Source organism: Heterocephalus glaber, unplaced genomic scaffold (assembly GCF_053883595.1).
Source record: "Heterocephalus glaber isolate CG9 unplaced genomic scaffold, H.glaber_assembly_v1.0 deba00000621, whole genome shotgun sequence".
Lineage (NCBI taxonomy): Eukaryota > Metazoa > Chordata > Mammalia > Rodentia > Bathyergidae > Heterocephalus > Heterocephalus glaber.
The window spans coordinates 2,505,969-2,632,208 of NW_028258153.1; the positions used below are offsets into that span (position 1 = coordinate 2,505,969).

The following is a 126,240-nucleotide window of genomic DNA, read 5'->3' on the forward strand; positions in this document are numbered from 1 at the left end:
TGTATCTGATTGGCTAGGACAGAGATGCACAGCCACTCTCAGCTGAGAGGAAGACTGGGAAAGTAAGTATCCAAACTGTTCAGTGAGATGACAGCCAGGGAGGGGGCAGCTGAGAAGCCCATTAGTGGATTCAGACTTAAAGCTCTGCAAAGCATTTCCTGTTGTAACTTTAAAAAGCAAGTCATTTCCCAATATTATTCAAACAGACTTCCTATTATTAAAATATACAAACATAAAAAACAGCTTCTGCAATTTCCACAACACCTGCCAAATTGCTACAGACATTTGGCAGCTTAGTCCAGAATGATTTGCTTAGATTTCTTAAAAGAGGAATTCCTACTTTCTCTTCTGAAAGGTCTAAAACTACTCTTTCAAATACCTTTCCATTTTTTGTTCACAAGTTTCCTTATAACTTGCTTTCCCCCTGGCCCATTAACACTAATTTTCTCACTAATGATTTCAGATACTAACTCCTACATTTATACCTCAGTGTCTCACTGGGAAGTGAGACATGAGATATTAATATTTTTATCATTTTAAGCACATGTAAATATGGTTAAATGATATTAATAACAATAAAAATGTTAAAATACATTTGAAGGTTGTGATAGACATGGTAAGTTAAATAATATTGGCTTACCCTGAAAAGCATCAGTCTTCTATCTCACCCTTAGGTCTCACTTCCAGAGTCAATAATTGGAATGCATTTAGCTTTTCTTTTTGTATTTACATCTATATTTGCAAATTACATGACTAAAGTGCTTCTCATTGACTTTTTTATTTTCAGTATCATTTGTTGGCTCTCTGGTCCCCCAGAATGAGGACCTGGCTCCCTCCAGAGTGAGGCCTGTTTTCCTCCTCTGTCTATCATTTCCACGTAGTAGATGTCTTTCTTTTTATAAAGGGTTCTCTCTTTTTTTTTTTTACATTGCTTTCTGTTCTTGTTTTATCATTGCCAATTGCTTTCTTATCTCTGCGAAATATAAATGACCATTTCCTGAAGTTTCCTCCTGATGTCTCCATCTCTCCCACACTCCTTTTTGGGCATGCTCCCTCTTGTTGAAGGCTTTCTTGACATGTGTTGTAGTCAGAAGGATTTGGCAAGGGAATTACATTAATTACAGGACACATAACTTATAAGGTTATTTTATGGTAATTACCCAAAGAGTCAGATGCAAAGGAGTGCAAGAAATTAACCGCACACTAGAAGCCCAAAGGATTCAACTGAGGGCCTAGATCCCAGCTGTTTCCCACACAAGTCCAGTTGAAGGCCTAGAGTCCAAAGCAACGTCCTCTTCAAGTCCAGCCAGTTGCCTAGAGCCCATGGCAATGTCTTGTGCTTGTCCACATTGAGGATCCGCACCTGGAAGGCCCAAAGGCCAGTGGTGGAAGCCGGAAAACCTATGCCAGTGAGATGAAGGATTTGTGCCACCAAGCTGAGGGATCCACACTGGATCCAGGAAGTGATGCTCATGGTGAAGATCAGAGCTCCCCTGATGAAAAGAGCAGCTATTCCCAGTGCCAGCAAGGCCCCGAGCTCCTCCTCTGATGAGAACAGCCTAGTTTGCATCAGGAAAATCATCCGGAGCAAGCTTCTCCTAGAAAATCAACAGGCCAAGATCTTCCCCTCCAGTTCTCTTTTTATGGCTATTGGTAACAATCCTCAGATGGCTCTTTCATGCCCAGACCATCCTGATTCAGTTCAGGTGGGCGTTACGAGTTGTCAATCTACCACAACCTATCTGCTGAATCTTGGACACTGTCATTGTCACCCAGAGCCTGACTGGCGGTTCTGTGTAAACACAGTTTGCTTTCTGGTGGCTTTCACTGTGCTGTGGCAGATGGAGGCCCCCAAAGATTGGACTCTCGCAGGTCTTTTCTCTTGGGCCAGTCTGTTTCTCTAGTCAGGAACTCTCCAGTTTCCTCTGTGAGGGTATAAATTTACTTGTCCAGAATCATGGGAACCCAGTATGGGAAGGGAGCTATGGAATTTAGCATTCAATATAAAGATTTCCACTCAATCTGCTTTAGAGATTAATTTAATCTCCACTCCCCCGCCTCCTTGATTGAGCTTGATGTCTTGGGGATCATAGGTTCTCCAGAATTTCCAAGTCCACTTTTGAGCACTATTTAGATGACTAATAAGCTGCAGGAGCTAAGGCAGGAAATCTGGGAGTCTAGATGCTACCTAAAGTCACTTTACACTCCTCCCTGTGGGTTTGCTTCCTCAACTCTCAACCTTCAGAGATAGGTAGCGCCTTCCATGACTCAGCCTCTGCACAGGAATCTGCTTACCTCTGACTGGACTTTCCCTCTCTACCCACTCTGGCATTAAGTTTCTGCCATTTCTGCACTGCCAAGCCAGATTCCACTTGGCCGTCTGTTTTCTGTTTTGCCAAGTTGTGTTGACATCACTTTCTCCTCTTACTCCTCCCTAGTTCTCTTAGACTTTCTGCCATTTTAATTTCATTATTATCATTTCAGTAGAGTTTCATAAAAGAATATTAATTTATCTGAAAATAATAAATATTTAATTTTTGGCTGTCCATTTTTAACTAGGCATATATGCACATCACTATTGGTGTATATGTGTGTGTATTTTAAGACAAGATAAAAATTTATTAACACATAAGTGAAAGACTAATAGTTTACAACCTTCCTTACAGCTTGCTGTTTACATCAGTCCATTTTCTATTATTATAACAAAACACTTGAGGCTTCTTCATAAAGAAGTTTATTTAGCTCACAAATAAAGAAACTGAAAGTCCAAACAGGCATGGTGTCAGCTCTGATAAGAATCCAATGACTTTATCACCTCCTGGCAGATGATATCACAATGGCAGGAGCACCTCAATTAGGAGAAATCACAGTTCCATACAGGAAGCCAAAGAGGCTGGGGAGTGGCCAGGCTTGTTCTTTTAAAATAACCTTCTCACACAGGGAAAGGGGAAAAAATAAGAACTAGGATGCATCACGTACAGGTACAAGCACCCAATGATAAATGTAAACGTATTGTATACCTAAAATGTACCAATAAAAGAATTTAAGCAAAAAAAATAACCCTCTCACAAGCACTAACTCAGGGGTTCCATGGGAACCTCTGATCCCTTCAGAGGGCATACACCCGGTGACCTAAATAATTCCCAAAGGCCTCACCTCTTAAATGTCCCCTTTCTTCCTAACACTGCCAACCTGACAAACAAGATCCCAACACAGAACCCTCAGCACTGCACCATGGGACTAAGTTCTGGTCAGTGTAACTAACAAGGAATTGATGTGAACCACTTCTGAGCTTTAACATAGAACTCTGGGCCTCTCTGGTCTTTACCACCAGGAAGGGTGTTGGAGAGCGAAGGCCGTACAGTGGAGAGAGGAAAGGGAGCATGGAGTGAGACTGCATTCTGGCATCATCCAAGCATCTGGATCCATGCCCAAATCCCCAGAATTATCAGCTATGTACTTCAATAAATTACTTCTAAGGAGTCTCCTGACTATTTTGTATTTATAATACATAATACATCACACATATATGTTATATATGCATATATTATTTATAATTATATATTCTTTATAATATTTACATATAATATTTTATATATTATTCCTAATGCTGCTGCATAGTCATATAAGCTATAAATAATATATATTTATATCCAAATACATATACACACAACATAATTATAAAATTAAGTTTCAAGATCAAGGCAGGATAAATAAAAAGTTTTTAAGGGAATAAATAGGTAATTCTTTAGAGATTTTTTTTCATAAAGAGTAATCACTGCATTAACCTATCCTATGTATCATTTTCCTGTTTCAAATTCCATCTAGAATACATTTATCTCTAAGTTTTCATGAAGCTTATGAAAACAGCTCTTGGAACAATTATGCAAATGACCATGCTATAGTGTCAATTAATTTTCTGGTTACAATTCTAGATTCTAGCCTAGAATGCTCTCAGGGGCTGATCCAGTTTTGTAAGCACAATAGGCCCATTTTTAACAAAATATGTAAAATATAGGTCTTATGGCCCAAAAGGTCAGCAATACAGGTTTTGTGTTAAGGTATTTGAAATTTTAATTTGTTCATGACAAAGACCATGATTTAGAAGCAGGCTTTTCTTACTGATCTCAAGTAAACTAAAGTCAGTCTGAAGGTTTGAGCTTGTTGGTACTTTCCAATATTCTGTGTTCAAGGCACAGAGTCTATTTGTCCCACCCTTTGTGTGGGACTCCTAAAGCCATTCCTACCCTCCTTTCATCCATGGGGCTGGTGTGAACAAACTACAGGCCGACTCTGGCATGTTGCTTGTTTATGGATAGCCTATGAGCTAAAAATAGCTTCATTTTTGTTTATTTGTAGAAAGAACCTAGGGCCTTTGCACTGAGATACATTCCCAGCCCCTGTTTTTATTTTGAAGCAGGGTCTTCCTAACTTGCTAAATTACTCAGGTTGGGCTTCAACTTGCAATCTTCCTGATTAGCCTCCAGAGTGCTGGGATTACAGGCATGCATCATTACATCCAGTGGTTTTCACATTTTTAAATGTGTGACGAAAGATTTTTAAAAGGAGTATCTCAAAGCCTGGCATGATGGCACACACCTGCAATCCTAGAACTCTGGAGTTGATACAGGAGGACTGCTGCAAGTTTGAGGCCAGCTTGTGCAACACAGTAAGTTCAAGGCCAGCCTGAACTATATAGTGAGACCCTGTCTCAAACTAAATAAATAGGCTCTCATAGCTTTCCTCATGATAGCCTGCCCTGCTTCCTCCAGGGTATGCTTTTATCTTATTTTTCCCTCTTTTGCTTGGCCCAAGCTTGCTCTGCAGAGCTAGTTTCTCCCTCACTCTTCACTTTTACTTTTTCTTTCTTTTTTGGGGGGTGGGGGGTGGGGGTGGATCGAACTCCGGACCTCGTGCTTTCAAGGCAGGCAGTGGCATCACTGAGCTAAATCCCCTGCCACTTTTACTTTTTCAAATAAACTTTGCTACTGCAAAAATAAATAAATTAAATAAATACAAATAAAATAAGAAAGAATATCTCATGAAATTGAAATTTTGGTGTCCCTAAATAAAGGTCGCCGTCTTGGAGTGGGGCCAACTAGGCTTGGAACTCAGAGCAGCTGTGGGCTGGCTCCATCTAGTGGCTCCCAGTGTCAGAGTAAGGCAAAACCAAGTTCAACTGAGTTCAAATTGGCAGTAGGTCAAGGAGCCAAGTTCAAGCTGGCAGGAGACACATGGAGTGCTGCAGGCTGAATAAACTGGGTTCTGGCCTTACAGCCAGAAACCACCCTGAACTTCAGTGGAATTAAAGGTGCAGGACTGCTGGGATTATCCACTACCCCATCATAAATCTATGGCTGGCTTGCTGGGCTTAATCAACACAGATCAGTGCTCTGTCTGCCCACTCTGTCTATCAGTGACAGCAGAGATATGCCCTGAATTGAACACTATTTTTTCTACTTTTTTTGCTTTTTATTTTTTTCTTGATTATTTATTCATGTTTTTACATGAGTATGAACATTGTTTCTAGTTTTGCTGTTGTTCTGTTTTTGTTTTTATAGCTTCCTTCTCTCTTTCCCTCCTGTCTTTTTTTTCTTTTTTTGTATTAAATTCTTTTATTGGTACATTGTAGGTATACAACACAATTACATTTCTCATTGGGAATTGTACCTTTACATAATGCATCTTGGTTCTTATTTTTTCCCCATTCCTAGCCCTTCCTTCACGCCCTCCACCCTTCCCTATTTACAATGACTTTATAATTTCTTTTGTTTGTTTGTTTGTTTTTTTGGTACTGGGGATCGAACTTGGGACCTTGTGCTTGCGAGGTAGGCACTGGAACCACTGTGCTAAGTTCACATAATCTTCCTTTATCCTCCTGCCTTGCTTCTAATGTCTTCCTTTTCTTCTATTTCTCTATTTTCCCCCCAACCCCTTTTAAATTTTAACCCCTAAAGGTAAAATTGCCATATTGAGGGCATGCTGTATACAATTTTCTGGTTTGTTTTAGATTTTGTTATATACCCATAAATATAGTTCATATGGTTAAAGGTGGCAATTTAATAGTTACCACAGTTTGTCATTTTCTAGGCTGTGTTTGATACTGTTCTTATTGCTGATTGTACTACTTTAGCCAAGGTGACATCATTGTTAAAATCAGTTGTTCTTCCTGGTGTACCAACATCTGAGATTGCCTAAGAGTCATAAACAACACTACAGGCCAATGCAAAAGAACCAGTGTCTAGGCCAAATAGGCAGCAACTTCTCATCCCCAATAAATTGAAGAGGTATGATCTTGCAACAGACTCAGAATCCAAAATCCAACACCTGAAAGACATCTCTGAGAAACAGTCAATTCCTAAGGGTTCTGAATACTGGCAATAAAGCTACCTGCCATAAGCATTTACAAGCATCAACTCAGGAGTTAGACCAAAAAAAAAAAAAGAATAGAAAATGAGAAGACATTTAAGCAAGATGAAACCCCAGACTTCCAGCTCACCAGAGGCAAACCCAGTGGACAATGAGAGGGAACAGTTCGAAAGCCACCCATCTGGGCTCTCTGAAGTGGTGACAGTGGAAGTAACAAAAAAATGAATGAAGCTCTAGAAAAAAATAAAATGAGATATAATCTCTCACATAACTACAGATATGGGGATGATAATGAAAGTAAAGGTGACTCTAGAGCAGATACAGATTTAAAAAATAAGGAGTTTAGGAAAATGATAGAAACCATGAATGCCCAACATAGGAAAGAAATGGAATCCATGAAAAAGATTCAAGCAGATAAAAAATTCCATTGAAAGTATATGTAGCAGAATGAGCCAATGTGAGAACAGAATATCAGATATGGAAGACAGGGTTGTGGTTAGCATTCATGAAGAGAAACATTACTTAAAAATAGCAAGGAACCACACACAAAAAATCAATCCAACAGCTGTTAGATGATGCAAAGAAGAATAATACAAGATTGATCAGAAGCAGTGAAAAAGCAGGAGATAGCACAAATGACATAAAAAAAAAAAAAAAAAACCTGTTCACAGAAGTAGTGGCAAAAAACTTCCCAAGCAGGGAAAAGGAATTTGATATACTGATAAGTGATGAATAGAGAACTCCAATTAGACATGATTTAAAAAATCTACACTAAGGCATATAATAGTCAAGAACAGAATATTAAAAGCTGTTAGAGAAAAGAAACAAATCACCTACAAAAGAAAGCCCATCAGAATCACAGCGGACTTCTCAACATAAACCCTCAATTCAAGGAGAGCTTGGAGTGAAGTATTTAAAGCCCTAAAAGAAAACAACCTCCAACCCAGGTCTATTTACCCCACGAAACTATCTTTCAAAATTGATGGAGAAATAAGATAGTTCCGTGATGAAGAAAATCTGAAGAAATTCAAGACCACCAAACAAGCACTCCAAAATGTTCTGAAGGACATTCTAGAAAAAGATAACGGGACTACAATTGCATGAACCCCAAAAGAATGAATCCACCAGACAAGACAAGTAATTAAACAGAGAAGGAAAAAGGAGAGGGAACCAACAACATGAAAATAATATGACAAGGATAAGTCAATACAAATCAGTTATAACCATCAATGTAAATGCTCTCAATTCACCCATCAAAAGAAATGACTGGCAGAATGGATCAAGAAGCAAGGTCCAACAATATGTTGCACACAAAAAACACATTTAATTCAAAAAGAAATTCATAGGCTGAAAATCAAAGGATGGAAAACAATACTCCATGCAATAGAAACCTGGAAAAAAGCAAGAGTGGTTATTCTATTTGCAGACAAAGTAGGTTGTTTTTTTTTTCAAAGTAGGTTTTAAGACAAGACTGATTAAGAGAGACGTAGAAAGTCTCTACACCCTTGTAAAGGGAACAATCCAAGAGATAACAATCATAAACATATATGCATCAAATATCAGCACACCCAACTACATTAAAAAATAATAATGGACATGAAAAGTCAAATAAGCACTAATACAGTTGTAATAGGGGACCTCAATACTCCACTTTCACAAAGAGAGAGATTAACTAGACAAAAAATCAACAAAGAAATATCAGAACTGAGCCAAACTTTTGAATCAATGTACTTAGTAGATGTCTACAGAGTGTTCTACCCCACAAAATCAGAATACATATAGTTCCCTGCTGCACATGAGATGTTCTCCAAAACAGACCATATACTAGCTCATAGAACATGTTTAAGTAAATGCAAAGGAATTTAAATTATCCTATATTTATTAGACGACAGTGCAATGAAATTGGAAATCAATGGCAAAGGAAACCAAAAAAACTTCATAAACACATAGAAATTAAATAACTTCTTCCTGAACAACCAATGAGTCACAGATTAAATTAAAGAAGTTAGACAGTTTCTACAATTAAACAATAATGCCAATACAGCATACTGGAACTTATAGGATGCAATGAAAACAGTCCCACGAGGGAAAAACTGGCTTTCCACATGCTGAAGATTGAAACTAGAGCATATCTTTCACCATGCACTAAACTAAAATCCAAATGGATCAAAGATCTAAATATTAAAACAGAAACAATTAATTCACTGGAAGAGAGAATAGGTAGAACTCTCAAAGACATTGGTGTAGGCAGACTTCATGAACAAAAGCCTGACTGCACAGGAACTATCACAAAGAATCAACAACTGGGATCTCACCTAATTGAAAAGCTTTTGCACAGCAAGAGAAGCCACCAACAGAGTGAAAAGACAACCCGCAATGTGGGAAAAAAATTTTGCCAGCTGTTCCCCAGATGAAGGACTAATATCTAGAATATATAACAAACTAAAAAAAATCAGACACCCCAAATTTAAAGACCCAATCCAAAAGTGGGCATCTGAAATGGACAGGCATTTCTCAGATGAAGAAGTAGAAACAAAAAATAGATATATGAAAGAATGTTCAACATCACTGGTCATTCGAGAGATGTAAATTAAAACAATGCTGAGATAATATCTCACTTCAGAAAGAATGGCTATTATCAAGAAATCAACCAATAACAAATGTTGGCAGGGCTCTAGGGGAAAAGGAACCCTTCTCCACTGTTGGTGGGAGTGCAGACTAATGCAACCACTGGGGAAATCAGTATGGAGATTCCTCAAAGGACTAAAACTGGAGGTTTCATTTGACTATTCCCCTTCTTGGCATCTTCCCAAAAGAATTAAAAGCATCATACCATAGCAATATATGCACACTCATGTTTATAGCAGCACTGTTTGTAATAGCTAAATCTTAGAAACAGCCCAAATGCCCATCAACAGATGAATAAAGAAGATATGTTTTTTTCTATACAATGGAGTACTACTCTGCCATAAAGAAGGATAAGCTTGAGACATTTCTAGCTAAATGGATGCACCTTGAGACCATATTTTTAAGTGAAATAAATTGGACACACATGTTTAAATACCACATTGTTTCTCTGGTGTGAAAAACTAAAAGTGTAAATAAGGACCAAAATGTATAATATATATTGGGAAATGGGAAGAAAATGTTCAAATGGGAAGGCAAACAAGGGAGGGGTCAAGGAAGGAAGGGACTAGGAAAAAAAAAGAGAATAGAAGGAAATAAATGGAAATAAAGCTTTTATAAATAAGGCAGGGAAGAGGGGTCAAAGGGAGGGGAGAAGAGGGAGATGGGGAAAAAAAAGCAAGATATATCATCTACAGTACAAATTGCCTATGATGAATGTTATCATTAGGTACATCTAAAATGTATCAATAAAAAAAGAGTGCGCTAACCCTGCAATACATAACAGAAAGTCACATGTTTTCCTAGTCATATTTGTAGTGGGAAGTGACCATATGCTCCAGTTTGGATCAAAGGGACATCAAGAAAGGCCTGCAAAGGGGATTCTGGGAAAACAGAGCTTCCTAATAAAGCTAGGGGTAGGTGTGGACTCCTTTCTCCTTCTTCCTGTTTGAAATTCAGATGTGATATCTGGGGCAGCAGTGACATTTTTTGCAGTGACATAGTTGTGCAAACCATAAAGAGGTTGCCAGCATTCCTGCTACATTACTGGGTACATTGGTCAAAGACTCTGTGCTTTCTTGTCTCTGGAGCTGGAATTGATTTAAAGCCGTTTATGGTTTTTCTCAACTTGCTAAACACAATGTTTTTTATCACAGTAGCTTTGCAGTATAGTTGCAGGTTGGGGACTGTGATACCCCCTGCCACGTCTCTGTTACCTAGAATTGCTTTTGATATTCTGGGGCTCTTCTTGTTCCAAATGAATTTTTGGATTGTTTTCTCAAGGTCCATGAAGTATGCTGCTGGGATCTCAATTGGAATTGCATTAAATCTATATAGCAGTTTTGGAAGTATGGCCATTTTCACTATATTAATCCTTCCTACCCAGGAGCAGGGGATGTCTGTCCATTTTCTGATATCCTCTTCAATCTCTCTTTTCAGAATGCCATAGTTTTCAGAGAAGAGGTCTTTGATTTCTTTCGTTCATAGATTCCTAGGTATTTCAGTTTTTTGGATGCTATTGTGAAAGGAATTATTTGCCCTATTTCTCTCTCAGTGAGTCTGTCATTGGTGTAGAGGAAAGCTATTGATTTTTGTGTGTTGACCTTGTAACCAGCTACTTGACTGAATTTGGTTATTAAGTCTAGAAGACTTTTGGTGGAGTTCTTGGGGTCTTCTATATAGAGTATCATGTCATCTGCAAATAATGACAATTTGACTTCTTCATTTCCTATCTTTATTCCTTTTATTTCTTTCTCTTGTCTAATTGCTGTGGCTAATGTTTCCAGAACTATATTGAACAAGAGTGGTGATAGTGGACATCCTTGTCTTGTACCTGATTTGAGTGTGAAGGATTTCAGTTTTTGACCATTTAGTATGATATTGGCTGTTGGTTTTTCATAGATGGCTTCTATCAGTTTGAGGTAGAGACCATCTATTCCAATTTTTTGTAGGGTTTTTACCATAAATGCATGTTGGATTTTGTCAAATGCTTTTTCTGCATCTATGGAGATAATCATATGGTTTTTGTCCTTGGCTCTATTGATATAGTGTATTACATTAATTGATTTTCGTATATTGAACCATTCCTGCATCCCTGGGATGAATCCCACTTGATCAGGGTGTATGATCTTCTTGATGATCTTCTGCATTCTGTTTGCCAATATCTTACTAAGGATTTTTGCATCTATGTTCATTAGTGAGATTGGCCTATAGTTCTCCTTTTCAGTTGGGTCTTTCTCTGCTTTGGGGATCAAGGTGATGCTTGCTTCCAGGAATGAATTTGGGAGTATTGCTTCCCTTTCAATTTCACTGAAGAGTTTAAACAGTAGTGACAGCAGTTCCTCTCTAAATGTCTTGTAGAATTCACCAGTGAAGCCATCAGGGCCCGGGCTTTTCTTAGTTGATAAGTTTTTAATTACGTTTTCAATTTCATTGGTTGATATTGGATTGTTCAGAATTTTCAGGTCTTCTTCAATCAACTTTGGTAATTCATATGTATCTAGGAATCTGTCTATTTCTTTTGTGTTGTCCATCTTATTGGCATATAGTTTCTGGAAGTAGGTATTGATGACTCTCTGGATTTCTGCTGGGTCTGTTGTAATTTCACCGTTTTCATTCCTAATTGCATGGATTTGGGCCTTTTCTTTCCTTTTTCTGATAAGGTTGGCTAAGGGTTTGTCAATTTTGTTGATTCTTTCAAAGAACCAACTCTTGGCTTCATTGATTTTTTTCTCTTTTTTTTGTACCAGGGATTGAACTCGGGTCTTTGAGCTTGCGTAGCAGGCGGCGAAACCACTGAGCTAAATCCCCCGCCCTTCATTGATTTTTTGTATCATTCTCTTAGTCTCCATTGCATTGATTTCTCCTCTGATCTTTATAATTTCCTCCCTTGTATGAGCTCTGGGGTTGTCCTGCTCTTCTTTTTCTAGAAGCTTGAGGTGCAGCATCAGGTTGTTTAATTGGGCTCATTCTGTTTTCCTAATATGCGTATTAACTGCTATGAATTTCCCTCTTAAGACTGCTTTCATTGTGTCCCATAGATTCCAATATATTGTATTGTCATTGTCATTTAATTGAAGGAACTGTCTGATTTCTTCTTTAATTTCTTCTGTGACCCGTTGGTTATTCAGAAGTGTGTTGTTCAATTTCCACATGTTTATGAAATTTTTTGAATTTCTTTTGCTATGGATCTCCAATTTCATCACACTATGGTCTGATAATATACAGGGCATAACTTCAATTCCTTTGCACTTACTTAAACATGTTCTATGTGTGAGTATGTGGTCTATTTTGGAGAATGACCCATGTCAACACAATGTTACTGAGGAGAAAATAATTTGGACAGATGCTTCTCCTAGGACATCATCTATTTCTTTAGGAATTTCACTGTGGTCACATAACCTCAGCTTACAGTTGAGGAGAGTTCAACTTCAGCCCAAATTAAATCTGCCAAGGTATGTAAAATGGAAAGGGTGTGAGAAGAAGTTTAAGGAGTTGTGTTCCAAGATTCAATGTGCTCATTTCCTGTGGCGAAGCATCAGTGATTGCTGGCTCCTTCCACTTAGTAGATTTCTGTAGCGAAGAGATACTTTTACTATTGAGTGAAAACCCAGTTAGAATTTAATATATTCAATTCTCATTTTCATTAAGTTTCAGAGGTAGTAATCACCTATGGTCCTTTGAGGAATAAAACATAAACAAATAGGACTTAAAAGTGTATTTTGTAACAAATAAAAGGCAGAGCAAAACAAAATATATCTTAGAGTAACTGCTATATAAAGATTAGGGCATTTGCTAAAATTTCAGGCTTCTAAGTATATCTTAAATTTCAAAAGCCACAAGGTCTGCAATACCTGTCATCAGAAATATGTTAGAAATCTATCACAGGAGAAACTTTCTCCTTGCAGAAAGAGAAACTGAAGCCCCCCAAAATCGCTATAATCAGAGAAGAAACCTCTGAGTTCCAGGGCTTAGACTTTCAGGGAATAGTCACAGCACACTTCCTCCATCAACTTCAGTAAATGTAGCTGCTTTTTCTGTTTACAGTGAGCTGTATATTTGCAATCATTACGTTTAGGTCACTCAGACAGCACAGTTAGAAAAAGTTGCAGCCCAACCTCACCCAAAAGTACGAAGCCTTTTCAAAGCTGTAAACCCATTAATCACAATGAACTCCTATAACAGGGAAATTTTGGCATAGTATAGGATATGTAGCTTGGAATCATTCATCTTCCAAACAATTAGTTTAACAGCTGCTCTTCGAAGCAATAAAAATAAAGTAGTTGACTGCCTGCTCGCCACCTCCTTACCCACCTCCCAAAGTTGAGGAGAGCTGCTAGCTGGACCCTGGATCCCAGTGGCGTGTGAATTCCGTCTGCACACCTATGCTGACCAACTACCCCACTTTCCCTGGGATTGAGGGGCTTCCCGGGACACAAGAGTTCACTGATAAAACCAGGAAAGTCCCAGGAAAACTGCAGTGAGTTGTTCTCCCCATCCCTGTCCTGACTCCTTCACCTGTGCTTTCCCTTTGTGCTCTCCTGAGCCTTCTCACCCTTGCAAGCCCAAGTTGATTCCACCCCATGACTCCCTCCCAGGTCCCACAGGCAAAACAAAGCTTTCCATGTGCCCAAAGCACTGAGCTGGTCCCGTCTTTGGACACTTGCTTCTCTCTCTGTTAGACACTTTTCTAAGTAGGAGCCCCACAAGGCAGCACATGTGCCCGTGTCTGCTTCTTCCTTGGAGCCAGAGCTTGATCCAGCTGTCCAGCTGTGGGGTTGAGGGTGTGACTCAGTGGTAGAGCTCTTGCCCAACATGTGTGAGGCCCTGGACTTAGTCCTCAGCACTAGAGAACCAAAACAAAGCAATCATCTGACTGAGGCCCTGGGAGCATGTTCATAAGGACTGGGCCCTGAACATCTTCTAGGAATGCATGCATTTTTGCATTTCCTGGTAGAAAGCACCTTGCAGCCCCAGCCTCAGGTCCTCCACAAGAGGTTTTGAATCTCAGAGATGCAGGAAACTCCAATTGACTAATAACCACAAACAAAGCTGAAAGTAACTCTTTAGTAAATTCTTGCCAAATAATTCTGGCACAGAAATATCCTTGATCAACAAGCCAGTCACTCTGAGCCTATTTCCCCTATTAACTTGAATAAATGTAGCTGCTTTTTCTTTTTGCCATGAGGTGTATATTTGCAATATTTTGGTTTTGTCTTATTTTGGTTTGGTGTTTTTAGAAAGGGTCTTGCTGTGTAGTTCAGGTAGGCTTTGAACGATGTAGCCCAGGATGGCCTCGAATGCATGGCAATCCTTCTGCCTCAGCCTCCTGAGTCCTAGGATTACAGGTGTGTGCCACCACAGCCAGCCATATTTGCAATGCTTTGCTCATTGTACACAAAGAATCTGGAATCTGTCTCTTGGGAATTATCACTCACTGTATCACTAAGGTTTTGCGGGGGAGGGGTTCTCACTATGCAGTTTAGGTTGGTCTTGAACTCACCATATAACTCTGGCTGGCCTCAAATTCACAGTGATCCTCCTGCCTCAGTCTCCCAAGTGCTGAGAATACAAGTGTCTGTCACCTCACCCAGCCTGTTTCCTACCTTGAACTTGAAAGGGGGGGGGGGAAGGAGTTTGGGCTTGTGTTTTTCTTCTGTAAAAAGGGGACTTTAATCTTCGAGTCCTTTTGCTTGTAAAATGGGCCTTTCACATGGACCATCAGTCTTCACCACATAAATGCACTCAGCTATAGACCACAATAAGCACCACTCTGAACACTCACATTCCCTTCTGAATGGTACTTTTTTCTGCTAAATAAATCTTTTCTGTGCTTCCAAAAGAGAGAGAAATATCTCTGGTGGAACACATAGGGAATGAGCAGAAAACACATTACATATCTCAAGTAGGAGATCAGATCGGAGTCACTGTGTCCCCATGTTTCACAGAAGAAAACGAGAGTTCAGAGCAATGAGAAATCACAGGCTGATGGAAGAGAAATACCTGCTTTGAAATAATGGCCCTGGGGCAGCTTCTAAGCCTATCAAGATGTGGAAAGGAAGTAACCCTGCAATAAAGACAGCCCAAAGAATGCGGTAAGCACTTCAGAGAGATTCCAGAGTTCCATGTCAACAGTTCATGAGAAGTGTTTGTCTGGCAGCAAATGACACTGGGGAGTGCTGCTTTGCATAAACTGTCATCCAAACAGCTATAGTAAAACCATCCTGATGCTATGTTTCACAGAACTCTCAGTAACAAATGGAAATATACAATTTTAAAGGTCACCTTGCTTATTCAGATTTGAACAAAGACAATTTTACTCTTCTGTTTCCACTTGGCTATTGGATCTTCGGACTGCTTCTTATAATGTCATCAATAGCTGTGTTCTGGGAAAAAGTGGGCTCTAAGGTCTCAGATTTTCAGCTGTTTAGCTGTGTAAATCAGAGTGAATGTATAACACTGGAGGGGTGCTATCATTTCAATGAGGTTCGTTGCCCAGGTTCATATGTTAAGAGCAGGGTCCCCAGGGAGGCTACTGGGAAGCTGTGGAACCTTTAAGAAGCAGGAATGGGTGGGAGGTCTTGGGTCAACTGGGGTGCAGCCTCAAAAAGGATTAAGGCATTTCTGTGGGGCTCTGGTTAGTTCTTGAGAAAGTTGTTGTCAAAATGATATAGGGGAATAAATGTAACTCCCAAACCTGCTAGCTATCCGAAGTGCGAGTTCATGTTCTCTAAAATCGAAGAATGGATTCTAGGAACAATGGAGGTTAAAGACAAAATTTATTGAGAGAAAGGTAGCTTCTGTCTAAGACAGACAGAAGGGGGATCGGGAAATGGGTTGCCCGCTGACCCTGCTTCTCAAACATGTTTGATGGGACAAAGCCACGAGGTGAAGTGGGTTCAAGGTGGGACAAAGCTATAGTCAACTAGTGAGATTGCAAGTACAGTCACTTAGTTAATACTGATCCAATGAGAAATCACAAGGTGGACAAAACTATGAACAACCAATAAGATTATGACAAGTATAGTCATGTAGGGAATATTGATTAAATGGGGATCCAGTGGGGAAACAAGTCACGCAACAAGCACACAAGGAATGAGCGAGGATTTTCGGTGGTAAGGGGTGGGTCAAGGGTCTTTCTTGGAAGATCTTGGTCCCCCACCCAGGTGATTGATACCTATTTAGAATATCAATCACTGCTATTCATGCTATGCAGGTATGGTAGTTTCTCTTCTTTTACAATGCTGGCTTTCAGTGAATGAGTCTTGATTGGCCTCCATGTTGGCTCCTCTACTCTCCTCCACATTGGCTCCTTGTACACTGACCCTGTCTAACTACCTATAAGATATCTAATTAACTTATCTATCTACAATAAAAGCCTAAGCCTCGACCCACACAGCCTCTCTGGCTTCCTATTTCAAGATATGATCCACCCTAGGAAGATTAGAATGGACATTTCCCTGGGAGGGAGGGGTGGGATGTGCACCAAGGAAACATTTCCCTATCCCAAATCCTCAATCAATAAAAACAAATCACACACACACAAAAAAGATATGATCTTTTCCTCCTGCCATCTGGTATCTGTCAAGAAGTCCTCACTAGAACCTTGCTGATGGTGAACATGCCCTTGAATCTCCAGAACTGTGAGCAAAATAAACTTTTTGTTTTTATAAAGTTAGCCTGCATCCGGTATTTTGTTATAGTAATGAAAGGCAGACTGATACATCAGGTAAACAGTAAAGCTCCTTCTCATAGTGGCTTGGTAGAGCTAAGAGCATTTCAACTTCTAAAACAGGAATGACTCCTTCAGACTGCCAGGAAAGGGCCCACAAGAGCCTACACCTCCTTCGGTGGGAAGGACTATTTCTGAAATAACATTTCACTCAGGCAGCACCAAATATGTTCCTGTTGCCAGTGTCTGAAATGAAGATACTCAGGGACAAGGACACACCACAGACTGGAACATCTAGGGTTCTTTAGAGTAAAATGTGTAATGTTTTGTGTAAGAGGTATAACAGTGACACACCTTCCTCCCAGTGACACACCTTCCTCCCACTCATTTGTCCCTCCTTCTCAATGCAGCCTCACCTCTTCTCTTTCAGCTCTTCCTTGCATTCTTTGTCCTTGACCTCACCTGACAGAAAATGAAGGCTCCTCAGTTGCTTCTTGCCATTCCACTTTTCCCTTTGCTCCTTCTTTTCCCTCAACTTCTTTTCATCCTGGATTATGAACAAAGCAAAAGGCAATGTGAAGAGATAAAATTAATAATGGAAAGGGCAGAAAAGGAGAGGAGTGTGAGTGGATGTCTGGTCAGTCTTCCCCGGCTGGGAAGTTTGCTTGCTCCTGACACAGTGAAATGTTTAGCCTCATGTGTGCTGGTGTCCTGGGTGCACAGGTATGCAGGTATCTTGGGGTTAAACGGCATAATGTGTTGCTTCCTATAACATCACGATGTCATATGCCCTGTGTCCACTTATAATAATAGCACTAGGTTCAGCAACCATATATGCTTAAAATGGGAGTCAAATTCACCTTTATTTTTTATTTTATTTTTATTTATTTTTTTTAAATTCACCTTTAAAAGTACAGTTAGTTCCTACATATGTCACATTTACTTTTCATCCCAGGAATTAAAAATTTCCTCTCTTATTTTAATAAGAGTTATGAATATATATCTATATCCATTCTTGTCTCCATTTTTATTATGACATGTAATGTATAATAATATACATAAGGAATAAATACATGTTAAGCTTTATGTATATAATGTATAAGTATATACAGCGTGTAATTTTTAAATCCTTATGCAAATCTTGATTAAATTTTAGCATGACTACAAATTCAATATTCATGAAATCATTATTTCAAAATCAGGGCAATTTGAAATTACAAATCTACTAGGGCTGGGGATTTAGCTCAGTGGTTTCGCTGCCTATTGTGCAAGTGCAAGGACCCGAGTTTAATCCCCGGTACCCTCCCCCCCAAAAAAGAAATTACAAATCTATGATCCTGCTCATATCATCAACCAACCTAAGAGAAACTATAGAATTCCTTTATTTTAGCATCACAGAAATATGTCAGTGCTAGGTGAAACTGAAGGCAGAACTTCCTCTCAGTCCACAATTTGTAGTACTGTTGTTGAAAAGCTGGAAAAGGCGGAGCAGGAGAATTTCTCTTTAAATTTGGAACATGTGGCAACTTTCTTATGGATAAAAATGATAACAGGTATCTAGAAACACACATGTACATACATGTGAGATATAAAATAAATGTTAAAACGCCATATGAAAAATGAACTTTGCTGGATGTGGTGGCACATGCGTATAATCCCAGCACTTAGGAGGCTGAGGCAGGAGAATTGCCACAAGTTCAAGGCCAGCCTGGGCTACATAGTGAACTTGAGGCTAACCTGGACTACTCAAAACACAAACAAAAAGAAAAAAAGAAAATAAATGAACTTTCCCTAGCTACTGTTCTATATAGTAATAGCTACAAAAAGGTCAAGACTTTTAACCAAATAGGTGTTCTTTTTAAATGCTTAATTGGCCTATTTGTGAAACTTTTTTGCTCTGTCCTTTTAATGCTGGAGATAATATTTTGCGATGAGATAAAGACTCCCCTACATGTTGTTCTCAATGCTGAGGATGTGGGGTACTTTAGGTGAGGGAATGGATTTAGAAAGATGAAGTCTTGTCATTTGTGACAAGTGGATGGAGGTGGAGATCATTATGTGAAGTGAAATAAGCCAGGTACAGAAAGATAACAGTACATGACCTCCCTCCTATGGAGTATATGAAAAAGTTGAGAGTAGAATGCTGGTTATCAAAGTTGGGGAGAAAGAGGGATGGGGAGCAGTTGATCGGTGGGTGCTCGGGGGGTACACTTAGGACAAGAAGTTGTGGGATGCTAGTGTGCAGAAAAGAGCCTGGAGACAATGACAATGGACTGAATATTTCAAAACCCTGGAAGACTTCAAGTATCTTCACCATAAAGAAATGATGTTTGAGGAGATAGAAATGTTTAACGTGATTTAAATATTACACAGTGTACACATGTATCAAAATGTCACATGGTACCACATTAATATGTACAATCTTTGGTTTTATGTATTAGTGTAAAAATTAAATTTTTACAAAATAGCTTTTGTGGAAAACATAGAAATTTTTGCATATATTTGCCTCCAGAGGTCAAGATCTCCACTACTTTTTTTTGTACCAGGAATCAAACTCAGAACCTTGTGCTTGCGAGGCAGGCATGGTGCCACAGAGCTAAATCACTGGCCCAAGATCTCCATTAAAGTATTCTATTAACAAACTGATGATATTAATAAACTGATCACACTTTTGCAATATTTAAATATTGGGCATTACATACCTATGAGTTTAGGTAACTTCCCAACAGCCAGCAGTCTTGGCTCTAGAAAAATGATTAACAACCACATGTTCCTCTGTCCACTACTAGACTATTATATAACAACATTTTCTCTAACAACTTTGAGTAGATAATTAGAAATTAAAATCAAGCATCTAGGGAATAACATTCTTCATTTCAAAGGCATTTGCTACCCTCTCGCTTATGAAAAAAACCTCTGCATTTTACATATTGATACGTATGTAAATGAAAGCATTTTCTTCTGATTACAACTATCTCTCTCTCTCTCTCTCTCTCTCTCTCTATATATATATATATATATTTTTTTTTTTTTTTTTTTCCCCCAGCACCAGTGATTGAACTCAGGACCTTGCACTTGCCAGGCAGGCATGGCACCACTGAGCTACATTCCTAGCCCACAACTATATTCTTTTACAAGCACTGTCTTTAGGTTTCATGAGCGTAGAGACACTTGAAAAAAAAATAGAGACACTTGCTGATCTCCAAATCTGAACGTTTTCTGAAAAGTACAGTGGGGTGTGGTGGTACATGCCTGCAATCTGAGCACTCTGGGAGGTTAGGGAGGAGGATTCCAGGTTGGAGCCAAGCCTAGGCAATTTGGTAACTTAAGAGACACTGTCTCAAAAATATAACAATAAAATAAAATAAAGAACAGGGTATATAACTCATTGTGAAGGCCCTGGGTTTAATTCCCAGTACTACACAAAATTCAAAAAAAGGAAAGAAATGTATAAATGATATTCTTAAAATGGGAAATTGCTAATTCTTATTTTTTATTCTAAAACTAGCTATTTGACAAATGATGTCAAAATTATAAAAATTTTAAAAAGGAAAGAAAAGAAATGGATTTAGAGTCACCAGTAGACATACCCATAAAAAAACCTTAGCATCCCATCCTCTCATTAAATAGGTGCAGGGTATGTGGTTACATATCCTACACAGCAAGTTCATGTGTGATTCCCAGCAGCCACCTGAGTCCTACGCTTGGAACATGGGCTCTGGCCATAGAACCTGCTTTCCTGTCTGTGCTCCACCACCCACTACATTTAGGGTTTCCTCCAGCAAAGTTCTTAACCCTTCTGAGCCCCAGTTGCCTACAGTATAAAAACAGTAGTGACCAGGCAAAGTACTTGACCCTGTTTCTGGTGCACTATAGATAGTAGGCATGTTGACTATTATTTCTTATGACAATATTTATTTAGTATATGCTGTAGTGTTAATAAAATACTGGGGGAAAAAATCAAAAGATATCTTGCACAACAATACAATGGCATGTTTTCAACCCAATAAAATACTGGAAAAGGAGTATTGAAACACATATTTTAGTATATGTGCTGCCGAAGCGAGCACTGAAACACATATTTTAATAATAAACATCAGAAACACTACCAGGTCTCAAAAGTCAAAGTTATCAGTTTTGCCATACAACGTGAGGCACATAACATTCTCAAGACACTGTTTAAAAAAATAAACTTAGGGTTTTTTCCCATTATTTTGGCAAATATATGACTGACTTGATGTAATTCAATAATTTGGTTGAGATATAGTTCACATACCATAAAATTTCCCCATTTGAAGGGTGGAATTCAGGGGATTTTTGTATATTGGCAGCACTGTATAACCATGAGTACAATCTAATTTTAGATTATTTTCATCACCCAAAAAAGAAACTTTGTACTCATTAGCAGTGATTGACTTGATCTGGAATCTATGCATTTTCGTACAACGTTTTGAATTTCTAAATCAGAGAAGCCTTGTTCTTATGCCAACTGCCTGGGATGGTGGCATTTCCTGACTTCTGTTTCCTCCCATTCCCCTTGCTTCTTCTTGTTTTATTCATCTGCACCTGCAGTTTTCAGTTAGCTCCACCCATGCTTTCTGCTTTTAAAAAAAATCCCACCAAAAGAATTTTAAGTACTGACTCCACAGTAGCAGAATTTTCAGTGTTCATAATTTCATTTCAGTTCCCTTGCTGGTATTCACCTGTAGCAATTCAGCCTTGCCCAGGTGTGGGAAATGAAAAGCATTCTATCCAGGTTAAAAACCACATGAACACATTAATCAATTGGGCATAAAAACACATTTATTGGTCAAAACTTACAAATTGACAATTTTTAAAAAACACAGAGCAACATGTTCCATATAGAAAAGATAAAACTTCACCATCTCTTGTAAAAAGATTTCCACAAGTAGTAAACTCTGTTCTTCCATAGGATTGAATGACATTAAGGAGAAAGCCTTTGTCTTTATCATTTTCTCATCACTGAGATACAGACCCAACACCCACAACTTAAAGGAGGAGAGGTTGATTTTGGCTCATGGGTATAGTCCATGGTGAGCTGGCTCCCAGGCAGAAACAGCATGGCAAAGAAAAGCTGTGCTGTGCTCGCTTCAGCACCACATATACTAAAAAAGAAAAGCTGTGCACATCATGGCCATCAGGAAGCAGAGAGCAAATGTCAGGCTCTTACTGATTCTTGAGATGCCCTCAAGTCATGTTTTCTATTGTCCTGATGCAAAGTACTTGATTTTTTTTTTTTTGTAATGCTAACATTTTTAGCCACCATGCTCTCCTTTGCACCAACTTTGCAGGAGGTTCCTTTCTGGCAAAACTGAAAACTTTTTAAATGCGCTTTTTGCTCCTGTTTTTCACTAAATTTCACCCAAAGTGACAAGCAGCACTCATGCTATGGTCTGCACTGAAATTTCCTTCATCAGAATAATTAGCCACTATTAATCTCAATCCTCTGCAAAGTCTATGGATGTGAACAAAATGTAGACAAATTTTCTCTCAGAGGATAACACACATGGTTTTGAGTCCAAATGCCAATGGAGTTCTTATCCTCAACCCAAACCTCCTGAACCTGCACTTTACAGTCTGCATTACCATCAGCATTCTGGTTTTCTGAGCTCCAATCAGAATCTCCTAACAATTTTTTTTTTTTTTTTTTTTTTTTTTTTTGGTATTGGGGATCGAACTCTGGTCCTTGTGCTTGTGCAGCAGGCCATGAAACCACTGAGCTAAATCCCTGGCCCATAATGGTTTTTTTTGGTACTGGGGATTGAACTTGGGACCTTGCGCTTGCGAGGCAGGTGGCAGAACCACTGAGCTAAATCCCCCAGAATCTCCTATCAATTTCAGCTAACAGTACTCTATGGTTTCTCTAGCTGGCATCACAAAACCTTTCCAAATTCCTCCAGCAATCTAGTTCCAAAGGCTTCTGAATTGCATGATCAAGTATAGTCATGGAACAAACCTAATCATGGTACCAAAATCTGTCTTATATTCCCATTGGCAAGACATTGTACCCACCACCCACAACTTAAGTAGGAGAGATTTATTTATTAATTTAGAGGTTTATTTATTATTTTAGATGTTTTTAGCAAGAGTGAAAAATGTCAAGCAGAGGCTACACAGACAGAGCCAATGGGACACTGAGATTCACTCCTAACTCGGTTTACATTGGGAGGATCTGAGCCCAGGCCACCCAGCCACGTAGCCTAAGCCCAGAAGTTAAAGGACTATCTGAAATGAAATCTTGGAATACAGAAAAGGGTGAGCGAATTAGGGATTCTTGGTATCCCCACATCACTGGACATGCATATAGCAGGATTTGGAATCCAACCAGAAAGTGATAAACCCCAAATTGGTCTGGAAACAGAACAGGAGAGAACTACACAGAACTACACAGCCCTTGAGAATACAAGGAATGTCAGGTTCACCTGTATTCTTAAAGAAGCCTAAGATAATTCCCAATCAGTATATAAGAATTATTTTTTAAAAACGCAGCTGTGACAAGCCAGCTGCATAAGGCTGGAGCATAACAGACTGTGATCCTGGGGCTGTCAATATGGTGACAAGATCTACTTCCCCGTCTGAGTAACAGAGCAGCCATGGCCCTTACTCATGATTAGGATGAAACCAAGGAAGATCCTTTTCTGGGTCCTTCGGTCATTGGGGCAGAACTCCAATGCCTAAGGCTCTAGTGGACTTTGAAATCTTGGACTTTGCCCAGGATATACCACCAAGAGAAATCTTGCAAAAAATCTATAACATGGTATAGTGTCTCAAAAAAGAAAAATATTCTTAATACCAATAAGACAGAGCTTGCTTCAGAGTTGTGCAATTCTTTGCTTAAAGTGTATATTTTTAACTGTAGTCTACCTTTTGATACTTTTGTTTTACAGAAGATTCTTAGGTTTATCAACCAGTGACCATGGAATAACGGTACCTCCTGTTTAATCTGGGACACAGGAATATGGACCCAGTCCGGGTGATCTGCGTGAACCTCACAGGGATTCCACTGCTTCATCTGCAGATGGAACAATTAAACTATGATGGCTCTTTTTGCTCTAAAACTTGCTTTTTGGCACAACCCACCCCAAATTCAGGTTAGTGCCACTAGCATTCACTGAGAGACCGCTGAAGTCCTGCTCTGTTGTGGTCAAAATGCAAATGAGACTCAGTAGCAGATTCAGCTACTGAGAAATTCATCATCTCATGGGTTAGCTATGGATGGAGGTAACCTCTCTTCTTTTCACATAAGGATTGAATGTACTAAACTCTAGGTGTTTGGGGAGGGTTAGCTGCAATTGTTGAAACATAAAGTTTCAATCAGAGAAATCTTTTTGTTTTAAATATAGAAAATTGCTTCTGTGTTTATCATCATTAAGAAACTAGAGCAAGTGCTTGTGTGTTTTATAAGTTGGCCTTTCTCCCTTGGAAATATATACAAATTCTACTTGAAGTAACTCTTCCAGCCCAACAAATAGCTATTATGTCACTTAGGTTAAGAAATGCAAATATGACAACTAGCTATCTTGGTGTACTTGGGAAAAAAAAAGAGTAAACAAATCCCAACAATAGTGTCTCTTGTTAAAGGAAAGAAATACACAGCAAATGTACCCAAAACCGTTTTCATATTCATCCCACTCTTTGATAGTCTGCATTGGTGAGGTAGTTTTGATGAGAGGTAAAGTTCCGGAAGTACGGATACTACAACCAGATTCCATGCTTCCCACAACAGGAATACCTTCTACTGAAAATAAGGATTTTACTTTTAACCTTGTACATGTGGTAAATATTCCCCCAGAACACCTGATGTGCACACATTTTGATTGTTTTCTTGGCAGGAGCCCATCTAGCACTGTAAGGCGCAATGGTGCACAGCTATAATTCCTGACACTCAGGAAGCTGATGGAGGAGGATTACAAGTTCAAGCCCAGCCTAGGCAACTTAGTGAGATCCTCTCTCAAAATAATAAGTAAATAAATGGTCTGGGGATGTAACTCAGGGCCCTGGATTCAATCCTTTGGGAGCCTCTAAACTGCAACATTCAGTGTAAGCACAACAGTTGGAGCTGGCTGTTGACACTGTCCTATCAGAAACTTTTAGCTGCAGGATAAGGAAATGATTCAGCTTGCACCCTGCAGACAAGGAAAACAGAGGGGAAAGAAATGTCCAAATAGAAAAGCATCTAGGCACATTTTTCCAAGGCAACAGGCCCAATGTCTTTCATGGTGTTCTGGGTTATTTTTGTTGTAGTATTTGTTTTGCTTTAAAATCATGTGCAGGGCCGGGGATTTAGCTCAGTGATTTTGCCTCCTGCTGCGCAAGCGCAAGGACCTGAGTTCGATCCCCAGTACCAAAAAAAAAAAAAAAAAAAAAACACAAAAAATTTGTTTGGGGCCGGGGATTTAGCTCAGTGGTTCTGGCATCTGCCTCACAAGCGCAAGGTCCTGAGTTTGATCCCTGGTACCAAAAAATAAATAAATAAAATCATGTGCAATTGCACAATACACAAGAACCTTTAAAGTAGAAGAGATTTTTGTCAGACCACACTAGTGAATGTAATATAGAACCCGCATTTGTGTGACAGCAAAAGTTCATATGAGGAGATTCATTTACAACCTATAGGATGATATGGAACTTCCGGTTATGCTTTGAATATATGAAAGACTTCGGGGATGGCTGGATTAAGTACTCTGGAGATCTTCAGAAGTGAAGAGGTAACTCCATTCACTGCCATGTATACTGAAAAATAACATGTTACATATGCCAAAATTAAGTTGCTATGTTCAGATTTTTTTAATGGCAAAATCTAAACAAATTCATGAGAGAATTTTTCCAATTTTTTATTGCCTCTGCTTTACTAAGTGTGAGTTTTAAATCCAGCTGCTGATGGGTGGTCCAGGTCCTGATAGAGAAATTAAAATTCATACATCTCTGAAATCACAAAAGATCATGTGCCATCAGCTTTTAATATACTTCTTCAATGGGCTTCAACTCATGGATTTGTAATAACTCAAAAGACCTGCTTGGACAAAAAAAAACTGAATTGATTTTAAGGTCATGGGTCAATGGATCTTGGATCACTTAGTTGAAGTTGAAGGACTTCAGACACTTTCTAGTGTCTGAAGGCTTACTTTCTAGTGTGTGAGATGCTTTCCTTCTTAAGACTTCAGCCAGTAGAATTTCATTTTGCTGTTGCTGAACCCAATCCAGGCTCTAGCCCAAGGCTTAGTGTTTCAACACTTAGAAGCTGAAGGACCTTTTACCAACAAATCAGAAGTAAATCGGTTATACTGATCCTAGACACCTAGCATGGAACAAGTACAGATGCAAACAGCTGGTAATGAGCATCGTTTGGAACCAAGATATTCTTCTTACTTAGGAACTAGTTACTTAATGCTTAGTGACTAATGATCAAAAACCTCCTTCTGGCTTGCTATTGATGAAACAACTTACAGTACAACCAATTAGTGATGCAGGGCAATCAGACAGAGAAAATTTCTCCTTCTGAAAATGCGCAGCTTTTTCACTTCTTGTCACTGGGACAAGAAGCACCTACACCTTAAAAGAGGTGAGGTTTATTTTGACTTACAGTTTAACTTCATGGTAAGCTGACTTTATGGCAGAAACAGGAAGACAGAGGGGCATGGCATATATGACATGTTATTTTTCAGTACATCTGGCAGAGAATAGAATAATCTCTAGATCTTAGGGTCTCCATGCCACAACAGCCAGGAAGCAAAGAAAGGGATGACAGGGACCAGGGACAAGAATATACCCTTCAAGGTCACTCTCCTAGTGACTACCTCTAACCAGGCCTCCTACCAGCATGGCTACTGGACTCGTGTATAGCGCCCCTGTTATCTAATCACCTTCCAAGCACATGAGACTCTTGGGGCCATTTTAGGGCTAAACATAACAGTGGGTCTTAATACATGCTTCATTCTATGGAATAGCTTTAAAAATCTTCATACCATGGCAAAGTGTTGAACTACTAATACACTCATTAAAGAAGTGCTTATTCTGTGCCAACTTGGTGCCGTAACCAGGCATTCAGGAGACACCAGGAAGCAGGAAAGACAAACTCCCTGCTCTGGTTCGGAGAAGACTCAACCTCAGATTGCTGTGAAGTGGACACCTCTCACCAGGAAGGGTGCTTTCTTTCAGAGCTTGGTGTACAGTGAAAAGACCATTTGGGAAGAAAAGTAAAAGTAAATCTGCTATCGTAAGAAGTTTTGGGAATTTTCAGTATCCTAAACATGTGCGAAATCATGTTTCATCAACAGACCTGCAAGTCTGTAGCAAATGCACACGCTGCTGAGCAGGGGCAGAAATGAGGTGGGCTCTTACCCACACAGGTTTCCATGTGACAAATCCATCCTGTTTCCAAACTGGCATAAAAATGCTGTGCTGCTGCATAAAATTGTTGACATAACACATAAAGGATCAAATTATCTAAGTATTAAACATGACATTATTCATTAAGAAAAAAAACCTCTTCTAGCTCTCAGTAAAGCAAATTATTTTATACACTGTCTCCTACATGTTCCAGCTGTGCTGCACAACAGCTGTCCCACTTAGTGAAAACAACATGTCACATTATGGTGATGTTTAGCAAAATGGGCTTTTTGAAGCTGTCCATTTTCTATTTGGAGGGGGAACACATGAATAATTCTGTACCCCTCCATAACCTATAAAATGAGGAAAATTATTAAAAGCCTTATAGTCATCTCCAATCTTTTGCAGTAGTCATCTACTGCGTTTTTATTTACTAGAGGTAAAAATCAACATCTGCAACCGTAAATAATACTTTTCAGTCACAAATTTGATTCAGAATCCAAAGGAAAAAAATAATTGGCTTTTAGAGGATTTATTCTCTCAAAGGGATTCTTTCTTCTTCTCTTTAATGCCCTGGGAGACTAAAGTCATCTAAAAATGAGAGTGCCATGCTCCACAATGCCATACTTCCCTTTGTGCTCCTCAAATAATATCCTCAGCTCCTGCATGTAGATCTGGTGCAGCTCCTCAGTCTGCTCCTGGGTTGGGTGCAGGGTCTGGTGATCAGGGATTGGGCGGCCAACTGCAAAAAATAGAGAACGCATCACCCATGGGGAATCACACCACTCCGGCGGGTCCTCCCGCCCCCCTGGCCAGCTGCGCCAAGGTCTGCCAATCAGAATCCCCAAGCCTCTCTCTCTGAGCCTTTCTTCCTGTCACTGGCTGCCTGCGGTCTCACACCATCCCACTGGGTAACAAATAAAGATCTCTCCCTCGCAGCAGACACTGGATTGTCAGTGTCCTGGTGGTTATGACTTGGAGTCAAATGAGCTACTATGCTGAATGCAGCTGTGAGGTGAAGGGACACAGCAGTGCGTCCACGTCACCAGCATCTCCCTGTGGTACAGCAGACAGCCAGGCCACAGTACGCTCATTATTTCCAACTGTGAGAGCTTCCGGTCACGGGTCCTCCATTTTCACTCTCAAAAATCTTTCTTAACAACTAATAATGCACATATCTTCATACCTAAGTATCTGAACCAGAGAAATGCATATTACAAGGAGTCCACTGTTTGTAATAGTTGGCAACTAAAAGCAACTGAAAGTCTCAACAGAAAAACCATCAAATAAACCATGAAACATCCATTCACTGGACTCTTAGGCAGCGATATTTTTGAGAGAGATAATATAAATATGTATAGATACATAAACACAAAGATGTCTAAAATGTATTAAGTGAAAAAGTAAGTTGTAAAATGAAGTATGATCCTATTTATGAAAACGTTTTATATTTCTGGATGCATTAATGTTGCTAGTGCACAGAAAAATGTGTGAAAAGAGAAAACAGTTTCTCTAGAGAAAGAATTAGGGATGGAGAAACTTTCATTTTTTCTGTATTGTATGAATTTCCTACAAATGACAATGAATTTGTGTTTTATGTGTATAATTACAAACAGACTAATTAATTTAAAATAAATCTGCCTACTTCCGTGCATATTTTAAACATATTTATGCAATAATATGTCTCATTCAGCTATTTAGAAAATTCAAAAAGTACACACAGCTTTGGTGCTCAAACTCACTGCACCCCCTGCTGGTCTGACGCTGCTACTGATGCCAGTGTAGGATGTTTGGCCAACGACTGGGCAGAAAACCCCTCCTGACCTTTGATAAACTTGGGCACGAGGTCAAAGCATGGGACTGAAATTAATGAATGGAACCAACAGTGGAGGAGATTTTCTATCTCACCCTCGTTTGCCCCATGGTACTTACAAGGCTTGGATCTGTGTCAGTAGTCAAAGGTGACTAGCTAAGAGAAAACTCAGCAAGAGTTATGTAATAGAGCGGGAGAAAAGTGGCAAAAGACATCTGTGTGGGAAGTAAGGGTGGGCAGAAAAGGGAGCATCACACACATCTGTATGACAACATTAATAACCTCAACTGCTATATATCTCACTAAATAGAGCCTCCAGAAGGCCTGCACAGTTTGATTGCTTGTATGATCTCTAATCTTGACGTTTAACTTCACTGGATGAAGAAGCATCTAGCACATAAGTAAAGCACACTGCCGGGTAGCCATGGAGGCTACATATGCCTTCCGCCCATTCATCTCTGGCATTCTTCCCTGCTTTGCTTCCCAGCAGCCAGGAGCTAAGCACTTTTCTCTGCCATTCCTTCTTGCCATGTTGTCTCTGTTTAGTCAGCATATCAGGGATTGAAACCATGAGCAAACTTTTCCTCCTTGAATTCGTGGGTATCAATCATTGTGTCTCAGTGACAGGAAGGCTGACTAATATTGCTTGGATATCAAATGTATACACAACAGATATCACTCCATTTTAATTCAGCATACAAAACTGGAAACTACCATCTCATTGTCAGTTGTGGTTGGAAATATGGACTAGGGGAGGCTTAGGTGGTGATGGGGTGGAACTGGGAGCTGGTGTTGGGAAAAAAGCACCAGGCTAGCCTGGAACAACCCTTAACCCATCAGCAAGTGCACTGAGCAGGTAAATTTCTCTCTACCCTTAATTTTTACATATATGGACTAAAAAAGTAAAAGCGAATGATCTCAAAGCTTCCTTCCATCACTGAGATTTGAGGACAAAAATTGAGAAATCTACTAGCAAATTTGTAATTTTATAGAAATAGTTCCTGTTTTCTTAGTGAAACTACCCAATGGCAGAAGTCAATAAAACAATTCAGTGCAGGGTTGGGGACTAACAAAGAAACACAGTGGTCTAAAATGAAGAAAGTTGTTCCTAGGTTTTTGGGGTTTTTGAGTGTTTTCAGTGCAGCCTTGTGCACGCTAAGTGCTCTACCACTGAGCTATATCCCCAGTACCTTACTTACAATAGCACTTAGATACCCGAATTTGTGAGTTGTCTTTCCTAGGAACTATTTTTTAATTAATTTCAGTCTTGTTACTTTCTTAATAGTTTTTACTTTTTATTTCAGATAGTTGTCCCAGCAAGCTCAAACATGCCCATAGATAGTGAATTAATCATGAGACTTTTCCCTTTAAAATAAAATGCACGTAGTCCATGGTCTTATTTGATTGTAGGAATGGGCTCTAGGCAAACAGCACTGCAGTGAGGTTACAGGGGCATCCATGCCTTCTCAGTCACATGGTCTCAGAGGGGACACTGCCTTCTGCCGACACGAGGGCCAGGGGAAAGCACAGCACATCAGGGCGTTAGGGGCGAGGGCCCCTATCTTTCTTCAAATCCCAGCCCCATTGCAATTTAGACCTATGCATTCAGGCCCAACACTAGATCCTGGGGCCTCAGCACCTCCAGACCCTGGTGTATTACATATTTTTATTGCTTTTTAGCTCTTTCAAACTCTACAGTTGTAAGGTTCAAAAGAAAAGATCCAGGTAGAATTGTTCTGAACTGAGTCATCACAAACTGGGATATTCTGAAAAGGGTCCCTAGAGACATTAAAACACCAGAATTTTCTCCATCCACAAAAATGAGACATTTTACTACTAAGCATTCACCATCGTTGCGTGCAAATTCTGCAAAATCTTTTTATAACAAAAAAGGAGAAAAATATCTACATCAAAAGCTGCTTTTAGAAAGAGAACCTCTTTCCCCTGGAAAACCCAAACTACGTGTGGGAGAGTCAGGAATCATAGCTTTTGTTCATGTTTCATTGCTTTGTATAGCTGCTCCATTTTCCAGTTTCATCCGATTAGCCAAGATTATTTACATGTTTGTGGCCTAACATTTTCCTTCCATTTTCTTTTTTTTCCCCTTTTCCCTTCTTTCCCTCCCCCCTCCTTCCCTTTTCATTCCTCTTTGAACATGTTCTTCCTACTTCCTGATATCTATCTTCCATCATGCTCCTTATTTACCCTTTGGGTTTCTCACCCAAGAGAACCAATGTGATGTTTAAACTTGTGTGTCTGATTTATCTCACTTACCATTATGTTCTCAAGGTACATTTATTTCCCTAAAAATGACTCAAATTTATCCTTCTTTATGACAGAGTAGTACTTCATTGTATATAAATACCACACCCTTTTTTTTTTTTTTTTGTACCTGGGATCAAACTCGGGTCCTTGCGCTTGCAGAGCAGGTGGCAGAACCAGTGAGCTAAATCCCTGGCCCCAACACTTCCTTTATCCATTCATCTTTTGATGGGCATCTGGGCTATTTCCAAGATTTCGCTATTATAAATTGTGCTGCTATAATAAACATGGGTGTGCATATATTACCTTAGTATGATATTTTTAACTCCTTCTACCTAGAAGGGGAATAGCTGGGTCAAACAGAACCTCTAATTTTAGTTTTTTGAGGAAATCTTATTGATTTCTATAGTGGCTGTACCAGTTTACACTCCCATCAGAAATGGGGAAGGATTGCTTTTCCTCCACAGCCCTGCCAGCATTTGTTATTGGTTGATTTCTTGATCATAGTCATTCTTTCTGGAGTGAGGTGGAATCTCAGCATTGTTTTAATTTGCATTTCTTGAATGACTAGTGATGTTGAGCATTTTTTCATATGTTTATTTGCCTTTCTACTTCATCTGAGACGTGTCTATTCATTTCTGGTGGCCATTTTCAGACTGAGTCTTTAAATTTGGGGGGGGTCTTATTTTTTTGAGTTGTTTATATATTCTAGATATTAGCCCTTTGTCTGAGGAATAGCTGGTAAAAATATTTTCTCGTTCTGTGGGTTGTCTCTTCATTCTGCAGAAGCTTTTTAACTTGATGTGATCCCAGTTGTTGACTCTTTGTAATATTTCCCGTGCAACTGGGGTTCGTGAAGCCTTCATCTACATCTATGTCTTCTAGAGTCACCTATTCTATCTTCCATCAGAAAATATTTTTAATATTTAGATCTTTGATCCATTTCAATTTTAGTTGAGTGCATGATGAGAGATTTGGGTTGAGGTTTGATTTTCAATATGTGGAAAGCCAGTTTTCCAGCACCACTTGTTTTTTTTGTTTTGTTTTGTTTTATTTTTTTTTTATTTTTTATTTTTTGTATTAAATTCTTTTATTGGTACATTGTAGGTATACAACACAATTACATTTCTCATTGGGAATTGTACCTTTACATAATGCATCTTGGTTCTTATTTTTCCCCATTCCTAGCCCTCCCTTCACCCCCTCCACCCTTCCCTATTTACAAAGACTTTATTTCCATTTCTCAGCATTTTTTCCTTTCCCTTCTTTCCTTTCCCCTGTGCCTCCCACTACCCCTACCCCTTTGGACCTTTTATTCCTATTTTACATTATCGATTATTCATTCTAATAATTGGTACATTTTAGGTATACAATATAATGACATTCATCACTGGAAATTTGCACCTTTACATAGTCTCTCTTGGTTCTTGTTTTTCACCCTTGTCCAGCCCTCCCTTCAACCCCTCCAGCCCTCCCTATTTACAAAAATTTTGTTCCTATTTTTCCATTTTCTCATATTAATCCCATTCCTTTCTATCCTTTCCCTTAGCCCTCCCACTTCCTTCCTCTTTGCCCCTTTTCTTCCTATTTCACATGACCTATTATACATTTAGTCCTTATTTACACTTTCAGTTTCTCACACCAGAGAAACTATTTGGTATTTACACATGTGTGTCCTATTTATTTCACTTAAGAATATCGCCTCAATGTGCATCCACTTAGCTATAAATGTCTCTAATTTCTCATTTTTTATGGCTGAGTAGTACTCCATTTTATTAAAAAAAACACATTTTCTTTATCTAGTCTCCAGTTGATGGGCATTTGGGCTGTTTCCAAGTTTTAGCTATTACAAACTGCGCTGCTAGGAACATGGGTGCACATATATCACTGTGGTATGATTCTTTTAATTCTTTGGGAAAGATCCCCAGTAGTGGAATAGCGGGGTCAAATAGGACTTCCAGTCCTAGTTCTTTGAGGTATCTCCATACTGATTTCCACAGTGCTTGCACCAGTCTACACTCCCACCAGCAGTGGAGCAGGGTTCCTCTTTCCCCACAGCCCCGCCAGCATTGCTTATTGGTTGATTTCATGATAGTAGCCATTCTTTCTGGAGTGAAGTGGGATCTCAGCGTTGTTTTCATTTGCATCTCTCGAATGACCAGTGATGTTGAACATTTTTTCATGTATTTATTTGCTATTTCTACTTCTTTGTCTGAGAAATGTCTGTTCATTTCAGATGCCCATTTTTGGATTGGGTCTTTAAATTTGGGAGGTCTGATCTTTTTAAGTTCTTTATAGATTCGAGATAGTAGACCTTTGTCTGAGGAAGAGCAGGTGAAGGTTTTTTCCCACATTGTGGGTTGTCTCTTCACACTGCTGGTGGTTTCTCTTGCTGGGCAGAAGTCTTTTAATAAGAAGAGATCCCATTTGTTGATTGTTTGTGCTAGTTCATGGGCAACTGAGGTTTTGTTCATAAAATCTTTTCCTACACTGATGTCTTCAAGGGTTCTACCTAACCTCTGTTCCAACTGGTTCAGAGTTTCTATTTTAATATTTAGATCTTTAATCCATTTTGATTTTAGTTTAGTGCATGGTGAGAGATATAGGTCTAGTTTTAATCTTTGGCAAGTTGAAGCCCAATTTTTCCAGCACCATTTATTAAAGAGGCTATCTTTCCTCCAGTGAGGGTGTTTGGCTCCTTTGTCAAAGATGAGATGGCTGAGTGTGTCTGGCGCTGTTTCTGCATCTTCTAATCTGTTCCACTGGTCCTCAAGTCTGTTTCTTTGCCAGTACCATGCTGTTTTTATCACAGTAGCTTTGTAGTAGAGTTGCAGGTTGGGGATTGTGATACCCCCTGCCATGTCTCTGTTACCTAGAATTGCTTTTGATATTCTGGGGCTCTTCTTGTTCCAAATGAATTTTTGGATTGTTTTCTCAAGGTCTATGAAGTATGCTGCTGGGATCTCAATTGGAATTGCATTAAATCTATATAGCAGTTTTGGAAGTATGGCCATTTTCACTATATTAATCCTTCCTACCCAGGAGCAGGGGATGTCTGTCCATTTTCTGATATCATCTTCAATCTCTCTTTTCAGAATGCCATAGTTTTCAGAGAAGAGGTCTTTGATTTCTTTTGTTCACTGATTCCTAGGTATTTCAGTTTTTTGGATGCTATTGTGAAAGGAATTATTTGCGTTATTTTTCTCTCAGTGAGTCTGTCATTGGTGTAGAGGAATGCTATTGATTCTTGTGTGTTGACCTTGTAACCAGCTACTTGACTGAATTTGGTTATTAAGTCTAGAAGACTTTTGGTGGAGTTCTTGGGGTCTTCTATATAGAGTATCATGTCATCTGCAAATAATGACAATTTGACTTCTTTATTTCCTATCTTTATTCCTTTTATTTCTTTCTCTTGTCTAATGGACGTGGCTAATGTTTCCAGAACTATATTGAACAAGAGTGGTGATAGTGGACATCCTTGACTTGTTCCTGATTTGAGTGTGAAGGATTTCAGGTTTTGACCATTTAGTATGACATTGGCTGTTGGTTTTTCATAGATGGCTTCTATCAGTTTGAGGTAGAGACCATCTATTCCAATTTTTTGTAGGGTTTTTATCACAAATGCATGTTGGATTTTGTCAAATGCTTTTTCTGCATCTATGGAGATAATCTTATGGTTTTTGTCCTTGGCTCTATTGATATAGTGTATTACATTAATTGATTTTCGTATATTGAACCATTCCTGCATCCCTGGGATGAATCCCACTTGATCAGGGTGTATGATCTTCTTGATGATCTTCTGCATTCTGTTTGCCAGTATCTTATTAAGGATTTTTGCATCTTTGTTCATTAGTGAGATTGGCCTATAGTTCTCTTTTTCAGTTGGGTCTTTCTCTGCTTTGGAGATCAAGGTGATGCTTGCTTCCAGGAATGAATTTGGGAGTATTGCTTCCCCTTCAATTTCATTGAAGAGTTTAAACAGTAGTGGCAGCAGTTCCTCTCTAAATGTCTTGTAGAATTCATCAGTGAAGCCATCAGGGCCTGGGGTTTTCTTACTTGATAAGTTTTTAATTACATTTTCAATTTCATTGGTTGATATTGGGTTGTTCAGAATTTTTAGGTCTTCTTCGTTCAACTTTGGTAATTCATATGTATCTAGGAATCTGTCCATTTCTTCTGTGTTGTCCATCTTATAGGCGTATAGGTTCTGGAAGTAGGTATTGATGATCCTCTGGATTTCTGCTGGGTCTGTTGTCATTTCACCCTTTTCATTCCTAATTGCATGGATTTGGGCCTTTTTTTTACTTTTTCTGACAAGGTTGGCTAAAGGTTTGTCAATTTTGTTGATTCTTTCAAAGAACCAACTCTTGGCTTCATTGATTTTTTGTATCGTTCTCTTAGTCTCCATTGCATTGATTTCTCCTCTGATCTTTATAATTTCCTCCCTTGTATGAGCTTTGGGGTTGTCCTGCTCTTCTTTTTCTAGAAGCTTGAGGTTCAGCATCAGGTTGTTTAATTGGGATCGTTCTGTTTTCCTCATATGCGTATTCACTGCAATAAATTTCCCTTGTAAGACAGCTTTCATTGTGTCCCATAGATTCCGATATGTTGTATTGTCATTGTCATTTAATTGAAGGAACTGTCTGATTTCTTCTTTGATTTCCTCTGTGACCCATTAGTTATTCAGAAGGGTGTTGTTCAATTTCCACATGTTTCTGAAATTTTTTGAGTTTCTTTTGCTATGGATCTCCAATTTCATTGCACTATGGTCTGATAATATACAGGGGATAACTTCAGTTCCTTTGCACTTACTTAAACATGTTCTATGTGTGAGTATGTGGTCTATTTTGGAGAATGACCCATGTGCAGCTGAGAAGAATGTGTATTCTGATTTTGTGGGGTGGAAGACTCTGTAAACATCTGTTAAGTTCATTTGTTCAAGAGTTCGATTGAGTTCTAGTATTTCATTACTTATTTTTAGTCTAGTTGATCTATCTATTTGTGACACTGGGGTGTTGAGGTCCTCCACTACAATTGTATTAGTGCATATATGACTTTTCATGTCCATTAGTATTTGTTTTATATAGTTGGGTGCACTAATGTTTGGTGCATAGATATTTATGATTGTCATCTCTTCCTCTTGGATTCTTCCCTTTACGAGGATGTAATGTCCTTCTTTGTCTCTCTTAATCAGTGTTGGTTTGAAATCTACTTGATCTGCCAAGAGGATAGGCACTCCTGCTTTTTTTCGGGTTCCTGTCGCATGGAGTATTGTTTTCCACCCTTTAACTTTCAGTCTATGAGTTTCCTTTTGAAATAAGTGTGTTTCTTGTATGCAGCATATTGTTGGATTTTGCTTCTTGACCCATTCTGCCAGTCTATTTCTTTTGATTGGTGAATTGAGACCATTAACATTGATGGTTATAACTGAAACGTATTGACTTGTCATTGCCATGACTTTTTCTTTTTGTTGGGTTCTCCCCCTTTACATTTAATTTCTTGTCATGCCAGATGGGTTCATTCTGCTTTGCTTCCTGGGGTTGTGATCCTCAATGTCTGTTCCTAGGCTATTGTGTAAAATTCTTTGGAATGCTGGTTTGGTATTCACGAAGTTCCTAAGGTGCTCTTTGTCATGAAAGTATCTTATTTCTCCATCCATTTTGAAAGATAGTTTTGCAGGGTACATCAGTCTGGGTTGGAGGCTGTTTTCTTTTAGGGCTTGGAATATGTCACCCCAAGCTCTTCTTGCCTTGATGGTTTGTGTTGAGAAGTCTGCTGTGATTCTGATGGGCTTTCCTTTGTATGTGATTTGTTTCTTTTCTCTGACTGCTTGGAGAACTTTGTTCTTCTGTTGTGTTTCTAGAATCTTAACAATTATATGCCTATGTGTAGATTTTTTTTGATCAAGGCTATTTGGAGTCCTATATGCCTCACTTATCTGTATGTCAAGCTCTTTTCCCCTGCTTGGGAAGTTTTCTGCCATTATTCCTGTGAAGAGATTTTTTTATGTCATCTCCACTCTCTCCTGTTTCTTCATTGAGCCCAATCAGTCTTATGTTATTCTTTTTTGCATCATCTAGCAGTTGCTGGATTGATTTCTCATGGTCCCTTATAATTTTGAAGCAATTTTTCTTGTCCTGGTCACTAATTGCAATCTTATCTTCTATATCTGAAATTCTGTCCTCACATTGGCTCATTCTGCTCTGTAGACTTTCAATGGAGCTTTTCATCTCCTGGAAATCTATTTGCATCTGTTTTATGGATTCCATTTGTTTCCTATGTTGGGATTCCATCATGTTCCTCAGCTCCTCTCTAGATTTATTAATCATGTCTTGCACTAGGGGCACAATTTCTCCTGTTATCTGAGAAATTATTTCTGATTTCATTTTTTCCAGATCCCCTCTTGTTGCCAGTTCAGTGGGTCCAGGTGGTTGAGTATCAGAGGGTTCCATCTCCTTTCCCTTTGGGGTTGCTGTAGGTGATCTGGAAGTCTGGTTTTGAGACTTATTTACGTGTTTTCTCATTTTGACTGGGGCGGGGAGCTGTTAGCACCTGCACGGATTACCTCCTCTGAGCTGGGTGAGGTGGGACAGGGGCCACGAGCGGCGGTAGGGATGGTGACCCAAAAGCCCTTTCCTGTGGGCTGGGAGCAGCCCGAGGGATGGTGGCCGGGAAACCCCTTCCTCTGGACCAGGAGCAGTGGGATGGTGGCTCAGAAGCCCCTTTCTCTGGGCCAGGAGCAGCGGGACAGAAAGTGGCCCAAAAGCCCTTTCCTCTGGGCTGGGAGCAGTGGGAGGGATGGTGACCAGGAAGCCCCTTCCTCTGGACCAGGAGCAGTGGGACGATGGCTCAGAAGCCCCTACCTCTGGGCTGGGAACAGTGGGACTCAGTACCTTGGTCTGGTGGTCTGGTGTCCTCTGCGTCTTTATATTGTGGAATCAGGTGGCTGCCTGTCTGCAGCGGGGTGATTCGGTGTCTTCTGCGAGACTCAGGACCTCGGTAGGGCATGCACAGACCTGCCTGTCTGCAGTGGGCTGATTCGGCATGTTCTGTGCGACTCAGGACCTTGGTAGGGCATGGGCAGACCTGCCTGTCTTCAGCGGGGTGATTAGGCATCTTCCACGTGACTCAGGACCTCAGTAGGGCGTGCACAGGCCTGTCTCAGGAATTTTATTTTTTAACGAAGTCAGTCATATTTTATTTGGGGAGACAAAGACAACAAGCTGAATGTGTTTAGTTTTTTTCACTGCCATTACTTCAAGACACAATGGGGGATATTTTTCATTTCTAATATATAAGTATGCAAAATGCCTCTCAAAAGGAGTAATTTATCACTTTTTTAGATCTATGATTGTTTTTTCTACCTCTAGACATATAGAACATCCATTAATTTATTCTTTCATTGGATTGATATTTACTGAAATGTTCCTAATGTTAGATACTGGGATGGAATAGAAAAAAAAAAGACGCAGTCTATGTGTTCCTGGTACTAACATTCCAGTGGGGAAGATGAGGAACATCCAGAGGGCATGTGAAGTGCACGGTAGGGAGGAGGACACAGGGCTTTACTCAAACGACAAGTAACCCACATGGACTTTCTGTGGGCTCCCGCCACCCTAGCGCACCTAGAAACAGTGGCCTGCCAGTACTTCCCAAAGCTCATCAGATATTCCTGAAAGAGAGGGCACCGACACCAAGATGAAATCACATGAAGATAGGAAATTAAGCCAGGAAACAGCTCTTTGAAGCCCGAGTAATTTGTACAAAAATTTCCAGTCTCCAACACAAGTATTCCATGGGGGTGAGCCCCATATATATAGTTGTGACATGGATCTAAATCATGAGTTTTGATGAGCTGTAGCATGTTCATATTGAAATAAAAAAATAAAATGACCCCTTATTAGTGTCAATGAAAACAAAAGGACTCATGATTAGTTCTTATATAAAGAGGAAATAGAGAACAGGACATGTTTTAGTTCCCTGGATAGGGCCTATTTCTGAATATCTAAGCTATCCTCTGAGCCCAGATCCCTTCATGAACATTTCATATTGTAGCTCATTTCATAGTGCAGGCTTTCTTCCTGCTATGGCTTCATGTGTCCTCCAAAGAGCTTGAATGAGAAACTCAATCCCTAATACACAGTGTTGGGAGGTGGTGTCTACTGACAGGTGATTAAGCCATGAGGGCAAAGTAAATACAGGAACACCATTATTGTGGGAGGGGCTCTTCTAAAAGGACAAGTTCAGCTCCCTTTTGTTCTCTCACCTTCTCTTGCTTTTCTGCATCTGCCCTGGGATGATGTAGCAATAGAGCCCTTGGCAGATGTCGGCATTTTGATACTGGATCATCCAGCTTCCAGAACTGTGAGAAATACATTTATTTTCTTTATAATATACTCAGTCTCCATTATGGGAGCACAAAATGGACTTAGACACTCCTTTTGAAAAGGAAAAGGCTTTAGTTGTATACGATGAAAACAAACTTCCTCTCTACTCTCAGCTTAGAACAACACTATATAAAACAATTCTATTCACATGAATTGGAAAATAGTCCTTAAAGTATTTCCATAAAGTCCAGCTTCTGATCCAGTTGGATCTCCTGTCTCCTTGCTCGGGAGGCCGCCAATCAAAGTAGAGCCAAGTCAAATAAGGGAGGTAAAGGAACCAACAGTTGTATATAATCAGTATTATCATGATGCCAACATACACCTGAGCTGCAAGAAAAGGAAAAGCTTCATGGAATCAGGGTCAGTAAATGTCTGTTCCCTCCATTATACAATCATTGGCCCATGGTACAGGGATTTAACACATACCAGGTCTATTCATCTGAGCCTTGGGGTTCAGGTAAGATAATGTAGCAAGACAGCCATGATATTATTTAACATTTATGTGATGTTCATTGTATGCCAAGCATTGTACTTGTACTTTCTGCCTGGATATTTTCATTTATTCCTCATAGCCACAGCACCAATAAAGTAGCCATAGTACTCTTAACATGCTTTTTACCAAACAGAAAATAGAAAGTTAGAGAGGTGAAGTTGTCCAAGTCACACAGCATATAAGACATTGATCTGTCTGAATTCAAGGTTCCCCACTCAGCCATAGCCTTGCAACACCTCCCTGATATAAAATATGGAGGGATCATCACTGACAGGAGGGACAGAGAGAGCCCTATCAACTTGGTTAAAATGAGCTTCTGTCCTCAAATGATATGTCAGGTATCTGAGTAATAGCACCTGATCTTCTGAGATACAGCAGTCCCCCTTATATGTTGGGGATTTGTTCAGTGGATGCCTGAAACCATAGATACTCCTGACCCTTATATATACTATACTTTTTTCCATACACATATACATACAAGGTTTAATTAATAAATTAGGTACAGTAAGAGATTAATAAAAACAACTGGAATAGAATAATTAGAATAATACACTCTAATAGTTGTTAAAAATATAAATTCTTTCTAGAATTTTCCATTTAGTATTTTTAGATCACAGTTGACTACAAGCAGCTAAAACCATGAAAAGCAAAAATTGTGGATAAGTGAGGACTACTGTATATAAATATATACATACTAGTACACATGTGCATATACAGAGACACAGATTACTGTATATAAATATATATATACTGATATACATGTGTGCATACACACAGAGACACATGGATTACTGTACATAAATATATACATACTGATATATTTGTGCATACACACACACATCTGTACACATTTGGCCAATGTGACCATTAATCGTGATTGTCAACTTGACTGGATCAAGAAATGCCTCGCAGATTACTCAAGCACACTTCTGGGTGTGTCTGTGGGGTGTTTCCAGAGGTGACTGGCATATAGTCCAAGAAACTGAGGGAAGGAGGCCCACCCTGATTGTGCGTGGCACCATCCAATAGGCTTATAGTCTTGATGGGATGAAAAGAGAAGAAGGATAAAGTCAGCCTGCCTTTAAAAAGCTCCATTCTGCTTGAAGAAGTGCATCTTATCTGACTGCCATTGCTTGTGGATATTAGACTCCAGTTTCTTCAGTTTTTCAGTGTGGACTCATACCAGCTACTCTCTAGGCAGCTCCCAGACCTTTCCTTCTTGTACTGGTGCTATATCCTTGATCCCTCATGTTTTATGGCTTCCAGCTTCTTAAAACAGCTGCTGAATCCTCCATGTCTCCAACCCTCTTAGGCCATTGCTGCAGGGGCCTCTGAGTGCTTGGATAACTGAGCACTGTGAATCACATCCCAGGCAACCAAATCCCTAGGCAGTTCTAGGGCACACCTCAGGACTCTTCTCAAATGAAAGCTTTACAGCTTTGCACCCTTGAGCTTTTTGGGGGAGGAGTCTTGGTGACATGACCTCGAGCCATTTTTATTATCCTGATACAAAGTACTTGTTTTTTTTTAAGTGATAACCTTTTCAGCAACCAAGCTCTCCTCTGCTTCATATTTGTAGGCACTTTCTTTCTGGAAAAGCTGAAAACTTTTAAAATGGGCTTTCTGCTCTTGGTTTTCAGTATAAACCTGGCTAAAAACCCCAACAGTATTTGTACCACAGCCTCAATACTGGTGCTTGAAATTTCTTCCAACAGATTAATTATTCTGCCACACTAAGTTCAGTCTCCCATAAAGTCTCAAGACATGACCAAAATATAAATTTTTTCCCAGACTGTAACACACACGGTCTCAAGTCCAACTGCTGATGGAGTCTTTGTTTCTAACTGAAACCTCCTAAACCTGGCCTTTGCTGTCTGCATTTCTATCAGCATTCTGGTCTGAGCTCCAACCAGAATCTCCCATCAAACTTGCTTTACAGAATTCTCCAGCTTCTCTAGCTGGCATCTTCAAATCTTTCTAAACTCGTCTGGTGAACCAGTTCCAAAGGCATCTAAATGACATGGTCAAGTACAGTCACAGCAACAACCCCACTGTCAGTACCAAAACTGTCTTAGTCACTTTCTTGTCACTGAGACACAATATCCAACATCTACAACTTAAAGGAGAGGTTTACTTTGGCTCACTTTTTAATCCACTGTCAGCCAGCTCCAGGGAAGAATAGGCATGGCAGAGGGACATAGAAAAGGAAAACTACTCATATTACAGTAGTTAAGAAGCAGAGACAGTAAAGGGGGGAGGGGAGAAGGAAGATATATCCTTCTTAGTCATGGCCTCAGTGACCCATTTCCCCCAATCACCCCATCTCCTAAAAGCAAGTCAGCTACAACACTCTAATAATCCAATCACCTTCCAAAAGCCCCACCTAAGAGCACATGAGGCTCTTGGGGAACATATAGATATAAACCATAACACTCCAATTTTTAGCCAGCCAGTCAGAAGCACAGGTCACAACCTGGACTTTAGATTGACATCTAGAGTAAAGGCAGTCTAGTGGGCTGACTCATTAACTTCTAGGGTCTAATGTTAACTCCAGGTAAAAAGTATCAGAATCAAATTATAGCATATCCACTTGCGTGACTGAAGAGTTGAAGGAAGGATTGGTGTGGGATGGGGAAGGGGGAGAAAGCTTACACTGTCCATAAAAATAAACTCATAATAAACCCAAAATCCATTTTGAGTTTACATCCTAAATGTAAAATGTTAAAAGGATGAAAACCTAGGTGATCTTGAGTTTGTTAATGAATTTTAGACACAACACCAAAGAAACAACCCATGAGTCAGCTGCCACAGCTACTGTGACTATGACTTCTCTAAGTGTGTGAGCTTGGAGGCTGAATATATGGATTTATTGCTGTCACAAACTGCATAGCTCCAGAAGTCTAACCATAGTACAGGAAAAACAGGCCAGACAGTAAATGTTTGTCAAAGTGGTGGAGAAGAGAAGATGGTGGAGTGAAGGTTGGCAGTACATCATAGTCTTTCAAGGATCTAGAATCTTAAAGAAGTCACAAGGAGTAAGAGCTCCAGGAGTAAGGAAAGTGCCACAAGAAAACCAGAGAAACTGGAAAAATTGAAGAAAATACTGAGAAAAAAACCAAAGCAGCCTAGAACTCTAAGCCAACTCCCAGGTTGGAGGGGAAGACAAGCCCCCAAAAGAAGTCTGAACACCAAAAAGACCCTCAAATATTACTCTGAGTGGGGTGAGGAGGGGTATAGACACCAAAATATAACCAAACACAAGAACATACCAAAAGGAAACAGATTCTAACTAAAGAGATCTCTCCACAGAAGGAACAGTTTTTTTCCCCCTAGCTGATCTTTCATCCACAGCAAAGAAAGAAAGAAAGAGCAAGGCAACAAAATGCCCTCTAAAGCCCTCAGCCCCTCAAAAGCTGATCTGAAGGACACTGAAGTGGAGGAAGTTATAAGCAAAGAATCCAAAAACCAAATGGTCAAAATGTTTAAAAAACTCAAAGAAGAGATACACAAGCAATTTCATATTTATATACTTAAAGGGGATTTCATTAAACATATAAAAGATTTTACTAATAAAATGTCCAACAAGCTTAAAGAAGAAACAAGCAATAAACTCATGGAGTTAAACTAGGCAGTACAAAATATGGATGATTAATATGGTAAGGAATTAGAAATTATGAAAAGAAAGCAGGCAGACATGCAAGATATGAAAAATTCAATAGAAAGCATGACTAGCAGATTTGACCATTGTGAGAAAGTGTCTGAAATTGAAGATAAAGTGGATGTAGTAGATCCAAACTCAATGATACCCTAAAAATGACATGGCACTGTGCAGGCCAAATCCAATAGCTGCTAGATGACTCAAAAAATTAAAAAGATTTAAAAAACCAACTAACATCAGAATTATAGAAATATAGGAAAAATTAAAAGACCATTCAAAAGATATAAAAAATGTATTCACTGAAATCATAGCACAAAACTTTCTAAATCAAGAGAAAGAACTCAATATTCAAGTATAAGAATCATACAGAACTGAAATAGCCACATCCAGAAAAGAACCTCTCCATAACACATAATCAAAAATCCAGAAATTCAACAAAGGTGAGAATACTAAAAGGTTAAAAAAAGAAGCATCAAGCTACTTGTAAAGACAAACCTAACAGAAGCGCTTGTTGGCTATATTCATAGCAATCCTGCTGACATTATTTGGCCCATGTACTCTTAACTATTTCTTTGGCTTTGTCTCCTCCAGACTTAAAGCTATAGGCCTACCCAAGATGGCAATGCCTGGTGCCTATCAAGGGCCTTTAGATAGATCCTTTATAGAGTAATTGACTGCTGATCACAACTATGACCCTCTTCAGCAGGAAGTAGCCATAATGGTCTTCTCACCCTCTGCCCCCTCGCAGCAGTTAGAGGTACTTCTTGGGGGGGGGTTATATTACAGATAGATAAGTTAATTAGATATCTTGTGGGCAGTTAGACAGGGCCAGCCTTCAAGAAATCAACATGGAGGACAGTTGAGAAGCCAACTTGGAGGATAACAAGGCACTTTCATTGAAAGCCAGCTTTGTAAAAGAAGAGAACTACCACAACCATGTGTTTCCCCTAAGGCTGAATAGCAGTGATGGATATTGTAAATAGGTATCAATCACCTGGGTGAGGGACAAAGATCTTCCAAGAAGGATCCCTGACCCACCCCTTATCACCAAAAATCCTTGCTCATTCCTTACATGCTTGCTATGTGAATTGCTTCCCCATTGGATTCCCATTTAATCAATATTACCTAAGCAACTGTACTTGTAATCTTACTAGTTGACTATAGTTTTGTCCCACCTTGAACCTGCCACACCTTGTGGCTTTGTCCCATAAAACACCTTTGAGAAGTTGGGTGAGTGAGTAACCCACTTTCCGGTCCCCCTTCTGTCTCTCTTAGACAGAAGCTTTCCTACCCTCAATAAATTTTTCCTACTTAAAAAAAAAAAAGAGACAAACCTTTCAGGATTACAGATCTCTCAGTACAAACATTAAAGACCAAGAGAGCATGGAATGAAGTTGTTCAAGCCTTAAAAGAAAACAATTAACCTAGATTTCTGTAGCCTGAAAACTTAGCCTTCAAAGTAAATGGAGAAGACTTCCCATGACAAATAAATTTTTTTTTCGGAGTGATTACTTTTTAAAATTAATTTTATTGGTACATTTTAGGTATACAATATAATAACATTCATCATTGGAAATTTGTATCTTTACATAATCTCTCTTGGTTCTTATTTTTCCCCATTCCCCTCATGGAATTTTCCGCCATTCCCCTCATTTTCCCCCCATTTCCATGCCCTCCCTTCAACCCCTCCACCTATCACTATTTACAAAGATTTTGTTTCCATTTTTTTATTTTCTAATATTAATTCCATCTTGACAAAGAAATCTTAAAGAAATATATGACCAGAAAATCAGCATTGCAAAAAATACTCAAGGGAACCCCACACAGGAAAAAGGATGGCCACCAGCACCAAAGAGCAAAAAGGAAAGTATATATAGTACCTAATTGGGAGAGTAGTCAAACAAAAGGGAAAAAACCTCAAATCATCACTGTAAACATAATGCAGTGACAAGATTCAGGAAGCATCTTACAACAATAACTTTATTTCAATGGACTTAACTCACCAATTAAAAGACACACACTAGCAAATTAGATTATAAAGCAAAATGCAACCACATATTGCCTATAGGAAACACAACTTATCCAAAAGGAAGCTCACAGACCAATAGTGAAAGGATGAAAAATGATACTCTATGCAACCAGGACCTGAAAGCAAGCAGGAACAGCTGTCTTATTTTCAGACACAAATGGCTTCAAGCCAAAACTGGTCAGCATAAACAAAGATGGTCACTACGTACTGGTAAAGGGAACAATTCAATAGGAAGAGATAACAATTACAAATATTTATGCACCAAGTTTTGGTGAACCCAACCTCATAAAACAAAAGCTACTAGATATAAAGGGACAAGCTGGGCATGATGGTGAAGGCCTGTAATCCTAGCATTCTGGAGGCTGAGGCAAGAGGATTGCTGTGAGGCCAGCCTGAACTACATAGCGAGACCATCTCAAAAAAAAAAAAAGAACAGATAGATACCAATACAATAATAGTGGGGGACAACAACAACCTACTGTCACAATTAGATAGATGAAACAGACAAAAATTAACAAAGAAGTATCAGAGATAACCACACTGTTATTAGGTAGTTCCTTTGGAAATGGCTCACCAGTTAAACTTATTCCAAGTCTTCTTACCTCAAACAAAGAATTGAATGAGACAAGCCAGAAATGGTGGCAAAATTTTATTTGAAAAGTGAAGGGGATAAGAGAAAAACCTGCTCTGCAGAGTGAACTTGGGCTGAACAAAAGAGAGGAAAGGATAAAAGCAAAAATAAAAGTGTACCTTGTGTCTATGAGGAGTCACAATAGCGGGCTCTTTGTGGCATCTGTGTCTTTGTATGTTGTCCACATCTTGTGGGAGCTCAGAAGTTCTACATATGGGGTCCTGGGAGTTATTTGGCGCTGTCCTAGGATCTTATAATGGACAGGTCCTGCTTATTTCCCCAGTCAACTTTGCCATGCCCTACCTCTTATATCAACACCACTGAACAAATGGACTTAACAGACACCTGCAGAGTGTTTCACTCAACAAGCGAATATACATTTTTCTCAGCAGCACAAAGAACTTTTCCCAAAACAGACCATCTCTTAGATCATAAAGCATGCCTAAATAAATACAAAAGAATACTTCCACTGGCCTGGGCTCTGGGCAGGCTCTTAAAAGAGACAGCAACAACTCAAAGAGCAGTGTCCTTCCTGAGCAGTGGGGCAATACTCACATTAGAAAAACAGCAAGTCCAAATATATTACCTAATGACTTACCTCAAGGTCCTAGAAAAACAAAAGCAATCCAAATCCAAAGCTAGTACAAGGAAAGAGATTATAAAGTTCATAGCAGAAATTGATAAAGAGTAAAAAAGCAATGCAAAAAAAAAATCAGTGACTCAAAGAGCTTGTTTTTGAAGGAACAAACAAGACAAATCCCTAGCCAATCTTACCATAGAAAGGAAAGACACAAATCCAGGCAATTAGGAATGAAAAAGGTGAAATCACAATGGATTCTGTCATAATCTAGATTATTAACTACTCTAATAAAATGGAGAATTCAGAAGAAATGGAGAGACTCCTAGATACATATAAATTACCAAAGCTGAACCAAGAAGACACAAAAACTCTGAATAATCTGATATCAGACACTGAGATTGAAAAAGTAATTTTTTTTAAAAAACCCTAACAACTAAAAAAAGCTCATGTCTTGATGGATTCACTGCCAAATTTGACAAGAACTTTAAGGAAGGTCTAATGCCAATAAACTCTTTAATGAAATTGAAAGGGAAAGAGTACTTCTAAATCATTCCTTGGAGCTATCATTACCCTGATTCCAATACTGGAAAAAGACCTAACCAAAAAAGAGAACTACAGGTCAATCTCTAACACAGATACAAAAATCCTCAACAAGATACTGGCAAACAAGATGCAATAAATCGCCACAAAGTCATACATCACTGGGCGTGGTGGAGCGTGCCTGTAATCCCAGCACTCAGGAGGCTGATTAATTTTTGCAATGTGAGTGGGCATCATTCACCCTACTAAGGGCCTCGATAGAAGACAAATGAGCATTTGCTTTCTGCCTGTCTGAACAAAGACGTTAATCTTTTTCCTCAGTGTTCCTGGTTCTCAGGCCATCAGAAAGCACCTATACCAGTAGCTCTCCAGCACTCAGCCCTTCAAACCAACCCATCCACTTTCCTGGGTCTCCATGTGGAAAGACTGTGGGGTTTCTCAGCCTCCAAGACTGCACAGGCCAATACATTATAGCATCCATCCATTTGTTCATCCCCTATGATTATATTTCTCTGGAGAACCTCTATACAGGTATCTCAGCTCCCCAGCTCCACCCCTTCTGTCCCATCCAGAACTAACTAGTCTCATATTTTGTGGTCATCATCTCTCATTTTTTTCTTATACTTTTACCATTTTATTTATATTTGATTAACAGTATGATATTCAGGTCAGCTTTCCTTTACTATAACAAATACCTGAAATAATTGATAAAAACTTAATTTTGGCTCACAATTTTGGAGCTTCAGTCCACTGTGTGCTGGCCTACTGCTTTGGGCCTGTGGCAAATCACCACATGAGCACAAGGCAGAGCAAAATCGTTCCCCTTATGGTTTGGAACTAAAAGAAATCAGGGTCTGTCGTGAGTACCACCCACTAAGCCTCACCTCTTAAAATTTTCCACCATCTCACAGTAGTGTCAAGGAGGGGACTAAGCTTTTAACAAATGGGTCTTTGGGAGACATTTTAGCTCTGAAATAGATGAAGTAGCCTGTTTTTAATGTTAATAGAAATGGCATCATAGTGTACACATTTTTGTGACTTAATTTTTTCTCAGTATCATGATTTATCAAATTAATAAATGCATTCAATTTCCACCACTGTATGGTATTTTTTGGTGAATTTATCATAATGTTCACCAATTACAGTATTAATGGAATTGTTTCTGGCTTTTTGTTAAAATGAACAATGTAACCATAGCCCTTTTTATTTGGGACTTCTGGTGCACTAAGAGTTTTCTGGGGAATAGTTTTAGGATTATAATTGTTGCTTGACACTATTGTAAGATGATGCAAACTTTTAAGAGGTGAGGCTTTGTGGGAGATATTTGTGACATCCTCCCTTTTTAGGTAAAAACATATTTTCCAAAGTGGCTGTATCAATTTATACGGCCACATTTTTACCCAGATCTGATTTCATGAGACTTTCTAATTTTTACCAATCTGGTGGGTATAAAAATGTATTTCATTATAATTTGAATTTGTACTGATAGGGAAAAGTTTTAGACAACTTAGTAGACTGAACATTAAGGTAGTTGTAGAAGCAAAATAAGTAATGTATTCCTTTAAGATTTGCTTTTCCCATAACGCTTCTTGTTTAAGGTGATGGTTATCTGATTTTTTAACCAGTAACTTCATTATAGTTAACATTTTAACCTAACAAAGTCACAATGCCTGGGTAAATTTACAATGTATATGTGCTTATCTCGTGTCTGTGACTTGTAACTAGGAACTGGAATTGTATTTACACAACAAAGACCACTAGGGATGAGATAATGTCTAACAAAGGTATAAAAAAAAGAGACTAACAAAGAACGCAGCAGCACGACACTGACCAGACCATTTTCTGGTGCTCCCACTTGCTTACAAGTAGAACTTTTATTATTTTACCCAAATTCTGTGTCTCTGTGTATTTTTTTCTGCGATTTCCAGAACAGTACTTCCTTGGTTTCTAATTAATTTTTTCTGTGTTTATTATCCTGCTCTTGTTTTCATTTCTAGCAAATGCTGCCAACTCATTCCTGCTTTCAGGTTGGCCTTAAAATTAGGCAAAAGAAGCACATCTATGTGCATTTTGTGATATATTATCTCAGCATTTTCCATGGCAGTCAGCTAACGCCATTTGTTTACAGCCTGCTCTTCTCTTTTCTATTATGATTTTCTAAGTTTAGCTGGTCACAGAACACATGTAACATGAGTAAGGATAAAAAGCAAGATGGATGAGTTGGGGAATGCAGGAGATGAAAGCAGAATGCTCCTCAGTGGTCTGAGGCCAGCCAGAAGCTGGCTAGGACAGATAAAATAATGGCAGCTGCCCTCTTTCTGAGATGGATGACATGATAAGAACCATACTAGTTATTTATGAGATTTATTTCTAACCCTTGCCATAATTCTCTAAGGTTTTCCCTATTTTATAGTGGAGGAAACTGAAGTTCAGAGGGCAGAGAACACTTTGGAGTGCTCAGAGGAAGTCTTTTATTCATTGAGTACTAAGCACCAAGTGTGCATAGAAAACTGTATATAGTATCAGGATGTTTGCTATTTACAGAATGCTGCTAATATTTTATGTTGGTAACTGGGAGTATACTTCCTCTGACGATGAAGGAAAACTAATACAGTGAAAATGATTACCACTCAGGGTGACCTAAATCCCACCCAGTTTCTGTCTCCTATAGTGTAAGGCCTTGGAGGTCCTCACTCACGGTATAATATACATGATAGGGACAGGGCTCACCTGTAGAACTGCCTTAACTCTGCCTTACAAGTTGAGTGATTCCCACAGTTTGTGCCTTAGTTTCATTATTCGTAAATGGGGACAGTATTAATGCCAACTTTGGTGTATTTTTTCCCCATGGCTGCTGAAATGACTTATTACAAACTTTAAACTTAAAACACAAGTTTATTCTCCCACAGTTCTGGAGGCCACAAACCCAAACTCTGGGTTTGGGTTTCACTGGGCCAATATCCAAGTGTCCCAGGGCTGCGTGATAAGCTAGGGGCCTATCCCTCCCTGCCTCTTTCAGTTTCTGGTGGCAGCTGGCACCCTTGATTTATGCCTGCCACACTCCAAACTCTTGCAGGTAGGGTCCATCTGACAATCCAGGACAATCTCCCCATCTCAAAATCCTTACACTGCAGAGACCCCGGTTCCACATAACAGTAATGTTTACAGGTTCCAGGGTTTAAGGCTTGATTATCTTTGCAGGCCATTATTGCACCTAGTACACTCACAGTTGTTATGTATTATAAGCAGCTAAGTTAGATAAAATTAAGGTACAGTCAGAGAGGGACTAGGCTCTCATGTCAGTGCAGAAGACACGAACACATCAAAACTGGCTGGAGGTGCATTTGGAGCCAAGAGCTCAAGATTATACTGTAACTGATACCACTCTTTTGAGATTTCCATAGAAATAGACCATTATTTTATGAGGGGCGGGCCACCCTCTCCCACCCACTAAAACTAAGACTAAGACTACTAAACAAAGACTAAAGACTAAGACTACAGATTATTAACCAAGGTTAATGTCATCTATATGCCCTTGCTATGTGCCCCCTTCACAATTGATCAATTTTATCTAAGAAGCTATACTTGCAATCTTATTGATTACAGTTTGACCCATGTTGTATCTACCTCACGACTTTGCGTATAAAATATTCAGGTATGATCGTGGGGGCAACCAACTCAGGATCCCTCTTGTCTCTTAGGAGCTATTCCTAGTTCCCATTCTCCAGCTCCCAACTGTGTGTGTACCTCAGTCCCTTGAGCACCTGTGGTCCCCTTGAGTGCAGTCTATCTCTCAATAAATTTTTCCCACACGTAACCTCCATTGTTCCTTGGAATTCATTCTTTGATTTCAGGGAACATGAACTCAGCACATCAGTTTGGGAGTTATATCTCTCCTATATCGTAAGGAGGAAATCTGCTAGTGTTGGCAGTGGGCAGAGCACAGCATTTGACAGCATAAAATGGTGAGAAGACAGTCTTCTCAAGGTTAAATAAAGCTACATGGATACAGGTGAAAGAAAGATTAATTAATGAAGTAAAAAGAGGTCTGGCTGGCCATGATGGCACAGGTAATTCCAGCACTCTGGGAAGCTGAGGCAGGAGAATTACAGCATTGAGCCCAGTTTGGGAAGTTAGTGAGATAGGAGATTAGGGCATGGCAAAGCTGGCTGGGGAAGTAGGCATGATCTGTTAATTACAAGAAGCCAGACACATGCACAGAACAGTTCCCAAAGCTTGGATGTGCAGGTTTTCAATAGGATGGGCTGGACCTGATGTCAGCCTGAGGTGTGGGATCCAAGCACTGCCATTCAGTGATAAAGGACCTCCAAATGATATAGGGGAAATAACTCCCAACTTGCTAGATGTCCAAATACACTGAGTTTGTGTTCCCCAAATCAAAGAATGAATTCTGAAGAACAGAGGTTAACAATAGGAAATGTTTATTGAGATAGATAGCTCCAGGGAGGCAAGAGGGGACCCTAGTGGTTTGCCATGGACTCCACTTTACAGAGGAAGTTTCATAGAGCAAAATCATGAGGTGGGTACAATGTGGGACAAAACTGTGATCAACCAATAAGATTACAAGTATAGCCGCAGAGGTAATATTGATTCAATGGGGAAGCAGGTCAAATGGCAAGTGTACATAGAAAGAACAAGGCCCTTTTTTGGAAGAGATTAATTAGGAGGTCCTGCTCACCCCCTGGGTGACTGATGCCCATTAGGCTTTACTGGACCAGGTAATATTGATTATAGTATATTGTTTATTCCTCCGGAAGGTATTGTCTTGAGGCCTGGCCTTCAGTGAATATGCCTCTAGCCACAATTATGCAATGTCTTATCTTCTGTACGGACTCCTTCAAGGGCCTAGCCCTGTCTAATTATCTATATATTTCTATCTAACCTAGCTGTCTGTAGTATCAGGACCTGTATGTAGGAGATTTGGACAGCATAAAAGGATACACTGATGCCATTAAGAGCTTGCTATCATAACTTTTCCGATAGCCCATGTTGCGTTTCCCAGCTGTAGCGTACTTTTATCTTTGCGTTTACCCTCTTTCTCTTTACTTGGCCCAAGCTCGCTCTGCAGAGCCAGTTTCACCCTCACGCTTCACTTTCAAACATTGTTACTGCTTTTTGCTCATTTCGTTCAATTCTTGGTTCAAGAGGAAAAGAACCTGGAATCTAACTCCAGAGGGAGAAGCGTGCATCCCAGAAACCGGTAACGTTTAGCTGGCAAGCCACTGTTAGAAGCAGGTACCCCATAACATTAGTGCTCAGACTCTATCACAAAGTAAAAAAAAGGGGGGGGGGAGTGGCAAGGTGGGAATGACGCTCAGCGAGAAGGTCCTGGGTTCATTCGCTAGTGCCCCAAAACAAAAATAAAACCAACCAACACACAAAACTCCACGCAGATCTCTCAGCGTTTGTATCTGTACTTCTTTTCTTTCTTTTTTTTTTTTTGGTACCGGGGATTGAACTCACGCTCAGGACCTCACGCACAGTGCCACTGAGCTAAATCCCCGGCCCTGTACTTTCTCTTTTCTAGGAACCCTGGGACCCCAGCAATTCGCTTCTGGTCAGCTGCAGAAACACTACCAACCCTGGCCACTGCCAGTTCAACATACTCACCCCTTTTCATGCCCCACCCACCAGCTTCCCCAAGCCTCCGCGCTCTGGCAGTATCCGGGTCTTCAGGGTCTATCCACTGTACTGCCTGTCAAATTCTAGATAACTTTATGTAATTTTGTCTCTTTACTAAGCTTTTAAATCACTAGTACAATCCATCATTTTACTTCTCTGTGCAGTCGCAATCTGTTTATGTTGATGTGAAAAAAGGGATTAGAAGTCGCTGTAATCAGACAGGCTATATTTAAGACAGTCCGTAAAACGGCGGCGGGGTCCTACGCCCTTCCCTCGCTAAACCCAGGTTTGCCGGCCGCGCACGCGCAGTGGACTTGATTCGCCATGCCGACTGTCAGCGTGAAGCGCGATCTGCTCTTTAAAGCCCTGGGCCGGACCTACAGTGAGTGTCCGCCCCGAATCTTGGGCTCCGCGCCTCTCCTCTGGGTCTGGGACGCCTTCCAAAATGGCATCTTGGCAACATTCACGCCGCCTGCACTGCAGGTTTTGGCTTTGGGACTGACGAGCGAGGTGGCTCGGCCGCTCAGAACCCGCTCCGCAGCGGCCACAATTGCATCACCTGCATGTGCCCGGCGCTTCGTGTCATTCATTCATTCATTCATTCATTAGCATCGAGCGCCTGCTGCGCGCCCAGCTCCAGCGTTGGTGCCAGGGTCGGGAACAGGAAGAAAGCTCTGGGTTGCATCCCGAGTGCAGACAGATGAGCGCTGTGGAAACTCAGTTTGTGAGGGGGTGAAGGAAGGCGTTTGAACGGGGGGGAGGGGAAGGCGTTCCGTCGGTCAACCGTTTATTTAATGTTTGTCGAGTGCCAGTTATGGGTCAGGCATCGTTCTAAGATCTTGGAAAGGCAGCTGTGCATATGACACAAAAAGGACCACATTTTCATTTGAAGGATGCGAACAGTAAACAACAAATGATTTGGGGGGAATAAAACTATCAAGAAAAAAAGCAAGATGTTAAGAGCAGCATTTGATAGGATTGGTAACACTGAGTTGAGACCTGAATGTTGAGTCTGTTCGATAGACTTTGTCGTCACTCTAATATGGTCTCTTTCTCAGTTCTAAAATCATAAACATTTTGGGGGAAAAAAGGGGAAATAGCAAGTAAATTATCATTTGCCCCACAGATGGAGCAGTTGAAATGACATCTGCTCCACCCCATAATAATCAGCTTGAATAAAGGCTGTAGCAAATAACTTAGATATCAAGATAACAAAGCCTTAAAATAAACCTTTCCCAATTTAATAACACAGCATCTCAGAATAAGATACTATTGTGAAAATAATGTTAGTTTTTAAAAAACTTTCCTAAGGGTATACTTTCAGACACCACCTGTTCTCTTTGAAAGTGAAGGTAATACCCTTCCCTTTTAACTTGGCTCTAATTCCTCATCTGCTTTTTATGCTTGTTGTATTTCTTATCCTAGTAAACCATAGTTTCATTAGTGTGATATGATATACCTGAATTACACAAGATGGTATGTGGTAAATGCTTGTTCAAAACCACCTAGAATCAGTTCCCAGGTCTTACTTTTCCAGTTAGGAAAGTAAGACCTGATTCAAATTTTTTAAAATGGTGAGCTTTGTAGCTCATGTGTTGAGCTATCACCTGATGTTTTAACAGCTTCTTCCTTTTTTTTTCTTTTTTTTTAACATGAGTGATTAAGTAAGCTTGACTTTGTTGTTTGTTTTTTGACACAAGGGCTTGCTGTATAGTTTAAGCTGGCCTTGAACTTACTGTGAATCCTAGACTGGCCTTTAACTTGTGATCCTCCTGCTCCTGCCTCAGCCTCTCAAGTGCTAGGATAACAGGTGTGCAACACCATTCCTGGCTTGATTTTCTGTGGAGAATGTATGTTTAGCTACTAGTCTTTTGAGAATTTCAGTCAGAAAGACTGATGTTATTGAGATGTACTTCAGGCCGGTTAGAAATAATACTCCTCAGTATTTTATTTTTATGGGAACGGGGTTTGAGCCCAAGTAATTTACAACACCCCTAACCCCTTTTATTTTGTTTATTTTTTTTTTTTTTTGGAAGGCAACAAGGCACAGACTTTATTCACCTGGGTGCAGGTCTACTGAGCGTGAGCAACCTGTCAGTGGTGAACAAAGAACAGGCAGGGATTTTTATAGGTGAAGGGGAAGGGGTCTGGAACGTACAGGGGTCAGAGCAAATATGTGTGGTCGGGGTCCATGCAGCAGTCAGGGCAGTTGTGTGGGTGTTGACGTTGTGCTGTGCTTTGTGGTCTTTTCTCCTTTCTATAACACCGTTCTTCTGTGTGCAAGGACACTGAAGACCCTGTATCTAGTTGGAGATGGCAGGGCATATGCCTAGTCTTCAGCCGCTTGAAGGAGTGGATTGTCTTTGCTGAGCTGCAGTTTTTTATAGCTGCTAAAACTAACTGTCCTTGGGCACCTCGCTGGCTCCATGTCTTGGCTACTGTGAATTGTGCTGTAGTAAATGTGGGTATATGGGTATCCCTGTAGCATGCTGGCTTCAATGCCTGCTAGACATCCGAAATGCCAAGTTTGTGTTCTATAAACTTGAAGAATGAATTCTAGGAAAAATGGAGGTTAAGAGTAGGAAGAATTTTTTTTTTTAATTTTTAAAAAAAATTTTATTAGTACAGGTTTGCAGTACATAATGATTACATTCATCGTGGGGAATTGGTACCTGTACATAACGAACACATCTTAATTCCTTTTACTTCCTCTTCCTCTCATCTCCATCTATCTCTTGGTACCTTTTCCGTTTGCAAAAAATCTAGCTCTCTGTCACCTATTATCTATCTTTTAACTTGCTCTTTAAATTTTTTATACTTTAGGTTTCTCATATAAGAGAAGCCATTTGATATTTAAGCTTGTGTCTGATTTATAGTTTTTCACTTAATAGTATGGTTTCAAGGTGCCTCCATTTTTCTACAAATGACTCAAATTTATGCTTTTTTAGAGCAGAGTACTACTTCATTGTATATAAATACCATATTTAAGAAGGATTTATTGAGAGAAAGATAGCTTCTGTGTAAGAGACAGAAGGGATGACATAGGGGGAATAGATGTTACTCCCATCATGCTAGATGTCAGATATGCCACATTTGACTAAGGAACAACAGAAGTTAAGAGTAGGAAAATTTATTGGAGAATAAGAATTAGGAATAAAAATAGCTCCTGAGAGGCAGGAGGGGTCCCAAATGTGTTGCCACCCCTTTTATTTTTTATTTTCGGATAAGATTTTGCTAAATTGCCTAGGTTGAGCATGAACTTTCCATTCTTCTGAGTAGCTGGGATTAGAGGCTGGTGCCACTGCACCCAGCTTCATCATGAGTTTATACTGTGTTCTTTCTAGAAACTTTTTAAGTGCCACTTGAGTTAAGGTCAGCTGGAACAGTATGTTTAGTAAAGCATTTGGATCCATCTTGTCTCTTTCCATTTTTCCTTTGTTTTCTTATTTCTAGAAAAGTGTCTCACTCATGCATTCCTATCCACATTCTCTTACTTTAGTCCCTCCAAGGGTCACCATCTGTTTACCTGAAATTCTATTATTTTTTCCAGTCACCACCACCCCCTTCACAGCTTTTCTTATCAGGGGTATTCCTCTCTAGCTGTTGCTTATTATGGTTACTTGGTTCTTCTGCTTCCTTTGGAGCAGTTTTGTTTTTCTACATTATTCCTGCCTTTCCGCTCGTGTAGTTTCCTTTGCCACTCATTTTCTTGTTAATGGATTATCACTCCCCTTCAATTCTGGCCCTGTCTTGGCTTGGTGTAATTGTTGTCAATACTGCCAGAGCCATGTGAGCATATCATACAAACCCCTGAGGTAAGATCTGTTGTTTTGTTGGAGAAAATTGTTAATCATTTTATTCTTGGTTATCCTTTGCATCTAAACACATAAAGTACAGCTGAAAACCTAATAATTCAGATTCAGTATAGTGTAATTATTCTATGCAGTTTGGCTAATACTCATTTAATTGCCTATTACTGCATAACAAATTACCCCAAATTCAGTGACTTAGAACTACTTGCTATCTTGTTAGTTTCTCTTTGTTGTTGTTGTTTTAAGGTAGAATCTCACTGTGTAGCCCAGGCTGGCCTGGGAACTCACAATCCCCCAGCCTTAGCATTTTTTTTTTTTGTATATCCTTTTATTTGTACATTTTAGATGTATAATATAATGACATTCATCATTGGAGATAGGCACCTTTACATACTGTCTTGGTTCTCATTTTTTCCCCCTTCCCCTGCCCTCCCTTCAGCCCCTCCATCCCTCCGTATTTACAAAGACTTTGTTTCCAGGTTTTCATTTTCTCATATTATTAATTCCATTCCCTTCTTTCCTTTCCCCTACCCCTCCCACTTCCCCCTCCCCTTTGCCCCTTTTCTCCCTACTTCACATTATCTATTCTACCTTTTAGTCCTTACTTACACTTTCAGTTTGCCTTAGCCTTTTAAGTGATAGGATTACAAGCACCCACCCAGCCTCCTATGTAGTTTCTGATGGTCAGAAATTGGGGGGTGATAGTCTGGCTGAAGCTCTCTCATCAGATTGTAGTCAAACTGTCAGCCAGATCTGTAGTCAGCTCAAGGCATCACAGGCTAGAAAATCTGCTTCCAGGTTGATTTAAGAGGTTGTTGCAGGCCTAGTTCCTTTCTGATTTTTGACCGAAGGCTTCAAGTCCTTTCATCTTGGCTTTTCCATAGGATTACTTACACAGTGCTATTTTATTTATCCCTGAATGAGAAGTCTGAGCGAGCAGGTAAATGAGAAAGCTTCAGTTAAGCAGAAGCTTCAGTTTTTAATACTTTGTCAGAGATGATACATCATTCTTTTTCACATTGCTCACACAGACCAATGTTGACTCTGTATGGAAGCAGACTGTATGAGGAGGAAGATATTGGAGGCTGATTGCTACAGTCCTCCTTCTGGTCCTCAGTGATTCCTGTTCTCATACATGTAAAATACAGTCGCCCTCTGAAGTGTCATTGTAGTGGCAGCTCAGAATCCAGAATCTCATCATCTAAATCAGGTTCCGAGGTGGGTGAGGCTCTTCAGACATGGTTCCCTGAGTAGCTCCTTGAATATGTCTAACTCTTTGCCTAAGAGGCTCAAGAACCAAGGCAGCTGCCTCAGACACATCAAACAGACAATGGTGGGATGGATTTAGATGTAGGATAACTACTGTAGACATTCCGCTAAAAGGAGGCGAAAGTGGAAGATACAAAGGAATCATTTGTCTGTGACAATTCCAAAACTGAATGACAAATGTTGGATATTCTTTTTTTTTTCCTGGATTTTGGAGACAGGCTCTCACTATGTAGTTCAGGCTGGCCTTGAACTCACTGTGTAACTCAGGCTGCCTCAGTCTCCTGAGTGCTGAGATTACAGGGGTGTGCCATCATGCCTGGCTATGTTGGAATTTTTTTATTCCAGTACCTGGGACTTGAACTCAGGACCTTGCACTTGCCAGGCAGGCGCAGCACCACTGAGCTACATCCCTGGCTCCTGTTGGATGTTCTTAATTAGGTCTCAAAGCCTGGGATAATTCTCCATGCCTCTGTGCCCTGCCCTGGAGGCTCTTGATTCCACACTCTGAGTGGGATCTCCAGAAAACACGTGCTTCACAGCTGATTAGTTTTCTCGGTCTACTTCTTGCTAATAGAATTTGGGGGTTCAAAGACTTAATTCTGTCAGTTTCTGCCCCTTTCCATGCAAGCTGGCAGTGTTTCTGCCTGTGTATTTTGTGGGTCTTCATTGAGTTTTACTGGCTTCTATTTCATTAGTTAAAAAGACAGCCACAAATCTCTGAAATAAGTTGTTTCTGTACTTTGGGCATCTGCTCATACAGTTCTCTTAATTAAGCTTTCTTGTGTGATTAATTGGATTTGTTAGACACACCCCTAATTCCTTTATTGTGCCTTTTGTATGAATTGTGATTATGATCTTTCTGACTCTTAAGATTTTTCAGTCATACCCTTGATTGATTCTATCTTATGCCTTGGATTTGGTCTTTGCTCAGAAGTTATTTCCTAATTTTAATATTGTTTAACATCTTGAGAGGCTGAACATTTTTAAAATCGTCAGCATCTTAGTTCTTTTGGTTTAGTAGCCCTTCCTTTAGTTTATCTCTTCTCTTACATAATCCTAAGAAAAGACCAAGGCTGCACATTGCACACTGTCTGGAAATCTTAGTTACACCACTGCTTTGATTAAGTATATTTTCTACAGTCCATCGCAGGTGATAATGTTGCTAAGTTTTCTTCCTCTACATGACAAAGACTGCCTTTTTCCTACACTCCAGTAGCTATCTTAATTTCTTCCATGTGCTCACCTGCATCCTGATTAAAGACTATGAGGCTTCTGTGAACATTTTTAAGGCCCTTAGGGTCTCCTTTACATTCCTCACAGATTGCTGTCAGGTTCTTGAGTTACTGCCTTGGTTTTGGCTCTTGTTCGGACAGCTCTGCACTTCCGGGGACTAAGGCATGTATCAGTAGTCTCTTGCTACCTAACAAATTAACCCAGTGCTTGGGAGTGTAGAACAGTATGCCGTTATTGTTTGACAGCTTTTAAGAGGCAGGAGTCAGAGTAGCTTAGCTAGGTGGTTCTGGCTCTGGATCTTTTACCAGGGTGCAGTCACCTCACGATTTGGCTGAACTGGGGACCTACTTCCAGTCTCACTGACTGGGTTGCATCAGACCAGAGTTCACACAAGCGCATGAGCACTGGGAGGCAGGATCGTCGAGGACCATCTCGGAGGCTGAGGGCCTCTGTTACTACCTGCCTTAGTTAATGATAGTCCCACTTTCTTCCCTTCAAAACCGGAAACAGCAGTTATCCTAGGCTCCTGCTCACTTGCTGTTTTACCTGCTATCAGTCAGCCATCAAGCACAAATTTAGCCTCTAATATTTATCATATTCCTTCTTCTTTATGCTCACTGTGGCTGGTTTAAATGAAGTCCTCACTATTTCACCTGTGCTGTTGTAAGAGACTGCTTCTTCATTCTCAACCCAGCCACCAGTCTAAAATGCAGATCTCGGACCAGAGTGCTTGCCTAGCATGTGTGAGGGCCTGGATTTGATAGCCAGCACCACAAATAAATAAAAAGAAAAATATACATCTTATACATGTTTTCCCAACTGAAAAAATCCTTCAGTGTAACTTCCATTGCTTGCAGGAAGATAGTAGGAAAATCCCTTGGCATGTCGTTAGTTGTCCTCTTCCTGCTGATCGACCCTGTTTCTTCCTGACAGGAACCTTACGCTTCACCTATATTGGACTGATTAGTTTCCAGCTTTATTCCCTCCCTAAAGTCTCTCACTAGTGAAAGCATCCTTAGTTGACCCTAAGAGGAGCTTTGTACCACCCCATACCTTGCTCTTAAAACAGCTTTTTCATAAGAATACACTAGTAATGATAGTTTGTCTTCAATTTTTGATGATGTGAAAACCCTGAAAATGCTCTATGAGGTAGCAGCAAAGTGGGATAAGGAAGAAAACTATTAATTACAGATTCACTCCTTCAGGGTGCTATGCCAGGCCCCTTATCCACCTGATTTCACTGAAATATTTCCAACAAATCTGTTCTAAAAATGTAAAAGGTCCCTGTGCAGATAAGGCGATAGTAAGGTTTGCATAAGGTGCCAAGCTCTCAGAACCCTCATCACATGGTTCCAACGCCAAGTGTTGGGCTGCACCAAACAATTTTAAGTATTATGACTTATGTAGTTCTTTTGCATAGGAACTGTGATTTGGAGCCTTCTTTCTCTTTGATCTCTACCTAACAAGTTTGTTATTTTTTCCATCTCAAGCCTATGCAAACTTCTCAGCACTGGAAACCTGATCCTATTGTCGATACTGGAATCCTCATCCCATTAATAGTTTTGTTTTTTGTGTGTGTGTATCCCAGGAATCGAACTGGGGACCTTGCACTTGGAAGGCAGGCAGCGGAACCACTGAGCTAAATCCCTGGCCTTTACTTTTGTTTTTCTTTTTAAATTTTTTTGGCAAGTCTTTCATTTGTTTTTAAATGGTGATGCCTGATGCCTAAAATTTAGTATGGTTCATGTAAGGTGATAAATAAGAAAATAGGATTGACATACATTATTCATTTTTGCTGAACAGATTAAAATTAACTTTTTTGTTTTTGTTTTTCCCTAGCTGACGAAGAATTTGATGAACTGTGTTTTGAATTTGGTCTGGAACTTGATGAAATTGTATGTATTAGATATTTGCTTATTGTTCAGATATCCTGTGTATAAGTCTACTCTTCAGGGGTTTACTCTATTTTAATTAGACAAAGATGACTCATTTTTGGGCCATGGTAAGTTCTGTGTTCTGGGGAAAATTACTTTGCCTCTGTGGTCTTATATTTAATGACTCTGGGCCTCCTTTTCATCTGTAAAATATGGGAGTTGGAGAATATGATCTTTGTAGATCCCTCTGGCTCTGAAATTTATGTGGTCTTGGATTTCTTTAAGATTTTTGTCAGTAGCACAAACTTTTTTTTAATGAATCAAGATACTGAATATGACAGATCTGAGCTACCGTGTGTGGTTTTTTATTTTGTTTTGTAAACAAATTAGGCTGTGTTTTGTTTGGATCCCTTCATTTCTCCCATTGCCATGTTATCTCCTCTTCTTTTTATAAATTCCTTCTGAAATCTGCCATCCCTGTGAGTTGAGTCAGCTTTCTTCACTAAAAATAATTTTACTACTGCTTTGCTGGAACAGTATTTAAACTCTAATTCTTTCTCATCCCTCCCTCCTATTACACAATATCAATTATACATTGTTTTAATTACAATATCAAAATTTAGAGGACATTACCACAGATTTTACAGAATTTAAAAGGATATAGAAAGCATATTACAAAAATCTTTTTTGAAATAAATTTGACAACTTCTAGGAAGTACCTTGGAAGACAAATTAATGAAACCGACTCTGGAAGAAATATAAAATTTGAATAGCACCTATTAAAGTATATTACTAGCTTGAAAACCTACTTATATAACAACAACAGGCTCATAAACATATTAGCTGATAAATTATATCAAACATTTAAAGCAGAAAAAAGGAGCACATCTCCCTTCATTTTAGGAACTCAACATTGTGCTAATCCTAAAACTGGATAAAGATAATAGAAGAGAAAAGTATGAACATAAATAAAAATTTGCCTAACAAAAGAAACTATTAGAAGTCAGATCTGGCAGTATGTGGTAAGTGGTTTTATTATAGTGATGGCAGTGTTGGTTCAGCGTTGGAAGATCCACCCCCAAAAGTCATCATTTTAACAGAGAAAAGGAAAAAGCCATATGATCCTATCAGTAGCTGCAGAAAAAGTATTGGACTAAATTCTACACCCGTTCATAGTAAAAGCTATCAGGAGACTAGAAGTAGAACAGAACCTTCTCAACAGATCAAAGACATGTACTCCATATTTCCAGCAAAAACACCTTATATGAGTGGAGAAGATACAATGCTTTCTCCCTAAGGTGGGGAACAAGGGCAGATATGCCTACTCTTCATCTGTCCATTAAACTTTGAAGCATAGACCCAAACCAAAATAGTCTAGCAATAAAAAGAAATAGCATAGGATTGGCAAGGTAGAAGTAAAATCTTTATATGTAGATATACTAAGAAATACTAAGAAATGATTTCTTAGAAAATGCTTTCTTGAGAAAATTTCTTGAGAATAATTTCTTGAGAAAATAGTAAGAAATCTTTTTTTTTTTTTGGTACTGGGGATCGAACTCGGGTCCTTACGCTTGCGCAGCAGGCGGCGAAACCACTGAGCTAAATCCCCGGCCCAAGTAAGAAATCTTTAGGAGCCCCTAGAACTTGTATTTGAATTTAGCAGGATTAGAAAACACAAGGTATATATTATAAGAATTCAGATCTATGTATACTTGCTATAAATGAAGAATTGGATATTGAAATTTAAAAGTTATGTAGGAGTACAACGGACCTGGAAAAGTACAAAGAAAAAAAAATAACAGTGTTGGAAGACATTTATCACCTAATTTTAAGACTTCTAAAGCTACAGTAATCAAAGCAATGTTGGCGTAAGGAAAGACATATAGATCATTTGAATAAAACAGAGAATCTAGAAATAGAACCACACATATATGGTCCACTGAGTTTTGAAATATTATTTAACATTAACATTTTATAGAACATAAACTCAGCTCACGAGCAAAGGAAAAGATAATGTTTTCAGCAAATGGTACTAGAACACCTGGTATCCGTATGTAAAAAATTAACCTCAACCCTTTATTTCCATCCATAAAAATAACTTGAAAGGATCTATGAACCTAAATATGAAAGACTAAAACTATAAAACTTTTAAGAAGAAATTATAAGGGAAAATGTTCATGAAATTAGGGTAGGCGAGAATTTCCTAGGATACAAAACATATGATGTATAAAAGAAAAAAATTAATAAATGATATTCCATCAAAATTTAGAACTTTAAGAGACATCATTAAGAAAATGAAAAGTAGTCCTTAACCATATTTATAATACATATAACCTATGACCTGAATATATAAAGAACTCTTACAGCTCATAAATAGACAACCCAGTTAAAAAGTACACACAAGAAGATGATAAATAGCCAGTACAGCACAAGGAAAGGTGTGCAGCAGTAGAATCAGAAAAATACTAATCAGTACAATAACAAGATCATATTATACACTCATTAGGAAGATTAAGTTAAAGGTTTTAAAAGAACAAATGTCAGCTTAGGTGTGAACCAGTTAGAACTTTCTAATACTGCTAATGTGAATGTAAAATGATAAAGCCATTTTGGAAAACAATATAGAAATTTCTTGTATTACTGTTAAGAACCAACAGTCCTGTTCTTTAGGTTTTTTTACTTAAGAGAAATGAAAACATGTTTACAATAGATTTGTACGTAGAGGTTGACTGTCCCTTATCTGAAATTCTTGGGACCAGAAGTGTTTCAGATTTTGGTTTGAAATCCACTTGATTTGCAAAGAGGACAGCTACTCCTGCTTTTTTTTCAGGTTCCCGTCACATGGAGTATTGTTTTCCACCCTTTAACTTTCAGTCTATGAGTTTCTTTTTAAATTAAGTGTTTCTGGTATGCAGCATATTGTTGGATCTTGCTTCTTGACTCATTCTGCCAGTCTGTTTCCTTTGATTGGTGAATTGAGACCATTAACACTGATAGTTATAACTGATACATATTGGTTTATCCTTGTCATGATTTTTTCTTTTTGTTGGATTCTCCCCCTTTACGTTTAATTTCTTATCGTGCCCGATGGATTCATTCTGCTGGGCTTTCTGGGGTTGTGATCCTCGTTGTGTTTTCCTGGATATTGTCTAAAATTTTTTGGAGTGCTGCTTTGGTATTCAAGAAGTTCCTAAGGTGCTCTTTGTCACGAAAGTATCTTATTTCTCCATCAATTTTGAAAGATAGTTTTGCAGGGTACATCAATCCAGGTTGGAGGCAGATTTCCTTTAGGGCTTGAAATACATCACTCCAAGCTGTTCTTGCCTTGAGGGTTTGCGTTGAGAAGTCTGCAGTGGTTCTGGTGGGCTTTCCTTTGTTTATGATTTGTTTCTTTAACTGCTTGTAGAATTTTGTTCTTTTGGGTTTCTGGAACCTTAACTGTTATATGCCTATGTATAGATTTTTTTTTTCTGGAAGTTTTCTTGAATCAATTCAAAACATTTACCTTTCATGGTAGATTTTGGGGATGAGACAGAAGTCTCATGGTGTTAGATCCAGTGACTAAGGTGGATCAAGACACTGTCATGAAAAAAACAAAAAGACACACTGTAATGTTTTTGTGAGCTTGTCTGTTTGAGGGCACTCAGCAGTAATATTCATCAAAGATTTTTTTTACCATGCTTCACAAAGATGCTCATGAAAGAACACTTCCAGCACTGTTTCTGGCCTCCTGTTATTAATGGCATGAAAGAGTTCTGGTTACTCAAGGATTTTGCTCCCTTCAGATTCATGCTGGTTTTCTTTTTTCGTCTCTCATTTAAACTTGCAATCTGGAAAAGTTTCTAGAGGTTTCAGTCCATATTTGGCTGACTCCAAGGTAGGGTGTCAGAGGGGCAACAGTTCATGGCAGTGGAAGATAGCAAAACCAACCAGAGCATCTTTGAATGTTTTTGTTTGCTTTTATATTATCACATTCTCATGGCTTGCTAGGTGTGGGTGCTCATAGGATTTGGATTTTGGAACCAATATCCTAGAAGTTCTATTTCTTTTATTCGGTGATTCATCTTCATCTCTTTGACATTTTTGTTGTTCCACCATGTTCTCGGTGGTGTCTTCACTTTTATTTAGATGGAAATGGACAAACTTTCTGTAAAGTGCCCAATCATAAGTAATTTAGGCTTCACAGGTTCTGCTGTCTTTGTTATAACTTAGCTGTTGCAATGTGTGGCAGCAGGTAATGCATTAATGAACAGATCTGTCTGTATTTCAGTAAAACTTTATTTGGAAAAACAGCTATCAGCCATGATGTGGCCAGTGGCCATTGTTTACTGACCTTTCCTTAGATAGATTTATGCTGTTCGGAAATGCCTGAGGGTGCTAGATGTATGAGCTGAGTAAGAGTCCTTTTCTGTCTGCTATAATATTTAATATTTTCATGTTTTCTTTTGCCTAAAAGTATGTAATGTAGTTTTATTAAAGAACAAGTTGTTATTAATTTTTCTTTTTGTCTTTGCCTTGTTTTAGACTTCTGAGAAGGAAATAATAAGTAAGGAACAAGGTAATGTAAAGGCAGAGGGGGCTTCAAATGTTATTCTTTACAAAATTGACGTCCCTGCCAATAGATATGACCTCCTGTGTCTAGAAGGATTGGTTCGAGGACTTCAGGTCTTCAAAGAAAGGTAAGGAAATGTGTGTATTAAATACTTTGCCAAGTTGGATCTCTTCCCTTTTCTTGCCCTGTCAGTACCCTTGGCAGCTGTACAGTTCATCAGCCGTAGTAGGATAACTGGAGAGTGACACTCAGTAGAGTGTAGCCATCTGAAATTTGCCCAAATATTCACCCTTTCATTTGAGGAATGTATTTTAAAAATAGGGGTTGATGGATTTTCATTGCTTAAAAACTTTGTTAGCAGGTTTGTGTCATTTCCCTCGGTAACCTCACTGGGGTGCAGTTTACTGGACTGGTTAAAGGTCAGGAGGAAGGCAGAGGAGGCAGTACTTTGTGTAGAGTGTCCTAAGTGAAAAACTTGAGTATCTTATGACGGTTGTACAACCTTGGGCATGTTAATTGGCTTCTGTAGTTTCAGTCTCTTAATCTATGAGGAAAAAGTTTTTAAGGCCCCTTCCAACTCTTTATTAATACAAAATATAATGAATTTATAAAGTAGGAAAGTTGAAAAAAATAGCTATCAAAAATAGTTATTTTTGGCCCGGGATTTAGCTCAGTGGTTCTGCTGCCTGCCCTGCAAGAGCAAGGGCCCGAGTTTGATCCCCAGTACCAAAAAAAAAAAAAGTCATTTTTAGCCAGGCGTGGTGGCACATGCCTGTAATCCCAGCACTCGGGAGGCTGAGGCAGGAATTGTCATGAGTTCGAGGGCAGCCTGGGCTGCATAGTCGAAGGCCAGCCTGAACTACAAAGGGAGACCCTGCCTCAAAAAACCAAAAAAAAAAAAAAAAAAAAAAGTTATTTTTAAAGAGGCAGGGTGTACCATGTATAGGTGTAAATTCCCTGTGATGAGTGTTATATTTATGTATGCCTAAAATGTGCCGACAGATGTTTTGCTATTAAAGAATAGTTATTTTTTTGTTTTTGACTGTTTTGGTCATTTGCAAAAGAATAAGAGCCTCCTTGTTTTGAGTTAGATTCTGAACTTATGAAAGCTTCAGATGAATGATGTGATTGGCCATTTGGTTAAGGTGGTTACAGTTTGGGGGTTGACCCAGTTGATTCTGTCCATAAATTGGATTCTTATATTTTAGGGTCAGTGATACCCTTTTAGAGTGTATTTTCTAGACCTGCCCAATCAGAATTTGTTTCTTTAATAGGCACCCTGTGTGATGTTTGTTTGAGATAGTCTCTCCGTGTAGTTTAGCCAGGCCTTGAATTCACTATGTAGCCCAGGCTGGCCTCAAACTCACGGTGATCCTCCTCTTGCCTCAGCCTCCCAAGTGCTGGGATTACAGGTGCCACCACCTGGCTGCCGAACTGTGAAAGTGACTTAAAATTTTTGCAACTTAAAAATATGGTCCGTGGCCCTGCAGCACCTGCATCAGGAGAGAGCTTACTAGAAATGCAGATTCTTGCAGGTGTGGTGGCCAGTACCTGTAATCCCAGCACAGAGAGAGCATGAGGCAGAAGGATCACAAGTGTAAAAGACCTGCCTGGACAAGTTAGTGAGACCTGTCTCAAAATAAAAAGGGTTGGGGATACAGCTCAGTGGTAGAGCAGCCCTGGGTTTGATCTCCAATACTGAGGTGAAAATGGGGAAGAGAAATGCAGACTCTCAGTCTCCATTTCAGACTCATTGGATCAGGATCTGAAGCTTAACAGACTCCTCAGCTGATTGAATATGCGCTGAAGCTTGAGAAACACTGTCCTAAAATGGTAGTTTCTAACCTCTGGTCATAAGAATCACATGGAAAAGACTGTTACCAAGTCTTTGTCTTGACTTTTCTGATTCAGTAGGTCCAGGACCAGGAAATATGTATCTTTAATAAGCCCAATTTTTTCTTCAAAGCTCAGAATTTTATGATTGCAATAAAACTTAAAGATTATCTAATTCACCCCCTTGAACAATGCTTTGTCAATGATTTTGTAGCCTTTGCTGGGACTCCAGTGACAGGAAACTGTTTGCCATGAAGCATTTTGTATCATTTTTTGGACAACTTTAAATGTTAGAAAGTTTGTTATTTTTAAAAAATATTCAATCACAATTTGAGATTCTGTAATTCAACCCATTACACTAATTCTGTTGATTGTTCTATACTATGTACAAGCACAGAATATCATTAATGTACCAAATGTTTTGGTTAGTTATGAGTAACTTTGTTCCAATATTACTTTAGGATAAAAGCTCCGGTGTATAAACGGGTAATGCCTAATGGAGAAATCCAAAAGTTGATTGTCACAGAAGAGGTAATAAAGATAAATTCTTATTTTTCCCTTTAAGAAATTTCTTTTATGTGATGAAAACAAAGCTTTTGTAAATAAGGAGAAGAAGAGGGGTTGAACGGAAGGGAGGGGAATGGGAAAAAAAGAAGCAAGATATATCATATACGGGCACAAATGCCCTGTAATGAACGTTATCATTATGTATACCTAAAATGTACCAATAAAAAAATAAAACGCAAAAAAATTCTTTTATGTATGCATCTCTATGGTAGGGACGAAAAAGGAATAAAACTGACCCCTTTGCCAATTTTAATTTTTTTCAGCAATTGATCCTTTGCTGAAATAGATGTGTTTTTAGCCTCTAGCCCTTAAAAAATTGTTCATTTACTACCAAGACGAAAAGAAAACAGAATACTTGTTCTCCATAAATAATTTGGGAAAATATCCAAATACTTACTAAAAATATATTTGAGGGCTGGGGAAGTAACTCAGTGACGGAGGGCTTGTTTAACAAGCACAAGGCCCTGAGTTCGATGACCAGCACTGCAAAAATAAAGTAAATAAAGGAAGCACATTGGAGATATAATTGTTTAAATTGTGGAATATCAATGAAATTTTTTAAGATAAAGTTTGGGGAAATTATTTTGGTAAAAATATGAACTATGAGCAAATTATTTAAAGATTAGTGTTTTCTCAGTACATTTTGACAAATCTTACTGAAATGTATTTGTTGATTAAATAATTAAATATAGATACTTGTTTGAATAAAAATTCGTGACACTTCCAAGAGTGTAGCTGCCTTTCTAGTATAAGATATTATTACAAAGAAAAAGGCTTAATCTTTACCATTTCTAATGTAATTATGAATTTCAGACCGCTAAAGTACGCCCTTTTGCGGTAGCGGCAGTTCTCCGGAACATAAAGTTTACTAAGGATCGATACGACAGCTTCATTGAACTTCAGGAGAAGTTACATCAGAATATTTGCAGGTTTGTGTTTGTGTCTTTCTGCCGCCTTCCCTCGCCTGCCCTCCCTCCTTACTCTTCGTTTCCCTTCTCCTTTCCCCTTCTACCTTCCCTCAATCCATCTCTTTTTTTTCCTCTTCTGCAGAATGTTTTCAAAGCATTTGTAAATTAATAGTACATTATGTGAGTTTAAATTTGCTTTAGCAGACTTATTTCTTACTTTTTTTTTTCCTCTGCTACTGGAGATTGACCCTAGGGCCTTCACACTGAGCTACAATCCCCAGCCCTGTTTTGTTTTTTATTTTGAGACAGAATCTTGATAAATTACCCAGGCTGAGCTTGAACTTTCTAGCCTCAGCCTCCCGGAATGTTGGGATTACAAGTGACACAGGCTTACAGGTGTGTGCTACCATGCCAGCCTCTTTGTTACTGTTTATAAATGGTAACTGTGTGGAGAGGCCATATATTTTGAATGCTATATCAAGAGGAATTAGCTAGTCCTGGAGATTTTTTCTTTACCTTGTTCAAATTATTATTAATGATTATACTACTAAATGTAAACCATGCTAATTTGAAATGTGAACTAGCATTTTAAAAAATTGAAAAAGGTTTTGGCTTGATCTTATTTTTCAAATGAGTGTAATTACAAATTGACAGTTAAAACTTGATTTTGCGTGCATACATGCATACATAAAGTTGAATTTAAATGACTGAATTTTACTTATTCTGTCTTACATTACATCATTTCTCATACAGCTCTCTTTAGTGCAGTGAACTTTAAACTTGTAGTTCCCAAACCTCTACCAGTCAAGGAAAAATGGGAGTCCTTGAATTAAAGTATTTCAAAAATTCTTTTTTTTCTTTTTCTCTCCCAGTACCAGGGATCGAACTCAGGACCTTGCACTTGCAAGGCAGGTACGGTGCCACTGAGCTAAATCCCCAGCCCTTTGTTTTGTTTGTTTTTTGAGACAGAGTCTCACTATGTAGTTTAGGCTGTCCTTGAACTCACTGTGTGGCTCAGGCAGGTTTTGAACTCATGGTGATCATCCTGCCTCAGCCTCTCAAGTGCTAGGGTTACATGCGTGTGCCACCATGCCCAGCTAGTATTTCAGAAATTCTTACATTTACTGATGATGAGAAACCCCAGATTGTAGGCAACATTTCAAGTTTCTCTGTGTTGGTCCTGTATCTCATGTTGACCCAAAGGTATTGACAGTTATATATATTGTGAATAATAATAGAAAAGCAAATTTTTATTTCTGAATAGTTGTAGTTTAGTAAGCTATAGAGATTGGAGAAGTGCTTGAGGGGTATGCGATGGAGTAGGGTCAGGACAGAACGAGAAACTTAAATATTTTCTTCTGTGGTGAAAAATGTTTAAAAATAAAAATCAAGCTTGTTGCAGTGGTGCATGCCTGTAATCCTAGCTACTTGGGAGGCTGAGGCAGGAGGGTCACAGGTTGGAGGCCAGCTTGGCCAGCTTAGCCAGGCCTTGTCTCAAAATTTAAAACAGGGCTGGGGACGGAGCTTAGTGGTAGAACAGGCTTGGGTTTAATCCCAGTACGGAAAGAAAGAGGGAGGGAGGGGCAGAAAGGGAGAACAGATGAACGGAGAGAGGGAAGGCAGAGGAAAGAAACAAAGGAAATCACACCTTGGGTGAATCCCACCTGAGACGTATTTGCTCAGATGATTCTAGATCATACTTATTTGCAGTCTATATACTAGCTTGCTTATGTCATTACCTGTTTTTAAAAACATAAGATACTAAGTTTCTGATGAAGTTAAGCTAGTAGGTAGTCAAGCTAGATTGTCTATTTTGGACGAAAGTCAGAGGCATTTCCTCAGTTCAGCTTTAAGCTCTGCTATATGTGGTATATCTGAAAACAGTGAGCTTTATCTAAGGGGAAGAATAGCACACACCCTATTTCTCTGCCATGCTAGTCATTTCCTAGCCATAAATCCTTAATGATCACTCCAGTGAACTTTGGAAGTTTGTGTTTTTCTAGCAATATATCCATTTTGTCTAAGATATTATATATTGCCATAAAGTTGTTCATGATGTTTCTGTATTCTTTCAACATCTATATCCATAGTGATGCCACCTCTTTTTTTCCTTATTCTTTCTTCTCCATATCCATTTTATTGATTTTTCAAAGAAAGGACTTCTGATTTCATTGATATTTTTTTCTCTATTTTTCATTGATCAAGAGGTACTTTTTCTAGGGCTAGTTTCTACCTTTTTTTTTTTGGTACCAAGGTTTGAACTCGGGTCCTTGTGCTTGCGAGGCAGGCAGCAGAACCACTGAGCTAAATCCCCGGCAGTTTCTACTTTCTTACTCTTGGAATTTGCGATTGCTCATTTATCTAAACTTGTTCAAATATGTATATTTTGTCTTGTTGTAATTATGGGTTTGTTATTGTCCATGAGCGTGTAACTCCCTGGCTAAAGTGTCCCTTCCTTTTTGCTTGCCAGCTATTCTGTTCAGTTCAACTGTAGCTGTTAAAGTTCTAGTTTGCCAGTCTTGGAGATTGACCAGAATTTAATATTAAGCATCTTGTGTTTCACGCATATGTTTGGTTATGCATGAATACTCAAATACATGTGCACATACACATTAAACTCATTTTAAGGAGTCTTAAGAACGTAAGCTTTGACCAAATCTCTTTTTGGATTGACTCTTAGAAGGTTTAGAGTCAAATTTGTGACCCTTCCTGGTAAAACTTAGGCCTTTAGGTTTTAATTCAGTATTAACATTTTCTGACTCTGATTTGTATCTCTGTTTTATTTCTTTCTCTTTTATTTTGTAGCTTGCTATAAATTCCTAAAATTATCTTAAATCCTTTTTAGATAAATCATAGAATGGAAACAAATAACTTTTGAACTGTTGCACATGAAACTTTAAATGTAATTCACAGCTGTTAAAATTAAATTTTTCATTACCCCAGTAATAGCTATGTCAGAGAAAATTTAGGAAAAGAGAAAAGCCCCCCAAAATAGGAGTTTGATAGTTTATTCTAATTCAGTCAAACATTTATGCTTCCTGGAGGACAAGAGGAAACAGGTATAAAGAGCATACTGACTTTGAAGATGTTCTGTAACATGTTACTTGGGAAAGCAGAGTGGCAAAGAATTAGCTTAAGCTATTGAAATGTTTTAAGTAGCTTTATAACTTCTCACTGTTTTAATGGTTTTGAGAATTTGTTAATTATATTTGCTAAAGATACCATACAATAACAATGGGCTGTTTTAGGAGTGTTTAAAATAAAAAATTTTAAACAATCCATGTAATTGTTAGGGTTTCTGTGGTGGAATATTCAAATCTTTTTCTCTCTTTTTCCCCTCCTTTTTCCTTTTTCCCCTCTTTTCAACATTAAGGAAAAGAGCATTGGTTGCTATTGGTACCCATGATTTGGATTCTTTATCAGGCCCATTTACTTATACTGCAAAGCGTCCTTCAGATATCAAATTCAAACCTTTGAACAAGACCAAGGAATATACTGCCTGTGAACTAATGAACATATACAAGGTAAATACTCATTTACATTATTCAGTAGCTTTGCATAAATCATCAAATCTTTCGAAGTCAAGCCTTGGAATTGTGGAAATGTAATGAATACTTTTTAAAACTTACAGCTTCTGGGCTTCAGTCAGATTCACGTGATTCAGAGTAAGGCCTAGATCTCAGTTTTGTTTACTTTTACTTTTTTAATTTCTTGGATGATTTTAGTGTACAGCTAGAATTGAGAGTCACTGAAGCAGATTATAGCACCATTATAATCTTCAATTTTGTGTAACATAAGGAAAGTAAGATTTAGCTAATTTGTGTGTGTGTATGCACGCGTGTGTGAATGCTATTACAGAATGTTTACCTCCTGTTAGCATAGAGTCCAACAGTAAAAATTAATTCAGCCATCACTTCACAAATAGAAATGGTGAGTATAACTTGCAAAAAGGAGCTGTTACCCTTGGCTTGCTTTGCAAGAAGTTTCTGTATACCTAAATAGTCTTGAGATGGTTTGCATCTTGTTTGATATGACATAGGAATACCAGTGCACACCTATCTTCAGTCTTGAAAAATGACTCAGTTGTGTTCTCCTGTCTCTCTAGTAGGAGATGAAGTTGTAAAAAAGATGTTAAGAATTTAACTTATACTAGAAAATGTTACGAGTTTAGAGCTTTCTATAATTTGGGGTGTGTTCATGTTTTTATCAGTTTCTCCCCCCTTTTTAATGTCAGATTAGAGTGTAAACTGATTATAGTAAAAGAAATAAAAAGGTGACTTTTTTGACTTAATTTTTTTGCAGACTGACAACCACCTTAAACATTATTTACATATCATTGAAAATAAGCCTCTGTACCCAGTTATCTATGATAGCAATGGCGTTGTCCTTTCAATGCCTCCAATCATCAACGGTGAGTTACTCCATGAGCATCATGGATTTTTGCTGTTTCTTTATCGTTAGAGTTTTTGTAGAATTTTCAATAGACTTGGGTGAATTAAACAGATCTTAATGTGAGATTCTCAGGACTTTTGATTTTAATAGTTCATTTCATTTTCTCAACATTTTATTCATAAATAACTTTTATTCATAAATTTATAAATATTATTTATAAATCTGTAAATATTTATGTGAATATTTTCTGCTACCAGACTTGGGGTTCTGTAATATTCTTCCAAAAAATATTAATGTTTTAGTTTTAGTCTGATTCACTTGGTTAAATTCAAACTCTGTCTTGTCTGTAGTTTTATAGTTAAACTAAAACTTTACATTTTTTTTCCGAAGTTTATTTTGTGAGGCAATTTGAGAGTGTTTACAACCTTAATGATAACTTAAGCCATAGATGTTTGCCTTTTTGGAGGCGAGAAAGAGGTTTAACTGATTAACAGTGGGAAGGAAAATCTCCTCAAAATCTGGAACTGTAAGCTAAGAACAGGAGGCTTGAGTTAACCAGATCTAGACACAAACCTTAACCTTGCTGGTTAATAGCTTCTGTTTGTGTTCAAGTCATTTAATCTTTCCAAATCTGAGTTGTCTCGACTGTAAGACTGTAATTATGTCGTAAGATTGTGGTGAAAATAAAATAAAACAGTGCTTGCTGTAAAAGCTTGATATTACTTTATCTATATTCCTTAATTTAAAATGGGAGTTTAAAATGAAAATTATGGCTAAGCATGGTGGCTCACACCTATAATCCCAGCACTCTGGGAGGCTGAGGTAGGAGGATCGCAAGTTCAAGCCCAGCCTGGTCAACTTAGTGATTTAATGAGACCCTGTCTCAAAAAGGGGGGGAGGGGCTTGGAGATGTAGCTCAGTGCAGAGTCCCTGGGTTCAATGCCTGATAGTGCAAAATAAATGTACAATGATATAAAATAAAATAAAAGTTGTGTGTCTCCCAATCTCTAGGTGTTAATGTTTTGTTCTAAATTTAAAATGTGGTTTCTGCTTTGTTGAACTTTGCAGTACTTATTTCTGAAACTTTTTTTTATTATTGCTATTGTTTCCCATTCATTTCAGGGAATCACTCCAAAATAACAGTAAATACAAGAAATATATTTATTGAATGCACAGGAACTGACTTTACTAAGGTAAATATTTTTGTACTATGAAATAGGATAAATTTTGCTTTTGGACTAAGACTACATGGTTAAAATTTAGAATATGCTTATTTTGTAAGTGGGAACATCTTTTAGTAATGTAAAATATTAAAAAGTTGCAGATAGGTGCAACCACTGTGGAAATCAGTGTGGAGATACCTCAAAGAACTAGGGCTACAGGTCTCATTTGACCCAGCTGTAGATCTTCCCAAAAGAATTAAAAAGAATCATACCATAGCACTATATGTGCACCCATGTTTATAGTGGCACAGTTTGTAATAGCTAAAGCTTGGAAACATCCCAAGTGTCCATCAACTGGAAACTGGGTAAAGAAGATGTGTTTTTTTTTTTTTTAAATGGAGTACTACTCAGGCATAAAGAATGAGAAACTAGAGACATTTATAGCTAAATGGATGCATATGGAGGCCATACTCTTAAGTGAGATAAATAGGACATACATGTGTAAATACCGAATAGTTTCTCTAGTGTGAGAAACTGAAAGTGTAAATAAGGATTAAAATGATTAAAACGAATAATTGATAATTTGAAATAGGAAAAGGTCCAAAGAGGTAGGGGTGGTGGGAGGGAAAGGGGAAAGGGAAGAATGGAAAGGAAAAATTATGAGAAAAGAAAAAAAGTGGAAACGCAATCTATGTAAATAGGGAAGGGTGGAGGGGGTGAAGGGTGCACAGGTAATGGGGAAAAAAATAAGAACCAAGATACATCATGTACAGGTACAAGCACCCAATGATAAATGTAAATGTATTGTATACCTAAAATGTACCAATAAAAGAATTTAAGGGGAAAAAAAAGTTGCAGATATTCTACACTTTGTTTATGGTGCTTTTGTTAATTCAACAAAAGTTTAATGAGCACCTAATGTCTTTCTAGTGCCAATAATGAGTTATGAGATTTTTGACTTCAAAGAACTCCTGGTCTAGTGAGAGAGTTAGCCATACATGTAACTATAAAACACAGACCTGAATAAGTGCTCTAAGGAGATCTGTATAAAACATATACAATATCTTGGTTGGCTTAATTCAAATGGTAAATAATGTACCTATGTATACTTAGTAATTTTTTTTTAAAAAAGGAACTGGGTATAAAGTTTCATTTAGCAAATTCATAAAGTGTTTATGCCGCAAAGATATCTAGTATATGGATTTGTAGCTGCTTACCCACTTTCAGTCCCTATGTATATTGGATTGGATTGCTGTGAAAGCTTTCTTCTATGACATGTGACTTTTATACATGTTCAAAGCATAGAATGAGATGGCAATTAAGCAAATTAAGAAAGATAAGCTTGAATGGCAGAAGGCTGAACTATAGAAAGAGGCAAATAATGGCATTCACATAGATCTTAGGGAATTAGAGACCATTCAAGGTATTTCATGTATAACTTTTACTTATCAAATTTGCCTTCAGAAATATTGTCAGGGTAATACAGATTTTACTATTTAAATTTCTTTAAACTTTAAATGCATGTATTGACAAACCTTGGATATCTTTACTAAAGCTTATGTCAGACATATAAATATACATAAAAGCAAAACATATCCCAGTAAAGTTTTATTTTTTCCTAAGAATACCTTTTTCAATTAAAATTTTTTTTAAACAAACTTAGATGCGTCTTACTACATACCATTCTACATGTTTTGTGTTTACTAATGCACTTGATCCTCATAGTAGCAAATGAGATGGGAACTTTTTTATATATCCACTTAACAGATAAGAAAACTGAGATGCCAAGAAGATAAGTAGTTTGTCTAAAGTCACATTGTTACTAAGTGGCTGAGCCAGGTTTCAAGCAGTCTGGCTTCAGAGATTTATGAAATTGATAATATTTACTCCAATAATGAGCCATTTATCTCTCTTGAAAGCTGATGAACGAAAGTTGGGGGAAGGAGAACTAAATGATTTGTCTCAGTCATGGATTGTAATTCTCAGAGAACTGCATAAATGCAGAACACCTGAAGAGGAGAACGAGACTACACATAAGTTTTTATTTCACTTCCTTTCTTAGAATGTATGTGCAAGGGTCCATTTCTGGTGTTTGGAGACTAAATTGTATTAAATATTCATTACCATCTGAGTGAAGAGATAATGTATTTATAGATTAGCATACTACTTATATTTTCATTTTGCAGGCAAAAATAGTCCTGGATATTATTGTCACCATGTTCAGTGAATATTGTCAAAATCAATTTACGTAAGTTCCTTCAGCATTTTTGTTGATGGCCTGCTGTTCTGAAGCCAAGACACTTAAGTATTTGGGCTAAATATGATGATGAAAAACGTTCCTGTTACTAGAACATAGAGTATGTTGGGGGAGATAAAATGCATATCTAAATAATATATGAAGTAAAAAGTGGTAAGTATTTTAAATTAAAAGTTTTGGTGCTGTTCTGGGGTTTGTAAGGGCAAGTTCCTGCCAGCTGAAGCAATCTGGGAAAACCTCACGGTGGCAGTGAAATTCAGGCTGTGTTTAGGGGTCATTGAATTTGAGAATGTAAAAGATGGAAGAACAGAAAAAGGAACAGCTAAGCAAAGGTGGAGAAGTGTATTTAAGAGTGAAGCATATATCCTATATGTATTAGTAAGATTATTTTTTCCAAAGCATTTTTAAAATTATATTTAATAAGCCTTTGTAGCCCCTACTTTATACGAGGATCATAGTCTGTTCCAGAGTGTTATTTATAATTCAAAGTAAATATATAACTATAAAAAGCATGGCTGAAATTACATGGGCTATAGCAGCTTTTTTAAAAAATTGATTTGGATTTCAGTGGTTGTTATTGGTTGGCTTTTGTCGTGTAACACACTACCGTGTAGGTCCTGGGTACATATCAGTATTGCCAAGGATTCCGTATAGGATGCATACTGTGCACTACCAGGAAGTAAACTTTGCAAGTGGGCTTTACCTAAAGGGACATGGGAGTCTTAGAAGATGGAGGTGTTGTATTCCTATATGTAGCAGTGGTGGCGAACCTTTTAGTGATGAGTGCCCAAACTGCAACCCAAGACCCACGTATTTATTGAAAAGCGCCAACACTGATGTTACCGGATACTCGGCTGCTGGAGCGATGCTGGGACCACTTGGCTCAGCTGCAGACAGGGCTCTGCCTGCCCACTGTGGCACGGGTGCCATAGGTTCACCACCACTGGTATATAGAAAAATTAATCCAAGCAGTAGGGGAGGATGTGATAGATGTAATGTGTTACAGTTGGAGTTGTAGATAAATGAAACATTTATTAACCGTACACATTTCTAGGATTTATGATCCATTTAAAAAATTTTACTTCTTTTTTTTTTTTTCAAAGGGTTGAAGCAGCTGAGGTAGTTTTTCCTAATGGAAAATCAAATACCTTTCCAGTAAGTATTTAAAAACTGATGGGTGGCGGTGATAGTACTGCTAATAATGACTAGATGGGTTCTTCCTGTCAGTTTATCCATCCACTGACCCTTGTACCAGGTACACTTTGTGCACTGTATGGATTTAATCCTCACTATATATAACTTTGTGAAGGTATCTGCTCTTATTGGGTCTTTTCTAGAGGGAGTTTCTGAGGCATTGAAATGTTAAATAGGTTGCCTGTTACTATTAAGTGGTCGAGCTAGAATTTAAGTTCAGACTTCTGACTTCATCTGCTAACATACTTTGTTGAATAATAAGATTATATAGCCATAGTTCATATGATTTATCCTTTTATTAACTAGTTAACTGAGGAATTTTATAGTCTTATCCCTTTTAAGATTACTTAGCTCTGCAAATCTAATTAGTCTGTTCACACTTGACCTAACAGTTGCTGAAGGCCATCACTGTAATTAATAAATTATTCAAGTGAATTAATAAGACTAATTTAGTAGGATATATACTTTTAGTAGAGTCACGGTCAAGATAAATGATCTTGGTGAAAAACATAAACTATTATTAATTGATTAGGGTTATTTCCTACGTGACTTATCATAGTCATTTAGTTACGGTTCTGGTTAAGACTATTCTTTGATGAGTTTTTTTCCTTTGGACTTGTCACTGTTCCCCAGTCATTTATGAAGTGAATCAGAGCCTAGATTAGTGAAATAAGCTTTTAAAGTAAATAAAACCTGACAAAATCAAAGCCTCCACTTTCCTGAAAACATTAGTATTTAGCATCATATTTTATTCCAGAGTATTTATGAGTCAGAATAAATGTATAACCATAGAAGGTATAACTGAAACAATTTGGACAATATCAGGGGTTTTTTTAGTAGCTATCAATCAGTTAGGTGTTGCTGTGTACCCCAAGACCCAGTGGCTTTAAAATAACAACCATGTATTTGTCTCATGATTCTCTCTTGTCTAAGGCAGCTTAGCTAATCTCTGCAGAGCTTGCTCATATCTGCAAATCACTTGGGTGGTTGACTGGCAGGGAGATGGCTGGAATGACCTCACTCAGGTCTGCTTCTTGGAAGTGGAGTCATGTGTTAACTGTCCCTCAACATCTAGCTTGCTAGCCTGGCGTCTTAGGAGATGTTTTTTTTTTTCCTAGTGGTGCTGGGATTAGAACCCTGGGCCTTATGTGTGTTAGTCAAGCACTGTACCACCGAGCTACGTCTTCAGCCCAAGCTTGCTTGCAGCAAGAGAGAGAACCCAGTGCTTAAGTGCTTTTCCAGCATGATGTCCAGTTGGCCAGTGCCAGCCATGTGGCTGGGTTTGAGGGCTGAGGAAGTAGACTTCGTACACTTTTCTCCTGCAGATAACTCTTTAAAACCATCTATTTGTATGGTAGAAAACATAAATTTGAAATGGTGGGCTCACTGAAGAGGAATAATGCATGAGTGTTTTGGCATTTGCTAATTTATTTGTTTCTTAACTTAGATTAGAACAACTCTTAGGTTATCTTCTTGGAGGAGAGAGATCCTCAGGGTGAAAGCCTATTCTTCCTAACATGAAATAGCATATTTTCTCAAAGACTTTGAAAGTTTTCTCTAGTCTTTTATTACTTTGTGAAAAAGAACAAGGTTTTGGAATAAGAGAACTGTACATAAGTAGTAGAGTCAGACTAAAGGTTAATGGTGTGAGCTTTGGAATTAAGCTCTCTAAATTTGTGTAATAATTGATTAGTTTATTCATAGTTACTTCATGTGTACATGCATTTATTAAACATACCCTGAATACTTATCTGCTAAGCATGTTTTCTAAGCACTGGGGGTATAATACTATTTGCTTTCAGCAGCTTACCATTTTGTGATCTAGGACTAGTTATTCATCTCAAACCCCTTACCTGTAAAATGAGAGTACTAGGCATTTGCTGGGGGGACTAAGTAGGATTATCTTAAAAATGTGTCTTATACTGTTGGCTCACAGTAACATTTTGGTAAAGTTTTTTTAAAATTTGTTTATTTGTTTTACTATTATAATTATTAGCATCTAGGCTAGTGTCTCCCAGACTCCACTGTGCATTCATTTCACTGGGATCTTGATAACCTGCAGATTGGGCTTTAGTATGTCTGGCGTCACTGTTGCTGGCTATACAGGCCCGAATCTGCCTTTCTTACACCCACTTGATGCCAGTGCTTCTGCTCTGAGGACTGCATTTTGGGTGTCAAAACAGGTTTTTAAATATATAGTTTTTTCTAGTGGCAGTTATACTTTTGAGAGTAATTCAGTGATGAGTATTCATGTGTATCCAAAGGTGAAAAGCCTGTGTTTTATGTGTGTGTGTTCCTTATCTGATATAGTAAAGTTATGTACCATTTGAAGGAGAGGAAGGACTGATTTGTGAGATGTTCCCACCTCTGTAGTCTCCTGGAGACTTGATCAGGACAGGACTTGATCATTGCATTTTCCCACCTGGGAAATGTTATGAGAACTTTTTTAAATAGCTTTAGTCTTCGTATGGTGGATAATACATTGTGACACTTAAATTATTCTTTCTTGGTCATACATACACCTGTTTGCTTGAGATGAGACTGAAAATCTTAGCCAGGATTTACAAACATCTTAAAAATGATGTAATTTACTATAGGGAATGGTGAAGAGCCATCTAAAAGAGAAAAATATTTGGCATTTTACATTATTTTCAACATCTGAAAATTATCTAGCAAGTAGAATTGTTCATATGAGTCTAACAGCAGATTTCTTTTATAATATGAGTTTTTTTTTTCTCTAATAATGTTTTAAAACATCAGGTTCATTTTTAATGTGTAGAAGGGTAATACAACTGCAACTGAACTGTAGAGTGAAAAGCTCCATATCATGGGGAATGATTTAAGCTTTTAATCTCTTTGTCTGTGTAAGGAACTGGCTTACCGGAAGGAGATGGTGAGAGCTGATCTAATTAACAAGAAGGTTGGAATCAGGTATGCTTTGAAAATTTAATTTATTTACTTACCGTTTGGGAAAATTTGAACAAAGTACACTCAAGTCTATTTAATTTTTCCTGAATGAATGTTTGGAGAGGGTTTTGATATCCTTCAGAAGAAGTTCAGAAACAGTAGAACATCAGTTCAGATATCTGATGTCTAATGGGACTCAAAAAGTGAGGTTGCTGTAGTAGCATATTTTAAAACAACATGTAAACACGTTTTTTACGTAATCCAGCAATGTGTGTGGTTTATACATTCCTCTTTCAGAGAGACTCCAGAGAATCTTGCCAAGCTTCTGACCAGAATGTATTTAAAGTCAGAAGTCATAGGCGATGGGAATCAGATTGAGGTGGAGATCCCTCCCACCAGAGCTGACATCATGCATGCATGTGATATTGTGGAAGATGCAGCGATTGCTTATGGATATAACAACATTCAGATGACTCTCCCAAAAACATACACCATCGCTAATCAAGTAAGATTGCACCCTTAAATCAACACTGCTTATTGTTAAAAACTGATTATTGAATGCCAGGAAGGCTTCGAGAAAAGCAGAACATAGGAACTAAGCAGTATTTGGATATGCTTTGCTATGAGAATCATTTGCTGTGGAGAGGATACAAAACAGATGCCCAAATCCTTAGAGTAAGTTGAAAACCTGTGGTGACTGGTTCTTTGAGGCAAGGCAGGTTTTGAGTGTGGAGCCTTTGTTGCATCTAGAGCGGAAAGATTCATTTGCTCAACTTGGGCCGGGAGGCAGAAGCTGTGTACGGGAGAGGTGGCGGGTGGGTCGAGGGTGGGGGTGTTAGGAAGAAGTTAGCAAGGGAGATAGATGTTTCTTCTTGACAAAGTTTGTATAAATATCTCTTTAAAAATACAGATTTTATTGAAGTGAAATAAAGTGAACGTTTTTTCCAGTTTCCTCTTAACAAGCTCACTGAGCTTCTCAGACATGACTTGGCAGCTGCTGGATTCACCGAAGCGCTCACCTTTGCTCTGGTATGTCTGAAAACATACTCTTCTGCTCAGCTGATTGTTTGGTCTCAGAATTATTTGTTTTGTGATTTCTTATACAAGTTAATAAAATCTAGACTGCTAAAATTTCCAAATTCTACAAGTATAACTGTTACTCGAGATTGTTCAATTTCTAGGAAAGAAATGTTGAAGCATTTCTTTTTATAGTTACAGAAGAACATAAAGGCCTAGAAAAACATCTTCAGTAATAGATGACAAAGTATTGTGTAGTTTCATGTAAGTGTTAAGGGTTCACAATGAATTTCCTAACCAGATTTATTAAGTTAGAATATTTGGTCTTTATTTGGTTGAGGCTATGCCCGCTAGATGCCACCCGTGTTAAGGTCTTGTGGGCTGTTCCACATTAAACTTATTTCTTTGTCTTTGAACATGTTCACAAACATTTGCTTTGAGTTGAAAAGCTGACATAAAAGGCCCAAATCAGGAAATGAATTTTATTACAAAATCAGAAGGAAATCTCCCTCCCCCTCCAGATTGACCATTTGAAAGAATCAAATGTGTATGTAATTTGTAGGGGTTTTTCCTCTTGTCAGGCATTCTGTGGTGCCTACATTGTAGTTCTTGAGTATTCAAATAGGTTTCAATCTAATGACCTGTGGTAGGAGCAGGAAACTCCCCCCGACCCCTAGTCAACCCCAGCTCTGAAATCCTTAATCTTTTAGAGTATTTAATGGATTGTCTAGATCTTGAAGTGTAGGCTTTGATTTTTCTAGTTCATCAGTTACTCATTCTGCCTCTGCAGTCATAGCTAGTCAGGAAGGTTTCTGGGCTGTGCTTGGACATGGCTTCAGGATCGTTCCTAAGAGCTGACTATAACATGCAATGAATTCTTTTTACCATTTCAGTTATGCTACACTGTTCTTTGTTTTTTCAGTGATATGTAGGCCAACGAGTCCTTCAAGCCACTTTGTAGACCTCTCCTCTTGCATAAAAACAGGCATTTTCTCTTTTGGTTTCATGGGGCTTAGCAGTTTGTTATTAGGAACTTTATCAAGGTTTTGCAGGGAAATTAAATGATAGAGTTAGAAAGAACATTGGGCATTGTTCAGGCTACTTGAATTCACCAGGTCCTATCACTCTGCCACAGGTCAGTGTAGGTTTTTCCAAGGACGTATGGGTGATCAAAACAAAGCCATGGCACTACCAAGGAGGGAGAGAATTTCTGACTGGAGTCATTTGGATTACTTTTACGGAGGAGGTGGAAGAAGTCATTTAAGTGAAGCCTCTAAAAATGGCTGCTTGTGGGGCTAGGAAGGCATTTTAGCTAAAGGCAGGCAAAAATGTAAGGTTCATGGAACAGGTAGGGAATCAGGAGATTAGACTGGAAAGGTAAATGGGAAGCTAGCTTCGAAAGGACCTGGGTATAAATTATACCACCATTTCCACATGGAAAATTTACTTTAGCCCCATATCATGGCTAGAACTCATAATAAGAGAACTATTAATGTTAAATTAAATCTTCCATGGGCTTGAAATTAATGTGGTTTTTTTTGGTGCTGGGGATCAAACTCAGGACCTTGCGTTTGTGAGACAGTTGAGGTGCCACTGAGCTAAATCCCCAGCCCAATAAGTTTTTAAGCTTATTGTTATCATTATTTTATTTTATTTTTTTGGTACTAGGGATCAAACTCAGGACCTTGCACTTGCCAGGTAGGCGCGGTGCCACTGAACTACATCGCCGGCCCTTAAGCTTATTATTAACTTAACTGACTTATATAAAGAGTATACATTGCTATGAATCATTGTAAGTTGACTGCTAGCCTCAAATATGTTTAAAGTTAAGTGTAGTCATTGCTTTTCCATATTGATGTATTTCCTTTGTACTTCTTAGTGCTCGAAAGAAGATATTGCTGATAAACTTGGTTTGGATATCTCTGCAACAAATGCAGTCCATATAAGTAACCCTAAAACAGCTGAATTTCAGGTAAGAATTTTAAGTAGGTAAGACTTATGGTAAAAACCAAGAGTTGATATGTGAGTTAGGAAAACCTCTTCAGTTTTTGTACATTTCAGGTGATATAATCTTCAAGCTTTTTATTAATCTCTCCTTGGACAAGTCTATAGTTGGCTTTCTATATGCTTTGCTTACAAAAATTCTGAAAACATTTTTCTTTTTTTTTTTTTTCTAGTACTGGGGATTGAACCCAGGGCCTTGTACATGCTAGACAAGTGTTCTATCACTGAGATATACCTCTCAAATTCTTAAAACTTTAAAATAATCTTTTCTTACTGGATATGGTGGCACACACCTGTAACCCCAGCACTTGGGAGGCTGAGGCATCAGGATTGCTGCGAGTTTGAGGCCAGCCTGGGCTACATAATGAGTTCAAGGCCAGTCTGAACTACATAGTGAACTACAAAAAAAAAAAAATTCTTGTTAAACTTTGAGACTAGACTTCACATGCTTTATTCTATTATTCAGATCTCTTTCCTGAACTTTCCCATTGCATAATTGATTTTTACATTCTCTTCTCAGATTTCATCTCTTTTCCATTTTTTTTTTCTGGTACCAGGTATTGAACTTGGGACCTTGCACTTACCAGGCAGGCATGGTGCATTGAGCTACACTCCTGGCCTTTTCCATTCATTTATAACAAATCAATCAAAACTTGATCCTAGAACCTCCGTAAGTCCCTGACTTTGAAATTAGCCATTACACCACATCTTGACTGTGCTGCCCACGTCATTCATTGTAGTTGCCTAAGCTTATTAGCAGTTTTGTGTAGAAGTTAAGAATGTTTAAGTGAGGGCAATACTATGTCAGCAGTTAATGTTGAATGATTTGTGTTACAGATTAGGATATTAACAATAAAAAGAAGTCATTTCAAGAGTATATATCTTTGCTTTCTTAGTGACTTAGTCTCTTATACTAATAAATTCATTCTATTGTCTTTGCATGTGTAATTCTGTATATTTTTAAGCTAGGCTTTAGAGAAAGTTGTGTCTTAGAACTAGAAGGATCTTTACAGAAAGTTATCTGAACTCTAATTTTAGATAGTTTCTTTGGACCTTGATTTTCACTTTATGTAAAAATAGGTGAATAGATTAATTTTTTAAAATGTAAAATTTCTAAAATTGTTTAAATTTACAAATTCTAAATTTTATCTACAGAATGACTTATGATATATTAGAGCTAGATTAATATTTGCGTAGAGTGATTTTGCAGTAAATCTTAATGGATTTTTATTTGCTTCTTCCAAATATACCCCATTCCAGTTACATTTGTCAAGAATAACAGATTCCTTTGATGTGGTTACTGTTAAAAGTTCTTTAGGGTTTACATCCTGTTGTATCTATTGTACATAAATGGAAGGAAAACAAGCCAGAGACGCAATAAATATCTCTGTAAGTAGCAAGGCTTGACGTATTTAAGAATCAGTATTTCTATATAAAATATCTTAGAGATAAGAGAGTGTTCGTCTTTTATACTTAACAGATTCTGTATTTTACTTCTGCTTTACCAGTAGACATGTCCTTCCTTTACTAATGTTGCTGACAGGTTTATGTACAGTTAAAGCAAATGTAAAGTTAATCATGGACTTGTAGCTTAGTTCTTGTATAATTCCTAACTTTGGGCTCTTTGCTGATAGTAGATATGTTAAAGAATGGACATGATAAAAAATTATTTAATAAAATATATACTATTTTATGAATTATTATGAATGACATTGCAGATTATTACTTCTTGCCAAGTAATTAACAGTAATGTTAATTATAACCCTCAAATGTCCAGTCACTGTTTTCCTACTTGTACTTTTGTTTTTTGGTACTAGAGGTCGAACTCAGGACCTTTTGCTTGTGAGGCAGGTGCAGAGCCACTGAGCTAAATCCCCAGCCCCTTTACTTTTTTTTTTTGACAGTTTGAGTTAGGATTCAAACAAGGTTGATACATCAAAGTTGGCTGATACGCTTCTTATGTCTCTTAATCCGTAGGTTGCCCATCAGTCTGTATCTCTCTCTTCCCCTTCTCTCTGTCACTGGCTCTCACTCTTTCTTTCTCTCCGTTTCTTTTAGTTTATTGAAGAAACTGAGTCATTTGTCCGTAGGATTCCCACATTTAGAATTTCATTGAATGTATTCTAGTGGTCCCCTACATTTCCAGTACACTGGTAGGTAGATCTAGAAACTTCCTAAGATTCAGGTTGAATTTTTGTATTGATGTATGCATAAGTACCTATAACAGAGTTTAATTTATAAATTAGACACAGTAACAGATTATAATTAATAATAAAATGGAACATTTATAACAATATACTACAGTATAAAGTTTACTATAAACTTTATTATAAAGTTTACATGAATGTACCCTTTCTTAAAATAGTTTACTGTAAATATTAGCAACCTCATCATACTTTATTTTCCTTTTTCCTTACATGGAGAGCTTTCACCTTTGCACTTAGAGGAAGCACTTTCTGACTTGTCTCTGACATCTGAATTGCTATGGTCATCACTCTTGTACTTTGGTGCCAGTGAAACTGAGAATAAGGGAGACCACTGGAGTTTCTGTGAATGGTTTGGGCATTTGCCTTCCAGTTGGGAAAGTGAACAATGTTTAGGAAAGCATCAATAGCTTGCTGGTTGAGTGATAAGAAAGGTACCCTTTTCTCCTTCAACACAAACCCAGCAAGTCCTTTTGGGGTACACTGTTGACTTGTGCAGGGTCTTGGGGAGCTGCTGTTTCAGCTGGAGTGGTCAGGACATACGTAAAGGAAGTGAGACAGCCACGTTGGAATCTGGAGGAAGGCTGCCCGGGGCAGAAAGAGCAAGGGCAGAGGCCCTGAGCTGGAAACCCACCTACTGACTGAGACAGCATCCAGGATGGTAAACCAGGAGGAGTAGCAGGCTGGGAGGTTGAAGGAGGAGCCAAAGCCAGATCATATAGGGCCCCCAAGTAGCGCATGTGTTTCATTCAAACTTTGATGGGAACTTGGTGAGAGAGCAGGAAAGTTGTGTGATCTGGTTTGGGAGTGAAGGACTCTGGAGAGTAATCTGTGTAAGACGGCAGGAACAGAAGCAGAGAATTCAGCCCACGTCATGGTCTGGGTGAAAAGCTAGTAGTACTTGGGAGTCTGACTGCAGAATATGGCCATAATGTCTTCCACTGCTCATAAAACCCCTTTATTAATGCAATTTGTGAGAAGCTAGTATTCGCAACTTAAAGTAAGAAACATTTCATAGACCAAAGCAGCAAAGTTCTTAAAGAACTATGACATGCATTTTTTATGACTAGTAAGTAAATGACAGTACAAATTTTTCTATTTGCTTGAGTGAATAAGAAGCTAAGAACTGTAGACACAACCTTCTCATAGCAGCTATGTGATTTTTTTTTAAACACCTGCATATTTTTGTTCTGTTTTCTTCATTGTCCTGGTGTTTTAATTATATTTACATTGCCTGGTCTTGATTTTTTTTTTTTTTTTTTTGAGACAGGATCTCGCTGTGTAGTTCAGATTGGCCTTGAACTCATTGTGTAGCCAGCCTAGGCTGCCCTCATATTCTTGGTGATCCTCCTGCCTCAGCCTCCTGAGTGCTGGGATTACAAGTGTGCACCACCACACCTGGCTTGGTTTTGATTTTTTAAAACGTGATTACTTTATATTTGATTCACTTAAATGTTTGTATTTCTTGTAATCTACTTAATTTACTTTGTGAAATGAAGCAGGATCTGAAAGTTTGCATATTTGAAACTTTAAAATCCAACTTTAATTTTTAAAATGATAATAAAATAACCAGTCCTTCAGAGCAATCATATTTAAATGTATTTGTTTCTCCCTCTTTTTGTTTCTGATACTAGGGATCGAACTCAGAACTTTGCTCTTGCCAGGCAGGCCTGGCACCACTGAGCTACGTCCCTGGCCCTCTCACTTATTTTTGATCAAATTTATTTTTTATTTTCTAATTTGAAATCAAGAATATTTTCACTTCTTTTAGTGGCATGAAACTGAAAATTAAGTGATTTGGATATTTTAGGTATTATGTTTTCCAGAAGTATCCTCCTTCGAAGCAATGGAATCTTAGTGCTTTGTTTTAACAAGTGTTTGGTTCCTCCTTGGTCAGTGCAGTTCCGCGTCTTTTCCTGTAGGTGGCGCGCACTACCCTTCTTCCTGGCCTCCTAAAGACCATAGCAGCAAATCGGAAGATGCCTCTACCTTTGAAACTGTTTGAAATCTCTGACATCGTAATAAAGGATTCTAGCAAAGGTAAGAAAGAGTCATCTTTGATTTGCATAGTTAAAACATTTTTTTTATTGTGACGATTTCAATTCTATAGAAAAAGAGAGAAAATTGTATAATTAGCCCTGTGAATCCAGCACTCAGCCTCAAGAGCTGTGAATGTGTAGCCAGCTTTCTTTTGTCTATATCCCTGCCAGCCTCCCTGTTCTATTTTAATATAACTCCTAGACAGCATATCACTTCATCAGCAAACACTTAAGTTAATAGCCCTAATATATAATCTCTACCACTTTTCTGTTTTGTTTTTAAATAACACCATTATCACACTTTATCAAATATCCTAGTATTTAGAATTTCCCAGTTTCATACATATATTTTTATGATTGATTTATTCACGTCAGAATCCTAGCAGTGTCCAGATGACTATATTTAGATGGTGGGCATCACTTCTCGGCCTTTTGGCTAAGACCAGTTGTAGATGGTGTGTCTCATTTCTTCGAATGGAAAGCACATATGAACCTCAGCTTGCCAGGCACTGTGGAGGGTTGGGATCATTGGTAAAGTGATGTTAGCATTCGAGAGGCCCTGGATTCAGTCCCCAGTACAACAAAGAAAAGAAAAAGAGAAAAAGAAAGAAGTACAGAAAGGAATGAATGAGGGAAGGGGAAAGGAAGGGAGGGAAGGAGGGAGGCTATGGAACTTTTCTTTTTTCTTATGTCACGTGGTTTGCATGAATATTACTTTAACATACTTGCTATCTTGTCATCGTACTTCAACAGTGATTGCCCAGCGTCATTATTGAACCAATCATTGTGAATGTGCCTTTTTGGTTTTGCCCCTTTTGGGTATGGTTTGGATTTGTTAATATAGAAAGTTTTTTGGTCCAACACTCAGAGTGCAGTAGTTTAATAAATGTGTCATAAACTTATTATCTAAACCCAATTGCCAAGGAAATCAGAGTTTGTGTTTCCAGCCTGACACAGGTCCATTGGTTTCAGGCTGTGTGGCCGAGGTCCCTGAGTGAGCAGTGCCTCGACTAACTGCACTGCTGCAGTGTTCCTTGGTTCCCTGATGGAAATCACGTGGGAATACATCAAGTCCTAGTAGTGTTTGTATAGATTTTCTTACTCCAGACACTGCAAAATTCAGAGTATGTTCTTTCGAAGCAGCAGAGACCTTTTCCTTAATTTCTCCTGAAGAGTCTAGTAGGCAACATTCTTCTTCCCCACATCCCACCCGCCCTGGTACTGGGGTTTGAACCCAGGGCCTTTATGCTGGGCTACATCCTAGCCCCTTTTAAATTTTTTATTTTGAGACAGGGTCTCACTAAGTCACTAAGTTGTCCAGGCTGGGCAACAAGAGCAATCTTTCAAGATGATATTGTGTGTGTTCTCCAATATTGTCGCATTTAACGATTTGGAAAATTCAGGCAAAAAAACTTAGTAATTTTCCCCCATAAAGTATTGGACTTGGAGCAGGGGCCAGAATTTAGAAAATTCTTCATAGACTCATAATAACAGAAACTTGTAGAGACTACCAGTTCATTTTATTATTAATCTATGGAGAATTTTCCTTGGTTGGTTTTAAATCTGTAGTAGAAATTAGAAAACAGTTACACTGCCAGCTGCAGATAGTTTTGAGGGATCTTAGGACTGGGGCAGAAAACTGAGAATTGGTTACAATTCAGTTGCTGCAAAGAAATTTTGGCTACAGGCTTGAAGCACTTTACTTTAGTATAATCCTGGGTACTGGTACCTTTTAATCTCTGTGTTGAGAAGGCCTAGGCATAGACTGTACTCTGCATTTTGTTCTGGCCCCAATGCCTCTGTTTGGGATGAACTCTCCTGTTGAGACTGTTATCTTAAGCAGTACAGTATTTTTGAATATCAGCCATTTTTTAATAAATCACCTACATGATTATGCAAAAAATCCAGTCCATATACTTTTTTTTTTTTTTGGTACCGGGGATCAAACTCGGGTCCTTGCACTTGCGCAGCAGGCAGTGAAACCACTGAGCTAAATCCCCGGCCCCCAGTCCATATACTTTTTAACTAGAAGATTTACATTTCTGTTGTACTTCTGTTTTCATCAGAGAGAATAGTTCTTGTCTTTATGCAGATCTTTTTATACCTGTTTTTAGTTGAAATTACTCTGCTCCATTTCCCTATTGGTTTATTTCCATCTGATTCTACTTTTGTAATATTTTCTGTCATATCGGTAGGATTTGAAAAATGAAGAGAGGTAAATTTGCTTGGTAAGTCTACCACATTGAAAACATAGGTTTGCTTTGATTTACTTGGAGTGTGTTTTCTGTTTAGGTGGGCCTGGCTCTTATTTCATAATAGCAGAAGCTTTTCTGATGGAGAATTCTAAATACGCACATGTGGATTCCCTGTTTGTCATCTGGTGCACATAGAGGACTCTGGGAGAGGCAGCCGGGTTCCATGGACTCCACAGCCAGAGTGCTCGGGTTTCTTTCATGCTTCTCTCACTTACCAGCTGGTTATCTCTGGGTCGTTTGTTGAATCTCCCTGGGCTCAGTTTCTTCATCTGTGCAATGGGGATAATGACACCACTTTATTAGATCTGTTGAAGGATTAAATGAAATTGCATTTCAGAAAGTTCAAGCTGCACAATAAGCAATATTTGGTGTTTCTCTTATTGTCAGAGTGTAAGCGATTCTGAATGCCAGTTACCTAGCATCATGGTCTACGGCAGTGATGACAAACTTTCAGAGCTTTCAGTAGTAACAAACAGCCCGCTATGGCGCATGTGCCATAGGTTCGCCACCACTGGTCTATGGGAAACTTCTACTAGAATGATTTGAAAGTCTCAGCTGGCATTAAAGGGCTAATGTCACCTTGCTGAGGCACTAGGTGCTGATCTTTTGTTCTAATCTTTGACTTAACTGGTTTTTCCTCTGTTGCACACAAGGCATAGGAATGTGGGAATTTACATAAAACAAGAAAGTTGTTCTTGGAGTAATTTTCACCCAGATCTTCAATGAACTGACATGTGTGTTTTTACTGTATCCCAAACCAGTAATCATTTCTCTGTTGGATGTACATTAGCTTTCTCTTCCTACATGATAGAACCTTTTGAAGAAAAATATTCTAAACCATCAAAAATTAAATGATGGCTGCCACCTGCCTTGCAAGCACAAGGTCCCGAGTTCAATCCCCGATACCAAAAAAAAAATTAAATGATAGAATAATTTTCCAGTTAATATGAAAATTTCCCAAATTCTCACTAGTGGGAGCAGGATGAGAGGGGTAGGAGATGTGCTGGTCCCATCTGCATATTGTTAGAAAAGTATTTTTGAGTTCCTTTTCTTTGCTAGGGATTGCTTTAGGATATGCAAGAAAGAGTTGCCAGCCTTAAGGGCTACAGACTTGAGAGCAAACTCTTAGAGATTGTGCTGAAAGGGAATCTGCAAAACGCGCTGGGAGTGCAGAGACAGAAGCGATAACTGCCACTAACAGCGCTCCTAGCCTTGTATCCATTTCAAGTTGGCAAGCAAAAAATGAAATCCTTCTGGATTTCAATGTGCCTCCCACAAATTCTGTCCTATCTGCATTCCTCTAAGAGTGGGTGGGAGACTGCTGTCCCCTTTTTTTCATGCTCGATGTAATTGGCCATATCTTAACTGTGGCGTGGACTCTTGACTGACCGTCCACGCGGAGTGAGATGGCCATGCTGCCAGTGACCAAGTCAGGCACACTTTCCAAGCAGTAAGACTTCACTCCGAATCAGGCACGTTTAGGTTCTTTGAGGTAGAGCCAACCACTCCATTTATTAAGCCTCAAGATCCTAAGTTGTTGCAACATTTAAAAAAATTAGTCACGACTCAAAGGACTAAGCTAATTATCCCTTTTGTTGGGCAGAGTGGCATGTGTTTTTGGAATGAGAAGTTGAAGGCAGACTGCCGTGGGGTAAATTTTTCAGCTAGGTAGCAGGGAAGTCCATGGGGAAGCACCGGAGTCTCCACATCGGGCTGCTGTGTGAGGTACTGGTTGGTTTCATTTGTGTTCTTGCTGTTCAGGGTCGAGAATAAACTGTAAACAAAATAGTAAAAAAACTACAGGGGAGCAAAGGACTAATTATGAATTGCTAATCTTCTTGCCTAGAAAAGCAAGTAAATTTTGCAAAGTCCAATATTCTGGCTCGAGAGTTTGAATTTAAGATGAGCAAGAGCCTAAGAAAGTGAACTTGGATTTGTAAAATGGATAGAGTGATTTAAATTAGCAGGATACAATCACCCGATTGTCAGTTTGCCATTTATCTGTGGAGAACCTTCATAATCCAATTGCCGTTCACTTTGCCTTCTATTACTGCGTTTACAAAAGATAATAGGAAATAGGGAGATAAGTCTTGTGCAGAGGCAAGGGACCAAGACATGGGGATATTAAGATGTGCTGTGTGCTTGTACCAACTCCCCAGAAAGAATGTAATTATTATGTCCTACAAACCCATGCCAATAAAAAAGACCAAAACCATTTTGAATTATTGTGGACGGAATAGGCTAAAGGCTCCTAACCACTCACTCTCTCCACAGAGTGTGCTTCTTCAAGTGTGTGCTTCTTGCTGAGTCCATTCCTGCGTTCTCTGGAGCAGTCCAGGTTTAAGCCTCAAGGCAAATGCCTCCCCCCACCACCACACTGTTCAAATAGTTTCTAAAATTTCACATTCTCCCTGAAGGATTTTTAATTGAGGGAATGATTTCCTTCTCCTTAGCATGCCTGCCATGGATGCAGAAACCCAGTTTTTTAAAACTTTAATTGGAATATATACTTAAGATTCTTGTTCCCTTCTCCTCCCTTGCCCACCTTGGCTGCCATAGAACATAAGTAACTCTTGTTTAGTTTCGCTTTTCCAATTTGCTGTCGGTTTGTACCATACATGTATGTCAGTGCTTATCTGCCTTATGTTATGCGCTATTAACATATAGGAATATGAGCAAGGCCCTGAGTTCAATTCCCAGCAGCACAAAAATAAATAAGTAAATAGGTCAGACTTTTATATTTACAGCTATATGTTTGATAAAGCATTTCATTATGGGCCTGTGAAATACCTCCATTCTGAGAAATTGTCCACTAATTTTGGAACCCTCAAATAATAGATTATCTAGCATCCACATGTGGAATGCAGTTTTTCGAAGAGGGCTTATGTCATCAGTCTGGATTAATTTAATTTCACTATTTCATATTTTTAGCATGTAGAATTTCCAATTAATAATTTAAAAAACGTGAATGTAAGGAGCATTGACATTAATAATTTTTGAAGTAGCATCATTCGCACATGTGATGGCATCTTAACTGTAAATGTATCATTTTTAATATAGAAAGTTATTTTAGTATGTTCGGTTCCACATCGTTAAGATCTGCTAACGTGAGTATAATGTGCTCTGTCATGCATTGAATATTGTATTTTTCTAATAGATAAAAATCCATTCCAGGTTTATGTTAACTAAATAAAAGCCAACCCACAAGGATATAACTTTTTCCCTCATGCATTGAGATGGTCATAGGTTTTTCCTCACATTTGTTTCTGGGCTTTATAGCATTATTTAAAAAAAGAAAAGTCTGTACTTTTTTGCCATAAGATAGAAATGTTTTAAGGGAAATTGTTTGAAAGTCTTCTTATGTTTTTAAGATCAAAAATATACTTGTAATGTCTTTAAAAGATTTCATGAATATGTATGTATTTTTCATTGAAGAGTAATGTTATTTCTTTCCTATTTAACACATTCACGATGGGGCCGTAATTTGTATGTCTCCCTGCCATGTGGCTCTGGACCACGAGTGGCACATACGTGACTGTCCCATCGGGTGGTACAAGGCACCTGCTGGGACAGTCACACATGTGCCACCAGTGGTTCAAGCTAAAAAACAAGCTGCCCAATTTCTCCCCAGTCCCACACTTGGCATTAGTTGCCAGGCTTTGTCTATGCAGGTGCAGCTGTATGTTTTATACTTCTCTGTGTGGCCACAGATGTGTGTAATGCCCTGTAGCGTTTACACAGTGCGAGTATACTTTACCTATTCTGTTCTGCACCTCGTTTCCCCTCTGAGCACATTTTATCACCTTGTTTCTTTTTTTTTGGTACCGGGGATTGAACTCGGGTCCTTGCATTTCCAAAGCAGGTAGCAGAACCACTGAGCTAAATCTCTGGCCTGACCTTGTTTCTTTCTAATGGCAGCATAATATTCCATCATATGGAAGGATGTATTTATTGGCTGTTATGACAAATAGATTGTTACCACAATTTTTGCTGAAATATGTCTGTTGCAATGAGTATGCTTGTGCTCTTGTGCAAATGCATATTTTGAGAGATAGAATTGGTCAGTCTGTAAGTATATACACTTAAATATTTGGTAATCTACAAGTTTTCCACCAAAAAGAATTTTTAAAAACAGATGTATATTTCTACCAAAAGTGTATAGAAGTTCCTGTATCTATACATTAGTTATGACTTTTAAAGGTGCTATAGCTTCACAAAATTCTTATAGCTTTTGTGAACCATTTAAGCTGCGTTGAAATTCTTTAGGAGGTAAGTAAAATGTGCAGTGTAATTAACAGTCTTGTGGATGTCAAGAAATAGACTTACAAATGAAGGTACATTTATTTTTATTTTCTGAGCTTGACCAGCCATTAATTTCAAACTATCTCTCATCCCCTGATTATACTAGAAGGGTTTTAGGTCTCCCAGGAGTCTTTCTTTCGGCATCTTTACTTAGGCTGCTAGGTGAAGTGCGAGTGGAGATGGAAAGAATCCCTCAAAGATTCTGCTCTTTTCTTGTCTGTGCTACATTGAAAACATAACTAACTGAACACCACTAATTTACTCATAACTTTGTACTTTGCTAAAAAAGCATCTACACCAAGCATGAGCCTATTCCAAAATCTTCAGTTGTTTGTAGTTGTTTGTAATAGTCATATGATAGGAACATCTTGTATCATTCTGTTTTTCTTTTCTCTCTTTTTAAAAAAAATCATTTGGTGTGTTCTTGTAGCATTCAGAGCTGTAGCTAGCCACCCCTCCTTTGAGTAGTTTAGATCAGCTCTCTTCAGGCAGTACTTTGAAGTCTGTGAAATACATGGATAATTTAGGCTGACATTCTTGGCAGTCCCATTTAAAAAGCAGAATTGTTTGATGGCATGACACAAGAGGTCTGTTAACTGAGTTATAAAGAACTTAAGCATTTCCAACAAACCCTAGCTTTGGCATGAAATTTAAATAGTTCTTATTTTGTGGCATGTAGTCTGTGAACTTCCTGTGATGTAATATGGTTTCTTAGTACAAAATACTAGGAAATAGGAATTTTACTGTACCTGGCAGTTTCTCCAAGGAGGAATGGGTGGAAGTCAGTATGTGGTTATTTTCTCCTTTAATTCTGTTCAGCTACAGTGGAGGGAATATCTTAGCAAGATGTGAGGAAACAAATCTGGAGAGAGCAGTAGCGTTGGGAGGTTTGACAAATCAGCCAGTCCACGATGGAGTTGTGAGGGGCCTAAGTAATGACTTTAATCTAATTATTAGGGTGTGTTTAATACACAGCCATACAAGTTTTTCTTTAAAACATTATAAAATTAAATCTAAAAATATATACTTCATTTTTATGTGTGTGATGTAAACATCTTGAAACCTTTCTTAAATCAAGTGGAATTTAAATTTTTTGAAGTTCGCTTTATTGTAATATCATTCTGGTCCCTAAAATTTTATAATATGTTTCTCTAAAGTCTGAAGGTTTGTTTTGTTTTTGTTTGTTTGTTCTTTCTGGTGTTTTGAGACAGGGTCTTTCTGTGTAGCTCAGGCTGGCCTTGCACTCACTCAGTAGCCTAGGGTGGCCTGGAACGCATGGCGATCCTCTTGCCTCAGCCTCCCAAGTGCTGGGATCAGTGGTGTGCCCACTACATCTGGCTCTAAAATCTAAGTTTTTGATGCAGATGTTGCTATTCTTATCAGAAAGGTAGGTTTTACATAATACAGATATCAGGAAAGAAGTATTCCAAGGCAAAGGTTACTGAAATAAAGCTTCCAGTGTATGTTGCTGCACTTCCTGAGTGGTGGCACTACTGCTGGGCGACTCTCACGCTCAGAATGGAACTACAAAGTAGTTTTGATACATGCCTGTGTGTTAAAGTAGAACCATGTGACACCAGCAAATGGGTACCACATGGCAGAAATGCCCAGAAGCAAGTCAGTAGTATGAAAGGGACAATTTAGTTCTGTTGCATTTCATTTTTTTCTCTTTTGGAGGCCGGAGAGAGGGGGCTGTGTGTGAATGTTTGTGTTCCTACAGAATGAGGCTCCTCACTTTAGTTTATGCACGTGGTTGGTATAGTAGGGTTTATGCCTGCCTGATTTTCATATTGATCTTTAGTCTTACACCTCTGATGATAGCTTTTAGACATCACATTTCTTTATCTTTGAAACGGAAAATGACGGAGAGTGACAGCAGTATGGCTCTCACTTTTTTCAATCTCGCTGGCACTTCGTGTTGCCTTAGAATATGGCCCCTGGACCTTGGCATTGTTTAATAGTTGTGTGTACTTAGCACATTTTCCAGGCTTTAGTCATTTACTCAGAAAATAATTACTGAGCTAGCTTTGACCTTTTCCATGTAGGAATATCAAGAGACGAGTGCCTTGAACATAGTGCACACTAGGAAATGTTAAATGGCAAAAACAGTCATTTCTCCAGATCCACTCAATCAGAAGTTTAACTCAGAATATACTTTCCATAAATTACAAAACTATTGGTAGCTAGGAGCTTCACTGGCTTTTAAAACTAATTTATTCCAATTGCTTAAGTGGAACTCAGAGATATCATGGGAACTTTTACGAATTAAAGCATCTGTTTATCGAATCAAAAACATTTCAGGAATGCACGTCTTTGAGTAGGTATATAGCCATGTTTAAGACTGTCCTTTACTTACATTGTTTCCATCTAAATCCTTTCAAGTGCACCGTGTGGGCTTCAGAGTCACACAGTGCTGATCAAGTCCTGGTTTTGTGACTTGTTACCTATGTGACTAATTATGATTAGATCTAACCAGCTACTTGATTTGGGGCAAGCTAATCATTCTTAGCTTTTGTTTCTTCATCTGTTTTATAGGGATAATAATACCGATCTTGCATAGTTGTCTTGAGAATTAAATAAGATGATAGCCGAGGAAAAGCTCAGTGGTTCTGGCACCTGCCTTGCAAATGTAAGGTCCCAAGTTCGATCCCTGGTACCAAAAAAAAAAAGGATGATAGATTGATAGTTACTAAATACCTGGCACATAGTAGATTATCAGTTAATGTTAGTTTCCCTTTTACCCCATTTTATGTGCTCACTTTTCTGTTATTTTAATAGTACAGAACAATGTATTAAAAATCCATGTTTTATTTGGATATACAGATAAAAGGCACTTTATATTTTCTCACATATGGCCAGCAGCTATTACCTATGATAGGAAGACTATGGAAGACTTTTGCTCAACATGTGCTAATTTAAAGCATGTATTTTCAGTTAATTCCCTCAGATATCGTTTTTCCTAATATGAAAAGCAAAATGCAGCCAACGTTCACTCAGTATCTGTGTTAAAACACTGGTCTCTAGAATTTATTACAGCACCACAAAGGGATATACCTATTATAAAGTAACATTGTTGACTTTTTTAGTCTTTTTAAAATAATATATATACTTTTTGTTTAAAAAAAAATCATGAAATCCAAAAACAGTTCCATCATGTTGAAAATCTCTCATGTTCCATTTTAGTCACATTCCCCCACACACATACCTAACCCTAGACCCACTGTCCATTATTTGTTGTTAATAGTTTTGCCTCTTCCATAATGTCATATGAATGGATTCATACCTTGCAGCCTTTGAGACTGGCTTCTTTCATTCAGCCTAGAAGGTCATCCAAGTGTCAAATCTGTTGTTACTTTTTACTGTTAACTTATGGATGTACCATTTTGTTTATCTAGTCATACACCAGAGTTCATTTGGATTGTCGTATTTCTTTTTTTAAATAATGATTTGTTTTAATTTTCACAGCAGATTAATATATAATAAGCATGGAAAAATTGAGAAACGAGTAAAGGTTGAAAGAAAATTATCCTTGCGCAAACATAACCTCTGTTAACATTTAGGTATATTTTTTTCAGTCATTTTTTTTTCCTCCCCAGTATGGAATTTTTTGGCTGGTGCCTTGATGTATTTGCATAGTTGTGGTTCTTTTCTATATATACTTTCTAAAATTATTATTGTAGTAAAAAAAACATAAATTACCCTCTTAGCAAATTTTAACTTTATAGTACAGAATTATTAACTATGTGCACATTATTTTACAGCACATCTCTGGTACTTATTCATTTTGTATGGCTGAAACTCCTTCTCCATTTGCCCTTTTTCCCCAGTCCCTGGCAGCCACCACTCTACTTTCTGTTGCTGGGAATTGAAGACTTTAGATAATGGAGTCATGTAGTGTTTGTCCTACTATGACTGGCTTATCTGTTTTGTAGTGTATACATATTTTCAGTTGTGAAGAATGTATGTAACAGACATAGTTTCAAAGAGGTTGTAAAGCAAACACTACTGTAGCCATCACTCATTAAGAAATGGAATATGCTATTGCCAGGATCTTAGGTTTCTCTTATGGTGCCACCCTGTCATAGCGCCTTTCCCTTCCCTGGAGCCATGGTAGCCCAACTTTGGTCAGAGAGTCATTTCCATGCTGTGCTTCGTAGTTTTCCCACCTATGTATGTTCTTTAAACAGTATAATTTCGTTTTGATTGTTTTTGAACTTTGTGACCTTTTTAAAACAAAGTTTACGGCTATCAGTACTTCTTCTTCCTTGGTTCCGATAAACTTTGATGAAGGTGCTTTCTGTCAGTGGCCATAGTGTTCAGATGAGGCACCATACTGTACTTTAAACAGTTATTCCCCAATTTAACTTGTTGTTAATTTTCAGTATTAGAAGTAATCTTGTAGTAAGCATCTTAGACATAAATCCTTCATTGTATTTAGGATTATTTCTTTGGATAGTCATGAATGAAGAGTATGAAGTTTGAGCTGAGGATGTAGCTCAGTGGTGCTCCGCCTGCCTGGCAAGTGCAAGGTCCTGAGTTCGATCCCTGGTACCAAAAAAAAAAATAGAGTATGAAATTTTAAGACTGATAAATATTGCTAAATTGTTTTACAAAGAGCTTTACCACTTTATGCTGCTGCAGTAAAGCCTTATTGTACCTGAGCCAGCACTGGGGTTCTTCACTCCCCCCTGCTAATTAAACACCTTAGGGAATTTGATGAGTGAAAGAGACTATTTTATCTTACCTTGCATTTCTGAGGTTAAGTGCTTCTCTTTGTGTTGAGTAATCCACTTTCTTTTTGTTGACTTTACCCACGTTTGTGTTGGGTTCAGTCACTTTCTTAAGTAGTGGTTAATGTGGCCTTGTGACCAATTCTTTTATTTTTCCAGACGTAGGTGCAAAAAACTGTAGGCATCTCTGTGCTGTTCATTACAACAAGAATCCTGGGTTTGAGATAATCCACGGGCTGCTGGACAGAATTATGCAGCTGCTCGATGTGCCTCTTGGCAAAGATAGGGGCGGCTATGTGATCAAAGCCTCAGCAGGTAAGCAGATCAGCCGGATCCAGAGTTCAAGGTATGTAATGAAGGGGTGAAGCAAGTGCTATATTTCAGGAAGTGACTTTGTTTTTGATTCAGGGCATATGGAAATAAAGGGAGACAACTTTATTTTAATTCATTGTTAGTATTTTCCAGAAAATATCCCTTTCCCCCACAACACTTTGGAAAAATGCTTTCAAAACTCTTCATAAGTGCTGCACAGTATACTTTTGTTCGAACTGAGTGATGGTGACCCTTAGTCACCACCCTGTTATGTATCACCAGCATCATGGTAAACCCAGAAGTCCACACTGAGAAGACCTAAAGTGATAGTTTGCACTCAAAAGGTACCTCTTTAGGGCAAGAGGAAAAAAAATCCTCCAAAAGTTACTCTAGAAGACTTCTTCACACATGTTCATTAAGTCATAAAGTCAAGGTGGAAACCATCCTGGATAAAAGCCCACATAAGTAAAATCTTGGTTGAAGAGTTTGAGTTAGGCTAACTAAATGGCATATACACAGGGGAATCAAAACATATGGGAGTGTTTAAATTAAAAAATTATTACAGTAAAAGACACTATTATTAATCTCCCCTCAAAGTACTCCAAACACACTTATCCCATCATTCTTGCCACTTTCTGAAGGAGTTCTGAAAGTCCTCTTTTGTAGTAGCTTTAATGACGTGTGATCAAAAATTCAGTGAGTGTTGCTGCTGAGTGCCACCCTGTGGAAAGGAAGGCTTGTGAAAACATTGCAGTGGGTCCTCATCCAGCTCAGCTTCTGGATCTGGTACTATGTGACTTCTGGCTCTTCCCCAAAATGAAAATGTCCATGAAGGGTAAATGTTTTGAATCAATTCAGGACATGAAAGCAGCCAGGACAACACAACTAAGGATACAAAAGAAGACTTTGAGAACTGCTTCAGAAAGTGACAAGAACAATGGGATAAGTGTGTTTGAGGGGAATTAATGGCAAGGTGTCTCTTACTGTCATAAATTTAAAAAAATTTAAACACTCACTATACTTTTCAGTTATACCTCATATGTTCTTAATGTGCTTCTTAAAGAATTCTGAAAGTTTTGTTTGTCATACCCCTGTGGCTTGAAGTTTATTTTGTTTGACAAGAGATCCAGAAACAAGCCTGAACAAAATAATTTACTCCTCATTCCTACTGTTTACCTTATGTTTCTTTTTTTTAATAAGTATATTTGGCACCTAAAGTTTCTAATAGAACCTGCAGTTTTTAAAAGTTACTTAAGCAGTTATTTACAGTAGTATGAGGGCTTGGTAGAGAACCATTTGTTAATCTTTGACTATATTTATTTTCTGGTCCTCCAAGGTTTTTTTGTTGTTGTTGGTTACTTTTTGTTTTAATTTTCATTTTGAGAGTGTTTTTAAATATTCTTTTTTTTTTTTTTTTTGGTACCAGGGATTGAACTCAGGACCTTGGGCTTGCGAGGCAGGCGCTGGAACCACTGAGCTAAATCCCTGGCCCTTTCTTTTGTTTCTTAATAAAATTGAGTGGCAATAATAGCTCAAGGAGTTACTGAAGTTTTGCCCATTTCTTGTTAGAAATAATTCAGTGGAGACGTATGTTATGTTTACGGAATTCTAGTATTTGAACTGAATCTTGAAGTTCATCTAGTCCAATATCCTGGTTTTACAAGTGAGAGAACTGAGATGAGGCAAGGTAAGTGAATTGAGCCAGGCCATTCACATAAAAGCCAGGCCTCACCTCCCAGTATTCTTGCCACCAAGCCACTTTGTCACCCTTTGTAGTGTCTTTTCCTACTCCTCATCCATTTACTGTTCTAGAATTGTGCTCTAAGACCAGGTTAAGGACAACTGATAAGCTGATATGAAACATTAGTTTTTCTTGTATATAAAGTCTTTCCTCAGAAGTCTTATTCATGAACAGGTTAATTAGATTAAAATCAGTTTCCTAAGGCAGATTGTACAATATAAATGAGGTCTTTTCTATTTAAATGTTTACAAAGTGCTGAAATGGTAAATTCAAGCATAATTTGTTGTGGATACGGTGCTTTATGTAAATATGCCAATGATGTTTATATAAACCAACATCTTTATATTGTGACTCTGTCTTTGTGATATCCTCAGACATTTATTTCTCAGAAGAATTTGAATCCCAGTTATGAAGACAAGGATAGGTAGGACATGAGCCCTGCTAAGGAACTTGCAAGGGAAGATTACCATGTCCCACCTTGCAAGCCAGTCTGCTAGGACAAGTGCCTTGAGGTTCGAAAGAGGGAGATAGTGCAATATTATGAATTTCTGGAAAACTAGATGACCCATCGAAGGAGTAGGTAAAGCCAGGGGAAGCACTGCCAACACTTGAACAAAGCTAAAGGTGGAAAAAAGACATTTGTAGAGCAGCAGGGAGTATAGTTTGGTTTAACTGTAGGGTGCAGAAATAGCTTGGGGCTGTATTTAGAGAATGCTAGCAAGGTTTCAGCTAATTACAGGGAAAGTATTGAAGCTGCTGCTTCCCTTTTTCTAAGCAGGTGAGTGATACTAGATCTGTACCTCAGTGAGATTAGTCTGGCAGCAGTATGTGTGGGTTGAGTGGCATGTAGACTACTAGTGCAGAAAATGGTGGGAAGGTGTAGAGTATTTTAGAACAATGAGAATGAAGACTTGAACTTGAATGGTAGTCACAGTTATCCCAAGGAAAGGCTGATTTAAGAAACCTTTAGAAGGTAGAAGCCACAGCATTTGGAAAATTTCATGATATGTACCACTTAGAAACCTTTTATGATCAGCTAATATGTGTTGGTCTCCTTTTTAAAGTCAAGAGTTTTATAATTCTTGCATGGATTTGAGTCTTTTCTTTCCTTTTTTTGAAAAAGTTGACTAAGAGTTTGTCAATTTTATTTAATCTTTTAAAGAACCAACTCTTTGAAAAATTGATTTTTTGTATTGTTTTCTTAGTCTCCATTGCCTTAATTTCTGCTCTGATCTTTATAATTTTCTTCCCTGTATGAGCTTTGGGCTTGAATTGGTCTTCTTTTTCTAGAAGCTTGAGGTTCAACATTAGGTTGTTGATTTGAGCTTGCTGTTTTCCTCTTTCTCTTTCTCTCTCTCTCTCTCTCTCTCTCTCTCTGTCTCTCTGTCTCTCTGTCTCTTTCTTCTTCTTCTTTATTTTTCAGTACCTGGGATTGAGCTCAGGACCTTGTGCTTTCCAGGCAGGTGCAGCACCACTGAGCTAAATCCCTGGCGCCACTGAGATAAATCCCAACATATTTTTCTGATATGGGAATTCACTGCTACAAATTCCCTTGTAGGACTGCTTTCATTGTGTCCCATAAGTTCCAATATGTTGTATTGGCATTACAGTTTAATTGTAGGAACTATCTAATTTCTTTAATTTCATCTGTCACCCATTGATTGTTTAGGAGGGTGTTATTTAATTTTGGTGTTTATGAAGTTCTTGTAGTTTCTTTCTTTTTTTCTAGAAGCATTTATTTTATGCAAAAAACTTAAATATGATTATATGTACACAAAAGTGCACACGTTACCTATGCTGGACAATGCCAAGAAACATAACATACTGCAATAGGTGTCTCTAAAATGAAGATAAAAGCTGAGCCCAGACCAGCAGACAAAAACCACTTACTTCTCAATAGCACAATGCTGAAAATTGAGAGCAACCCTCAACACCTCCAACTTTCCTTACAAAGCTGCGAAGGTCCAATGATTTTTTAAAAATTGATTTTTTTACATCAATAATAAAAAATCTGGTGACAAGCATTATAAAACCAAATGCTGAACCGTCTTCACACCTTTAAAATTCCAATACTTCATCATGGTCATGGGAGTAAAAACCACTGTAAAGTGATGTGCTTTATGAAACAAACAATATGTGCATTTATTGCAAATTACATTAAACGAAAATGGAGGAGAAATCAAAATATGAAGTGTTTACTACTTGCAATCTTGTGGTTTCTTTTGCCAATGATTTCCCATTTCATTGCACTATGGTCTGATAATTTCAATTCTTTTGCATTTTCTTAAGCATATTCTGTGAGCTGTTATGAGATCTGTTTTGGAGAACATCCCATGTGCAGCTGAGAAGAATATGTATTCTGATGTTGTGGGGTAGGACACTCTGTGGATATCTACTAAGTCTTGTTCAAAAGTTTGGTTCAATTCTGATATTTCTTTGTTGATTTTTATGTCTAGTTGATCTATTTGTGACAGTGGAATATTGAGGTCCCTATTACAATTGTATTAATACTTACTTGATTTTCATGTCTGTTAATATTTGTTTTATATAGTTGGGTGCGCTGTTGTTTGGTACATATATATTTATGATTGTTATGTCTTTGTCTTTGATTGTTTCCTTTACAAGAATGTAGTGACCTTCTTTGTCTGTCTTAATTAGTCTTGGCTTGTAACCCACTTTGTCTGCAAATAGAATAGCTACCCCTGGTTTTTTCCACATTCCTGTTACATGGAGTATTGTTTTCCATCCTTTGACTTTCAGTCTATGAATTTTTTAAAATTAAATGCATATTGTTGGATCTTGCTTCTTGATTCATTCTGACAGTGTATTTTTTTGATTGGTGAATTGAGACCATTAACATTGCTGGCTATAACTGGTATTGACTTATCCTTGCCATGTTATTTTCCTGTTGTTGTTTCTCTTTTTGTCCTCTGTTTAATTTCTTGCCTACCTGGTGGATTCATTCTGTTGGGGTTCATGGAGTTGTAGTCCACTTTATCTCTTTCTAAAATGTCCTTCAGAACATTGTGGAGTGCTGGTTTGGTGGTCATGAATTTCTTCGGGTGTTCTTTATCATGGAAGTGTCTTATTTCTCCATCAGTTTTGAAAGATAGTTTTGTGAAGCACATCAGTCTGGGTTGGAGACTGTTTTCTTTTAGGGCTTGAAATACTTTGCTCCAAGATCTCGTTGACTTGAAGGTTTAAGTTGAGAAAAGTTTTTTTGTGATTCTGATGATGGCCTTTTCTTTCTGTATGATGTGTTTCTTTTGTCTAACAGCTTTTAATATTCTGTTCTTGTATTGAATTTCTGGAATCTGGACTTAATTGCCTTGGTGTAGATTTTTTGATCATGGCTAATTGGAGTTCTGTATGCTTCACTTACTTGTATGTCAAATTCTTTTTCTATACTTGAGAAGTTTTCTGCCATTACTTTTGCAAACAGGTTTTTATGTCATTTGTGCTATCTCTTGCTTTTTCATTGACTCTGATCAATCCCATGTTATTCTTCTTTGCATCATCTAGTGGCTGTTAGATTGACTTTTTTTCCCAGTCCTGTGCAACTTTTAAGAAATCTTTCTTTTCATGATCACTAAGCACAATCCTGTCTTCTATATCTGTTAGTCTGTCTTTGCATTGGCTCATTGTGCTGCATACACTTTCAGTGGAATTTTTAATCTGTTGGATATCTGTTTGAATCTGTTTCATGGATTCCATTTGTTTTCTATGTTGGGTGTTCATGTTTTCCATCATTTTCCTAAACTCCTCTCTCTCTCTCTCTCTCTCTCTCTTTTTTTAATCTGTATTTGCTCAAGAGTCACTAAGCTTGTCTTTCATCATGGTCACCATCTGTATAGTTATCTAAGAAATTATTTCTGATTTGACCTTTTCTAGACCCTCATTCATCTGCTTTGTAACTTCCACTGTCACCACTTCAGAGTATAAGTGTGTGGCTTTCAAATTGTTCCACCTCATTGCCCCCCGGGTTTTCCTTTGGTGAAGTGGCAGTCTGAGGTTGCATCTTGCTTTCGTGTTGTCTCAATTTTTTTAAGTTTAATTCCTGGATTGATGCTTATAAACTGCTAATGGCATGTAGCTTTATTGCTAGTATTGAGAACCCTAAGAAATGACTATTTCTCAGAGATGTCTTCCAGGTGTAGATGGCTTTTGGGTTTTAAGTCTGTTGCAAGATCCTCCCTCTTCAATTTATTGGGGATGAGAATATCCCCTATTTGGCCTGGCCACTGGTTCTTTGGCACTGGCCTATAGTATTGTTTATGACCCTTGGGCAATCTTAGTCTTGGCATACCAGGAAGAACAACTGATTAGAACAATTATGTCACCTTGTCTAAAGTAGTACAGTCAGCAGTAACAGTGGCACTAAACACAGCCTAGAAAATTACAAACTGTGATAACTATTAGTTTGCTACCTTTAAACGTATGAACTATGTTTGTGGCTATATAACAAAATCTAAAAACAGAAAATTGTATATGGCAAATATACCCTGGTATGGCAATTTTACCCCCTGAGAAGAAAATTTAAATGAAGTTGGGGGAACAATAGAGAAAAAGAAGAAGAAGAAGAAGGAGAAGAAGAAGAAGGTATTAGAGGCAAGGCTGAAGAACAAAGGAAGATTATGAGAACTTTTAGAAACTGGTAAAGAAGACAGGAGGGAAAGAGAGAGGGAAGAAATAAAAACACGAACAGAACAACACCAACAAGAAAACTAGACACAATATTCGCCCTCATAAAAACAAGAACAAACAAGAAAAAAGTAAACAAAGCAAAAACTAAAAAAAGAAAGAAAAAAATAATGTCTATTTCAGGGTATGTCTCTGCCGTCACAGAGTGGGAGGACAGAGCCTAAATCCGTGTTGATTAATCTCAGCAAGCCAGCTGTAGATTTATGACAAGGTAGTGAATAATCCCAGCAAGCCTGTATCTTTAGTTCCACTGAAGTTCAGGCTGGTTTCTGGCTGTGAGGCTGCAACCCAATTTGTTCAGCTGCAACACTCCATGTTCCTCCTGCTGGCTTGAACTCAAGTTTTGCCTCACCCTGTCACTGGGAGCTGTAGGAGCCAGCCTGCAGCTGCTCTGAGTTTTGAGCTCAGTTGGCCAATCTCCCTCTTCTGGGTGATGTCTGAACCCAGGTAACTCACCAGCCAATGCAGTCTGCTGTGTCCACCCCTCCATTCCACTGGTGTGTTACTCCAAGGAAGCCTCTGGGGTCTCCATTAGTCACCATGTGTCTGCATGTTCAGCCGCTCTTCCCGTGCAGTGAGTCAGAGCTCAGGGAGAAAGCGCCACTTGCTACCTCCTCCTTCTGCGTTGAGGTCTGGCTCTTCACTCTCCTCATGGGCCTAAATTCTTGCTTTAGATCCTTGCTGGGTCCTGGGGACCCACTTCCCTCCTTCTCTTCCTCTTGTTGCTATATTTTAGCATCTGGACACCAAATCTTGGAATGGCTTTTTCCAAGAGTTTTATAATTCTAAACTCTTCATATAATTTGAATTATGTGCAAATTAGCATTCAAAAAGTATGTAATACTTAGAGTATTTAATTTTCCTAGTATGTAAATACCTGTTGTTTGATGATTTTTTAAAATTAGGAAACATATTCAGAAACTAATATTTCTGATGTTGTTTTAGAACTTTTATGTTCAGTTTTGCTAGACCCAGTTGTTACTTTGGTCTTTGATTGAATATAAGTGTATACAGATTCAGATTTGTGTTCCATTTGAATCTTTTGGGCTCTCATAAGAGAATATTATAATGTTTTAAAGTTTTTTACATCTATGAAATGTCCAGGATTCATGAATATGAGAAACTTTGGTGTGGCTTCTTTATGCATATGGGTGGCATGGGCCTGTATGTATCCAATGTACCAACTGAAAGGGGGCAGGGTATTTACTTTCACTGCCCATCAGCTTCCCTGGCCAAATGTCTCCCTGGATCCATGGGCATGTGCCTAGTCTGGGTGCTTTCTTCTTCGGATGCTTTCTGTAAGAGCCCTCAAGCCAAAGCGAATTAGCATCATTATAAATAATGGAACTTCATTTTTCATAGGGATTTCTAAATCTGTTTTGGTTATCTAACGACAAATATGATTATCCTTTTTTAATTTTTTATGGTCAGAGAAATCAAGACCTAAAGAAATGGCTTGTCAAAATAAGTCAGTAGCAAAGTTGGTATTAGTTCCTCATCTGATGCATATGTACATGCCACAACTGAGGAAAATGATTGTTTTCCGGACTGCTGAGTGAATTTGTAAATGCTGGAATTTGGTTGTCGGAGTCTTTAGCTGCATCATTTTCCCATATTTATTGTTATTTTACATATAGCTTTTTCTGCTAAGAAGTGGTCTCTAAAGTATCAAGAAACAGAGTACAGATTAAATAAGAACTCCCATTTCATGCCATTCTTGATTACTGAGCTGTCTTCTGTTACCCTGGCATATGGTTTACTTTTTAATAATTAAAAATCCCTGGTGGCTTTGCAGTCATAATTGAGCTAAGTCTGTTCACCAGAGATTCCTGCTAATGTAAGTTACACTGGTGGGAATACCTAATTTCTTTCTGTCCCTTTTAATGTGTTCTACCACGCTTCCTTGCATGCTGCTTTGTTTCATGGTAGGGATCAGAGACTAGAGCTTGATTCCTCTTTAAGCAACTTGCCCCTATTCATTGTAAGAGAAATCTGGAAACTCATTTGATTGATCATCACATAGATCCCCAGGACTTGTGTTGACATGGGGTGTAACCTTGCTTATGCGGGCTGCAGTCCTCCGCAGCATGTGGGGGACCCACAGAAGCACTCAGAGAGCTGGTAACTGCAGCCTGAGTGGAAAGCCATGCATGGTTGCTGAGTCTTACATATTTTTCATTGGCTGCGCACCTTTGCAATTTAAGGCCATAAACTGAGATATTTTCAAATTGATGATAGAATAAGGTTAATGTTAGTGAAACAAAAAACAAAAAACAGAAGAAGGACCTTTAACTTGTTGGCAGACTGCAGAGCATTTTAATGGTTTCAAAAGGGTTCAACTCAGGATATTGTAGTGGCATTTGATCAGATTATTATAGCATATGTATATGCTTTTTTCAGGCTTTTTCCCTTTTGTTTTTTGTGGCTTGTTGCAAACTAAATTATGTATGTTAAGATGCATTTATCCTTTTCAAAAACCACTTCTGGGCAAGGAAAATTCTCAACATTTTTGTGTGTAAAACAGTTATGTGGTTGCTGGGCAAATTGGTGGCAAAAATAATTTCTTATAGAACGTAGTGAGCTTTGTGATTGTCTGCACTGACTTGAGCGTATGTTTTTCTTTTTTCTCTCTTTAACTCATTAACTATTTCAATTTTGGTTACTTACAATTCTGTAGAAAACTTCAATTTAACTTGACCAGATCCCTCATGAAGGGACAGAAGTTTTAGAACTTCAGTTTTAACAATTGTAGTTTTCCTGCTGCTCTGAATTCCTTTTGTGAAATGAAAAATAACTTTGTAAGTAAAATGCACATTTAGTCCTACACCATATGTACATACTGTGGTTATTTAGGTACCTTCTGTTACAGTAACACCTAATCACCACTGCTGACCTGTAGGTCCCGACCTTTTTTCCCTTTGGGGGCACCTGTGAAAGATTACAGATGCTAAAAGTAATGGGTGAAATTATGATGTTTTTCTGGTCGTCACACTGGTTCTTAGGGTAAGATGATCTTGGAAATACATGAGAAAATTATTTATTGAACAACTTGTCGAAGTAAAGGTACTCAATTTATGGTTTGATTTACACAAACCATTGTGAGCTATCATGAAGAGATGTGTATAATATGTCCACATTTAGTTTTCCACCAAGACATGATTCTATTTAAGGCATTGGGTTAAAAAAATGTTTGAAATTCTGTAAACTTCTGACTTTGTTACCCTATGTAAAAGTAATTCTTATTCCTCTAGTAGTCTGCTTTTTTTTGTTGTTTGAGTAAGCTTTCCAGTACAACCATTTCCATTACCTTTTTTGAAGGAATTAAGACTCAAAGCAGTTTTGATCAATAGGAACAACTGCCTTGCACCTATGGTATAGAGTATTTATAAAGGTTTCACAGGATTTGCTTCAGCCTTATCTTGATTTTGAGTGGGTTTATTGTTCTTGCTTCACTCTCTTTTCTGTATATAAGGTAAAGTTCTGCTCACTCATGTCCACTTCACTTCTGTTTTTCGTGTCACTTGGTACTCACCTGACATTTCAGTACCCACAGCAAGTTGGTGTATTCCACATTAAATGGGCCTTTATTTGCTCAATATTGTTGATAGATAACTGTTGCCACACAATGCTTCTCAGTCTTAAAATTATCTCTTCCCTAAGAACCCTTTTCAAACACTTTTTCTTAATTGCTCCTCCATGAAATTTTAATACCATAAATGGTGGTATTTATGAGGAGAATAAGTACAAAGTTTAATTTTTAAAATTTGGTGTAGGGTTTACAATGGCAAAAAATTTGGATGACCAAAAAAAATCTTAAAGTTAAAGTATTTGTATTTGGCTTTATAATTATATCTACTGAATAAGTTTTAATATTACTTATTAGATAAATTATGATATATGAAAGTATATATGCCAATTCACAGTTTCTGTAATACATAGTAAAAGTAATTTTAAAACTCTAAGCTTATTTTCTTCAACCAAAAGTAAAACAATTGAAAAATTTGATTTGTTAAGAATATTTTTTACTAAGTTTAACTGCAATATGAGAAAATAGGTTTTAAGTAGTTAGTAGTCATCAGATATCATCAACATTTTTTTCTTTTTAGCACTTGGCACAATATGTTCAATCATGTTTGAGCTAAGGAATACAACATAAACTGTTTTTAGTTCATTCTTTGAGCCTAAGCCGCACACCAAAGCCCTCGAACATAACCAGCACCTTTGAGGCACCCAGTGGCCCTTAGGCAAGTGCACACCACCTCTTTCTATGACTGAGGTTTGGGAGATGTTTGTTCGTTTGTTGTTTTTGCAGTGGGATCTTGCAGTGCTGCCCGGGCTAGTCTTGAGCTTGTGAGCTCCAGCCTTATCCTTCTGAGTAGCAGGGACTCCAGGAGTTGCCAGCATGGCCAGCTTGAGACTTTGAGATCGGGCAGTTGATAGTCTTTCAATCACACACATCTTCTTGCACACTTTAAATCATCTCTAGATTACTGATGATACCTTTAATGCAGTGATATACTATATAAGTAGTTGATATATTTTATTGTTTAGGGAATAATGACAGGAAAGGAAAGACAGTACGTGTTTAGTACAGATGCAATCTTTTAAAAAATTTTCCAGCCACAGCTGCTTGAATCTGCGGGTGTGGAACTTGTGGATACAGAGGGCCGACTGTATATATTTTTGAAGGCCGTTAAGGCCACAGCAGTACCTACCGTTTCAACCTAACGACACTTTGGCTTCATTCCATTTTCCTCCTGATCCATATTTGTACTTCTCTTCTCTCACAGCGGGAGACCTGCTCCCTTTTTTCTTTGCTTGTTTACTCACTGGATCCAAGCCCGTCTGTGCCTAAACTCTTCTTCTTCGCCATCTTGTCCCTTGTGTGTTCACTCTGCCTTTCCCTGTGAGACTCTCTGCCCCTGCATGGCTGTCTGATCTCTGTCAGACGCCCTTCTCTTCCCTTTCCCTTGGACCCTGAAAGGGCTTTGCTGACAGCTGGATTTCCCATCCAAGAGCATTGTTGAGACTTAAGGATTTGGGGCTACCATTTTCTTCTCCCCTCTTTCGACTTTGCCTTGTCATTTATTCCTTCACAAGAATGAAGTAATTAGCCAGGATCTCAACAGCTTTTTCACAATTTCCATTTTGTTCCTTCCTTATTTAATTGAACCAAAACATTGTTTGGTTTTGTTAACTCCATGTTTCCAAAGCTAGTAGCTTGCTTATCATCTCTTTAGGTTATCTAGGAAATGAGAGGTTCGTTAAAATCACTTTTTGACATTTCCCTCAATGTTTGATTCGGAAATCCTGTTTTACTTTCTCATTGGTGGGATAAAATACCCAGCTCCCACAGGTTAGAAGAGGAGAGGTTTATTTTGGCCTACAGTTTGTAGACACTCCAAGTCAGGGCAGCATGGCAGAGGGGACAGAGCCCATGGCAGGGCAGGTAGGAAACAGAGGGGTTCAAGGATCAGGGGAAATACATTCCACCTCTTGCCACCAGGCTTCCCCTTCCAGCATCACACCCAGCTAAACTCATGAGTGGACTAGTCCAGCGATGAGTATCACACACCCAGGATCCACTTAACCTAATCTGCTTTGTGTAGAAATCAGAAATAGATATTTTATTGTGACTTTTTGGGGTAGTGGTAGAAGTTTAACTGAACGTCCATTAGATGTCTGACTTTTCCGGTTTCTTTCATCTGCCAGCATGTTTCTTCTCTTCCCCCCGATATTTTACTTTGGAGAGATTCTTTCCTATTTTGTTTTGTTTGTCTGTTTACTGCAGGAATCAAATAAGTTGATATTCATTTAAAGTAGTCTCAGTACTGTTTTTATATCAGTGATAGGCAGGCTGAGATCCCAGTTCTGCTGTTGTTGGGTTGTTTTGCTTTACTGATGTTGGATAGCTGGTGGGAGATAAGGGTTATGTTCCTAAGTTTTATGCACATCCATTGCAGCGTCCATTCTCAGTGACTGTGGTAAGAGTTATCCTCTCATATTGGCACAGGGAGGCTTGCTGTGGGCAAGAGGGAAGTTCAGACAGCCTCTCCTTCAATTGCACCTTCTCCAGTGCTTTTGACACAAGTCAGAAACCACCATGAGAACAGAGGACAAACAAACACCTGGGCCCTTAATGTGTTGCTCATTAAAAGCATGTTGTTTGTGTTCTTATGGGGCAAACAGACTTACTGTGAGACCTAACTAACTCCATTTTAAAGTTTGACTCCATCTTAAAATAAGACAGTGAAGTGGCCTTGACATAAATTCCACTTCACTGAAGTCAACTATTCCCCTAGTCTCCTTTGTGCCCATAAAATAATGATAAAATGTCCTTGCTGTGGGATGACGGATAAAAAAAGGACACAGCTCCTAACTCAATCCTCTGTCTGCCCAGAAAACAGATGCTCCCGGGCCCATTATCTATAGAACATTCTGTCAATGTGCTGATTGTTCCTTTTTCCCATAAACTCTACATGTAGCCACCCCTCAACCCCCCATGCTTGGTAAATATCAACCAATCATGTAACTGCTAAATGAAACATCCCCAAACCTTGCGGTAGCCACAATAAAAACCCTGCTGATTTGGAATTCGGGGCTCTCAATCCTGATCCGCTGCGTCAGTGACGGTTGAGTGCCTCTGCTCGAGCTTGAATAAACGACCCTCCTGTGTTTACATCGGAATCGGCTCCTTGGTGGTCTTTGGGGACTTCGCGATCTGGGCACAACATTACGAGTAGTTTTTGCTAAAAACTGTGACTCCTTACTTGGTCGTACAGGTACCTAGTATGTAACTAAAAGCAGAACAAAACTTGGTTTCCATTTTGTGTCCTTTATTACCTTAAGTTTTTGGATATAGCTATGTTAGTCACTTAGGAAGTTTGCAGAACAAAATTTATTAGCCTTAAATTTACCCAGCCCTTTCAAGACTAAGGACACCAAGGTAAGAGATTTACAGGGGCATTGAGCTACACCTAGAAGCCTCCATTGCCCAAAACCTAGGGTCACTTTGGATTCCAGCAGAACATCACGAGACTGAGACTGCCCCAAAGAGTCATCTCATGGAATTGCCCCTCAAGTCATGAGGGTTCCTCCAGAGTACAGCAGGGCTGATACAATGATCACCCAGCCCCTAGCCCCCACAGCTGGTCCCTGTACTTTTGTGAATGGGCCAGGCTGATTTCCTGTGCCCTCCTCCATTTCTCAAACTGAAGCCCTTTTCCTGTTGTCCCTTTCCATACAGGACCAGTGTGATCTTTGCTCTCAGCTGTGCTGTTACCTGGCCATATGGTTTTCTTCACCTGGTTCGCTCTGTTTTCTCTGATATCAAATAAGGGAATGGACAGGATTGTCTCTGGGGTCATTTCCACCTCTAAGATTCTGTAGGAGCTAAAATTCTCAGTGGTCTCTGCCACAGGTTCTAACATGCCCATCCTTTTCCTTTGGCCTTTTATATCGTGTCACTGTGGTACTTACAGTATTTATCTGCTCAGAAAATTCTAGCCTTGTTTCACGATCTGGAATTTTATTAAGAGTATTGTGTTATGTGGGATTTAAAAAATATATAGTTGTTTTTCCTGGAAGGCTGTAGGTTTCGTCAGTCACTATTATGTCATAGTAATAATATTGCAGAGCATGCCTGGATGTGTCCTAAGGTTATAGAGGTCTCCGTCCCTACCTTATGTTTTGTTTATTTACTTAATTTTAAACCAGAAGAAGTTTGCAAACATGAACTGGACAGCTTGACAAAAAGCTTGAAAGCATCACGCTGTGGGCCTTATGTGCCCTCAGGCCACACACAGAGGCCTTTCTTCCACCTTTGCCTGCTCTCCAGCCAGTGCTGTTGCTCGCCTTGGGTAAGGCTCCTGATCTTGTGCTTCACTTTTTCCCATCTGTAACTTGCCTGTCCCACAAAGGGCTTGGCCAGTTCACTGCTTTTACCGGGGGTGCAAGGTGCACAGAACACCAAGTTTTTATAATTTCATTATTTTCCTTTTCTTCTACACATTCTCCTGCCTGTCAACTGAAATCTAATTCTGGAACTAAAACACATCTGTTACAATTGCACGTTTGTAGTTAGATTTGTTGCATGTTCACAAAAGGTCTCAGCTGAATTTGTTGAATGTGAAATTACGGACTCCATGTCATATACTCAACATTTCTACCTTAGGTCTGCCACAGTTTCTATTATTACCTTCACCATTATCCCTACTACACGATACATGTACAGGAAGTAATACGTTCCTCATACTTGGTTTGAGAAACAGTCCCCTTAAAGGTTTTTGTCAGATGCAAGACTAGAAAAAGAAGCATTTGTTGGCCCAGGAAGGTAGGGTGATCCATACTTTTTGCTTTTGAAGTTCTTATTCTGAATATATCTATGAATACTTAAGAATATGACAATTTGGCAGAAAAAGAAAATTTAAATGTCAGGTGTAGGAAGATGGCATTTTTTTTTTTTAGGAATAAGAATTTTCAAAATTGATTGATAGACAATACTTTCAAAATCTAGAGTAAATACCCTTTTGTTTTATACAAATTAATTTGAGACTGATTTAAAGTTGTAGTTAGATATGTTACCTTTGAGTTTTTACAATGTTTCTGACTTGCTTTGGGTTTCAAAATATGAGGGTGATTGTCAGTATGTGGGATGTGTAGTAAAGATTGGACTTTAAAATAGATCTTATGTTTTCCAGCTTCTATTTACTTATGTAGTATATGCCCTACAAAGTTCCTAGATTTGGTGGTAAGACATTTGGGAAAGTGATAGCTGTGGATGTAGGTCAGTGTTAGCACACTTGCCTAGTTTGCGTGCAGCCTTTGGTTCAGTCCCCGGCGCCACAAAAGGGAGAGAGAGGGAGAGTCATGGAAATAAGAATCAGTTTCTCTACACCAACTAGAACCGGGAAATTTTGGAGTTAAAATTCCAAATACTTACTTAGATGTAAAAAGATTGTAGTGATTTGTAAAAGACAGTTCTTTATTAAAATTATTGAAGAAATTTCTCTAGTAGTTAGAGGACTAGGTAGTTGGGGCTTTGCCAGTTTCTTTTTAGGAATAAGGTGCCCGGGCCCCTGTCCTCATTTGCACTAGAACATGCCATGCCCTTCCTTGATAGAGTGCCGCAGCTCCCTGGTGCCCTGTCCAAGTTCCGCGCTGTGGGATTCAGAAGGTGCCAGCTCTTCTCCCGTCCAGTGGCTTTCGCTTTAAGAGTTAATGGTGTCTGCAGGTGTGTTGGGATTAGCACAGTAAAGTTGTGTAAGAGGGTTTTCTTTCTTTTGATCTTCAGAAGGGGATGAAAGATGCCCATTAAACTCAAAGGATTAGGTCCCTTCTCTTTACAGACTTTAGGTACCATAAATATTTCACTTCAGATGCAAGGTGAAGAATTATATACATCTCAGGGGAAATGAGTGTTTTATATTACCAGTTGGAAATTATTCAATCTCCACTTACAAATTTAATTGTCTTTATAGAGAAATTTTCTCCCAACTATACTGGGATCTGGAAAAAAATGGGTTTTTGTTATTTATACCTCGTGAATGATATTTTGGCTCTGCCTTTTTCTTTTTATAAGTTAATGTCCTACTTACTTTGTGCTCTTCCCACCCTTTCTGTAATTCCATTGGCGACCTCAAAAATCTGCATGTTCTAAAAGTTTGAAAACAACTAACCTTAAAAATGACACCATGTTCATATGCATGGCATATGTGTTGTTTTAGTCTTGTAGTCTTATCTTTTCCTTCAAGTCAACATTATTTAGAAAAGGAAGGTGATATTGATGTACTGGCAGTGAAATTAGACAAGAGTAGATGATTTCTGTTTCTACATTCTCAGAAAACTGATGGGAAACCAGGAAAAATTACTGCATAGGGAATTACAGCTTAAGCCCTATTCCCCTCTGCTTTGTCACCTGCGCTGTCATTTTCACTCTAGAATGGAACACTGGGGAACTTAGGGGGGTGGTAGCTGTCACCCCTAGAGTCAGCCTGTTAAATGATTAGTCTTTCCTTTGCTTAGGACAGACTTAAAATACATTCAGTTGGCCCAGTGGGTTTCAGTATCTATATACTTCTTCATTTTCTACCTCACCCCTGAATTTGGGGACTTATGTATGTGGAAAACTTACAAGGGGGATTTTTATTATTAGCTATAACATATGTGATATACAGGCATTCCTTTTCCAGTGTTCCTTATCCTCTTTTATTTTATTCTTATTTTATTGTAGAACAATTGGGTGATAAAATAGCAGATTACAAGCAGTAACAAAATGTGGGATCGAACCCCGAAGCATATACTGATAATATGATGGAAGGGAAGAGTAGAATGGCATGTGCAGATGATTTTTTAGAGATGGGCCAAATAAAGGGCCAGAGCAATGTGCTGCATGTAGCCACTGTCAGCGGGTTTGGGGGAAGGATTAGCAGCCTCATGCTTGACAACATAGTTCGATACTTTCAGATCCGGGTCTGCTCAGTTACCGCCTTAAGCTCCCACTTCCGATGCTTCATAAAATTATAGGAATGACTCTGTGTATAATGGTTATCCAAACCCCGGGCCATACTATTACTCCAAAAGAGGATGGCCCGAAAAGAAACTGTGAAAGGTGTTTGGCATCGAGCAAGAGAGCGCTCACAGACTCTGATGGTCAATTAGCCAGAAAATGTGCTAAAGACTGGGTGCTGCGCTGGATTACGGCCCAGGAATGGCCCCGAAGTCCTCAGAGTGGTCCTGCCTGCCTTTGGAGCTCAGAGATGATTATAGACCTCAAGGAGATGCCACAAAGGCTTTAATTAAGGGGCTCACTCCCACTAAGTTTGGGAAATTAAACTCTTATTTGTGCTTCACTGACGTTTCTTTTGTCTGGGCTTCCACATGTATTTCAACAAGAACACGATTTTCTCAAAATCTGCTTTGCATTGGAAGCTGTTTTACTGTGCTAGATATCAGCAAAGTTGAAAGTTTAACCATCTCGAGGTCCTCTGTGCAAAGCTGGGCTCGAGAGAGGTTTTGTGAGGGGCCTCTGGGCACGGGTTGAAAATCATAGTATTTAGACATCGTAATATACCAATAAACTGGGAACTCCACTTTGTTCTTAAATACATAAGTAAAAGAAAACTAATGCACCCTGAAGATTTGGAATCATAGACTTTGAGTCACAGGGCAGTATGATTTTCCTTTAAGTGGCAACTTTATATCTCTAGGCACAGAATGTTGCTTTTTCTCTAAAAATGTTTTTGTTTGTTGATGAGATAAAAGTAGTTTTTGGATGTTGGCTACCATCCAGATCTGATTTTTCATAAGCCCGGGCCTGTATTCAGTTCCATTGGGAAGCAACTTCTTTCATTACTGGGCAGGCATGGGTTTGGGATGCATTAGTCAGAGCTGGAGCTTTATGAGCACATCGATCTGACTGAGTTACCCAGCCCAACTGCCCTCCTCTCCCAGCAGTGGGGATTTTCTCATCTTTGAACTCTCCGCCCTGATTGCTGCCGCCGTGGTGGGGTGTGTCCCCTTTGTTTCACTAGTCGAGCAATTCTGCCTGCAAAGTTTGGTTTGAACTATAAGGGTTTTTAAAACATCTGTAGTTTCACATTTTCTTTCAGTATTGATTGTTCTTATGTAACATCAGTCAGGTGACACGCTTTTTAGGTTCTCTCAGGACCCCTTGTTAACTTGAAGGCCCTTTTGTGTGGCTCTCGATTTGGGTACGTTGAGTTCAGCTTGCTCTCGCTGAACAGGCAATATGAAAAGCGTAAGTATTTAGACTATAATTTGACCTTGTTAGAAGTGAAAAATGGCCCCAAAAAGTTAAAAATTGTGTGGTTTTTAGCAAGGTGGAGTTTACTCAGAATCCCAGTTTGGGGCTTAGTGTTAAATACAAGGGCAACAGGGGTCTTGGGCACTTGCTCCTCTGGAACATAATGTAGGGCTCAGACTCAAGACCAGTTCAGGACGCTCAGGGACTTGGTAGGCCTGTGTACTGGGGTGACAGTGTTTGTCATTTATATCTTAGAATAAATACCCTTGTACTTGGGTGTGTTTTAAATAAGGCATAATGTGAATTTTAGTTCTCTTGGCTTTTCTTTGGAAAGAAGGAAACTGTATATAAAGTGATACAGATATTTTTGAGAATTTACCTAGTTGGCTAATGAGCTAAATGCAAAGTTTGATCCAAACTTATACAAAGAAGTAGAGCTAGCAATTACAGAAGAATATAACTGAATTTTGCTTAAGAAAAGTACTGATTCAAAAGTTGTTTTGTGAAGTAAAAGGTCTGAGTTCTTATCTCTGAGGCTTTATTTTGCTAACATTGTCAGAACTAGCACATCTGGCTTAAATTCTAAAATAGTTTGGTTTTATGCTTCAGTAAAAATGAATCCAATCAAATTGTAGTTGAAGTTAGATAAAAGGAAAGACTTTGTATAGCAAGGTTATCAGGGAAGGTCTTGAACATTTCCTTTCTGAGTAGCCTGTAAAAATAGGATGGTATCCTTTTCAGATTGTGCGTGTGTGTGTGTGTGTGTGTGTGTGTGTGTGTGTGTGTGTGTTCTGTATGAAGAGGTGCCAGGGTAATAGAATAAGTGGTTCTCAGCAATCCTTCCTGGTCTGCAATTTCTGATTATTCTGTTCACCAACAACACTATACAAGCATTATTAGTTGTCCTTTGAAGATTTCTTGCCTTTTTATTTATTTTTTTGTTGAAGAGGATAATAAATTTTTGTTTTGATAGAATTAAAGTGTGCCATCTTTATCAAATTTTTGCAATAATGAATACCTTACTGAAACTCTACATTATAAATCCAGTTTGGTTTCTGAATTACTTTCTCATCCTTGCCTTTCTCCATATGTGTAGATTAGTGTATAGAGCCAGATATAGAACTTAAATGTAGTCCCTAGAAATTAAAGCAGAATTTTTATTTAGCTTGATGGGATGTGAAAAGTAGGCCATGTTATGTTTCAACCAGGTTGCTTTGGGGTTAAGAATGACCATTAAACATGTTTTTTCAGATCTCACACAGTAATGCAGGGCCTGTAATACCAGCTCCTTGAGAGGCTGAAACAAGAAGACAAGTTCAAGGCTAGCCTGGGCAACTTAGCAAGACCCTACATCAAACAAACAAAACAACAGCAACAAAACAGTGTGTTTATATGTGTAGGGGTGGGTGGTTGCTGGGGAATGCAGCGCAATGGAAGAATTCCCCTGGGTTCAATCCCCCGTCCTACCAAATTACAACAACAACAACAACAATGATGATGATGATGATGATGATGATGTTTTTCACGTCTTTCCCCAGAAATATAAACAAACAGCTACAGGGACTGGTAAATGTATATAATTCTGTCTCTATGGTATTAAGTTGACAGTAGAGGTCCCCCTCCACTGCAGCCAATCCTGTATTCTTTTTTTTTTTTGGTACAGGGGATCAAACTTGGTTCCTTGTGCTTGTGAGGCAGGCAGCAGAACCACTGAGCTAAATCCCCGGCCCTCAATCCTGTATTCTTAATTATGCTGAGCTTGAACCATGAGAGACTCAGCAGTTTGCTCTTCCATAAATAATGCAGGGGCTCTGAGAGGCAAGCTTGTGGCCCAGCCCCACTGGTATTTATAGTTGATGCCAGTAAATGTTCTGATTGAATCAGTCAGGAGCTACGGCCTGATCCCTTTTCAAGTCAGTGTCGAGAGAAATGAATCAACATTTTTTAAAGCTTGAGTCTGGAGCATTGATAAAGTCTGGTGGCGCTGGTAACTTAGTACCAGGGAGTGAGCCTAGATGTTTTCTAGTTTGTTTTTAGCTGGTTAAACCTCAGGAACGGTTACTGGTTTGCAAGCTGTATCAGTACACTGGCACCAGATGAAGAGAGAACTTTCTGGCAGACTTGTAGAGCAGGAATCGGCTCCTACTTGTTTGGGGCTGGCTTTGCTGTGGGTTTATAGAAGATGCTCCAGAACTGCTTAGGAAGCTGTTTTCAGGCAGGAACGTCAGTCGCTTTCTGGGAACTGGGCCTGTAATTAGACCTGCGGTTCCCCGTAGCCCGCCTGTGACACTGCAGCTTGGGTTTCTCCTTGTAATAAGGTGGAAAAGAGTGGCGTCACGAAGGGTAAACGAATCCATTATCCAGCAAGTACCCCTATGGACAGACCTGTTTTGCAACACGTTCTTCCATGCAGGCTCATCAGTTTTACATTTCATGTTCTTGATCCTTTGCAGGACCAGCTCCAGGTGTGAGCAGAATTCCCCCAGCCTCCCCTTATTCTGCTCCTGTGGCCTCTTGTGTTTCAGCCTTCCTGTTCAGGACCCTTGTTTTCATATTTGCCCCTGCTGTTTCTCCTTGCAGGAGTTCCTTGGTGCAATAGCAGATGCTTCTTGTTAAATTAGAAAGTGTGAGGAGGAAACACTGTTTTCGCAGCCAGTGGTTTAAAGAATGGTTATTTTTAAAGCAGATGTATAGGCTCTTAGTGTTAAAGGCCTGTTGATATTTTCCCCAGAAGTGACACTGATTTTCTCTCTCACTGTTTTTAGGACCTCCTTTCTTCCCTGGGCGGTGTGCTGAGATCTTCGCCCGGGGCCAGAGCATTGGGAAGCTTGGAGTCCTTCATCCTGACGTTATCACCAAATTTGAGCTGACCATGCCGTGCTCCTCCCTGGAAATCAATATTGAGCCCTTTCTGTGAAGTTGGGTCTCTGTCATGTGATTCTCTCCCCGAGTGTCCTTTCTCCTCCCTGATACTCTTAGCCCGCCTCCGTAGGGAGCATCCATTTGTGCTTTAATGTTTAATAAAGAGAGAAGCACTGTCAGGCTCCCGGGCAGCCTCATTGGGCTGGCTGGTGCAGTTTTGAATGTGTATCTGTGTGACACTGCACTGTGGTGCTAAAGAGGGCCATTTCCGGGCGTGGCAAACTGGTTCTGGAAGCAGGTAGTGCTGCTCAGTCATCAGAGCTTCTTGCTGACACCGGTGACTCCTGCATAACAGGATCCTGTTTTTTCCTTATCGATGAGACAAGGTCATTGATTAGAATGCACATTGCAGAGTGTGAGGTAACCATGGCTTTTAGCTTTCGCCTTTACATGCATTTGTCACTGGGAAACAACAGAATATAACTATTTTTAGTGAATATTTATTTTATTTTTCTTTTGGTACCGGGGATCAAACTCGGGACCTGGCACTTGTGAGGCCGGCACTGGAACCAAGACTGTTTTTCGAAAACCTTTAAAAATCAATTATGGTCAAGCAGTTACAGGCTTTGAAGTTATTTTAAAGTGAAAGAAAAACCTGTAACACAGGTGTTCAAAATACTTGATGTATTTATTTGCTTACTGGTGCATATTAATTTCATAGAATACTGAGTGTCATTGTGGCATATTCATACTTGCAAAGGTATTTTTTTTACCCTCTATGGCACTGTGAGAGAAAGCACAGGTACATGCAACATAGATGTGTTCTGCTAAAAGGGGGCCAGGTAGGCCGTACATGTTACTGTTATTTGTCAGTTATAAAACCAAGATTTTAAACACTCAATTGAGTCGCTAGTTTTGGTCTTGTTTTAGAGGGAAGTATAAGATCTCCTGTTCTCTGCAACCAGGTTTCTGCCAGTCCTCCTTGTCTTACATCCTAATTTCTAAATTTCATGCTTCAATCTAGAATCCATCTCGAAACAAGGACCTACTGTCTTGAAAAAAAAAATTGGGTCTAATGTTTGTGGACATTCCCAGTTACCACCGAGATGATAAAAAAACATGATAAAATATAAAATTTTAAAGTAAGTACCAGTAGAAATTGCTAACAAAGATAGTTGAAAGAGAATTATATTTATGGAGCTTTTGCTGAGCTTACTAACCAACAAATTCAACCATATTACAGCCTTAAATCAGGGCGGCATTGTCTAGCATAGTAAGATGTGTGGATGCACAGGCTTTCCCGGAAGATGGATGAATCTGCATATGCCAGTAAGCAAATGTCCGGACACTCAGCACCATTAGACATCAGGGAACTGCAAATAAAAACCACAGCGGCAAACTATTGTATACCCATTGAAACTGCTTAAATTTAAAAGACTAGTGAGACAGGTGACACTATCACATACTGCTACTGAGAATGTAAAATGGTACAGCCACTTTAGGTATTTGGCAGTTTTTCAAAGCACGAAACATCCCTACAATCTAGCCATCACTTGTGGGTTAAGCCATATGGCCATACAAAGATTTGTATGCAAATGTTCACAGTGTTATTTATAGTAGCTGTAAATTGTAGTATATCCATTCCATGGAGTACTTCTTAGCAGAAGGAATGAACTACTGATCTCAGAACAACACAGATCTCAGAGTTTTATGCTCACTGAAAGAAGCCAAACCCTGAAGACTACATGTGATTCCATTTGAATGAAATTCTAGAAAAGTCAAAATCAGATTGGTGACAGCTCAGGGAATGGAAATCTAGGAACTTTAATTTTTTTCTATTTTTATTTTTTCCTGGTACTGAGGGTTGAACTCAGGACTTTGAGCTTGCCAGGCAGTTGTGATGCCACTGAGCTACATCCCTGGCCCTTCAGGGAATGGAATTGACTGCTGAGGATTAAGAGGAAACCAGGCAGTAGAGATTCAGTGTCAGTTGAGGTAGAAATTGTACGTAAGATGTAGGGTGTGCCTCTATAAAGCTGAGAGAAAAACTAATGCAGCATGTGGCATTGTAATGATTTTAACTGCGCAACAACAGCTAATGTATATGCAGGGTAAAGTAGCATGAATTTTAGAATTGGCATCTCTGCTCATGACCACTTACTGGTCTAACTACTAATAAGATATTAGGCCTCAGTTTCAGGTTCTCTACATTTAAAATCATGGCTTGTAAATTATGATAGCCACTGTTGGAGTGAGTGGAACCGTTGTTCTGTTAGCAGCCAACCACCTGAATATTTTTTTTCCTCTCTTTTTTTTTTTGGTACCGGGGATTGAACTCAGGTCCTTGCGCTTGTGAGTCAGGCAGTGGAACCACTGAGCTAAATCCCCATGCCAACTGAATATTTTTTTAGATGGCCAGAAATTACTTTCAATGAAAACACCACTAATACCTAATTATACAGTGTATCCCTGCACAAAATGAGGAAAGATCACCTCCATGCATTGTTTCTGCCCATGTTTTTGAAGCAGGAAACAATTGGAAGAAAAACAGTATCACCTATGTTAGAAGAATCAAACCTAGCTTGTGAGTGGAGGCTTCACAGCCAGCTCATCTTACCCTGGCCCTGGATGAAACATCTGAATTGAAGCCAGGGGGGGATTTTGCCAGAAGTCTTTATTGAAGAAGACATGCTGCAGTAAAAAGGAGTTCTGCTATTAAGGAAAATTAGGCATAATTGATTTTTGTTTTAGCTTACAGCTAGACATTCCCACATCGTTCTTGTGTTTATATTCTCACATGTGAGCTTCATGTTTTTACTTTGTGGTTTAATAATTGGGATAGAATAGGAAGTTTTGATTTATAGGATGAAAACAGTTAAACTTCAGAGAGATTGTTCATTTGCTCAGAAGTCACATGGCCAATAAATGCTTTGAGACACCTAACACAAGTGACTTGGGGTCCACAACTCAGTGGTTTGTATTATTGACTGATCCAAAATATCAAGGTTTTACAAGTTTCTTTTAAATGTAAAAGATACTGAAAAACAAGTTAAAAATCGCAAACCCACCATAAAAAATTGTACCACTGGGCACAAGAGGATCCCCAGTTTGAGGATAGGCTAGGTAACTTACCAAGTCCCTGTCTAAATAAAAAGGGCTGGGGATTTTAGATGGTGCAGTATTCTATTGTACACATGACAATTTGTTCGGCTCTTCTGTTGGTGGACATTTATTTCCAACCCTTTGCTGTTGCAATGTTCAGCAAACTCAAATAGCATTGGCATAGAGCCCAAGAAAAACCAGTCCTAATGGATGCAACAGTCTAAACACCCACATTTGTTTTTTGTTTTTTGGGGTTTTTTTGGTACTGGGGATCGAACTCGAGTCCTTGTTCTTGCAAGGCAGGCAGTGGAACCACTGAGCTAAATCCCCGGCCCCACATTTGGTGTTTGATAGGCATAGAGGTGCATGGCATTAATTAAATATGACTTTTAGATGTGACTTTTATACTTGAGTGTTACAATAGTCCCCTAGCTTACATTCCTAGATGCAGGCTTTACCAGGTCAAAGGATGTGTTATGAATTGAAAACACATTGATTGAGTATTCTTAAACTTTAAATAGGAGTAGCCCAACTAGAAAACAGTCAGCCTTACTGCTACTTCTGCTCTCCATAGAGAAGGGAGAATAAAAAAGAACATTACTCAAAATCTTGCTTCTCAGTCAACCTCTGTGCTTGGGGTTTCGTATAAATATCAATAACCTTAGTGCTTAGGTATTGGCCTTGTCTCTTCTGTCCATCTTGTCAAAAAAGACAGGTGGCCTTAAAGGAACACAGATACTTTAAGCAAAATATGCCTTTTTAGCAGCTAAAGCATTTGACCCATTTGGTACCAGAATTCTAAGTTCTGGCTTATGTTATCAGGATCTTTATGTGCAGTGTTATAGACTGAAGATCTGTACCCCCAACATATATATATATTGGAAGCCTATCCCCTCGCCGCAGTGGCGTTTGGAAGGTAATTGGGACTAGATAAGCTGTAAAGGTGTGGTCCTTGTCATGAGTGCTGTGAGGTGACGGCAGGGAGCTTGTGCTTTCTCTGTCTCCTCACTTGGTGCTCACATGACAAGAGGTCACCAGTAAGTCAGAAAGGCCTCAGAATGAAAGCTACCTGGACTGTGCCTTGACTTTGAACCCCCAGCTTCCTGAACTGTGAGAAATAAGTTGCTGTTTATGAACCACTCAGCCCATGGTATTTTGGTGTGGCAGTCTGAGGAAACTAAGGCATATTGAAACCTAACATTAAAAAAACAACACAAACTGGCATCCGTAATGTTAAGGCACTAGTATACTTCTGGGATAATCAGCAGCTCCCTAAGGCCCCTGACCACAGTTGGTGTAGGGAAAATGACCTTGATTAAAAGCAGAGGTGTCGACCTCGCTTGACAAACAAGCTGGGCACCACAAAGGGCAAAGCAGACAAAGCAGTTTCAGTGTCCACTACAGCTTAGGCCTGCTGCTCTGCTTTCGCTTTCAGGTGAACAGAAAGGGTGGCTATGGACCTTGTACCCAGACTGTAGGCTGAGTAAATAATCTCCAGCAAAGGGATTGGTAGAATTACGTCTGGCCAAACCTGTGCTTGTTCTCTTCCAGTGACAAGTGCAGTGTGGTAAAAACAGCTCATGGACCACACAAGTTTTCCACTCCTCATTCGTGAAGTTTGGCCTTCACTGTGCTTGAGGAAGCCAGGAGCATCCCATGGCTCTGCATTAGAAAGTTCCAAACAGCCCTCCTCCACACTTAGGAGACACTCGAGGCTAAGAAAGAGCTGCTTCTGTACTGAAATTGAGAGCACTTGTCAGACACCAAATAAATCTGGCCCTTGAGATGGGAAAACCAACCTGGGCTGAGGCAAGAGCATTCCAAGTCAACCTTGGCCTGGACAGTTTAGAGACTTAGCAAGACTGACTCATAAAAAGGGGTGGGGCGAGGCGGAGATGTAGCTCAGTGTGAAGACTCTGGGTTCAATAAATGTGCCTTTTTGACACCAAACTTGGAAGCAAAGAGAATTTTCTGTTTTCCACAAGCCTCAACTTGTCATGAGGAATGAAAACAAGCCTGCCCCTAAAATGAGCACTTCCTTTGGGCTGTCAAGATACACCAGTTACAATGGATGGAAGCCTGTGTGGTTGCAGGACAGATAAGGAACAAAAGCCCAGGAAGAGATGGGTGGGGTTAGAGATCTCTTGGCTATGTGTCTTGGGCAGCACATTGCAACAAGCACTTGGGCTGACTC

At 38.8% G+C, this 126,240-nt stretch overlaps 2 protein-coding genes across 2 annotated transcripts; one reads left to right on the forward strand and one right to left on the reverse strand.

Moving 5' to 3' along the window:
* Positions 1-20,620: 20,620 nt before the first annotated feature.
* On the reverse strand, positions 20,621-53,309 carry Mogat1 (monoacylglycerol O-acyltransferase 1). Its single transcript, XM_087205962.1, has 3 exons — positions 39,627-53,309; positions 38,586-38,946; positions 20,621-27,758 (listed from the first exon to the last, which is right to left on the reverse strand). The coding sequence occupies exons 1-3, from the start codon at positions 39,783-39,785 to the stop codon at positions 27,604-27,606; spliced, it is 675 nt and encodes a 224-aa protein (XP_087062088.1). The 5' UTR covers positions 39,786-53,309; the 3' UTR covers positions 20,621-27,603.
* Positions 53,297-121,170, forward strand: Farsb (phenylalanyl-tRNA synthetase subunit beta). The gene is made up of 17 exons (XM_004864478.3): positions 53,297-53,434; positions 61,206-61,261; positions 65,765-65,919; positions 68,087-68,156; positions 69,006-69,121; positions 72,474-72,624; positions 73,403-73,511; positions 74,615-74,685; positions 76,842-76,903; positions 78,016-78,067; positions 80,976-81,037; positions 81,311-81,518; positions 81,962-82,042; positions 83,910-84,002; positions 88,161-88,278; positions 99,724-99,879; positions 120,848-121,170. The coding sequence occupies exons 1-17, from the start codon at positions 53,377-53,379 to the stop codon at positions 120,997-120,999; spliced, it is 1,770 nt and encodes a 589-aa protein (XP_004864535.1). The 5' UTR covers positions 53,297-53,376; the 3' UTR covers positions 121,000-121,170.
* The last annotated feature ends 5,070 nt before the right edge of the window (positions 121,171-126,240 follow it).

Bases quoted from the DNA above. Each gene is read 5' to 3' on its own strand.
- Mogat1 (XM_087205962.1), bottom strand. From the start codon at position 39,785: ATGATAATACTGATTATATACAACTGTTGGTTCCTTTACCTCCCTTAT. The intron at 38,947-39,626 runs GTGAATAGAATT...AACATGCTACAG, and splicing joins AGGACTATTTTCCAATTCAT to CTCATCAAAACTCATGATTT. The intron at 27,759-38,585 runs GTTAGTACCAGG...TATTTTTTGCAG, and splicing joins CTCATCTTCCCCACTGGAAT to TTGGCCGCCCAATCCCTGAT.
- Farsb (XM_004864478.3), top strand. From the start codon at position 53,377: ATGCCGACTGTCAGCGTGAAGCGCGATCTGCTCTTTAAAGCCCTGGGC. The intron at 73,512-74,614 runs GTGAGTTACTCC...CATTCATTTCAG, and splicing joins AATGCCTCCAATCATCAACG to GGAATCACTCCAAAATAACA. The intron at 84,003-88,160 runs GTAAGAATTTTA...CTTTTCCTGTAG, and splicing joins CTAAAACAGCTGAATTTCAG to GTGGCGCGCACTACCCTTCT.